General features: G+C 31.6%; 17 protein-coding genes and 1 pseudogene across 21 annotated transcripts; 6 read left to right on the top strand and 12 right to left on the bottom strand.

Annotated features, from left to right (window-relative positions):
- Positions 1-1,796: 1,796 nt before the first annotated feature.
- On the bottom strand, positions 1,797-6,362 carry LOC145743030 (MKI67 FHA domain-interacting nucleolar phosphoprotein-like). Its single transcript, XM_082560891.1, has 6 exons — positions 6,202-6,362; positions 5,186-5,332; positions 3,856-3,964; positions 3,296-3,420; positions 2,775-2,864; positions 1,797-2,354 (listed from the first exon to the last, which is right to left on the bottom strand). Exons 1-6 carry the CDS (start codon positions 6,295-6,297, stop codon positions 1,830-1,832), a joined length of 1,092 nt encoding a protein of 363 aa, XP_082417017.1. The 5' UTR covers positions 6,298-6,362; the 3' UTR covers positions 1,797-1,829.
- A 1,527-nt stretch (positions 6,363-7,889) lies between these two features.
- On the top strand, positions 7,890-17,522 carry LOC145743054 (uncharacterized). The gene is made up of 19 exons (XM_082560927.1): positions 7,890-8,038; positions 8,373-8,531; positions 8,728-8,913; positions 9,038-9,169; positions 10,587-10,715; positions 11,032-11,166; positions 11,359-11,487; positions 11,703-11,825; positions 12,180-12,262; positions 12,465-12,669; positions 12,792-12,938; positions 13,286-13,464; positions 13,892-14,043; positions 14,340-14,481; positions 14,896-14,993; positions 15,601-15,784; positions 15,965-16,070; positions 16,251-16,370; positions 16,661-17,522. Exons 1-19 carry the CDS (start codon positions 7,966-7,968, stop codon positions 16,867-16,869), a joined length of 2,691 nt encoding a protein of 896 aa, XP_082417053.1. The 5' UTR covers positions 7,890-7,965; the 3' UTR covers positions 16,870-17,522.
- Positions 17,523-17,790: 268 nt separating this feature from the next.
- LOC145743367 (uncharacterized) lies at positions 17,791-19,631 on the bottom strand. The gene is made up of 6 exons (XM_082561311.1): positions 19,560-19,631; positions 19,150-19,245; positions 18,886-19,038; positions 18,661-18,795; positions 17,953-18,551; positions 17,791-17,850 (listed from the first exon to the last, which is right to left on the bottom strand). Exons 1-5 carry the CDS (start codon positions 19,623-19,625, stop codon positions 18,027-18,029), a joined length of 975 nt encoding a protein of 324 aa, XP_082417437.1. The 5' UTR covers positions 19,626-19,631; the 3' UTR covers positions 17,791-17,850; positions 17,953-18,026.
- Positions 19,632-24,061: 4,430 nt separating this feature from the next.
- Positions 24,062-27,003, top strand: LOC145743155 (calmodulin-related protein 97A-like). The gene is made up of 4 exons (XM_082561062.1): positions 24,062-24,761; positions 25,651-25,809; positions 25,925-26,059; positions 26,518-27,003. Exons 1-4 carry the CDS (start codon positions 24,681-24,683, stop codon positions 26,857-26,859), a joined length of 717 nt encoding a protein of 238 aa, XP_082417188.1. The 5' UTR covers positions 24,062-24,680; the 3' UTR covers positions 26,860-27,003.
- A 541-nt stretch (positions 27,004-27,544) lies between these two features.
- LOC145741291 (nicotinamide/nicotinic acid mononucleotide adenylyltransferase 1-like) lies at positions 27,545-29,002 on the top strand. Its single transcript, XM_082558855.1, has one exon. The coding sequence runs from the start codon at positions 27,598-27,600 to the stop codon at positions 28,372-28,374; it is 777 nt and encodes a 258-aa protein (XP_082414981.1). The 5' UTR covers positions 27,545-27,597; the 3' UTR covers positions 28,375-29,002.
- On the bottom strand, positions 28,399-38,627 carry LOC145741290 (G patch domain-containing protein 1-like). The gene is made up of 20 exons (XM_082558854.1): positions 38,494-38,627; positions 37,856-37,925; positions 37,074-37,224; positions 36,442-36,608; positions 35,865-36,003; positions 35,100-35,285; positions 34,485-34,623; positions 33,886-34,073; positions 33,625-33,807; positions 32,948-33,074; positions 32,028-32,179; positions 31,333-31,448; positions 30,555-30,645; positions 30,395-30,496; positions 30,042-30,150; positions 29,824-29,958; positions 29,382-29,471; positions 29,194-29,313; positions 29,056-29,108; positions 28,399-28,988 (listed from the first exon to the last, which is right to left on the bottom strand). The coding sequence occupies exons 1-20, from the start codon at positions 38,564-38,566 to the stop codon at positions 28,950-28,952; spliced, it is 2,430 nt and encodes an 809-aa protein (XP_082414980.1). The 5' UTR covers positions 38,567-38,627; the 3' UTR covers positions 28,399-28,949.
- Positions 38,628-40,884: 2,257 nt separating this feature from the next.
- On the bottom strand, positions 40,885-43,242 carry LOC145742689 (uncharacterized). Its single transcript, XM_082560466.1, has 2 exons — positions 41,693-43,242; positions 40,885-41,482 (listed from the first exon to the last, which is right to left on the bottom strand). Exons 1-2 carry the CDS (start codon positions 43,240-43,242, stop codon positions 40,885-40,887), a joined length of 2,148 nt encoding a protein of 715 aa, XP_082416592.1.
- Positions 43,243-43,251: 9 nt separating this feature from the next.
- Positions 43,252-47,011, bottom strand: LOC145742688 (uncharacterized). The gene is made up of 5 exons (XM_082560465.1): positions 45,889-47,011; positions 45,469-45,795; positions 45,032-45,372; positions 43,369-43,427; positions 43,252-43,291 (listed from the first exon to the last, which is right to left on the bottom strand). Exons 1-5 carry the CDS (start codon positions 47,009-47,011, stop codon positions 43,252-43,254), a joined length of 1,890 nt encoding a protein of 629 aa, XP_082416591.1.
- Positions 47,012-47,588: 577 nt separating this feature from the next.
- Positions 47,589-49,816, bottom strand: LOC145741935 (fatty acid-binding protein, adipocyte-like). 3 transcript variants are annotated; one of them, XM_082559635.1, is made up of 5 exons: positions 49,681-49,816; positions 49,045-49,204; positions 48,232-48,404; positions 47,953-48,057; positions 47,589-47,703 (listed from the first exon to the last, which is right to left on the bottom strand). In XM_082559635.1, exons 2-5 carry the CDS (start codon positions 49,115-49,117, stop codon positions 47,650-47,652), a joined length of 405 nt encoding a protein of 134 aa, XP_082415761.1. In that variant the 5' UTR covers positions 49,118-49,204; positions 49,681-49,816; the 3' UTR covers positions 47,589-47,649. The 3 variants fall into 3 exon arrangements, with proteins under 3 accessions (XP_082415761.1, XP_082415759.1, XP_082415760.1); XM_082559633.1 differs by having other exon boundaries at positions 47,622-48,057; XM_082559634.1 differs by having other exon boundaries at positions 47,622-48,057; positions 49,045-49,138; positions 49,681-49,772.
- A 137-nt stretch (positions 49,817-49,953) lies between these two features.
- On the bottom strand, positions 49,954-54,037 carry LOC145741934 (uncharacterized). Of its 2 annotated transcripts, none has more exons than XM_082559631.1 (8): positions 53,762-54,037; positions 53,033-53,114; positions 52,101-52,254; positions 51,897-52,022; positions 51,386-51,480; positions 51,088-51,240; positions 50,746-50,886; positions 49,954-50,296 (listed from the first exon to the last, which is right to left on the bottom strand). In XM_082559631.1, the coding sequence occupies exons 1-8, from the start codon at positions 53,965-53,967 to the stop codon at positions 50,213-50,215; spliced, it is 1,041 nt and encodes a 346-aa protein (XP_082415757.1). In that variant the 5' UTR covers positions 53,968-54,037; the 3' UTR covers positions 49,954-50,212. The 2 variants fall into 2 exon arrangements, with proteins under 2 accessions (XP_082415757.1, XP_082415758.1); XM_082559632.1 differs by lacking the exon at positions 49,954-50,296 and adding an exon at positions 50,368-50,455.
- A 299-nt stretch (positions 54,038-54,336) lies between these two features.
- LOC145741204 (protein transport protein Sec61 subunit beta-like) lies at positions 54,337-55,834 on the top strand. Its single transcript, XM_082558749.1, has 4 exons — positions 54,337-54,447; positions 55,155-55,225; positions 55,315-55,449; positions 55,592-55,834. Exons 1-4 carry the CDS (start codon positions 54,445-54,447, stop codon positions 55,674-55,676), a joined length of 294 nt encoding a protein of 97 aa, XP_082414875.1. The 5' UTR covers positions 54,337-54,444; the 3' UTR covers positions 55,677-55,834.
- LOC145741203 (outer dynein arm-docking complex subunit 4-like) lies at positions 55,730-62,354 on the bottom strand. Its single transcript, XM_082558748.1, has 13 exons — positions 62,183-62,354; positions 61,467-61,598; positions 61,070-61,223; positions 60,339-60,432; positions 59,982-60,124; positions 59,518-59,593; positions 59,045-59,190; positions 58,552-58,759; positions 58,162-58,248; positions 57,350-57,546; positions 56,735-56,858; positions 56,206-56,292; positions 55,730-55,853 (listed from the first exon to the last, which is right to left on the bottom strand). The coding sequence occupies exons 1-12, from the start codon at positions 62,300-62,302 to the stop codon at positions 56,211-56,213; spliced, it is 1,563 nt and encodes a 520-aa protein (XP_082414874.1). The 5' UTR covers positions 62,303-62,354; the 3' UTR covers positions 55,730-55,853; positions 56,206-56,210.
- An 801-nt stretch (positions 62,355-63,155) lies between these two features.
- Positions 63,156-67,670, bottom strand: LOC145742804 (coiled-coil domain-containing protein 166-like). Of its 2 annotated transcripts, none has more exons than XM_082560614.1 (9): positions 67,247-67,670; positions 66,790-66,927; positions 66,605-66,658; positions 66,157-66,211; positions 65,440-65,584; positions 65,046-65,125; positions 64,702-64,878; positions 64,049-64,161; positions 63,156-63,427 (listed from the first exon to the last, which is right to left on the bottom strand). In XM_082560614.1, the coding sequence occupies exons 2-9, from the start codon at positions 66,906-66,908 to the stop codon at positions 63,295-63,297; spliced, it is 876 nt and encodes a 291-aa protein (XP_082416740.1). In that variant the 5' UTR covers positions 66,909-66,927; positions 67,247-67,670; the 3' UTR covers positions 63,156-63,294. The 2 variants fall into 2 exon arrangements, with proteins under 2 accessions (XP_082416740.1, XP_082416739.1); XM_082560613.1 differs by lacking the exon at positions 67,247-67,670 and adding an exon at positions 67,021-67,195.
- A 4,750-nt stretch (positions 67,671-72,420) lies between these two features.
- LOC145742687 (uncharacterized) lies at positions 72,421-73,389 on the top strand (annotated as a pseudogene).
- A 1,195-nt stretch (positions 73,390-74,584) lies between these two features.
- LOC145743665 (uncharacterized) lies at positions 74,585-79,906 on the bottom strand. The gene is made up of 12 exons (XM_082561692.1): positions 79,718-79,906; positions 79,359-79,465; positions 79,045-79,295; positions 78,797-78,914; positions 78,675-78,728; positions 78,367-78,517; positions 78,161-78,302; positions 77,577-77,715; positions 77,217-77,406; positions 76,569-76,778; positions 75,995-76,115; positions 74,585-75,632 (listed from the first exon to the last, which is right to left on the bottom strand). The coding sequence occupies exons 2-12, from the start codon at positions 79,439-79,441 to the stop codon at positions 75,343-75,345; spliced, it is 1,749 nt and encodes a 582-aa protein (XP_082417818.1). The 5' UTR covers positions 79,442-79,465; positions 79,718-79,906; the 3' UTR covers positions 74,585-75,342.
- A 98-nt stretch (positions 79,907-80,004) lies between these two features.
- On the bottom strand, positions 80,005-90,105 carry LOC145743663 (protein eyes shut-like). Its single transcript, XM_082561690.1, has 17 exons — positions 90,019-90,105; positions 89,470-89,625; positions 87,387-89,310; positions 86,852-87,014; positions 86,385-86,501; positions 85,866-85,983; positions 85,366-85,672; positions 84,938-85,197; positions 84,393-84,547; positions 83,764-83,890; positions 83,609-83,696; positions 83,412-83,528; positions 82,178-82,360; positions 81,841-82,051; positions 81,363-81,513; positions 80,667-80,825; positions 80,005-80,262 (listed from the first exon to the last, which is right to left on the bottom strand). Exons 3-17 carry the CDS (start codon positions 89,209-89,211, stop codon positions 80,068-80,070), a joined length of 4,176 nt encoding a protein of 1,391 aa, XP_082417816.1. The 5' UTR covers positions 89,212-89,310; positions 89,470-89,625; positions 90,019-90,105; the 3' UTR covers positions 80,005-80,067.
- Positions 89,428-98,010, bottom strand: LOC145742686 (uncharacterized). Its single transcript, XM_082560463.1, has 15 exons — positions 97,912-98,010; positions 97,645-97,772; positions 97,366-97,538; positions 96,447-96,534; positions 95,836-95,901; positions 95,563-95,709; positions 94,868-94,994; positions 94,163-94,249; positions 93,593-93,758; positions 92,855-93,222; positions 91,674-91,795; positions 91,059-91,283; positions 90,651-90,890; positions 90,019-90,206; positions 89,428-89,625 (listed from the first exon to the last, which is right to left on the bottom strand). Exons 10-15 carry the CDS (start codon positions 93,151-93,153, stop codon positions 89,428-89,430), a joined length of 1,272 nt encoding a protein of 423 aa, XP_082416589.1. The 5' UTR covers positions 93,154-93,222; positions 93,593-93,758; positions 94,163-94,249; positions 94,868-94,994; positions 95,563-95,709; positions 95,836-95,901; positions 96,447-96,534; positions 97,366-97,538; positions 97,645-97,772; positions 97,912-98,010.
- A 429-nt stretch (positions 98,011-98,439) lies between these two features.
- Positions 98,440-108,399, top strand: LOC145742957 (uncharacterized). Its single transcript, XM_082560803.1, has 12 exons — positions 98,440-98,516; positions 101,826-101,895; positions 102,056-102,331; positions 104,565-104,875; positions 105,128-105,589; positions 105,898-105,916; positions 106,013-106,104; positions 106,359-106,539; positions 106,881-107,045; positions 107,374-107,535; positions 107,883-108,039; positions 108,107-108,399. The coding sequence occupies exons 1-12, from the start codon at positions 98,478-98,480 to the stop codon at positions 108,222-108,224; spliced, it is 2,052 nt and encodes a 683-aa protein (XP_082416929.1). The 5' UTR covers positions 98,440-98,477; the 3' UTR covers positions 108,225-108,399.
- The last annotated feature ends 225 nt before the right edge of the window (positions 108,400-108,624 follow it).

Raw genomic sequence — 108,624 nt, 5'->3', positions numbered from 1 at the left:
TAATATGGTTTAATATAATTAATTAAAACTGATTAAAAACAACGAAATGACAAATTTTTGTTGATTAAATTTAAGCAATGCTTTAATTTAAAAAAATATAATTTAAACTTTAATAAAATACTGGTTTAAGTTCATAAAAGACTGAAACTTTAACTTATTTCTGTGCTTTATTAGTTTTTGAATGTTTTTTTTAAAAATAAAATTAAAGTTTTAAGAATTTATAATCTTTCTCAATAGACAAAATATTCGTTTTCCAATCAATAATTTAACAAACCATCGATTATTATTTCGCTTATCTTTAAATAATCACGATAGTGACGTCATAGTGAATCATGCCACAGGTTATACAACAAATTCCGTAAATTGTTTTCTAATTAAAAATTTTAGGCAAATTTTAATTAAGTCTAATATTTCGAGTTTCCTTATGACAGCTTTTAACTGCTTCCTTGTATTAAAACCTTGAAGTATCAAACTACCCAACATAATATGAAGCTTAATATACATTAATATCAGCTTTTATTCAACACTTATAACTAGAGTTGAATTTATATTTTATTCTCTACTGAATTATATTAACTCTGCAACCACCTTTATGCTTAAGTAATCACATTTTAATTAGAACTACTAAACTATGTTTTTCTTAATTGGTGATTTCTAATTAATAAATGTATATAATAAATGAATTTCTGATATCTTGTTTAAAATTAATCTAAACCTGTAAATATTCCTCGATTTCTAAACCGAGTTTTTAACAAATCTAATTTCTAGTAAAAAATAAACGGGCGGCGTTAGAACGTATGCTCTTAAACTCACACTGATTCAATCAAGCCTGTATTTTAATAATTAATAACAGCATCAGTACGAGTGAACGCTTTGATTCAGGAAATAGTTGAATGAGAGCGTCTGTTACGTAGATAATGCGGTTTGTTTGCGAATAAAGGACGGAAATCGGGGCAAAGAGTGAGAATTAATTAAGTTGTTCCGCTAAAATTTGCTGAAATACGAAGTCCATTAATTAATTAATTAAACATTTATTTTGGAATTAGAATTTGTTAAAAATTAAATTGTGAATTTAAATTAAAGTTTTTATTTAAAAACCCCGCTAAATTTGACAAGATTATTGAAAAAAAAAAACTTTTGTTTAACTTATTGTTATATTTTAAAACGATTGTTTTTTTAAACAATGATTGATTGTTATATATAACTTCACGTTTGTTCAATTGTTATAACAATTGCATAACTTGAATTGTTAAATTTATTTTATGACGTCACAGTGTATGTTTACGCAAATGTAAAGACTGTAAGAACCTTGCAAAAGTTGACTTTTTGTTTAATTATTTATACGAGTACCTTAATTTGAACGATCAATGTTTAAAATAATATGTTAAGCAGTTTAAATGTTATTCAGTTATTCAGTTGTTTGTACCTTGGACCTCAAGTGGTGGTAATAACACTTGTTACACTACCATGAGTTCGTGGGTTCAATCCCCACTGCTCTCATGCTGTAACATTCTAAAGTAAGGCGTTATAAACGGTATGAACTTCTGCTGAGCCATCACTTAATAAGCAGTATAATTATTGGGAAATTATAATCTATAATATCTCAAACTGCCAAAGATAACTTAAGACTGGGTCGGGGTAAACTGTTGTTACTTCATGTTTAAGTCGCGCATTCGACCTTTCCACATCGAGGATAAACTTATACAAAAAAAAAATCTTAATTAATTCTTTTTTTAATTATTTAACGACGATTTGGCCAGAGTCATAATCGAAATATCAGTAAAAAAACGCGGAAGAATATTTACATTTTTTATTTGAACGAAATATTTTTACATTGTTAAATTTAAAAGTTTTCGTTTTCGACTTAAACTCGTTTTCTTGCAACTTTTCGGCGTTTTTATTCCTTTCCTACGAGTTAATTGTTTTACTTTTCGAGGTTTTAAGTTATCCTCGATTCCGGTTTCCTCCTCAAATTCCGCCGTTTCCTCGAAATCCGCCTTTTCCACAATTTCCTCTTTTTCCGAATTACTTTTTGATTCAACTTCTTTAACCTTTTCCAAATCCGCCTTTTTCTCCTCAGACTCCGTCTTTTCCTCGTTTAATTCCGCCGGTTCCTCCTTTTCAGATTTATCCTCATCAAGAGATTTTTTCTGAATTTTCGACATTTTTGGAGGAGTTTTGAAATTGATTTCTTGATCTGCATCGTCGACCAACATCTCAGCAGTGACATCTAGTGGTTGTTCTGGTTGATCGGGTTCCCAGATATCCGGTTGAACGACCTTCCTTCTTTTTACTTTTGGTTCCACTTTGGCGATATTTCTTGGAGGAGGTTTCCAGTCTGGTTTGGTGGAAACCTGAAAATTATTTAAATCATTTTATTTTAAATTTCAAACCCTGGCGTAAAAATTAAAATAAAATATTCTACAAAGGGATTCTAATCAACTTATTTTCGAGATATGTTTAGTATTTCATCAAGCAGCAAAGTGATATAGTGGTTCGAACACTCAGCTTCACTACATAAGGTCGTTGGTTTAATCCCTACTGCTCTCATGCTGTAGTGCCCTTAAGTAAGGCGCTATAAACGGTATAAACTCTTGCTGAGCCAGCACTAAATCAGCAGTATAATTACCGGGCAATTATAATCTATAATATCCCAAACTGACAAGGTCAACTCGGGACTGGGTTGGAGTAACTGATGTTACTCTATGTTTGGCTTACTTAGAGCACAAAAATCTTGAAGAAATATTGTCACTTGTTAAAAGTTGATATCCCACCTTTGTAAAATCAAACTCAATTCCCAATTCCTCCAGCGCTTTCTTGGTTTTATTTTGACGTTGTTTTGCCTTCTTGCTCCTTTTCTTAACCTAGAAAAAAAAGTTTAGTTTAATTACTTAAGTTTAATTATTTTTAAGAAGAAAATTTTATAATCTTTGCATATATCAAAAAAAAAGACCATTAAAAAATATAGTTTTTGTTTATTATATATAATACTAATAATATTTACAGAGTAACATTAGTTACACCGAATCAGTCTTGAGTTGACTTTAGAAGTTTGAGATATTATAAATTATAATTGCCTGAAAATTAAACTGCTGATTAAGTGCTGGCTCAGCAGGAGTTTATATCGTTATAGCACCTTACTCAAGGGCGCTACAGCATGAGAGCAGTGGGGATCGAACCCGTGACCTCATGTGGTGTAGCAAGTGTTCTTACCACTTCCCACTATCGTTAAACTTAAGGTCTAAGCTGATGCCAAGCACCTTAGACCATCGAGCTACCATAAAGTTGAACTCACCTTTTCTAGGTCCTCACTTCTTCGATTATATCTAAACATCGCTCTCTTCCTTGAGTTTGGTTTAAACTTCTCATCATGTCCTTTAAACAAGAGAGGATGAATCTGGTCTTTCGTCATCACTTTACCTGGAAAGAATAAAGTCGAGGGTTAATTACAAAAAGAGGGGTTAATTACAATTTATATGTTCTTGGAAGAACTGTTGTAGCATATTGACTTTTAACCGGCAGCGAGGTGTAGTGGTCAAAACACACTCCTACCATACACAAGGTCCTGGGTTTGATTCCCACTGCTCTCATGCTGTACCAACATTGAGTAAGGCATTATAAATGGTATAAACTCCTGCTGAGCCAGCACTTAATCAGCAGCATAATTATGGGGCAATTATAATCTATAATATCCCAAACTGCCACAGGCAACTCGAGACTGGGTCGTGGTAACTGGTGTTACTTTACGTTTAAGTTACGCATTCGACTTTCCCACATCGAGGATAAAGTTTATTCAAAAAAAAATAGTGAATACAATAACAAAAAAAAATATAAAACCCAGAACCTTTCACTTACATTTCAAAGACTTCTCATACATAAGATAATTGTTCATCGTTTCTGCGACAACTTTCGCAACTTCGGAGCTCGCAAACTCAATAAAAGCGTAACCTTTTGACCTTCCACTCTGTTCATAATTTGTTAGTTTAATAATAGGGATAAAAATACATTATTAGATCACAAATTAAATAAAAAAAATACAAAGCAAAAAGAAGTAATGTATCACTTGCACTTTACGGTTCTCGGAAAAAACTTGGAACCATGAATGGCAAGAGAGAATTAGCTAGGACTGTAAAGTACAAGAGAGAATTAGCGAAGACCGTAAAGTACAAGAGAGAATTAGCGAGGACCGTAAAGTAAAAGAGAGAATTAGCGAAGACCGTAAAGTACAAGAAAGAATTAGCAAGGACTGTAAAGTACAAGAGAGAATTAGCGAGGACTGTAAAGTACGAGAGAGAATTAGCGAGGACTGTAAAGTACAAGAGAGAATTAGCGAGGACTGCAAAGTACGAGAGAGAATTAGCGAGGACTGTAAAGTATGAGAGAGAATTAGCGAGGACCGTAAAGTACAAGAGAGAATTAGCGAAGACCGTAAAGTACAAGAGAGAATTAGCAAGGACTGTAAAGTACAAGAGAGAATTAGCAAGGACTGTAAAGTACAAGAGAGAATTAGCGAGGACCGTAAAGTACAAGAAGAATTAGCGAGGATTGTAAAGTACAAGAGAGAATTAGCGAGGACTGTAAAGTACAAGAAGAATTAGCGAGGACTGTAAAGTACAAGAGAGAATTAGCGAGGACTGTAAAGTACAAGAAGAATTAGCGAGGACTGTAAAGTACAAGAGAGAATTAGCGAGGACTGTAAAGTACAAGAAGAATTAGCGAGGACTGCAAAGTACGAGAGAGAATTAGCGAGGACTGTAAAGTATGAGAGAGAATTAGCGAGGACCGTAAAGTACAAGAGAGAATTAGCGAGGACTGTAAAAAACAAGAAGAATTAGCGCAGACTGTAAAGTACAAGAGAGAATTAGTGAGGACTGTAAAGTACAAGAAAGAATTAGCGAAGACTGTAAAGTACTAGAGAGAATTAGCGCAGACTGTAAAGTATAACAGTAATTAACGAGGACCGTAAAGTACAACAGTAATTAGGCAGTACTGCAATATACAAAACTTTTTCTAAAAATTCACGGGAATATATAAATGATATAAATGAAGTCAATTAATATAAAAAAATAAAATATATATATATATAGATTAAAATAATGGCCTTAACAAATGTTAAAGTCCTGTCTAAATGTTAAAATTAAATTAATTATGTTAATTACAGAAAACTAATTAATTTAATTTTTACCTTTTTACTTCTAGAAAGTCTTAGTTTGTTGACATCTCCAAATTGCTCGAAATAAGATTTCATCTGGGGCTCAAAGAACCCATGCGGGATGTGACTCAAGTAAATAACCCCTGGTTTATCCTCATTTAGTTCCACTTCGGCGACATCCTGAAAAGTACAAAATAAATTTAATATTAAACCCTTTTTTTATTTGCACGACCAGCGTGGTGTAGTGGTAAGAACATTTGCTACACCACACATGCGGTCATGGGTTCAATCTTCATTGCTCTCATGCTGTAGCGCCCTTGAGTAAGGTGCTATAAACGGTATAAACTCCTGCTAAGCCAACACTTAATCAGCAGCATAATTATCGGGCAATTAAAATCTATAATATCCCAAACTGCCACAGGCAACTTGAGACTGGGTCGGAGTAACTGATGTTACTTTATGTTTAGGTTGTAAAGTTGACCTTCCCAAATCGAGGAAAATAAATATAAAACATGAAAAAGTTAAACGATCAGATAATGCAAAAAATTTTTTTATTACAATTATATACAATAATTTATTGGTTTAATTAAATTGTTTTTTGTAAAAAACACTAACCACTTAACTTAACAATCAAATAACTGAGATATTTTTTCTGTACATTTTAAATAAACCAAACATATTTTGAAATAAAATTAAAAGTATAATTAGTAATTTTTTTTGTATATATCTTTATCCTCGATGTGGGAAAGTCGAATGCACAACTTAAACATAGAGTAACATTAGTTACTCTGACCCAGTCTCGAGTTGCCTGTGGCAGTTTGGGATATTATAGATTATAATTGCCCATTAATTAAACTGCTGATTAAGTGCTGACTTAGCAGGAGTTCATACCGTTTATAGCACCTTACTCAAAGGCACTACAGCATGAGATCAGCGGGGATTGAACCCACGACCTCATGTGTGGTGTAGCAAGTGTTCTTACCACTACACCACGCTCAAACGCTGCCAGTTAATTAGTAATATATCAGTATATATAGTATAGTTTTTACTTTTTTTTTAATCTTTTTAATTTTATTCAAATGTTGTTTCTGTTTAAGTTGATCAAGAGCAATAAATTCCCGTCCTTTACTTTTTGAAGTCGTCATTTTTAAGTTTAATTAAAACCTTTAAAAAACAAATTAAATCCAGTTCTAAGATTTCATGAATTTTATTTCCAACCAGCGTGTAAAATATATTCGTTACAGCGAAAATTAACTTTTTTAACTTTATCCTCATAAAACTGTAATTAAAATATAAATTAAATTCTTAATTAGTAAATAGTTTAAAGATGTTAAAAATGCTTTAATTTAGTTTTATATATATTCTACCTCTTAACAATTTAAGTTTCGGAGTTAACAAAAATAGTTTTGCAAGTTCTTTTAACCGAACTATTATCAGCGATTTTAAGCCAACAGTGACGTCACGAATGACGTCAAACTTTCCAGCAAATGGGCTAATATCTTCCCACAAAATTTTGAATCCAATTTTTTATTAATATTTTAAATAAACTTATCTGAAAGCCTACACAACACAAACCAATAACATTGCAAAATAACTTACTTTTGTTTTAGGCAAAGTGTTTACCCTGGAGCGGGTAACTTGATTTAAGTTAAAAAATGTTTTATTTTGCACCAATATTTTTCTTGCCTTATAGCTGAATTTTAGATCCATCACGCACACGAATCAATATATTCACCAGGATCTTAAACCCAAGACCTCAAGTCTTACTTAAAAGTGCTACAACATGCCAGCAGTGGGAATAAAACCCAGGATCTCAGGTCTTACTTAAAAATGCTACAACATGCCAGCAGTGAAACTTAAACCCAGAATCCCAGGTCTTACTTAAAAATGCTACAACATGCCAGCAGTGGGAATTAAACCCAGGATCCCAGGTCTTACTCAGGGATGCTACAACATGCCAGCAGTGGGAATCAAACCCAGGCTCGTAGGTTTTACTCAAGGTTGCTACAACATGCCAGCAGTGGAAATTAAACCCAGGATCTCACATCTTACTAAAGAATGCTACAAAATGCTATAGCCTAAGTAGTAACAAAATCTAGAATTTAAAGCCATATTAAAGGTTAATATATCATCAGTAGAAATCCAACCCCGGATCTCAATTTAATTCAAGATGATATTTACAGTAAAAATTAGAACCCCGATGTTTATTATGACGTAACAATCTCTTAAGAGGTTTAAAATGGCGATAACTTCATAAAAGTTATTAATATTCTCGAATGTCAAATTTAATGTTCACGTTAATTGTTGCGTAACAGTCGCTCCCACGCGATAATCGCTCGTGTGTTGTGTTACCATAGCAACAAACGTAGTCAAGTGCGTCGTGCGTGTAAATTTCGCAATATGACGTCACAGAACGCCGCTTAAATTAACTTTCAAAATAGGGGTTTGGGCGTGAATTGCGGGAAGCTTTTATCGCTTAATCTGGAGCGTTAGGAACCCTTGCCACGCTGAGATAAACAACAAAGAATCGAGAAAGGAAATCTCGGGAACTTTAGAATTATTTCGGGTTGGGTGAGTTGCAAGACCTTTCTGGAATGCCGACATTTATTTCCGTCACATTCAAGTTTATGACGTCATAATCTCGGTATAAAAGGCGGAGCGATTTTGCTAGAAAATCAGTTTAGAAAAAAAAGTTAAAATTGTCAGAAAGATTTTTAAATTGATTTCAACTTGATATTAACTTTAGTTTATTTATTTTAGTTTAAAAAAAGTTTAAGTAAAATTAAAACGAAAAATTAAAGAATAATTTAAAAATGAAGATAACTTTTTTGTTGTTGGTTTGTTTCCTGTTTTCTGCCTCCGCGCAAACAATTGATCCTGGAGCAGGTAACTTCACAATTTTATTAAAAAAGTCCTTTTTTTAGTAAATCTGATAAAAAATTTAATTTATTTTAAAAGCTTAAAATATTTATCTCAAATTTTTTAATTTTTTCTTAAGTTTAAAAATTTTATTACCATTTTTACATTTGTATTTAAGTTTATAATGTTTTTTTTTCCATTCGTCACCCTTTTTTAATATTTTTTTATTAAAGTTAATTATTTTTATATTAATTAAAATAGTTTAAATTATTAGTTACAACAGTTGTTAAAACATTTCGATAAACATGGCAATCGTATTTACAAAGTGCGGCAAACATTGACAATTAAAACTTATTTTTAGTATATTTGTACGTCCCATTCACTGTACAAGTTAACGTAGCTGGTACAACCCAAACCTTCCCTTCTAATATAACAACCGTCGCCCCAAACGCGACTTTTGCTCGATTGGCGACCAACGAAATACAAAACGTAACTGGAACAACTTTTTTCTTGGACAATTGTAAGAAAATATAACTTGAAATATTTCATAAAAAAGATTTAAAATCGTTTTTTGATTTTAACATTTTGTATTTTAATATTATTTTTTTTCAGCTATTTGTTAAAATTTACTTAAAAGCTGATTTTAAAACTCCACACCCATTTTAAATTTTCTAGTTGGTAATTTACTAATTAAAACTTGTTAATTAATATTTTAGTGACCCCAGCACAAACGTGCTTAGATCAAGCCGGATGCAGCGCGAACGCTCTCTGCTCCTCCACAGAATCCTACATCTACAGTTGCTCCTGCAACGCCGGATATAATGACACAAGTTCCGAGATCGTTTTATTCGATGCTGGCGGTTTCCAGTTTAATATCACTGCAGCTGGAGGACAGTGTACAGGTAAATGCTGATAGTGTTGTTAGTGTATAAGGTACAAAAATAATTAGTTAAAAATGTCCAAAAAAACAACTTTAAAAAAAAATCGAAAAAATTTTTTTTTAAATTTTTATTGATTTTCGTTTAGATATCGACGAATGCCAGAATGCGACGGTTTGCGGAGAAACTGGAGCGGGAATTTGTACCAATATGCCGGGCAGTTATGTGTGTGCTTGTAATACTGGGTTCACTTTTGATACCGTTACCAACATCTGCATAGGTAACATAAAAATATTCTTTTAGTTTTACTAATACCCTGAATTTTAATTTTTTTTTAATTTTTATTTTGGTTTTTCGCGCATTTATAAAAGTAAATAATAAATACGATATACAATTAATATTACAACAATGCGACGGGGAAAAATGACAAAATCAATTTAATGATTAAAAAAAAATTGTATTTATATGATGGTAATACCAAATTAACTTCACATCTAAATAATATAACTAATCGCAAATTATTACTCTAAAAAGATGGCGTCAAATTTAGTTAAAAATAAAATGTAAAAATTGTTTTTTTTAAATTAAAAATTTGTTTTGCAAAAAAAATTAAAAACTAACCCACGCTTTTTTTATAAAAGAAAATATTTTATATTGAACACAAATAGAACAAGTTAAAAATAACATTGACCTTGATACCCCACCCTCGTTTTCAAATAAACATAAAAAAAATAATTTTTTGGACAAATATTATGTTGCAAAAAAAAAATAATAATTTTTTATTCAAAGAAAATAAATTTAATAACTTCCAATGGAATTGTAAAGGACCCTCCCTTATTTACCCCTATTTAAAAATCATCTTTTTATTAGAAAAAATATTAAATTTTAGACAACTTGGGTTAGGCTAAAGATTAAGAAACAAAAAACCTTGTTTTCATTGAAATAAAAAACGTTCGATTTTACGCTTAAAAAAACGTCAATAACTATGACGTCACAAACATGTTATTATTACTTAAAAACGTCGTTCACGGGCTTTTAACGCTGTTTACGCCACATTAGAGTCACGTTCTCATTAGTTTTAAGGTGCGACTGGACCTGAATGGAGTGTGGAAATAAATTATTCTAAAGTGCTCCTTTGTACCTAGGTTAACATCATGACGTGATTCAATTAAGAATAAAACATTCTAAAAATTAAATTTCAATATCGTGAAACTGAATTAAATATTTATTTATTATATTTGTTCCCAAGTTAATGTTTATGACGTCACAAAACAACATGGCACATAACGTCAATATATACTTAACATATAACATCACAAAACGACTCAACATATGACGTCACAAAACAAGTTGGCACATGACGTCACAAAACGACCCAACATATGACGTCACAAAACAACTTAACAACTGACGTCACAAAACAACTAAGTATATGACGTCACAAAACGACCCAACATATAACGTCACAAAACAAGTTGGCACATGACGTCACAAAACAACTTAACATATGACGTCACAAAACAACTTGACATATGACGTCACAACACAACTAATCACATGACGTCACAAAACAACTTGACATATGACGTCACAAAACAACTTGACATATGAAGTCATTAAACAAGATAATAATGACGATGTACTAACTCTAATATGATGTCATAGCCAGCAATATGACGTCACTTATATTGTTACAGACAACAACGAGTGTATGAACACGACTCACTTCAACAACTGCAGTGGGGACGCGAACTGCACGAACTTACCAGGAAGCTTCGTTTGTACTTGCCTCAGTGGATACACCGGAGATGGAATCACCTGCGCAGGTTACTACTTGTTACGTTACTCATCTTTATAATGACGTCACATAAATTTCGACGATCTTTAAATTAATTTACTATTGTGTCCCAGTGACGTCACAAATTAATAATGACGTCACTGCATCATGACATCAGCAAAATAACGTCACAAAGGAGACGCTGTAATATCATTGACGTCACGATAAAGATGGCTTCATGATAGAAATGACGTCACGATAAGAATGATAATAAAAATGACGTCACGATAATGATGACCTCATGATAGAAATGACGTCACGATAAGAATGATAATAAAAATGACGTCACGATAATTGCTTTTCAGAATTCAACGAATGCATGGTACTTAATTATACTTGTGGAGCTAACGGAACCTGTATGAACCACGTCGGGTTTTACAACTGTTCGTGCGATCCTGGGTACGAAGAAGATCTTACACTTACCCCTATTGAGTGTGTTGGTGAGTAAACAATAGACATAATGACATAATAGAAATTTAATAAAGCGCGGCTTTACTACTTGATCCCGACACCCAGTTATCAGTTAACATTGGAACAATATTTAAAATAAAAAATCATCAAACAAGCGAACTTTAAGATAGGACAGACTTTCTGTATCGAAAATAAGTAAAATTCAATATTTTAAATTTTAGATACGGACGAATGCGCGCCGGGCGGTTCTAACAATTGTGCCCCACTAGGTGGCAACTGCACCAACATCCCTGAAAGTTTTGTTTGCTCCTGTTTACCTGGGTACACCGGCAACGGAACTACTTGCACAAGTAAGTCTGGGGAACTGAAAGACTATTTTTAAATGTTAGGATTGTTTAGTTTATTAACTATTATTCTTAATTTACTTTTCATAAATTAAAAAAGAAACAAAAAGTAAGAATAGTTTTTTTATATTTTCAACAACAACACCAAGTTTTAAAATTTAAACTTAATTTTTATAAACCTAAAACTTTTTCAAAATTCTAACTTTTTTGTGCCTTTTTAGATATAGATGAATGCGCAGATAGCACTCATACCTGCGACGTAAACGCAATGTGTTCAGATACAAATGGAACTTTTACTTGTACTTGTAATGTCAACTTTATGGGCAATGGGATGACCTGTACACGTGAGTTTTAGCTATTTTCACATTTTCATGAACTACCCTGACCCAGTCTCGAGTTGCCTGTGGCAGTTTGGGATATTATAGATTATAATTGCCCGATAATTATGCTGCTGATTAAGTGCTGGCTCAGCAGGAGTTTATACCGTTTATAGCGCCTTACTTAAGGGCGCTACAGCATAAAAGCAGTGGGGATCAAACCCAGGACCTCGTGTAGTGAAACCAAGTGTTCAATTTATTACATCAGGATGCCGGTTAAATCGATTTATAAAGTGGTTTTATACTGAATAAAATCAGCCGACATATCAGTTTATTTGGCGTGTTAATAATGTCATGTAATGTTTTTTCAACATTTAAAAGCGGTTGGAATGCGGAATTACACTTTTACGGCTTACCTTCAAATTAACACCGGAACAACTAATTCAACCGAAGTCGAAAGAGTTGTAAGTTAACTTTTTTTCTGTATATATCTTTATCCTCAATGTTAAAAAGTCAAATGCGCGACTTAAACATAAAGTAGCATCAGTTACTTTGACCCAGTCTCGAGTTGCCTGTGAAACCCAGGACCTTATGTATTTAACCAACTGTTCTTACGTTCTGGCACAATGTTGCCGGTTTAAAACTATTTTAATTTTTGTTTTCCAGGCTACTGCCATCGTCAACAGCTTAACCATCACATATGACAACTTCTCTGTTGCTTACTTGTACAACGTATCTGTGTCGGGTGGAGTACAATACGTGGTGAGATATACATTTGTTAACACTCAGTTAACCGTCAATGAATTTGCTGCAGAACTTAGCGGGGCTACAATAACAGATATGCTTGGAGGTGTAACGCCCACTGTCGGCGGTAAGTTTAAGCTTTTTTTTTGAAAACTAGTACACAAAACAAAAATATAAGCAAAATTTTAATTTTTAACACTTCTATTTATTATACTTGTTTATTTTTAATCTTCATTTTTGTTCTTTTAGACTTTAATGAATGTGTCTACTTGCCTGCTGGGATGGTCGGTGAATGTGACAACAACTCGATCTGCACGAACTTAAACGGTTCCCACTCTTGTGCGTGTTTGTCATACTATCTCGATGATTCTGTTAACAATGACGGCACAAACTGCGGTAAGTGCTTACGACAACTTTCAATATTTCATAAAATCCATATTTTTTAGTATATATCTTTATTCTCGATGTGGGAAGATCGAATGCGCGACCTAAACATAGAGTAACATAAGTTACTCCAACCCAGTCTCGAGTTGCCTGGGGCAGTTTGGGATATTATAGATTATAATTGCCTGATATTTAAGCAGCTGGATTAGGTGTTGGCTCAGCAGAAGTTTATAGCGCCTTACTCAAGGGCAAAAAAAATGCTGACATTAACAGGGTCGTAGAATTCCATAATTTTTAAACTAACCTCATACGCATAAAAGATTTGTGGACAATTAAACAAAACCCCAAATATTTTCCAGTCTACCCAGTCACCCAAACTTGCGGCATCGGGGTCGCCAACGTCACAATCAGGGTCGAATACTTGGAGATCGTCGGGGTTTCGTACTTAAACATGGCACTCGGGAACTGCACAGTTGGAACTCTGGACAGCACGAATCGAACTTTGAACTTCTTTGGGTCTTGTGGAGCCAACAGCACGGTAGGACAATCGTTCATAAAAACACAATTATGACGTCAAATTAACAATTGTCAATATGGACACCTTTATGACGTCAGAATTACAATCGTTCATAAAAACACAATTATGACGTCAAATTCACAATTGTCAATATGGACACCTTTATGACGTCAGAATTACAATCGTTAAAATAAACACAATTATGACGTCAAATTAACAATTGTCAATATGAACACCTATATGACGTCACAATTACAATCGTTGAAATAAACACATTTATGACGAAAAATTTAAAATCGTCCACAAAAACACAATTATGACGTCACACAAGAGTAATTTTTTTGTTTCCCTTGTGCTACCATGAAACCATCATCGTACAAGGACGATCTAGTTTAAGGCGATTGTTCAAGTAGTGCTACTGTAATTAACAATCACATTTTCTTATTAGGAGGTGAATAACACTTTACACTTCGCGTGGTCGCTGACCAACCACCACGATGGAATAACTGTGATAGCAGAACGAAGAATCGAGTTCCCAATCACGTGCGTCACCCCGACCAACTTTACACTCAACAACAACTACACAGCGGGCTCAGATGAGTAAGTGAAGCTTTTTACTGAGTTTTGAAGCATATTTACTGTGTGGCACACATGTGAGCCTAAATTCAAGAAAGAGTTTTGGCACACATATGCACCTAAATTCAAGAAAGAGTTTTGGCACCCATATGCGCCTAAATTCAAGAAAGAGTTCTTAATTGCATAAATACGCTTGGGCAGATAGACTCAAGTACATATTGGCGAACTCAAACACTTGTCTAACCTCAGGGCTAACAAACTTTTTAAACTAACATCCCAACGCAAGATCTTGTGCTTACTTTATTAATTTACTTTCACAGTAACAGCATTGAAGCTCCTGTGGACACCATAAACACCGGAGTCCTTAGCGGAGACGGATTCTTCCGGTTGCTAAGAACGGATTCAAGTTTCAACGGAGGTGCCACTGACTCAATCACCACTGGAAGTCGCCTTTTCTTCACGGTAATAATAAAAAGTTTCCTGTGTTTTAAAGAAGCTTCAAATTTTAGGCAAATACTTTTTAAAATTTCTGCAAGCAAACTGTTTTAAGTAATTTAACAGAAAATTTTGTTAAAACACAATCAAAAAATGCCACAATATACCCACAGTGGGATTCAAACCCCAAACCTTAGGTTTAAGTTTTAGTTTAAAGCAACCATACATAATACAAACTTTCAACAAAGATTGCCACAACATACCCGCAGTGGGATTCAAACCCCAAACCTTAGGTTTAAGTTTTAGTTTAAAGCAACCATACATAATACAAACTTTCAACAAAGTTTGCCACAACATACCCACAGTGGGATTCAAACCCCAAACCTTGGGTTTAAGTTTAAAGCAACCAAACATAATATTCAACAAAGTTTTATCCCCCAGATCGGTTCCACCGACATCGCGAACAACGTGAACGTCTTCGTCAACAGAATCGTCGCAGTCTCACCCGCAGATCCGAGCGTCAGCGTCGTGTTAGTCGAGTAAGTATTGTGACGTAATAAAGTATCGTGACATCACTTAATATTGTAACGTTACTAGGTATTGTGACGTAACAAAGTATCGTGACGTCACTAGGTATCGTGACGTCAATAAATATTGTGACGTCACTAAATAGTGTGACGCCAAATAAGTGTTGTAACGTAAAATGCTGTGACGTCAACTAATTAAGTATTGTGACGTCAAGTTTTTTGATGTCAACTAAGTAAGTGTTGTGACGTCAAATGTTGTGACGTCAACTAAGTAAGTTTTGTAACGTCAAATGTTGTGACGTCAACTAAGTATTGTGACGTCAAGTTTTTTTATGTCAACTAAGTAAGTGTTGTGACGTCGAATGTTGTGACGTCAACTAAGTAAGTGTTGTGACGTCGAATGTTGTGACGTCAACTAAGTATTGTGACGTTAATTTTTGTGACGTCAACGAAGTAAGTGTTGTGACATCAAGTTTTGTGACGTCAACGAAGTAAGTGTTGTGACGTCGAATGTTGTGACGTCAACTAAGTAAGTGTTGTGACGTCGAATGTTGTGACGTCAACTTATAAAGTAAGGTCGGTTTACAAATTTAATTAACGACAATTAACTTTTCAACAGCGGTGGATGCCCACAATCTGTGGACGCGATCAACCCCAGACTGACCAACAACGGGGTGAGTAACTCAGTACGAGCCGAGTTTACAGCGTTCACTCTACGACCACCTGGCAACACCAACTCGAACCTCAACACTGTGAGTTTGGAGATCGAGGTTAACACCTGCTTGACTGGCTGCGCAGCTTCGGTGAGTTTTATTAGTTTGTAATTAATCTGTTAATTAATATTAAACAAAGCTGTTTGAGATGTAACATATTTTTAAACGTGGTTATTTTAAATCCATCCACAAGTAACTAAAATGACTTTTAAACGTCCTTCTATACCTAAAATAATCACCTTCAAATGACCTTGTTTTTACCCCCTCTAGTGTCCAGCCAAGAAGAAGCGATCGATCTTTACTCTTCGCCACAAGAGGCAGTCTGACGCCGATGTTAAAAGAGAAGTGTTCGTGTACCAGTTCATTGTCCTTCCAGGTACGTCATCTCAAATGACGTCATTAAGATTTTTTTAAATTGACGTCATTGAGATTTTTAAATTTGACGTCATTGAGAATATTTGAAATGACGTCATTGAAAATATTTGAAATGACATCATTGAAAATTTTGAAATGACGTCATTAAGATTTTTTTTTTAATTAATTCGTATTCTTACAGGTAACAAATGCGGAGATATTAATTGCGGCATCGGTGCCTGCCTCATAAACCCCTTAACTTCGAACGCCGATTGTTTCTGTTCTCCCAACGCGATGAAACTCGACGACGGAACATGCGCAGGTTGGTTATGACGTCACATATACGTCATTTGTTGTTATAAATTGTGACGTAGTATATAACATAACTAGATTCGAAACATCGCTGTATACGTCATCATTCGTCATAATCGAATGTGACGTCATTAAATAAAAAGACGACGTCATAAAATAAAAGCGACGTCATCAAATAAAAAGGCGACGTCATCAAATAATAACGTGACGTGATCAAGATAATCATGTCTCTAATTGCTAATAAAGCAAAAATTTTCTCTAATTAATTTATTTTTTACTAATTACAAACTTAATTAACAGCTACAACTTTAATGAACCCCACGGAAGGAACCGAAGAAGAGGAAGAAACGGAGTCAACATCCGTTACAATCTACGTTTTAATTGCACTTGCTTGCCTCATCTTGATTCTCGGGATCATCATGTTATCCGTCTACCTCCGCAAACGGAGCCGATCCGCCAAAAGCGGATTCGATTTTAACCACGTGCACACAAATCCTATCACAACTTAGGATTTTTAGATTTTTAGAGTTTTCTTTTTTTGTTGCAATCATAGTTTTATAAATTACTCCAAGATTTTAATTAACATTAATTACTAACATTTAATTAACAGAAATTAGCTTTTTTTTTCCATACAAAAATTTTTTCACAATTTAATTTGTATTTCTGTGACTTATTTCGACTTAGATCTTAGTGACGTAACAATCTTCATTGTTGAAACAATTGTTCAAGTTTTTGTCGCCAGAAGGTGGTACAGCGCCTCATCTGTTAATCACTTATTACGTCATAATGCAGCACTTATTTATTCGTGTATTCACTTTTGTTTCATGACGTCATAAATTGTATAGTTTAGTGACGCCATTGCCCAGAACCGGTAATGATGTCATTAAAATATTGCTAAACTCTCCATGACGCGTCATTTGATGACGTCGATAAATGATTTTAGAAATGTTTGTGATGTCATAAAACAAACAAGCTAGTGCATAAAACTTATTTTTTGACGTCATAACTTGTCAACAATTTTTTACGTTACGTCATTTCTTTTTCTTTTTGATGACGTCACTTTTAATCATTTTTGATAAAGTTTTGACGGAAAATGGTTTCTCAGCAATGTTGCCAAATAATTTTGTTTTGTTGGTGAAATAAACGAAGGTTTTATCGTAAATGGAAACACTTTTATTTTAAAAGAGAAACACTTTTATTTCAAAAGGAAAACACTTTTATTTTAAAAGGGAAACACTTTTATTTTAAAAGGGAAACACTTTTATTTTAAAAAAGAAAACACTTTTATTCTAAAAGGGATACACTTTTAATTTAAAAGGGAAACACTTTTATTTTAAAAGGAAAACACTTTTATTTTAAAAGGTAAACACTTTTATTTTAAAAGGCAAACACTTTTATTTCGGTAAAAAATAGAAAAATAAATAAAACTTGGCACGTCGATAAATTGCACAAACTAATTTCTTTTTCTTCACAACTTTTTCTTTTTCGACCTAAACAAAAAAAGGGGATATTTAAAAATAAGAAAAAATTAAAAAAAAATTTAATTGTTTAAAAAATAAACTAAAAAAAAAAGATTTTATTTAAAATCTCACCTTTGTATGACGTCATAAAGATGGAAAAATTTTCGACGTCTCGGCGGAATTAAATTTATTCGAAAAAGAAGATTTTAAGTCGAAGGACTTCGGAAATTGAAGCCAGGAATAATCCCCAAACTTTTCCATCTTCGCTTTTGTGGCTTCTGTGCCACGCCACTATATACACTGTGGCAACTTACACTGATTACACTATCGTCACAACTCCGCCTCTTGGGCTCGAGTTTTGAGTTCTTGTAAGATTTTCTCAACCAACCGAGAACGGAACTTTTTCGTTTTGTTGGCGGAACTTTTGAGTCGAATTCCCCGCCGTTTGACGACAACTCGCTCGGGGTCGGAAGCGAGACCGCGCCTGGACTGCGAGGTGGCATTATGACGTCATGGGTTTGTAACATACTGACGTCATCGAACTGATGATACGTGACGTCATCAGATTGTGAACATGGCACGGATGAAAAAGTGTTTGTAGATACTTCGATTATGACGTCATCGTCTGTTTGTTTGTGATTGGTTGATGGTGGTGCACACGTCATCACTTGGATAAATTCACTTAAACTCACTCGACCGTCTCCATCGATGTCGGCTTCTCTCATCATTTCCTACGTAACAATAAAAATGTTATTACGTCATAATATAACTAAAACAAAATATTTTTAGATTTCCTACTAATTACTTAATTTATCTGATTTTAATTCTTAATTTTTTTACCTGAATTTCTTTCTCAGTGACGTCATCACCTAACCTAAGAAGCAAGGCTCTTAACTCTTGTGAGGTAATATAACCGTCACCATCTTTGTCGAATTCTCGAAATATTCGTTTTATTTCGTCATCAGAAATACAATCCTACAAAAAATTAATTAAAATTTAGTAATTAGGATTTTAATTATTGATGTCAGTTTACTAATCACGTGACGATTTGGCGCCAAAACTCACCGTTATAATTGCCGCCATGGCAGCGAGAAATTGCGAGAAGTCCAAACACCGAGTAAGTGCGCTCTGTGGCATGTCGATCACGTGTTTTGTGACGTCACAGAGCTCGCGTTCGGTTAATTGAAATCCGATCGAGCAAGCGACAGTTGAAAGATCCTAAAAAAAAATTTTAAATAAATTTTTGCTAATTAATTAATATTTTCACTAATTAACAATTTAACTTTAAATTTTAAGTAATTAATTGATATTTTTATTAATTGTTTTTACCCTTAACGAAATTCTTCCAACATTTTTCCGATCCAACATCTGAAATGCTTGTTTGTATTCCACCAATAAATCGCTTGGAAGATATTGTTCCATTGTCTGTTAATATGACGTAACAATAAGTTAATAAACACAATTAAAACTAGCATAATTAAAGATAAAGGAATAAAAATATCAAATTTATGTTTTTTTTTTATTTTTATTTTGGTTTTTCGTACATTAATAAAAGTAAATAATAAATATGATATACAATTAATATTACAACAATGCGACGGGAAAAAATGACAAAATCAATTTAATGATTTAAAACATGCCAAAAGTATTAATGTTTACATAAAGATTTTAAGTATATTATGGCATGGTCACCAAACCCAGGTTAATATTTTTATTAAAAACAGTTGTTTAATGTTTACCTGCAAACTTTCCTTCCTATGATTCGTTTCTTGAGGAGATTGTTTGTAATATTTCTTGTCCTGCATTTTTTGTGTTTTTTAACAATTGTCACAAAACCTAATCCTCAGCCTTTATATATTTTAAGGTTTAATCTTAAAGAAAAAACTTCCTTTTTCTATTTCTCTTCTAACAATTCTCTCGAATCTCTTTTTTCTATCTACTTCTCTCGTTTGGATTCTCTCAAATTTTCCACATCCCGGATACGAAAAATCGATTTTAACAAATTCCGACAAATTTTATAAAAAAATTCTATTAATAAAATAACGGTTTGGTAATGTAATAAAAATTGGTCACGTAGCAACTGATAAACATTTGAAAAATAAAAATCCAGTTAAAATATTTTAGATTATTTATTTTTTTTATTTTTTCATAAAAATTTTGAAAATTCTGTTTATTTTGACTAAAATAAAATAAATAATTAAAGATCGACGTTTAAGAATATGTTTTATGACGTCACAGAGATATCAAGTTAACCCGAAATTGTTTAATTTAAGACAAATAACAAAATTAAATTTTAAATTTTTTCCTTAAAAAAAAAAAAAATTTTTTAGATTTTTGGCTAAAATTTTTTTTACAAAAAACATTTTTCATTTTTCACTTTTTTCACAAAAAAACTTCTAAAATAACAAAAAAACTTTTGCAAACGGCAAAAACAATTCTAATAAAGATAATTCCAAAAATAGATTTATTTTAAATTTTTTTTACAGAATCCGGGTAAATATTATTATCGTTATTTCTTTAATATTTAACTAAGCCGTTAAAAAAATAACAAAATTTAAAAAAATAAAAATCTGCTTCATTTGAATTCATAATAAATCATAATATTTTATTTTTAATTCGATGTTTGTCTCCATTAAAATGTTTTTTAATTGTTAATTAACAATTATCATTGATGTATTATCTTGTTGATTACATTTTATTCAAAATAATTAACAATTAAAACAATTTAAATTTAATACACAACATATTCTCTAAACGAAATGTTAAACTTTTTTAAATTTTAATAATTCTAGAATTTCGACATTAAGTATATATGACGTAACAATTGAGATCGCGTGTCGAAAGAAATTTTAATATTTTTTTTATTTGTTTTGCACTTAACAACCCAGTGACGTCAGATTTTAGTATTTTATTCAATTTAACCTTGATCCTGGTTCTTAATTAACTTAAAATTTGAATACTTAAAGTTAAACAAAAAAAAACAAAAAAAAACGAAAAAAATTTAATTAAAAATATAATAAAGTTACAATTATGATTACGCAACGATATTAAATGTATTATAACAAACATATTATTATGACGTCATAAAACCTAATCACGTGACAATGACTTATTAAACTTCAATGACATTAATAGACTAATGGCAAATAAATAAGTTGACCTTGGAAAATAAAACAAACCAGTTGTGACGTCACAAACTACGATTATGTCCTCGCGTGATCGAGCTCTGTAGTGAATCAACCTTCGCGTGTTAGACATTGTTTAATTTGTGATAAAAATTCGATAAATATTCGAGAAACTGACGCAACTGTAAATTTGTTTAAAATAAAACAATTTTTGTTAAATTTGATGTTGCAACAAAAAAATGAAAAAAATTAATTATTTTCTTAAAATTAATTAATTTTAATTAAGTCTTTGGTATAACCTTAAAAAACAAAACTGTTGGAATTAAATTACAAATTTTTACATTAACAATACCGGCAGCGTGGTGTAGTGGTAAGAACACTTGCTACACCACACATGAGGTCGTGGGTTTAATCCCCACTGATCTCACGCTGTAGCGCCCTTGAGTTAGGTTACGTAGTCAATAAAAATAAAAATCTAATTTTTTCTTTTAAAAAATTCTTAATTAGGAAAAATAAAAATTAAAAATCGAAATCTGTTCATCAATCTTAATATTTTATTCTTAACAATTTTTTTGTTTTTGACAATAAACCTTTATTTTTAAACAATACATCAAATGTTACAAATAAAGATCAAAAATTTTTGTTATGTAACATTCCATCTGGTAAAAACCATTGTTGTTTAATGAGGTTTATGACGTCACTTTAAGGTTTGGTTCATGAAAGGCCAATGTTATTTCATTGTTTAAACAACAAATAAAATTTACATAATAAGATGAAAATTAAACAATTGTTAAGTTTTTATATCAGTTATGTAAGATAATATTAAATTGTTTTGAATTTTAGCTGAAATTGCCAAAAATAAATTCTCATAAAATCAAGTTAAAATAATTGTAAAAATTAATATTTAAAAAAAAAACAATTTTAAACCAAATACTCTGAGTTAACCTAATCCTCAAAAATAAATATTTTAAAATTTACAAAATTCCAAATTGTTAAATAAACAATTCGAACAAAATCAATATTTCAAAATGTCGCCAAATTCTAGAATTTATTTAAGATCAATTTCCCTAAAATCCTGATAATATTAATATTTTATTTCCGTTTGTCTAAAGGTCCACGTCACAATGAACGACCCTGACGTCAATGCGTCAGAACGTGAGTCTATTAAAAGATCAAATGTTGTTTTTACATCCGGGTTTGAAGATAGCAAAAAATTCAAAAAAAAAACTCAAAAAAACTAAAAAAAAACTCAAAAACAACTCAAATTTTTTTCCTATTTTTTTTACTCAAATATTATATTTCACGAACAAGGAAAAATTACAAAATCTGACTTCAAACTAATTAACAAAATAATTAAAACAATTAATAGAAATAAAAAAAAAACTCAATTTTCCCAAATTTAAAATTACGAAATAAAATTTTTCACAAAACTGAAACGGAAAAGATAATGACGTCATAATCGGTATTAGAAAATGTTTAAATTTAAACTTATTTATTATTTATTGTCTGCGTAAAAATAGACGAAAAAACAACAAAAGATAAAAATCTAGAACGTCCGGAGTTTAAATATTACAAAAATAATTTTTTTTTATTTTTTATTGTTACGTCATTTAGTTGACTGTTACGTGATTAATATCAAATGTGACGTTATTTATTCATTGTTACGCAGCAAAACGAAATATTCACCAAAAATTTCGTTTTTTTATGGTTTTTCTTAGAAAAAAAATCTATAAAATATTTGTTAATAATCAATAACAAAAAACGACTCAATAACAGGTTAAATATTTAGGTATTCTTACTGTGTTCCCTACGTATTAAGGAAAAAATATTAATTTCAAGCAAATATAAATATTTACCAAAAAACGTATTACATTTTGTAAACCCCGTTAACGTACCACTCTACCGCCAACAAGTGGCGCTAACGTACTACTCTACCGCCAACTAGTGGGCACTTCATTTGATAAAAATTTAGAATTATTGATACACAATACATATATATGTATGTTCTAATTTATAAGTCTATAAATAATTAAAACTGCCATTTGTGGTGCGCGAGCAAATTATTGCGGGCAAATATTAGTTAAAAGTTTATTTTATGACAATTAAAATCCAAATAGAGGTTAAGGACTTGTGAATATAAAAGTGATTTACTTAAAAGTTAATAATGTTTTTAAAATTACTGTTATTTCTGTAATAAACTAATTGTTTTAATAAAAATATTTTGTTTTATTTTGTTTTTAAAATGTTCACATTTTTGTAGAAACCACTTTAAAATTTGAAGAGTCCTCCAAATTCAACAAATATTTTATTTCCAAATTAGAATTCAACAAATATTTTATTTTTTAACCGAAATAAAATCTTTTTTTTGTTATTTTAAAAATATTTTATTAAAATATAAACAGGACAATCAATCATTATTAATTAGAATTATTTATGTATTATGACGTGACAGTTAGGATAATGCAGATGTTAATTAGATTAATAACAAAACAACAACATGTTTATAACAAACAAATAACGACGTCATAGTTACCCAATTTTGACGTAATAATATGTAAATTAATTTTCATATGCACGTTATTGTGACCGAACAACCGACTATGACGTCATAATAAAATGCGACAAAGAAAATTAAAATCAAACATTCAACTTTTTATGGCATTGTTATAAACGCCTTTATTGTAAATATAACAAACGCGTGACAATAGGGTGATTGTGACGTCATAAATGAAAGTTTTTAGTGGTATTAGGTTAAATAGAGGTAAGTTTAACTTAAGTTAATGCTTTGACGACTTAATGGACAGCTTTTAGTAGATTCCTAATAACAAGAAAGTAATTAAGAATAAACAAGGATTGTGACGTCATTTACTTGCGACAAGAGTAATTGTTTAAATTGATTTTAAATTTAAAACAAACCAAGAATAGAAGTTGACTTAATTTTAAAGTTTAATTTATTTTAAAGTTTCGTAAAATCATAATATTCAATGGCGCGTAACTAGTATGTATAGTGCAATAATGACGTCACAATATACACACAATCACAAAACAAACATGTGATTATAGCAAAGTTGTGAGGTTACCAGTTATTAAAGTTTGTTCAGTAAGAAAATATTAATTTTAACCAGGTTTTGATAAAATTTAATCGCATAAAGTTATGACAAAGAGACCCTGACAATATTTTAGACATTTTTACTTAGGTAGCGATTCTTATTAACTTAAGTTTTAGGTTTTCGAGCTAAAAGTATGAAAATAAAAGGAAAAATACGGGCAATAACCAAAAACCTAATTAACAAATAATTAACAACAATTTTCACATTTTATAATTAGTGGGGACTTGAGTTTAATTATTAACATCGTTTAACAATTTTAAATTTAACTAAAAACAAATAAAAAACTAAAAAAAACTAAATATTGATTTCCAAACACGTACTTGGTGGTTTAACGCTTAAAATATTTTCAGTAATTTCAAAAAAAACATTTAAAACGTTTTTCCCGCTTCGATAATCGTTTAAGTGACGTCATAAACGTGACTTGTGACCACAATGAGGTTTGATTTCGTAAAAAATCGTCCGTTAACAAATATAAAAACGAAAAATTTAAAAATTTTGAAAGTATTTAAATTAAATTAAGCAACAGTGTCTCTAACAGGGCAATATTTTGTATAAAAAATGTTAATTAAAAATATGCAAATTAATTCAATTGTTACGACAGATGTAAAATCACTATGACGTAATAATGGCTAACAATTTAATATTCGAATACAGGAAAGCGTTCGAGATGTTGGATCCCGAAAATTTGGGAAGAATTTCAATGTTGGTGAGTTCATAAAATTTTTGTTTTTTGTAAAAAAACTTTGCTGGGTTTAAAACTGTTAATTTTACCGAGCGAAGATTTAACCGAAAACCATCTACGTTTGACCGAAAAAAAAAACGAAATCAATATTCCCCATTTTAGTAAAAACGTACCATTTTCTATTAACCCCAGTTTACCCCGATCCTTTCCAGGGTAATCCCCCTTAATTTTCATTTAAAAATTCTGACCTAAATTTCGGTAAAACGTGGCTTTTAAAATTTTTCTCGGGCAAATGTTCATTCGGTCAAAAAATTTTCGGCGATGTAAACGTTAACTGCTTAAAACATTTTTTTTTGTCTATGTCTTTATCCTCGATGTGGGAAAGTCAAATGCGCGACTTAAACATAGAGTAACATAAGTTACTCCGACCCAGTCTCAAGTTGCCTGTGGCAGTTTGGGATATTATAAATTATAATTGCTCGATAATTATGCTGCTGATTAAGTGCTGGCTCAGCAGGAGTTCGCACCGTTTATAGCGCCTTACTCAAGGGTGCTACAGCATAATAGCAGTGAGCATTGAACCCACGACCTCATGGCAAAACAATGTATAAAAGTTGTTTGCACAAATAATTATAATTTTTAATTCATTTAAAAACCCGATAAAATTTAAATTAAAAAACTGAAAAGGTTTGGTGACCAATATACAAAAATTAAATAAACTTAATCATTGTTTTTTTACTGTTTTTTAAATCGTAGTTGATTTTTTAAACCATGTTACGTCATACTTGCATTATATTACGTCACAAAACAAATATCGCGTTACAAAAATGACGTCATAACACAAAAAATATTTAAAATTATTTAAATTCAAAAATCGATATTTATCGAGATATTTAAAATTGAATTTCTCCAGGATTTATCCTCATTATTAACCTCAATCGGTGTGAATTTAAACGAGTCCGAAATTTACGAAATCGTCGCCCGAGTTTTGGGGTTCAACGACAACCTTCAAAAATCAGTCAAGTGTATCGACTTTTCACAATTCCTATCCGCGTTATCCGCGACCATAACGGTAAGTGATCAATGACGTCACTATACTAACTATATGATGTCATTAAAAAATTTACAAATCTTTTGGTTGAAACAAATATTTTAATAATGACGTCACTAATATTATTATTTTTTAGGATTGTATTTCTGATGACGAAATAAAACGAATATTTCGAGAATTCGACAAAGATGGTGACGGTTTTATCTCGCCGCACGAGTTAAGAGCCTTGCTTCTCAGATTGGGTGATGACGTCACTGAGAAAGAAATTCAGGTAAAAATAAAATCTGGAATTCTAAGCACGATAATTGCGATTATGACGTCATAGTTTAATGCGCAAACAGGTTCTAGGTAACATTTAACTTAAATCCGAATAATTCTTCGCACGATTTAGCGAAATATTAACAAGAAATCGTGCGTGAAAATGAACAAACAACAGGTTTTAAAACTACATCCAAGTTTAAAATATTTTCCTTAAATTTTAATTGTTTTAGATTTCTAAAACTCAAATATTTTTACCCATGTTACCGAGTAGACATTTACTATCAAAAGCCATTTTACATTAATATATGTCAACATTTTAAAAAAGGACATTTTCTTAAAAAAAATAAAAAAGTCCAATTGGCAGAACACTGGGTTTTCAGACATACAATTCTCGGTAAAAGAATGCTCGGTAAAATTATTTTTCGGTATTGGTCTTTTCCAATAATTTCACAACTTTTATTTTCACAGGAGATGATGCAGGAAGCCGACTTAGACGGCGACGGGTTCGTAAATCTGAGTGAATTTATTCAAGTTATATCAACCTCCCCAGCTGGCATCACAATCGATCATCATAATACCAACTATGACGTCACAGTGAACGATATTTGCAACCAGTTTTCTAAGTTAACGAGTAAATATTCACGAACGCAGTCCCACGCGTCGATTCAGAGCCAGAATTCGATCGCTTCGAGCTCAAATTCCGACACCCGACATCCGAGTTTTGAGAAGAAGGTTCGGCGTTCGAAGCGAAAATCGTTTTTTGGGTCGAAACGAAGAAAAAGCGTTGTCCACTGGTTTAAACAATTTTAATTATTAAGTTTTAATTAATTAATTAACAAATTTTTAATTAAGTTATTTCTAACTGAAATTAATTTTGTTGTTTCAATGTTGTATTTATTTTGTAATCGTGAATGAAATTAAATTTTGTACAATTTCTAATAAACTGTAAACATTAATACAAAAAGTTTTATTTTTTTGTATTTATCTTTATCCTCGATGTGGGAAAGTCGAATGCGCAACTTATACATAAAGTAACATCAGTTACACCGACCCAGTCTCGAGTTGCCTGTGGCAGTTTGGGATATTATAGATTATATTTGCCCAATAATTATGCTGCTGATTAAGTGCTGGCTCAGCAGAAGTTGTTACCGTTTATAGCGCCTTACCTAAGGGCGCTACAGCATGATATCAGTGGAGGTTGAACCCAAGAGACGACTTTATGTGTGGTGTGTATCTAGCCAAAACAAAAATTTTTAGGCTATAAAGTATATTTAGAAAGTACCAATTTTTACAGTATAAAAACCATATTTTTTAACCTGTTACTATAATTTGGTCCTTTAAAATAAAAAAAAGCTAGTTTGTTTAGCTAAAAACTTTAAAAATAGTTTATCCTCATATTGATACAGTTGGGTGATTATTGTACGGCTCCGTTACGAATGAACGATTACTAAAAGTAAACAAAAAACTTTTTAATTTTAAATTTATAAAATCAAATTAAAAAGCAACTAAAAAAAGATTTAACATAAAATTGCAAATATATGTTTTGTTATGTTAATATTTCGGTTCCTTTTACAAAATAAAGCAACAACTTTTAGCTTAATTCGTAAAATGTCGAATTTCAACCAAATCAAGGCTGAAAATGTGATTTTGCTCGCCTGTGGTTCGTTTAACCCAGTCACTAACATGCATTTGAGAATGTTTGAACTAGCTAGAGATCATTTGACAGAGTTTCACCCAAATATTAAGGTTGTTAAAGGTTGTATGTCTCCTGTTTCCGATGGCTACCTTAAAAAAGGTCTAGTTAATTGTGAACATAGGTTAAATATGTGCAATTTGTCACTTTTAAACTCAAGCTGGGTTCAAACCAAAGACTGGGAGGCTAGAAAAACGGAGTGGACTTCAACAATAAAAGTGATTGAACATTTTAAAGAGGCTGAAAACACAAGAATTATGTTGCTTTGTGGTTCTGACTATTTGCAATCGTTCTCAATAAAAGGTTTATGGAAAGAGAAAGATTTAAAGTCAATTATCTCAGACAATGGGTTAATTGTTGTCACAAGACCTGATTATGACTCACAATCAATCATCAAAAGTTCTGAATTATTAACAAGTTTATCCTCAAAAATAATCCTAATTAAAGATGTAATCGACAACGATTTAAGCTCTACAAAAGTAAGGGAATTGGTACGAATGGGTAAAAGTATTAAATACTTGACCCCTGATAAAGTTGTGGAGTATATTAACGAGCATAAATTGTACCTTGATGTACCCGAAGAACCTACTCAAGAATTGGCTCCATTTAAGTACAACAGAGAAACTGAATAAAAACCAAGTATTAAAAAAATAATTTTTAATAAATATTTGCATCAAATAAAAGACATTTTTAAACATGGAATGTGGTAGACATTTCTACAACCAAAACCAGACAAAAACAACCAATTTTAAGAATGGTGCGAATGGTTGGACCACATTTAATTTGTTTAATTGCTTTTTGACACAAAATTTGTGCAAATTGTGCCTAAAACACAAATGTAACTTAATGTGACGCAATGTGAAGTTTTTAATTTTACAAAAAAATCATTTTTTTAACAGACAGATCATTTTTGTTACCCCAAAAAATTTAAGTTTAGTAATTCCGCCGTTTTTGTTATTGTTCAAATAGTTTAAAGCACCTAAAAGTCAATTGTGTGTACCCTTGAATAATGTAAGAAAGTATTTTTTAAATAAAAATTTTAATATTTCTTAATACCGAGTTTTAAATTTCATGACACTTTAAGCGTTGTATGATGTGACGGAGCCAAGTAAAATAATAATTTGAAAATATTGTCCCATCTAGTTGCTCACATTTATTAGTAGTTTGATTATTGCAATTTTAATAGCCTACTTAACAAGTATTAAGTTTATTTTTCCTTCTTCCTTTTTTTGTCTTTCTTTTTATGCTAAAAATATAGAAAATAATAAATTTAGAAACTCAGAAATATTGAGAATAAATCATGATATTTTTACCTTTTTATGTTTTTTATGAGATTTGTGTAATTTGATCGTGTCAGAATTTGTCGCTGGAAAATAGAAAAATTTAATTTAAAAATACGAACAAAAGTAAAATCACATAAATAAATAAAATGGAAACCCTGTAATTGTTACCTTGGGGAAGCTTAGGAGGAGGTAGAGGTCCAAAGAAGTCCTCATCATCTTGGGTTGCCATGGTTACCGAATCCTCCCCAGTTGCCATGGTTACCGAGGACTCTTCAGTTGGCATGGTTACTAATAGATTCACCATAAATAGAAAAATAAATTATTTAATAAATCAGTTTAAAATTTTAGAAATTTACCTTTTTCCCGACTTCCATCCTTCTTTCTAGGTTTGTTAAAAACATGTTTTATCTCTGTTATTTCAGTTTCTTCATTAACAGTTTTATTTTCTGCACAAAATATTCAAAAGTAAAGTCATTAAAAAATAAACTTGTTGCTCAATGTTTAATTTTCTTTGTATATCTTTATCCTTGATGTGGAAAAGTCAAATGCACGACCTAAACATAGTAACATGAGTCTCGAGTTACCTGTGGCAGTTTGGGATATTATAGATTATAATTGCCCGATTTTTATGCTGCTGATTAAGTGCTGGCTCAGCAGGAGTTTATACTATTTATAGCGCCTTACTTAAGGGCGCTACAGCAGAAGATTAGTGGGGATTGAACCCACCACCTCATGTGTGGTGTAGCAAGTGTTATTACTACTATACCACACTGCCGAACTTATATTAAATTTTCTAACCATCTTCTGGATCAGTTTTCTTCTTCGGTTTGTTGAAAATGTGTTGAATATTTTTATTATTTGAGATTGGATTCTTGAAAATTTCTGCCGCATTTGTTCTTTGTGGAATAGTGTCGGCGTTTTTAACAACTAATTCTATATATAAAACAGAAAAAATTAATTAAAGATCAATAATTTAATAATTAAAAAGGACTTTATTTAATCAATTTATTTTAAACCTTTATTTGATTCTTCTTTTTCAATATTTTTATCGTCGTCGGAATCTGAATTATCGTCGCTTTCAAAAATTGATTTAAATAGTTCCAGCGGAGGGCGCTCTGCTTTTGTCTTCGAAGAAAACAAAAATTAAAACAAATTAGTAATGTGGTGAAGTGGTCATGGCGTCGGACTACAAGCTGAAAGGTTTTGGGTCCCACCTGCACCAATGCCACACTATTTGCCCTTGAGCCCTGCGTTTACCTATAGCTTAAACACACGTCATAACAGCAAACCCTTACCGATAAAAATATTAAAACCTATCTCCTTAAGGGAATACGGAAAAAAAAATTAATAAAATGTAAAAAAACCTTACATGTATAATAGGCAATGGTTCAACTTCTGTTTTAATTGTTTGCTTATCTTCTTTTCCTTGTGATGTCACAGATGGAGGTTTATTTGAGGGGGTTTCCGGGTTCTAAATTTGATTTTAAAATTAAGGTAAATATTTATTTTAAAATTAAATTAAAATTTACCCGTTCAGTTGGCTGAGTTTGTAGTTTTGGAAAGTTGTCGAAAATTGACATTTTAGTTGAATTGAATTTAATAATTCCAACTATGTCAGATCTAAAATAAATTGACTTAATTATAAGTTTAAATAATTAAAAGTTGGTAGCACATATAAGTAAGTCGCCATATACTTGCTAATCATAAACTAAATATAAAGCATAAGAGAGACAACTGAAGACCTTATAAGCAAAAAACTTGGTGTAAAATTGCACATAGACTTTAAATATATTTTTCATACCACTTCAAAATTGATAAGTTTAATATTTAATTAAAAAGGGGTGTGTTATTGTGACGTGTTTTAATCTATCTGTTAACACCATGCTTAAGGATGAATAATGGCATTGGTAGGGCTTGAACTTGAAACCTTTTGGTGTGTTCAAGCTATCTGTAAACGCCAGGCTCAAAGGCGAATAGTGTGGCATTGGTGCGACTCAAACCCTTAACCTTTTGGTGTGTTTAAGCTATCTGTAAACGCCGGGCTCACGGGCGAATAATGTGACATTGGTGCGGCTCGAACTCGAAACCTTTTGGTGTGTTTAAGCTATCTGTAAACGCCGAGCTCAAGGGCGAATAGTGTGGCATTGGTGCGACTCGAACCCTTAACCTTTTGGTATGTTTAAGCTATCCGTAAACGCCGGGCTCAAGGGCAAATAGTGTGGCATTGGTGAGGCTCAAACCTGATATCATACGGGCCATAATTCAATGGCATGACCAGTATACTACATAACCAGACATTAAACTTACTTAGGATATGGATCTGGGACATTAAATCTTTTACAGAGCAAGGGATCAGGATGCCATTCCAACTTATCCCGAGTAATTGTCCCAAAAACACTACCACTTGTGGTCTCTTGTTTTATCTGAACAAAATTAAAGAAATTTGATAAAAGTCGAAAAAAAACGTTTTAAAGGGCAATTGCTATAACTTTACCCATTTTAAAATTGTAAAGCAATAATCTTAAAGTGTTATGTTACAGGGTTTTGTAAGTGATATAGCATGTTAGTATGGTTGACACTGAATCACAAAATTGCTTTAGAACTTTTAAAAAATGTCTGTGGTACTTATAATTTAATTTTTTTAAATACTGGAAAATAATGAACATCAAAAACCAGGTTACCATATTTTTCGTGTGATGTAGAAAGTACTAAATAGTGTAGTGAATGTATACAAGCTGGTACATTCTACGTCATCACAAACAGGGCTTCCCTTTTCTTTTTTTTTAATTAATTTTGATTTTTTTTTAAGTTGTATAACTTAAAATGTAGGTGAAATTATTTAAAGTTAAAACCATTTTTGTGTTCAGTGACACCAACTTTATTAAATTTTGAGTATAAAAATATCGCTAATATAAGACTTTAAATTCATTAAAAATATTTTAAAAAAATAATTAAAAATTGAAGAAATATTAAAATAAATTATAAAAAAATCAAATTTCCACCTTATTATCCTCATTATCATCTTGAGCCTTGGTAAACCTGGATGAGATATCTCCGCTAAAATGTTGATAAAATTTATTAACTTTTCTGAATTCTTCTCTTTCTTTAGTTTTCTCCCATTCTGTTAGATCACTTTTAATTGTTGAATATGGGTCTGAAATCAAAGTTTGATTTAATACAATAGTAGCTCAATACTATCCTTATAGATAATTCACAAAATAATACGGTTACAACCAATATACGTTAGCAGTAATTTACCCTTGCACTACAGACGGTTTTTTTATACATATAAATACACCTACATAAATATATCATGCACTAAGTTTCTAAACCAAGTGTTCTGACCCCTACACCAGTTTTTCTCTCATTTTAATGAGTGGTGTAGGGGTCAGAAGCACAAAAGTCACATTATTTGCCCTAAAGCCTTGCATTTACAGATCAAAACACGTCCCAGTTGCACCCTTTCCAATAATTATACAAAAACCTGACACTTTAAGTTGATACAAAAAAAGATCGTGATATACTATTTGATTACTTAAAACCGGCACCGGCAGCGTGGTGTAGTGGTAGGAACACTTGCTACACCACACTGAGATCGTGGGTTCAATCCCCACTGATCTCATGCTGTAGCACCCTCAAGTAAGGCGAAATAAACGAAATAAACTCCTGCTGAGCCAGCCCTTAATCAGCAGTATAATTATCGGGCAATTATAATCTATAATATCCCAAACTGCCACAGGTAACTCGAGACTGGATCGAAGTATTTGATGTTACTCTATGTTTAAGTCGCGCATTTGACTTTCCGACATTGAGGATAAAGATATATACAAAATAAAAAAAAAAAACTTAAATTTGGGTGCTAGTCTTAACACTTATACCTTTTAAGCATTATCCTTCTAATTATTTTTAAAACATTACTTACCTTTGTTGCCCTTCTTCACAGCTTGTTCAAATTGTTCAAACCTTTGTTGCTTGTTTGGGTTGTTAGCGAAAGGTCGCATTGATTTGGGGTCAACTGGTTTGGTTACCGGGGCTGGTGGTGTGGGGGTCTTTGAAAAGTTTTCAAGTTTAATAAAGTCAAATTTTAAACAATTTTGTGTTAAAAACAAACTTTAAAAAATGTTGTTTTATTTAGATTTTTTCTATATCAGTTATACTAAGAAATATATTTACAATAAGTAAAAAATTAATGTGAAAAAAATAACAAAATCAATTTCATGTTTTAAAAAAGGTCAAAAATAAATTTAAGCTTGAATTTGTCACATTTTATTTTTATTATTATCATTTTTGTATATATCTTTATCCTCGATGTGGGAAAGTCGAAGGCGCGACTTAAACATAGAGTAACATAAGTTACCCCAACCCAGTCTCGAGTTGCCTGTTGCAGTTTGGGATATTATATGTTATAATTGCCCGGTCATTATGCTGCTAATTAAGTGCTGGCTCAGCAGAAGTTCAACCGTTTATAGCGCCTTACTCGAGGGCGCTACATCATTAGATCACTGGGGATTAAACTCACGACCTCATGGTGTAGTGTAACAAGTGTTCTTACCACTACCCCACGCTGCCGGTTTATTATTTGCTACTTTGCCAACTCACCTTTTCTTTATTTTCACTCCGTTTGAAACCTAATTCTTTTGGTTTATTTCTGGCTTCCTTTAACCTCAGTTTATCCTCGTTCGAAATTAAATCAAAAACTGAAAACTTTTCACCCAATACTTTACCCCTCTCTTCAATACTGGATCTGGAGGATTGGGGTCCTTTGGGGAGTATTTTATCACCCTGGGTGAATATAAGGGGTTAAATAGGGGTAATAATTTACATTTTATTAAATTAATAAATAAAAAGCTGATATTTTACATTTTTCTCCAGACCCAGTTCTTTTATTCGCTCAACTCCCTCTCTTAGCTTTAATCTTCTTAGGGGGTCAAAATTAGGGGGCAGAAGAGGGGCTGGGTAAGTTTTACGACGAGATTTTGTAAGTTTGGCTGGGGTGAAACCAGATAAGGCCCCAGTTTTGTATTCAATCGATTCTTTGTGACTTGCTCCTAGAAATATTAAAAAATTAATTTTTGAATTCGAAAAAAAAAATTGCTCAAAAAATATTTCAAAAACTTATTTAATTTATCCTCAAAAAAAGAGCCTCATGGCATAAAATTGTAGGAACTTTTTCCACCCCTGGTTTAAACTAAAAAGTATATGATAAAACTCATGTCCAATAAAAATAGGTGAAAATTATCCTCAAAACTAATTCTTAAAACATGAATCTTAAATGTGACCCCCAATTAGTTTAAACTCTAAGTATAAAAACCTTCACATTTTAAAAGTATTAAGTTAACCCCCTATTTAAAAGAAGGCACAGTAACAAGTTAACCTTATTTGGTTTAAAATATAGGTATACCAAACTTGCCATATCTTAAAATTTAAAAAATAAGTAAATAAAGAAAACCTTAACTGACCAGTTATTGCCAATGGTTTCGTCCACCCATAATTCTCCTCCTGTACACTCTCACCACCCATTATGACATCATAATTATTCATTGTCTCCTGGGAGTAAATATCTTCATCTTCCTCTTCATATGCTCCCACTCCAAATGCCTGAAATTCAAAAAATAATTAAAAAAAGAAACAGCATTTGTGATTAAGTTGACTGCCACCAAATATCATATTGACCGGCAGCGTAGTGTAATAATTAGAATACTTGGTTTCACTACAAAAGGTCCTTAGCTTGATCCTCCTTGCTTTCATACAGTAGCACCCATAGGTAAAATGCTATAAACAGTATGAACTCCTGCTAAGCTAACACTTAATCAGCAGATTAATTATCAGGCAATTATAATCAATAATATCCCAAACTGCCACAGGCAACTTGAGACTGGGTCAGAGTAACTGATGTTACTCTATGTTTAAGGCACGCATTCGACTTTCCCACATCGAGGATAAAGATAAATAAAAAAAAACTATGGCAAATGTATAAATAAATATTAATTATAATTGTACAAAATAGTAAAAACTCCAACTATTAACTTTGTATCTACTTAAGCAAATTATATAATTTAATCAAAAGCATTTACCTGTCCTTGGAATGAGAGTTTTCCTCCAGATTTGGTTCTTAGCTTTAAAGTTTTTGTTTGTTTGACCTTGGTATGAAGGGCATGGGTCGGAATAATTCCACTATACCCTATCCCATGAAGGTCAGTTTTAGGGGTCAGTGAAATTGGGGTAGTGTCTTTGGGGGCAAAGTGAATGGGTTCTGACGTCTGTATTTGAAAATATTTTTTTGAATAATTTAAGTATTTTTTTCCATATCTTAAAGGAATAAGTTTTTAATATTTTTTGGGGGTAAGGGTATGCTGTTGTGATGTGTTTGAGCTACGTATAAACGCCGGGCTCAAGGGCGAATAGTGTGGCATTGGCGCGACTCAAATCCGAAACCTTTTGGCTCGTAGTCCTCTGCCATGACCGGTTCACCACACTGTCGGACAATAAGTTATGTATTATGTTTCCTCATCCCTGAGATATTTGTTGTTTTGGTTGCATCAATGCCAAACTATTTACCCTTAAGCTCTGTGTTTACAAGCAAATAATATTAAGTTTTGTAGTGTAGTATACTAAACATAACAGCAGATTATGAGCCAAAAAGTTTTGTGTTTAAGTCAGACCAATGCCTTGGCCCTTATAGCCTAGTGGTTAAACATATGTTAAACATGTAACAACAGGACACTCTTTTTATGGTGAAGCAAAAATAAAACCAGTAACCCTCACTCAATCCTAAAACTCAAAATTTAATTTAAATTTAAAAAATAAAAAACTCAAAAAAAAATCTACAATGGACCCACCTCTTTATCCTCATTTTGTTGGCCCCATCCTGAAGGCTGGCATCCATAAACTTTCTCCAAATCTTTCACCACACGAGGTCCTACTCCTTGCCCCTCCTTCCATCCTAATTTCCTCAATAATTTCACCCCGATATTTGTTCTAAAATATTTGATTTAATTCAGTTAAAAATGAAATTTACAAAAAACAATAATATCATTAAACAAAACTACACAACAGCTCAGGCAATTTTTGCTGCATTTTAATTGTCGTAATAGGTTTCAAATTCTCAACTAATATTTGCTCATGATAATTGACCATCACACCACAAACAGCAGTTTTATTTTGTAAGCCTTTAAATTAAACACACCTATATATACCATCAACCAAAACCCTTCATCTGTATATGTGTCGTCTAAAATTAAAGTAAAATGAAGATAAAGGGGTTCAACAAGGTGTAAGGTTAATCTTTGAACAAGATTGCCAACAATACAACCAATATATAAGTAAACCCCATACTCTTGCTTTAAACAGTAGGGATTATTTTTCTCGCATTGAGTGCACTTTACAATAAGATAAATAAATACAAAGCCTCTTTACCGAGCAGGAGCCAACAAGGAATCAATCAATCCAGCTCCGAGTCCTAAAGTCATTCGTTCTTCCCGGATGCTCAGTTGTTTTTGCTCCATCTGGCTCCTCTTCTGCCCAATCTTGAAATCATCGTGGGTTTGAACACTATGTGGCGCTATACCGTGGTCAGATTTGTCCTATGTAATTTTGTTTTAAATTTAATTAAAAATATAATTTAAAACTAAAAAAAAGGCTTTAAAATTAGAAAAACCAGCAGCGTGGTGTAGTGATTAGAACACTTGCTGCACTATATGAGGTCCTGAGTTTAATTCCCACTGATCTCATGTTGTAGTAACCTTGAGTAAGGTGCTATAAATGGTATAAACTTCTGCTGAGCCAGCAGCTTAATCAGCAGCATAATTATTGGGCAATTAATATCAATAATATCCCAAACTACCAGAGACAACTCGGGACTGGGTCAGAGTAACAAATGTTACTCTGTGTTTAGGTTGCGCATTCAACCTTCCCAAATTAAAAATAAATAAATAAAAACAATAAATAAACCAAGAACTTGAGAGAATGGGCAAGTTTTAAAGTCAAAATTAAAAAACTATTTTAAAAATTCAACAAAATCCACATTATTTACTTTGAACACCAATTACCTCATCATCCATAAAATCTTCTGGTTGAAAGAAGTTCTTCTTGGATTTCTGGTCTCTGGAAGATTTAAACGTTGAGGGGGTCCACCCACCTTTTGACCCAACTGTGTTGTAGTAACCCGCAGAAAATCCCCCCGTAAAAGCCCCATGGAACCTACATTATATGATTTCTATTTAGTCATAATATAAAGTCTAGAATGTAAAATCAATTTTTTACCAAAAAAATAACTTTTTTAAATTTATTTATCCTCAAAGTGGGAACGTCAACTTCATAATCTAAACATGGAGTAACATTTGTTACCCAGACCAAGTCTTGAGTTGACTTTGGCCGTTTGGGATATTATTGATTATAATTGCCCAATAATTAAGCTGCTGATTGGTTACAGGTTCTTTCCAGTGCTTAACGTAATTATTATTTTTTTTTGTATATATTTTTATCTTCGATGGGGGAAGGTCGAATGCGCGACTTAAACATAGAGTAACATCAGTTACCCCGACCCAGTCTCGAGTTGCCTGTGGCAGTTTGGAATATTATTGATTATAATTGCCCGGTAATTATGCTGCTGATTAAGTGCTGGCTCAGCAGGAGTTCATAACGTTTATAGCGCCTTACTCAAGGGCGCTACAGCATGAGAGCAGTGGGGATTAAACCCACGACCTCATGTGTGGTGTAGCAAGAGTTCTTACTACTACACCACGCTGCCGGTTGTGTTAATTATGACATGGGTTATTAATATTGTGGTCTGTATAATAAAGTTAATTTTTTTTAAACACAATTGTTTCACCTTCTCCGTCCTTCTTCATCGGTTACAATTTGTTCATGAATTTTTGTTGAGGTCGGTTTCTTGGTGGTTTCTATAATTTAGAGTAATGTTAATAATTTGTTTCTTTACAATCTGCAATTACAACCTATAATATTCCAAACCGCCAAAGTCAACTCGAGACTGGGTCGGGGTAACTGATGTTACTCTATGTTTAGGTAGCGCATTCGACTTTCCCACATCGAGAATAAATAAATACAAATACTGCAGATTTAAGCAGTTTTTTAAATAAAACAACACACTATCAAACAAATTATGACACGTACATACACAAGATTTAGATAGTATTGTATTATAAACTCTTAGCTAACAGCCACACAATGGCAGCGTGGTGTAGTGGTAAGAACACTTGCTACACCACATGAGGTATTGAGTTCAATCCCCACTGCTCTCATGCTGTAGCGCCCTGAGTAAGGTGCTATAAACGGTACGAACTCCTGCTAAGCCAACACTTGATCAGCAGTATAATTATAGGGCAATTATAATCTATAACTGGGTCGGGGTAACTGATGTTACTCTATGTTTTAGTCGCGCATTCGACTTTCCCACATGCACATCGAGGATGAAGATATATATATATATATATATAAAAAAAACGTTACCTTCAATTTCTTGTAACGGATTCCCAAACTTAACCCATGGATGTTCTTCATCTGAACTGCTATTATCCTCCATTTTTAGTTTTTATTTCTTTAAAACATAGTCTAAAAGTTTTGCAAAAATCATTTGTTTTTCGTTTTCGTTTTATTTTGTTACGCACATGTTTAATGTTTTTAGTTTATCCTCGATTTTTTTTGTTTATTCTTGAACAAATATTTTAAATTATGAATTGAAAGTATACAAGTATATATTTAAAAAAAACACAACCACTAAAATTAAAAAAAAACCATTAACTAGATAGTTTGTATATTTTTTTATTTTATGTTGAGGTTAAGTTTTTGATGCTTTGGTCTTAAGGCCCGTTCACACGACAAGGTAACGTTGCGTTGCGTTACGTAACTTTACGAGTTCTAGGGATTCCTTTTACGAGTTCTATTTTTTTTTAGTAAAAAATATCTAAAATAAAAGTATACCGCTTACGAAATCTTGGGTAAATTTCTCTCCAGCCACAAAACTTTACGAAATCTTACGTAACTTATGCAAATTTTCGTACGTGTGAACGGCTCTGTACATTTTAAATGGTTACCATTAAGTTACGTTACGTTGCGTACGCCATGTGAACGGGCCTTTAAGGCCCAGTTACATAAGATTTTTGGTTTGATTTTTACTGTAAATATATGTACAAACTCATTTGAATAATACATTATTAAAGATACAAACTTGTTGCTGGTAGACAAACAGTTAGAAGATAAATTATCGGGGTAAATTATTGCCTGGTTAATAACATCCAAACCAACGTCAGCTTTTTTGTTCGGACATGTTAAATCGTTTATTACACACCGTAATATACTTATTAATTTATATTATAAGCTTAATGTGTTTTTTTTAACCTACAATAACGCTAATATCACATATAATGGAGGGTTATATATCTATCACGGATACTCTAGGTTAGGTGACCATGCAATAAAATACTTCATATACAATCTTTATGTGAACATTAATATAATAAAATTGATTTTTTTATTTTTTCCGTCGCATTAATGTATTATAGTAACCTATTTGTTTTTATCACTTTTAATAATGCGCGAAATACTTAAATGATTAATTGGTACTGGCTTATTACAAAATAGCTTTTGAATATTTTTGTATTGGTTAAAAAAATGTAACAATCATTTTGAATTTTCTTAGGTTGGGTATTGTGAAATAACTTAGATAGCCTGCCTATTTTCCTTTTGTATTTTTTAACATATTTTGGCACTACAAGTTTCAATAAAACTTGCCTAAAATGCGTTATTTTGTATTAGTTAAAATTCAATTAAACTTCTAAAGCGGATATCCTTATAGAAAAGTATATTGTAATGCCATAAAATAATCAAAATCTTCATGTAAACATTAATACTTTTGGCATGTTTTAAATCATTGAATTGATTTTGTCATTTTTCCCGTCGCATTGTTGTAATATTCATTGTATATGGTATTTATTATTCACTTTTATCAATGCGCGAAAAACCAAAATAAAGTAAAAAAAAAAAGGGCGCTATACAGCATAACAGCAATGGGGATTGAACCCACGACCTCATGGTGGTGTAGCAAGTGTTCTTAGCACTACACCACGCTGCCGCTTTGTTAAAACTCTAGTTGTAATTTTTTTTAAACAGCAAATTAAGCAATATCTTTGCAATAGTCACACTTACCGAACAATAAACCCCAACTAAAAATTAAACGTTACAAATTTATCAATTGTTTATTTAATAAACTAGTTAATATTTGTCAAAATATCATTTTAACACTACATTTAGACTTTTTTGCATACCAATATGTTATTTTCTATATATTTTGTAGATTGTTTTTTTTTTAACTTAACAAATTTTATTTTTACGGTGTTAATTAAATTTTGTTTATAAAACATTGATTTTTTAAAACCTGTTAGATTTAAATAAAACAGTTACTATTCTAATTGACCAGATCTGTCATACCCAACCTCCCAATGCAGACATTGGAAGTTAGAATTTATTTGATTTCTTCTAAGGCTTTAAAATAAGTTTATTTTAAATAAGAACTGATTGAATCAGTTTATAAAGAATATTGAAAAATTTTATAATTCCTTTATTTAAAGTAAAAAATTTAAATTATTCTCAATTTATTTAAACGACAACCTTTAAAAATAAATTGCTATTTTGTTTTACTCAAGTAAATTACTACAAGTAAAAATTTTAGGGAAAACACAACGAGCAACTTAAAATGCAGAATGTGAACCTCAGTCAATGTTTATAATATATACCATCCCACAGTGTCAATTATAAAAATGTTAACTTCAGGGCAACAATAAAACAAAAATTTATGTTGAAAAAATTGGATATTTAATTGTAAAATTTTAGTAATTTAAGTTTTCAAGTTTCACTTAATTCTTGGTATATATTATTCGCAAGTTGGAAATACTTTAAAGCTTCATCGTGTTTACCCAATGCTATGTAGCAACGATGTAAATCAACATAAATACCATATTGTGTTGATGTTAGCATAACTGTTAGTTTGTTTAGGTAATTTTGTGCTTTATTTAAATTGTTTATGGCATGTTTATATTTACCAAGTTCAGAATAGCATTTCCCGATTTGTTGATATATACTTAACATGTCATTTGGCCATTCTAATAAATCACTTTTATCAATTTTTAAATGTTGTAATAAAGTTGAAAGTGCAACTTTTGGCTTGCCTAATTCGATTTGAGAGTGTGCATATTCATTAAGTATATTAAGCTGTGGTTTAATGTCTTGATTTAGCATTGGAAAATGCTGAAGAAATGGTTGACACATTGTTTCTATTTGCTCATAATCTTTTAATTGACTGAGACATGTTATATTTAAAACAAAATAACGAAGATAAAACTTCTGTCTAGGTTGAATATAAGGTCTTATTTGTTCAATAAACTGTAATGCAGCCTCAAAGTTTTCTTCACCAAGAATAGCATTACAAACAATTTCCCTAATTCTTAAACCACAGAAGTCATTTTTTAACCAATTTTGAACTTTTTTTTTATTCCATACTGATATAATTTGTTTTCTTTGACAGAAGTTATCTAAACTAAACCAATATTCTATTCTTGAAGTCTGTTGATCTGGAATGTGGATTTTTTTTTGAAACATTTTCATGTCTGTTATATTTTCAGTTAAAATGCTGTTAAAAAGGTGTAAGTTATACAAAATTTCAAAAAATCTTCCAAGACTTGGTGCTCCAACAGCTTGAATTAGTTCCTGCGCAGGATCAAAATCTGCACTCCAAAACATTTTTCCTTTATCAATATAATCATCTTGACCTTGTTTTTTTGTATAAAGTTTTAGTCTAACTTGACAAGCAACGGACAGAGCATACTTAAGATGATGGGAAGTTCTTGAATCAATTATTTTTTGTTTTTCTAACTCATTTATTGCTTCAAATCCATTGATAAAAATTTGTTGAAAATCACAAATAATTGTAAGAAATAGTGATATATTTCTGTACAAAATTTGCTTTATGTTAAATTTTTGATTGTAAGTAGTTAATGTATAAAAAAATGATAAAAAGTTTGTTTTATGTAACTCTTGAATCAAGGCAGATTTAGATTTAGAAAAATCTTTTGTTTCAAGTTTTTGTTTAATCAGATTACAATATTGCTTGTGAATTTCTTCATCTCCATAAACAAAACATGTTCGTTTTAACACATCAGCTAAGTGATAACCATTCTTTAAATCCACATCAGAGTTAAGGTACTCGATCATTTCACTGACAGGTTGAATTAGTTCTGTTGACCATGGCTTGTTTGTGGTACCTTCTTGTCTTCCTAGTGGAAACTTGCAAGCATGTGGGATCATTCCATCGAAAGAAATTCCTCGTTTTGTAAAACTGTCAAAGAACCAGTCACCATTATTTTTAGTAGTAAAATCATTTAAAGATGGAATGGCAACACATGGAATAATAGTTTCTCCCAAATTTATGATAATAAAATGAAAAATGACAGAAAACCATCTAAAATATTCCAGAGTGTCGTTATCCACTTTTTTGTTGTCATCCAGCAAAATAATGTGCTCAAAGTCAGAGTAAGGAGTTATTTCTCTTCGTGCAAGAGATCCCATTCCAGCTATGGTAAATTTACATGGAGGTTTTCCCATGATTTTGACACACTTTTCAGCTATAAATTGCATGATAGAAGTGTACTGACTTGCTATATCATTTTGTATAGCACAAACTGTTTGTATTTTAGCACATTCTAGTTGTTTTAATTTTGCTTCAGCTATTTCATAAGGAATATGTTCTAGCTGTGACAATTTGTTTTTAGTATTTTCTCTCAGTTTTTTAACTTTTTCAGCAACTTTTGCAGAAATATTTTTTAAATTTGCCAAAGATTGATCTGCTTTTGATATTTTAAGCAAATGTAAGCAAAGATTATTAAGATCTTTCTTAATTGATTTAACATTTGAAGGATTTCTCACTATAGCTGAATTTAAAAGTGCACAACTTCTTATCAAGCTCAATTTATCAGGACTTTTCTCCTTGTAAAGCAACCCCATTTTGTGAAGAATTTTTGCTGATTCTTGTGGTTTATTTTCCTTCCACTTTCCATCTTGTGTTTCTACACAAAGTTGTTTTAACTCAGCAGCAAGTTTGTGTAACCTTGGATCAGACATAGTGGTTTTTAAAACAACAACTTGTGTTTCTTTGCAGAATTGTTCAAACTCAGCATTAAGTTTATTTTTCTTTTCTACGAACTTCATTGCAAAAACTTATTGTCTCACACAATCTAATAAATTTAAATCAAACTTTCTAAAATGGAATTATTTAAAGAATGAAAATATTAAAATAGTCCACTTTTTTTAAATGTAGGTTCTTACAAATTTAACCTTAATGTTCGAAACTTGTTGTAAATTACAATTCCTAATATCATAAAACCAGTTAACGCCTATATCAAATATTTATATCACGTAGTCACAAGACCTATTGTTTACTTAACAAACAAACTATTATTAACTTAACAAACAATGGATAATTTTATGTTACTTTATACGAATAAATAGTTTAAAATTTAATTTTGTAGTAGATTAATTTTAAAAATTATGTATTTAATATAAATTTAAACTTATTAATAAAACTAAAAGACTGGTAAACAAATATTTTAATTTATTTTAAATGTTTTTAAATTGTAAATATAATAACTAAAAAAAAATTTTTATTTAAAAAAAGAATTTCTCATACACTTAATATTAATAATAAAAAAGTGGGTTATAGAGGGGTCAATGCCTTTTCACCATAACTATTATACTTTGCCAGGTCTAACATACCTAACCACTGATTTATGACATCACAATCCTGGTAACCATGACAACCAACATAACATTGCCAAGAAGGGGAGCTCAATATAAAGTTTTAGTTAAAACAATTTAAATAAAAAAAAATAAGAGAAATAGTTTAACAGATAATTATTCTTAAGTTGTTATAATATGATTTTACAAAGAAGTTTAATACAAGCAGTTACCACATTTAAATATAATAAACTGTTAAATAATTTTGTTCACCCAACTCATGCAATGTTAAAAACACAATCATTAATTGAAATTAGTTTTATGTTTTAAGAGATCCATTTTAAAGCCAAACTAGAAAGTAACTCAAGTTGCCCTGACCTGATATTTTTATGTATAAGCTTTTTAAGCAAAGGCTTGTTGAGATTAAAGGTAGGCTTAGCTATACTCATCTTAATAAGCAAGTCTTACTTTGTCAAATGGTGAAGGTTAAACGTAATTGATTGTTTGTAGAAGCCTGAGAATTGATTTTATTTTTAGATAAAAACTAAATGTTATAAGCAGTTTAATAACAAACAATTTGCAAAGTTTTATAATTGCTCTATTAAAGCTAAAAATGAAATCTTCTTAACATATTAAAACAAAAACACTTTAATTATTAAAAAATTTCCATTTGTTTTTCTCATGTAAATTATTACGAGTAAATATTTATGGCAATTATACAATGAGCAACTCAAAATGCAGTCTGTGGAGCTCAGTAAGTATTGAATATTAACATATCACAGTAAAAATTATAACATTGTTAACATTATGGTGATAACAAAAAACTAAAAATTTGATGATAGGGAAACTAGAAGATTAAACAGGTATTTTGAAATTTAAGTTTATCAGTTTCACTGCATTGTTCGGAAATTTCAACAGCTAGTTTGTAATACTTTAAAGCTTTATCTTGTTTACCCAATGCTTTATAGCATGGGTATAAGAAGGCATAAATTTGATGTTGTACTATTGTTGACTCAACTATAAGTTTGTTTAGGTAATTTTGTGCTCTTTTGAAGTTAGTTTTTGCGTGTTTATATTTACCAAGCACTAAATAACATAGTCCTATACCTTGATATATTTTTAACATTTCATCTGGCCATTCTAAAAAAATACTTTTATCAATTTTTAAATGTTGTAACAAAATTGAAAGTGCAACTTCTGGCTTGTTAAGGTAAAGTTGTATATAGGCACATCTATCAAGTATTGTAAGCTGTAATCCAATTACCTGGTTTGGTATTGGAAATTGTTGGAGAAATGGTTGAGATATTGTTTCTATTTCCTTGTATTGTTTTAATTTAAAAAGACATTGCATTTTTGAGTTAGAATAATAAAGATAACCCATATGTCCAAGTTGAATATGAGGAATTGTTTGTTCAAGCAATTTTAATGCAACTTTGTAGTTTCCTTCACTAATAAAAGCATTACAAACAAAAAATTTAATTTGAAGTCCATGGTCGTCATTTTTTAACCAGTTTAAAGATTTTTTTTCCCATTCTAAAATGATTTGTTTATTTTGATGTAGGTTAGATAAACTCCACCAATATTCTAAACTTGAAGTTTGTTGATCTGAAATGTTCATTTTATTCAAGAATATTTTTATTTTTGTTAAATTTTTGGTTGATTTTTGAAAGTTAAACAAAATCTCCAAAAATCTTACAATACTTGCTGCTCCAACAGCTTGAATTAATTCCTGAGCAGGAACTAAATCAAAACCTTGAAAATTTTTTCCTTTATCGATATAATCATCTTGGCCTTGTTTTTTTGTATAAAGTTTAAGTCTAACTTCACAAGCAACAGACAGAGCATACTTAAGATGATGTGAAGTCCTTGAATCAATTATTTCTTGTTTTTCTAACTCATTTATTGCTTTAAATCCAGTGGTAAAAACTTTGTGAAAATCACAAATAATTGTCAAGAATAGTGATATGGTTCTATAAAGAATTCGTTTTATGTTAAATTTTTGATAGTTGGTGTTTAATGCAATAGTAACTGAAGGAACATTTATTTTATTCAATTCTTGAATTAAATCTAATTTTATTTGAAATGAATTTTCCATTTTAATTCTTTGTTTAACCAAATCACAATATTGCTTGTGAATTTCTTCGTCTCCATAAACAAAACATGTTCGTTTTAACACATCAGCTAAGTGATAACCATTCTTTAAATCCACATCAGAGTCAAGATACTTAATCATTTTACTAACAGGTTGAATTAGTTCTGTTGACCATGGCTTGTTTGTGGTACCTTCTTGTCTTCCTAGTGGAAACTTGCAAGCATGTGGGATCATTCCATCAAAAGAAATTCCTCGTTTTGTAAAACTGTCAAAAAACCAGTCACCATTATTTTCATTGGTGAAATCATTTAAAGATGGAATTGCAACACATGGAATAATAGTTTCTCCCAAATTCATGATAATAAAATGAAAAATGACAGAAAACCATCTAAAATATTCCACAGTGTTGTTATCCACTTTTTTGTTGTTATCCACTTTTTTGTTGTCATCCAGCAAAATAATGTGCTCAAAATCAGAGTAGGGAGTTATTTCTTTTCGTGCAAGAGACCCCATTCCAGCTATGGAAAATTTACATGCAGGTTTTCCCATGATTTTAACACACTTTTCAGCTACAAATTGCATGATAGAAGTGTACTGACTTGCTATATCATTTTGTATAGCACAAACTGTTTGTATTTTATCACATTCTAGTTGTTTTAATTTTGCTTCTGATATTTCATAAGGAATATGTTTTAACTGCGACAATTTATTTTCAGTATTTTCTCTCAGTTTTTTAACTTTTTCAGCAACTTTTGCAGAAATATTTCTTAAATTCGCCAAAGATTGATCTGCTTTCGATATTTTAAGCAAATGTGAGCAAAGATTATCCAGATCTTTCTTAATTGATTTAACATTTGAAGGATTTCTCACTATAGCTGAATTCAAAAGTGCACAACTTCTTATTAAGCTCAATTTATCAGGACTTTTCTCCTTATAAAGCAACCCCATTTTGCGGAGAATTTTTGCTGATTCTTGTGGTTTACTTTCCTTCCACTTTCCATCTGGTGTTTCTACACAAAGTTGTTTTAACTCAGCAGCAAGCTTGTGTAACCTTGGATCAGACATAGTGGTTTTTAAAACAACAACTTGTGTTTCTTTGCAGAATTGTTCAAATTCAGCATCAAGTTTATTTTCCTTTTCTATAAACTTCATTGTACAAGTTAATTTAAAAAAAAAGATTTATTTAAATTTTTTGTCCTAACCGGAAATACGAATCTTAATTTTGAAATGTGTAGATTTTTAAGTTACAAGGGTATAGAAACAACTAACAAAAAATAATAATGTGGTTATACCTTTAATAAAACTCAATTCCTAGTGAATATAAATGGAGCAATAAAGGCCAATATTAAATATTGCACTTCTAGTCACAAGATCTATTGTTTGCTTAACAACCAAGTTATTGTTAACCTAATAAAGGTGTATTATTAAACCCGACTAAGGCTTTTTGTGATCGCGCTATGGTAATGATGATAAATAGAGAAAGCTTTTTATTATTACATTCATGGAGGTCTGTTAGACATTGACATTGTGTTTTGTTCCCCATAATTTCTTAACAATAGTAAAACTTGTCTTATTGTTATCCTGCTGTAATTTTGTTATTTTTATTTAAAGTAAAACCGTAGAAAATGAAGTCAGTAAATAAAGCAGCCCACATGATTTTGTTCGTCTTTGTTCTCAAACAAACATTACTTATTGTTACGACATAATACTAACATTCAAGCTCACAAGGCAAATTTTTATTGTATTTAAAAGTGCTATAATGAACATAAATGTGATATACACAGTTTAGTTTAAGGTTCCTTTTTGTAAACACTCGTTGAGGACACATTTCCAATTTCACAAACCTAAAAGAAAAGTTACATTTTTATAATTTCATTAATAGAGGTTAAATTAGATGTGTCAGCATTTTAGAATTAATGTTCAAAAATATGCTTACAGTGGTACTTGAACCAATAACCCCTGGGATAGAAGCCAGCATAATAGTCAAAAATATTATTACGCAAACTGGCAGGGACGAAATTAGATGTAACAATTGTAATTCTAACAATAGGATTCGATGCTCTTACAATGCCCCCAAGTTTATACAAACTCACAATATTTAAATCTCCATTTTTGTCCACAAATCTCCTCACGGTCGTCTCCTTTCCGTCCCATTTTTGAACCTGGACCAACACACCACCATTCCAAGTCATTAAAGTCTGTAACATACAAAATATTGGGTCAACTACACAAATATTTCCCTTAACAACCAGTTCAACACCATAGCAACATGACATCACAAATTTACATTACTGTCATTTATCTATAGTTAAATTCCGTGTCCATAACAAACCAACTATGATGTCACAACTACTGTCTCTATGACATCATACCTTACACTTTCTCCCATCGGTTGTATGTTCGTCCCACTCTACACCGACCTCACATTTTATTTCAATAGTTTTGAAGGTCGAAACATTCTTTAGGTGGATTGCTTTATCCTTGATCTTAATGGTCAAGGTTGGCCGAGCGAGGGAGGCCATTTTACGAAGGGCAAAGTTCACCCCTGCAAAAAAATTCAATTAAGTTTTTGTGATTTTTTTTGTGCTATTTAAGTACAATAATCTGGTGGGTGGACAATATATATCACAGTGTGATATCTAACCACTTTTCGCTAGTGTAATTCACAGGAAATGGCTTTAAAAAAAGAGCCGCAAGGTTTAGGTTTTTTTCAAGTTTGGGTCGCACCAATGTCACACTATTTGCCCTTTAGCCTGATGTTTATAAAGATAACTTACTTAAAATAATCCAAAACATACATTACTTTGTTTTTTAAGAAAGGTACAAAGATTACTATAAGCTTAAACCAGCAGCGTGACGTAATGGTAAAAACACTTGCTACACCACTATGAGGTTGTGGGTTTAATCCCAACTGCTTCTAAGATGTAGCGCCCTTGAGTAAGGCGCTATAAACGGTATAAACTCCTGCTATGCCAGCGCTTAATCAGCAGCTTAAATATCAGGCAATTATAATCTATAATATCCCAAACTACTAAAGGCAACTCGAGACCTGGTCAGAGTAACTGATGTTACTCTATGTTTAAGTCGTGCATTCAACCTTCCCACATCGAGGATAAAAAAATAAACAAAAAAATCTTACTAAAAAACCATTCACTCTGCAACAAATAATTTTATTTCAAACTCACCCAATTCCTTCAAATATTCGTCAAAATTATCAGCATGATCGATCTTCCAAACTCCATTCATTTTGGCCGCCATCTTTATTTGATTCACCAAAAACTTTCAGATATTTTGCAAACCAAAAATAATGTTGGACAGGAATAATGCAACTTGGTTAATTATTAACTAAAATGGTTTATTGTCTTTAAACAATCAAGTAATGTTTATTTTGTTATTATTTAAAGAATAATGTATTGTTTGTTTTTGTAAACCGTTTTAACTGTGATGTAATAAACCAGTATTGCGGTTTAGTGGTCAGAAAACAAATGCTACACTACATGAGGCTCTAGGTTTGATCTCCACTGCTCTAATATTGTAGTGCCTTTGCATAAGGTGTTATAAACGGTGTAAACTCCTGCTGAGCCAACACTTAAACCCAAAACTGCCAAAGTCGAGACTGTGTCTGGGGTTGGTGATAAAGATATATAAAATATTTCCTTAAAAATGACTTTAAAATAAATTATTAAATAAACAAGACAATGTATATATAAAAAACACAAAAGTCTGTTATATTGTGTTAAAATTTAGTGTTGCAGCCTTATTTAGTTAAGATAAAGAGATGTGATTGTCATTAAATAGAAGCAAGTGAAATAGGGACTCACCACTGCCAACAACACAAGAGTTGTAGCAAGTTTATGCTCCTTCTACAAATCCATTCCTCCACTGCACTGCCAATCCGCTTCCACTCTAATATTCGTTTCTTGCTCAACACTAGACATTCCAACACTAGATGTCAGCATGTTTCTACGATGCTTAAACATTTCATCATAACTTGCAAAATAATTTTTTTTTTAATATTTTAAAATTCTGAAACAATATTAGGTAAAAACAATCATATAAGTTTATTGAAGATTTAAACAAGTATCGAATAAAATTATAAAACCAATTACTTTACAAGGCAAGCAAGAAAAATTTGTGTAAATAAATCTATATTACATTGCATTGAAACATAAATATAAGCGCTTATACATTAGCATTATTTGCAAAGAAAGATCAAAGAGATGAGCAAGTTAAATACGTAACATTCAATTAAAACTTAGAAACCTAAAATTACACAAAAAAAGAAAACATAAAAATACACAAAATATAAAATAGTTAGACAAAAAGGGTGGAGCCTATTTTGACCAATCAGCATCAACTTATTTTGTTTTTATTATTTAAATTATTCTGTTTATCCTCAATGTTATTTTCGTGTTTTTTCTTTAAGAATTTTCCACCCTTGAAACAATAAGGTAGAAGTAAAATATTAAAACCATGAGAATAAAAAAAATAATTAATACAACACATTTTTTTGTATATATCTTTGTCCAACATTTCATAAATTCCATGTTTTTTGTTATATTTCTATCCTCGATGTGGGAAAGTCAAATGCCCGACCTAAACATAGAGTAACATTTGTTACACCGACCCAGTCTCGAGTTAACTTTGGCAGTTTTGGATATTATTAATGGTAATTGCCCAATCACTAAGCCGCTGATAAAGTGCTGGCTTAGTAGAAGTTTATACTGTTTATAACACGTTACTCAAAGGGCGCTACTGTATGAGAGCACTGGGGATCAAACCCAAGACCTCATGTAGTAAAGCTAAGTGTTTTAACCATTACACCATGCCGCTGATAGATGCAAAATAATGATAATACTTGGTTAGGTTAAAACACAAATTCCGACCTGATATCCGAGAACTGACCCAGTGACCCCACCTGCCATGGCAACCCCGGCTGTCAAGCCAACCTTCACCCCGGCAACAAAGCCGATCGGACCCCCGACCACCCCACCAACAACAGCACCAACTAGTGGAAACATTGCAGCCTAGAAAACAAAAATTGTTAAAAAAAGCTGAAAAGTTGCATTTAATTTAGGTTCTAGTATAAACATTACTTAAAGCAGTTGAAATGTTAAATTAATAAACTTGGCATCAAATATACTTAAAGTTTTAAATTTAAATTTAATTTAAAAACTGGATATAGAAAATTTTTTAATATTTTAATTATTTTTAACTTTGATAATAACCTTTAACACGGCAACTTTCTTTAGGTGGATGTTTCCTTCTTGGATGTTGACCTCGGCGACCTTCACATTATCTGAGATCTCGTTGACCTCATGACCTTGTTCGTGCACTGAAGCATGAAGGGTTTTCATAATATCATGAAGGTCAACTAAATCCTGACAAAATTTAAAAAATTTTAAGTTTTGAAAATAATTTTCTAATTTTGTTCAAATAAATGCACTTTTTAATGTCCCTAAACTAGTTGCCTTTTAAATTTATGAGTTTTAAAATTTTAAAATGTAAAATAAAACAACTTTTTACCTTATTTAAGTTGTTTAAAGATTCTTCTGAAATGTCGTTGTTAAAATCCAACCTTCCCTTTTCAATCTGAACTTGCAACTGATCTGTGGAATCAGCTGAAAAAATATCAAAATAAAATTTAAAACAAAAGTTTTTATATACCGCTAGCATGGTGTAGTGGTAAGAACACTTAGCTTTACTACATGAGGTCCAGAGCTCAATTCTCACTGCTCTAATGCTGTAGCGCTTTTGAGTAAGGCGGTATAAATGGTATGAACTCCTGCTGAGCCAGCACTTAATCAGCAGCATAATTATCGAGCAATTATAATCTATAATATCCCAAACTGCTAAAGCCAACTTGAGACTGGGTCGAGGTAACTGATGTTACTCTATGTTTAGGTTGTGCATTCGACCTTCCCACATTGACGATAAAGATATAAACAAAAATTTATATATTTAAACTTCAAAATTGTTTATTAATATACAAACACTTTATGCAGATAAACAAATTAAAATTTACTTTTAAACTTACAAGTTGAAATATTTGGAAGATTTGCTTCCTCCTCATCAGACAAAATACTCAACAAATCTCTAGCCTTGGGGGATCTACCAATTGGTACTTCCCCAATTGAGTTTGTTGGATTAACAGGTAGGTCAGCTAAAACAAAAATCAAAAATTTATAATCGTTTTTTTTACAGTCTTTTAAGTTTTGAAAAATAGACCAATTGTTGTTACCTGTTAAAGGTAGGTTTGTGACATCATAGATGTGAATAATGGCCTGATTGATTTTGTGTTTAGTTGGTTTAATTCGAAGATCAAAATAATCGAGATCGGAGTCGAGAATATAATTTCGGAGTTCGTCAATTTCAACAACTTTATCGTTTAATTTCTAAAACAAAATAAAATTTAAAGATATTCAAAAGTTTACTTTAAGTTGAGTAATCGATCGCAACGTTTGGTCGAGATTTTTATTTTCGTGATATGGTCTCAACTAATATTTGCCCGTCATTTTTTACCCAAGCAAACTTCAGTTTTTATTTATTTTATAAGCCTTTAAATTGGACATACATTTACATATATTCGTCTACTAAGCTTCATTATAGATTTTTCTTATTTAAATTTAAAATATTATTAAGTCCGGTAGTGTGGCGAACCGGTCATAGAGTCGGACTACGAGCCGAAAGGTTTCGGGTTCGAGCCGCACCAATGCCACACTATTTGCCCTTGAGCCCGGCGTTTACGAATAGCTCAAACACGTCACAAATGCACACCCTTCCCCAACAAAAAAATATAAAAACCTATCACCTTAAGGTCTTATCAAAAAAAAAAAAAAAAAATTTAAATATTATTAAACCAATATACTGGGTTTGGTGACCATGCCATAACATACTTAAAATTTTTATGTAAACATTAATACTTTTGGCATGTTTTAAATCATTAAATCGATTTTGTCATTTTTTCCCGTCGCATTGTTGTAATATTAATTGTATATTGTATTTATTATTTATCAATGTGCGAAAAATCAAAATAAAAAAAAAATGTTTGAAAAGATTATTAATTATTTATAAAATAAACTTATACATATATATAATTACAAAGGCTTAAGTAAAATGACCTAAAAAAATATAATATTTGAATAACTCAGGTTTGCAATGTAAAGAACAGACCTTTATAAGTTGAGTAGCTTTGTGGTATCCCTTGGTTAAGTTTTCATCATTACCGTCAAGTTTTTCTATTTCATTGCTCAACCTGAACGATAAACTTTGTTAGTGAAACTTACTGCAAGTAACAAACAATGCAAAGGATTGCAACTGTATAGTTTATGACCTGTAATTTTACAACATTAATATAAGATTGGGTCACTGTAAAACCCATAAAAAGCATTGTGATTATTGTAGACTATATACATTATCACTTCTATTGAAAACCTTAAATGACTAAGATTCAGGGCAATTTAGATAGTATTTTAGTTAGTTTATATGGTTGGGTCAAGTAAGGTTTAAGTTAATGATGATAACATTATAGTTCGCAAAATATACACATTGACCAACCATTCTGGAAAGTAGAGCAAGTAGTTTTTTTTGCATGCCTGGCTTTTAAAAAAATTTGCGCATGCACAATACTGATGACTTGAGATCTCACTGAAAACTGTCCTACTTTCCAGACTGGTTGGCCAGTAGGCATAATGCTTCATGGGACCAATATTTTAAAGGACAAGTTCATGACCTAAACATAGAGTAACATTTATGACCCCAAACCAGTCTCAAGTTGACTTTGTCAGTTTAGGATATTTTAAATTATAATGTTAATAAACTACAAAATGAAAGAAGTGAATAACTAGGGAATAAATACATAATTATAACACAATGAAACCAAGTAAATTATTACAATCTTACTTGTACAATTGATCAAGATTAAACGGGACTTCGTTTTCAACAAAGTTATCGACAACTTTTTCAACTTTTAGAAAGTAAACTTTTTCACTCAATTTTAAATCGAGATTTTCCAAATAAATTTCATTTTTCTTGCCGAAAACTTTATGAAAACTGCTCCGAGCTAGATTCGAACCCGGGACTTTGGTCCAGATATTACTTAATTCCATTTTAACTTTGTAATTAACATAATTTTAAGTTTTACAATTTTTGTTTCTTTGTTATTGGAGTTCCCCTTAAAATCTGTCACCATCTAAGTGACGTCATTGTTTACGTAATATGCGCTGGTGTGTAACGATTTTATTATAAGATTTTTATTAAAATAAATTTTTTATTTATTTAAATTTGAGATAATAAATTGTTTTATTACAATTTTTATTGTTTAGTTTAATTATTTAAATCTTTTGTATTTTTATATAATTGCTTTTTTTAATTTAAAACCTTTCTAAACAGCGCAACCGGTAATTAAATAATTATCCTCTTTTGAAAATCACCGAAGCGAGGTGAAACGTGGGAACCCGGAAGCGGTGACGTTTTTGTGTTGATTGTGACGTCGATAGTAATTTCATTCAGTCAAACGCTGTAAGCAAGGAGGAAAGAAACAAGTTTTTAGTTTTAATTAATTAGTTTATATTCAGTAATTTAAAATGGTAAGTGTAGAATGTTAATATTATAAAATATTCAATTACGTTATTAATATATTAAAATTATTAAATTCATTTTAATTTTGTTAAAACTTAAGTTAATATTTAATAAAATAATTATAACAGTAATATTTGTGCTCTGATTATTAATAAAATGTTAAAATATATTATTGTGTTTTTATTTGTATTGTTATAAATAAGTAAATGTAACTGGCTGACAAATTATATTGTTTGATTATAAATTAATTTTAAAATAATTAAAAGTATTTTTTTTTATATATATTAATATTCTCGATGTGGTAAAGTCGAATGCACGACTTAAACATAGAGTAACATCAGTTACTCCAACCCAGTCTCGAGTTGCCTGTGGCAGTTTGAGATATTATAGATTATGATTGCCCGGTAATTATACTGCTGATTAAGTGCTGGCTCAGCAGGAGTTCATACCGTTTATAGCGCCTTACTCGAGGACGCTACAGCATAAGATCAATGGGGATTGAACCCACGACCTCATGTGTGGTGTAGCAAGAGTTCTTACCACTACACCACGCTGCCGGTTTTAAAGAGTAAACAAAATTTTAAACCCCAATTCAAATTGTAAAATATTAAAATGTTAGTTTTATAGCATTTAAATTAAAGCATATATTATGCTAAAAAATCTTGAACTACATCTAACATTGTAGTCCACAATTAACTAAATTATTGATTTCCAGGCAATGGGACCAAGCAGTTCAACTACAGTTGGGGGAGGGAGATCTCCAGGTCGATCAGCCGCGACACCGAGGTATTATAACATTTCTATGTTTATTTATCCTCAATGTTAAAAAATATTTATCCTTAAAAATAATGACAACTATTTTTATGATGTCACAGAGCTGGCTCGGGGGCTACAGTCCGACAGCGCAAAGCGACCCCCACTACAAGGTCAAAGAGCACCCCCGGTGGCGGAAGTGGAGCGGGGAGCACCATGTGGAGATTTTATTCGGAAGACTCCCCGGGACTTAAAATGTAAGAATTTTACAACAAAAATTTTTTTGGGGGATATTAAGCAAATCTTTCCTTAAAACCTTAGTTAGTTTAATGCTGGGATAAAAGTGGCAAAAAGTCCTTTTTAAAACTCCTAAATTTTATCAATTTTAATTTTTTTTAGTGGCCCCGTTCCGGTCTTAGTCATGAGCCTTTTATTCATCGCATCAGTTTTCATGCTTCACATTTGGGGAAAATACACAAAGTAAACTTTCAGCGTTGCCAACTGTAAATATTTGTTATTATTTGATTTCTATGGGAGGACGGTGATCGCAAAAACTGCAATTTTTGTATTCAAAACACTTTAAATGTGAATAAATTTTAATTTTTACAGTGGAATAATAAAAATATCTAAAGCAGAACAACAACAAAAATATCAGCTACGTCTAAAAACAAGATTTAAATATTTAAGAGGTTTTAGATAAAGTAGAATAGTAGTTTAAAGTTATTATTAAATTTAGGAAACTTAAATTTTATACAACACAATAATCATTCAATGTTTTAACTAAATTTGTCAAAATATTTTAAACTTATTGTAATCAGAAATTTTTTTAAATATAGACCCTAAATTTAATACAAAAAAAGGGACCGCACTTCCAATAAATTAAGCGTGACAATAAAATTGATTACTCTCATCAAGTTGGGTCTTAAACATGAATTATATTTATGTATACACTCCTGTCAGTTAAGTTAAATTGTAATTAAACACAATAAGCAACCTCAGTTTAGTATACTAACCTCCGTTATGCCTCAACGGTTTGAGCAACATCTTCCTCCGCAGCATCAACTGGTTCCGGTTCTTCAACTTCCTTTTGTTTCTCCAATCTAGAACAAAATCAAAATTTAAATAAAAACAAAAAAATATTTCAAAGTTTAAACTCTAATTACTTTACATACTTTAATTTTTTTTTTTTTTTTTTTTTTGTATATATTTTTATCCTCGATGTGGGAAAGTCGAATGCGCGACTTAAGCATAGAGTAACATAAGTTATTCCGACCCAGTCTCGAGTTGCCTGTGGCAGTTTGGGATATTATAGAGACTATAATTGCCCGGTAATTATGCTGCTGATTAAGCTCAGCAGGAGTTCATACCGTTTATAGCGCCTTACTCAAAGGCGCTACAGCATAAGATCAGTGGGGATTGAACCCAAGATCTCATGGGTGGTGTAGCAAGTGTTCTTACCACTACACCACGCTGCCGGCTAAATTAATAAACAATTTTAATTATGACATCACAACCCACCAGTTATGACATCACACTACTTACTTTCCCCTAACATCCTCCAAAGCTTTAGTGATTGCAACCTCCGCTGCATCGTCTCCCTGAAGTTTTGCCGTTTCCAGAGATTGTTGGAACGACTCTAAGGCTAGCTCGTACTCGCCAAGTTTTACTGAAATATTAAAGTTTATTAAATTAATAATTATTAATATAATATTACTGTAAAGCATGTAATGTAACTTAATAGACAAACATAAGCAGAAGAACCACTAAGTAACAACTACTTACATATTTTGTAAAGTTGTAAGTAGTTATTGTGTAGTGAAGCTATAAAAAAGTCTTTTTACATTAATGTGAATCAATACACTTGGCTTCACTACATGAGGTCCCGGGTTTAGTCCCCACTGCTTTCATGCTTTTTATTAATGTAAGTACAATACATACAATAGTTTGAACTCTCGAATAATATAAACTCTTGAGCACGCCCTTAATCAGTAGCTTAATTGTTGGGCAATTATAATTCATAATATCCCAAACTGTCACAGGCAACTCGAGACTGGGTCGGAGTAAATAATGTTACTTTATGTTAAGGTGGCGCATTCGACCTTTCCACCTTGAGGATAAATAAATAAAAAATGACAATTCCTCCAACAAAACACAAACCTTCAGCTTGTGCAATCAGAACGCCAGCGTTGAGTTGCCAGACGTCGTCTTCAGCTTTCTTTGCCTCAGCTAAAGATTTTTGTCCAAACTCCTTTGCTTTCTCACTTACTCCGAGTTCCAAGTGACATCGTCCGATCTCGTGGAACAACCAAGTTGACTCCAAAGCTGATTTACTCAGTGGAAGTTTCTCGTTCCAACTGTGAAACAAAATGTAAGAATAAATTAAGTAACAGAAGTCACTTAAATGTGCTGAAGGACAGTCTTTTTAACAACCATAAACTAATAATTTGGTGGAGCCGGCAGCGTGGTGTATTGGTCAGAACACTTGCTACACCACATATGGTCGTGGGTTCAATCCTCACTGATCTCATGCTGTAGCGCCCTTAAGTAAGGCGCTATAAACAGTATAAACTCCTGCTAAGTCAGCACTCAATCAGCAGCATAATTACCGGGCAATTATAATCAATAATATCCCAAACTGCCACAGGCAACTCGAGACTGGGTCGGAGTAACAGTTGCTACTCTATGTTTAAGTGGCGCATTCGACATTCCCACATCGAGAATAAAGATATATATAAAAAAATTTTAGGGATTAAGATTTTAGTTATTGGTTAACATAATGATAATTAATAAAACTTAAATTAAATATGTACAAGAGCATTACATTCTCAACTATAAGATTGTTATTTAAATTACATTCAATCCCAACATAAAAGAAATCAAAACTCTACAAGCCTAACTAATTTAATTAAAATATTTATTTACAATGTGAAGATATAAGATTTCATTAAATTAATATAATTTGAACCCACCAATCGATGGCTTTCTGGAACTTTCCGACTCTTGCGTAAACTCTTCCCAGATTGTCCAGAGCTCGAGATTTTGCATCCTGGAAGTTGCTGTCAATCAAAATATTAAAATTTTAACAAAATAAATTTAAGTTACAAAAAAGTTGTTTAAATCATCTATAAAAACTTAAATGATGTTTAAATTGTATTTAAAACCTTTATGTAATAAGACTTAGTGGACAATGTATGTCCAATTTATAGGCTTACAATACATAAAACTGCTGTTTTAAATTATTTACAGGCAAATATTAGTTGAGAGTTGCGACCATATTACAACAATTAAAATGCCAACCACAGGGGGGGCTATAAACTGGTATTAATTTGATCTTTTAAAAGAAACAAAAAATAACGAACTGTTTCTCAGATATGTCAAGATCCTTCTGGTGGTTCTCTAGTGCCTCTTGTGTCTGCCCAAGCTCAAGATGAGCGTTTCCGATACAAGAATGAAGGTTCGCGACCACGTCGGATTTGTTTGGAATCTCTGATTCCGATAATCGGTTGACTGAACGCAGCGTTGAAACCGCAAGAGCGAGACTCTCCGATGCTTTTCCTTCAGCAAGGACTGAAAAAAATAAATTATTTTAAAGATTTAATTAGTGAAGTAACATTCCTAAAATATTTAATTGTAAGTGCAATAAAAAAAATACAAGATCAAATAAATTACATTTGTTAATAATGGACCTTGGAGACAATGTATGTTTAATTTATAGTCCTACAAAATAAATAAAACTCCTGTTTGTGGTAAGGACTGAAAATGCAACCTTTATTCAAATCTAGTTAAAACAAATTGACCAAACCAGCATTTAATTATTTAAAATAAAACCTCACTTAAAATGTTTAAACTCACAAAGGTCGATGTCTTCGAGATTTTTGAGGATAAACGAAGTTGGATCGGTGATGCGTTCAGTCTTGCGTGTCGACCACTTCTGTTGCATCATCATGCGGTCACGCTTGCGCGCATACATCGGCTTTTGTTGTCGCCAGAATTCTGTCCTAAAATTATTTCAAAACTAAATTAAATCTTTATTTTTTTTTATTTATCCTCAATGTGGGAAGGTCAACTTCACAACCCAAACATAGAGTAACACCAATTACCCTGATTTAGTCCTAAGTTGGCTTTGGTAGTTTAAAATATTATAGATTATAATTGCTCGATAAATATAAGGTTGTATATAGCAATTTACTCAAGGGATGAAAGCAGTAGGGTTTGAACCCAGGACCCCAAGTAGTGGAGCCAAAGGTTCTGCCCCTTTCACCATGCTGCCAGTTATTAAGTTGGTGACAAAAAAGTTTTTTTTCTAGATTAATGTAACTTGCAACCTTGTGTCAAGATAGTTGATTCCTGAGAACACCAAGTCGTAAATACTCATCCCTCCTGCACTCCCTTTCACTAAATCTAAATACATTTAATATTAGGTTTAATATATTACAACTAATGATATGAACCTACATCAACATTTATTTCCATTCAAATTGTCAAAAAAAATCTCATATTATGATAAACAAAATTAATCGACTTCATGGTGTAGTAGTAAGGAATACTTGGCTTCACTATATGAGGTGCTGGGTTCGATCCCCATGGAGTAAGGCCTTTTAAATGATGTGAATTCTTAAAAAACTATTCAGCAAAATTTATTGTCAAGTAATCAATTATATCTTTAACTGCCAAAGTCAACTTGAGACTGGGTCAGGGTAACAGATGTTATTCTATGTTAAGGTCATGAACATCAAGGATAATAATAAAAAAAAATCAAAATATAAAATTTAATTGTTTAATTGTTTACCTTCATCCTTGAGTAGTTTCTCCAAATATTCTTTATCTGCATAAAGTTCACCCAGCAATGCCTTAGCTGTTCTGTTACTAGTACCACCTGGTGCTTTCCCTAATGTGCGACTTGTTTTTGTGGTTGCAGGTTTTGGAGCCGCTCTGTACAAGAAATATTAACATCAAAAGTATCAAAATGTTTTTAACATAATATACTAAAAATGTAGATTTAATAACAAGAAAAAACTTGGTTCACGCATTAAATTGTGGCCCTGAATGTATAAACAGTTAAACTATATAGTTATCTATCTTTAAAGTATTAATAGTTAGTATATATACCTATATAACAGTATGTGCGATATTAAAATAATTTTACCTGTATCCTCTTTGTTTTGCTTTTCCTTTCCCTTCATCCATCTTGTTAAAGAAAGACAAATCTCCTTTGTTCTCCAACTTTACTGAGGATGGACCTGAAAGAAATAATACCATTGTTAAATATTATACAATACTTATACAATTTTAATAAGTTGTAAAGTCATTTTATGGTAAATTTGCTTTTAGCTTATAAGGTCCTGGGTTTGATCCCCACTGCCTTCATGCTGTATTGTCAAAGTCAACTTGAGACAACGCCCGAAAATCAAAATTAACTGAAGACTGGATCTACAAATGGTCTAGAGTTCAATAACCGATGCTTCTATGCTATAGTGGCTCTAAGGTGCCATCATCCAAAACAAACTCTTGCTAAGACAATTATAATTATTAATATCACTACATAAAAGTCCTGGGTTCGATCTCCACTGCTCTTATACTGTAGTGGTATGGTGCTACAAACTGTATAAACTCCTGCTGAGCCAGCACTTAATCAGCAGCATTATTTATCGGGCAATTATAATCTCAAAAACATCCCAAAAAGGCAAATTCAACTTGAGACTAGGTCGGAGTAACAATTGTAATTTTATGTTTGGTTTAAGTTTGTCTTTCCACATCGAGAATAAATAAATACAAAAACTAGGTTAAAACTTTTCATTGTACTACAAACCAGAAAAGTCTTAGATTAACATTTTTAGAAACAAAGTCCTATAGCTAAACCAAATACTTTTTACTTACTTCCAACACAATTATCGATGGCCTCCTGTGCTTTCTGTATTCCCAGTCTAAACTCTTGGAGTTCGGGTCTCAACTTGTGACCTCTATGGTAGAAAACGAGGGCATATTCGAAGTCACCCATCTGGTATAAAGCTTCAGCTTTTTGGAACAACCCCTGGATAAGGGAATTAGTTATGTTAGTTTGTTGTTTAGTGCCAATTGTTTTATTTTATAAAGTTTTTGAATTAGGAAAATTATTAAGATTTAAAGTAAAAAATAGACCTGACTTTTAAAAATAATAAAAAAATTTCAAAGAAGCTTTGAATACCAAAATAATTTTTGTGGGAAACTGCTTTTACGAATTTTTGTACAATGATAAATCTCAGATTAACGCTACGAAGTTATTGATAAACTAAACCTTGTGAAATTCTTTGTTCTCAGTGAGCGAGGCTTCAGCATCCCTCAGTGCAGCTTGTGCGTCTCCAATTTGTAAATAACATTTTGATCTTGCCACCAATGCTGTGTGGTTTGTTGATTCTATTTCAAGTGCCTGAAATAACAGTAGTTCCTTTTTTATATTTATTTATCCTCAACATAAAAGAAAGTCAGTTTCATGACTCAAACATAGAGCAACATCAGTTACTACAACCGGCAGCATAGTGAAGTGGTAAGACCACTTCCTACACTACATAAAGGTCCTGGGTTCAATCCCCACTGCTCTTATGCTGTAGCACCCTTGAGTAAAGCACTGTAAACGATAAGTAAAAGTCAGTTTCAGGACCTAAACATAGAGTAACATTAGTTACCCCGACCCAGTCTCGAGTTGACTTTGTCAGTTTGGAATATTATCGGTTAACTCAGTTAAAGCATATTACTTAAGGCAGAAAGACAGTCAAAATTGAACCCAGAACCTCGTGTAGTAAAACCAAGTGTTTAACCACAATACCAGTCTGCCAGTGGCAATGAAAGATTTGCAATCAGCTAATCTGCTAATTAAAACAAAAACGTTTATAATACATCACACAATGAAAAACGAATGCTGCAAAATTAAACAAATTAATATTTTTTTTATTTTAACAACTCTTACTACATGGCGTGCATTTTTGCCGTAGACCATAAATAAAAAAAATTTACCGTCGAATAACTTTCCAACGCTTTCTGGAATTCGCCAGCGTTATACAATTTGTCTCCTTCCGCCAAATACGTCACAAACGAACTCTTCGGCCCATCGTCTCCTTCTTCGTCGTCGTACATTTTAAATTTAATTAAATTTTAGTTTTTTTAGAAAGTTAAAAAAAAACTTCAAAGCTTTTATAAAATAAAAACTTTCTAATAAACAACGTTACCATAGTAACGTAATTTAATTTCCTTCGTGGTAATCGCAACAAAGGTGCAGTCACCCATAAAAAATACTAATCTTATTTTAAGACATAAATACTTGAATTTTAACAAAAATTAAATGTCAACAGAACTTACCAACATCACTGCTGTAGCTGCTATCCTCCGTAATAATATCCAACTCTTCCGGTTCCGAATTCAACCCGAACTCCCGTTCAATAATGACCCGCAGCTCCCGAAATAAATCGTCTCCCATCAACCCAGCTTCGCACAAAAGTTGAATCCTTTTAAGCCGGGCCACTCCTGTTGATTCAAAGTGATTTAAAACTGGAGCTGATTTTGATCGAGTCTCTTCTTTCATCTTTACCCGGGTTTCGAAAACCGCTGAGAACGCTCGCTTTTTAAGGCTCAGTTTTTTCGGGTCATTTTCAGGATATTTTACCAACTTTTTGGCGTTTCTTTTGTTATCTGAGTCCTTAAAGCTCAAGGCTGGGGCTGTTAAGGGTCTAGATAGCTTTTTTGGTTTAACTTTTCGGGTCAAAGCGCTCCTGGGTTTGACCAAAACTTCGTTTTTAACATTCTGTTTCGGGGTTGACAATCTGTCAATTGCTTGCTTTAAAGTTTCAGGAATTGGCTTCGCAACTTTTCGTTCCAATGTTCCAAAATAACAACCTTCCATTGTCGTGTCATACACGTAATAATGGTTCTCGTTAATTCGAGTTTTATCGATTTTAATTTATGACGTCATAATAATAATTCGAAAGACAAGAGCACTTAATTGTTACGTAAAATAATATTCGTTGTGACTTCAGAATTCGTATTTATATTGAAACAAGAATAAAATATAACATGTAAAACAATATAAAAAACATTTAATAAAAAAATAAACAAAACTAAACGCTTTAAAGTTAGTTAAAAACGTCGTTGCTTTTCTCCATAGCTTTCAAACTCTTAAGTCTTTTATCCCCTCTTAACCTCCTAATATCTTCGCCATATTGTTTCTCCCTTAAAAGTTGTTTACGTTGCTCTTCCAAATCTTTCCTGCAAAAATAATTATCATTACTATCAATCTTAAATAAATACCAATCGTTTAAAACAATTGGTTTTGGGTTTGATACCCACTAAAGCCAAGTTAAGATGACCTTGAGTTAAGGACTTGCAGTATTAGCGATCAAAACTATCAGAGGGTTAAAAAACTAACACAATAACCAGGCCAATAACATACCAAACTAATCATAACCTGGTTTTGTAAGGTAAGAAACAAATTACATTTAAACCCAAAAATATCCAGTTTTTTTTTGGATATATCTTTATCCTCGATGTGGAAAAGTCGAATGCGCGACTTAAACTTAGAGTAACATCAGTTACTCCGACCCAGTCTCGAGTTGCCTGTGGCAGTTTGGAATATTATAGACTATAATTGCCCAATAATTATGCTGCTGATTAAGTTCTGGCCCAGCAGGATGCCCTACTTAAGGGAGCTACAGCATGATATCAGTGGGGATTGAACCCACGACCTCATGTGTGGTGTAGCAAGTGTTCTTACCACTACACCACGCTGCCGGTAATTTACATACAAACCCAAAAATACCCAGTATTTGTGGGATGGGTTTTTACAGCATGGACCTAAAAATAATTCATAAGGTATATTATGCTACTCACTTGTTTTGGTTGAGTAAATGACTTTGTTGTATTAATCCCAGCAATTCGGTTCTAAGTCCTCGGTTTTCTTGTTTAATGTTGCTTGCATGTTCACCAAGACACTTCACTGCTTTCTGCATCAAAAATCGGCATTATATGTAAACAAATTAAATAACAAAACACATTAAATTTTGCCCCAATCTTCTTTAAACTAAGATACTAAATTAACGAACATAACCTTAAGTACAAGAGAATTACAAAAACAGTAAAATCTGGGTTAAAATTAGAGGTGATCAGAAAGTACAGAAGAGAATTAGCTAAGACTGTAAAGTACGAGATAAAATTAGCTAAGACTGTAAAATACAAGAGAGAATTAGCGAGGACTGTCAAGTACGAGTGAGAATTAGCAAGGACTGTAAAGTACAAGAGAGAACTAGCAAGGACTGTAAAGTACAAAAGAGAGAATTAGTGAGGACTGTAAAGTACGAGAGAGAATTAGCGCAGACTGTAAAGTACAAGAGAGAAATAGCAAGGACCATCAAGAACGACAAATAATCAGCAAGACTTGTAAAGTACAAGAGAGAATTAGTAGTGAGCATCATAAAGTAGAAAAACAAATTGTGGAAAACACTAAAGTAAAAAAGATCACAAATTTTAAATTTTTTTAAGTTCACCTTGTTGGCTTCCCTGGCAAGTTCCTGGATCTTGTCCTTAGACTCCTGAGTATATTGAGCTTTCTCCTCCAGGAACTGAGCCTTGAGATGTTGGATTGTGTCCGAGTGTCGTCCTCGCATGTGGAGGACTTCACGCTCAAGTTGCTTGATCTTCCGAAGCTGATCTTCCCTTAGCTCCTGTGCGTTAAAAAGCAATGGTTTTAACGATGAGGGCCAATGAGTAATTGTAAAATGTAATGACTTCAACGAATATTATAAACCAAAAAAACAGGTTATTATAACCTTAAAATTAGGGTCATATAATAATAATCATAAATATACCCATAAAATATTAATTAACTTGCCCTGTATTCTGCCAAGTCACCAAACTCCTTTTTAGCTTTCGCAAGCAAACTTTCTTTCTCGAGTAGAGAGGCTTTTAAACCTGAAAAGTGAATATATATGTAAGTATAATTACTGTAATAAAACTGGCAACGAGGTGTAATGGTTAGTATTAAAACTTGGCTTCACTACTTAAAGACCTGGGTTTGATTCCCACTGATTCCATGCTGTAGCTCCCCTGAGTAAGGCACTATAAACAGTTTCAACTCCTGCTAAGCCAATACCTAATCAGCAGCATAATTATTAGGCAATTATAATCTATAATATCCCACTGTCGAAGTCAACTCGAGACTGGGTCTAGGTGACAAATATTAATTAGTGTTTAGGTTATGATAAATATAAAATACTATTTGTTACCGTTTTGCTTTTCCTCATAGTCGGCGAGCATAAGTTGTTTTTGTCGAACTATTTTCTCCAATTCTTGCTGGTTCTGGTCGCTCAGAGATATTATCGTGGTTTGTCGTTTGTGGGTTTTCTTAGTCATGTATGACATATACTCATGCTGTAAACATAAATACTGGGAATTAAACTGGGTTTGGTGTCCATGCCATAATGTTTACTGGCACCGTAGTGTAGTGGTAAGAACACCTGCTACACCACATATGAGGTCGTGGGTTCGATCCCCACTGCTCTCATGCTGTAGCACCCTTGAATGCCCCATAAACGATATGAACTCCTGCTGAGTCAGCACTTCAATCAGCAGTATAATTATCGGGCAATTATAATCAATAATATCCCAAACTACAATAGGCAACTCGAGACTGGGTCGAAGTAACTGTTGTTACTCTATGTTTAGGTCGCAAAGTCAACCTTTCCACATCGAGGATAAAGATATATACAAGAAAAAAAAAAAAATAAGTTGTTTTGTAAAAACAGTATTTATGGTTTAAATCATGAAATTGATTAATGTATTATGTATTGTAAATCATTTTATTACTTGCACAAAAACCTAAATAAAAAGAAAACTGTAACTATTTATTAAGGGGTTTACTTAAACTATTGGTAACACTTTGTGCAGTTTAACTTTATGCTAAAGTTGATAAAAACTTTTTTATTATTGTTTTTAATTCTTACACTTTCAACTCTTGTTTGTTGGGCTTCCTGCTGGAGGAATTCATTTTCGTGACGTCTAAGAATAAATAAGGGTTACATACAAGAGAATTGATTTTGAAATAAATATGTAGACCCTTACACTTTATTTTTATTTTATTTTTTTATATATCAGCATCTTCAATGTGGAAAGGTCGAATGCGCAACTTAAACATAGAGTGACAACAGTTACTCCTACCCAGTCTTGAGTCGACTTCAGAAGTTTAGGATATTATAGATTATAATTGCCCGATAATTATGCTGCTGATTAAGTGTTGGCTCAGCAGGAGTTTATAACGTTTATAGCACCTTACTCAAGGGTGCTACAGCATGAGATCAGTGGGCATCGAACCCAGGACTTCATATAGTGTAGGAAGTGTTTTGACCACTACACCACGCTGCCGGCTTAAATAATTTATTTTAGAAAACTCACAATTCTTCAACTTCTTTCTTTAACTTCCCCAAATTGTCTGTTAAACCGTCTAATCTACAACAAAAACATTTGTTAAACATTTATTATAACTAACTCTAGATTTTTTAAAACTAAATACCATTATTTAGTTGCCTATATGGAAATAAGAATTTGATTAAATCGCAAATTATGTTTTAGCTTTTTACTCTTTCTGAAGATAAGTTTCACGCATGGATGGTTCCAAATTTGTTTCTTCTTTTGTGTCCGAGGTTTCCTGCACCGGGGATTTCCCTTTTTTACCTTTCCCCTTTTTCTTGGGAGGCATATTTATTATTTAAAACAATCTGTTAAGCGCAAAAGGAAAAAAAGGTTAAATTAAACAACTGCATTGTTTAAAGATTTAGTTAAATTCAATTTAAGAATTTTTATAGCTTTACCTAATTTTTTTTCTGCTGAAACAGAGATAATGCATTGTGTAACAAATTACCTTTTAACAAAGTTATATTTTGGTTAACTATGCTCACCTAAGGCAGTCGGATAACTTGACAAAATAAATAAATATCAAAACCTTTAGTTTAACATATTGTTAATTTTTCCTTTCAATCCTATCAGTTAAAAATTTTACAAGTAGTACAAAATAATATTCTAATATTAAAGCCTTACTTTTTTTTGTATATATCTTTATCCTCGATGTGGGAAAGTCGAATGCGCAACTTAAACATAAAGTAACATCAGTTATTCAGACCCAGTCTTGAGTTGCCTGTGGCAGTTTGGGATATTATAGATTATAATTGCCCGGTAATTAAGCTGTCGATTAAGTGCTGGCTCAGCAGGAGTTCATACCGTTTATACCGCCTTACTCAAGAGCGTTACAGCATAATATCATCGGGAATTGAACCCACGACCTCATGTGTGGTGAAGCAAGTGTTCTTACCAGTTACCACTACACCACTCTGCGGGTAAGTTACAATAGAAACAACAAGAATCGAACCACGGATCTCAAGTTGTGTAAAGTCTGAAAGTCATGTTTTCTAACAACAGAGTTAAAAAATACGTGTGCCCGATATACAATGAAAATTTTTATTAGTTTTCTTTAACAAAAACTTATAAAACAAGGATTTAAAGTTATTAATAAACAAAACAACTTTAACCTATGCTAGAAAACCTTATTTTAAATTTATAACTTAGGTAAAATATTATTCTGCCTACTTGAAAAAAGCTTCAGGTTACCTAGCAACTACAGCGTTGCCAAATAATTAATTAGTATTTGACTTATTTTTCAATATCAATATATATTTCATCAAATTTCTAGCTAATCACAGATTTTTTTTTAAATAAGAATTAATTAAAACAATTTACTAATGTATATACTTTAAGTTCACTTAAGTTTTAGTGCTGCTCACCTAATTTTAAGTGCCTACCCTAATATTAAGTTCCTGTCTAAGTTTATTCTTTCTACTATTTGCTTTATTGTAATTAAACAACAATTTTTCAACAAAATTAATTTTAATTAACATATAGACAATAAAAATAAATACTAAAATGACAAATCACACACAATTATTAAGGGTCAATTGATGAAAATAGAAAAGATTGTGCGGCACCTTTATAAGGCTGTGCACATTTTAAACACCAAGATGGAAAAAAACGCGCCACGCATGGCGGAATAAAATTTAAGATGGTAGTTTAAAGTTGACTACCAAATATATTGTTAAGGATAAAACAACAAACTTTTATGTAGGCAACAATATTAGGTTTGCCACATTAAAACAGCAAAAGTCAAAGGTAAGTGAAATCATCGGACAGTGACGAAATCGAGGAATGACATCATGGGAAAGTGACACCATCGGGGAGTGACATCATCAAAGAGTGAAATCATCGAAGAGTGACATCATAGGAGGGCAACGTCATCAAAAAGTAACGTCATCGGAAAGTGACACTAGTGAAAAGTGGCGGCATCATACCAAAACACATCATACAAGAACTTTTGTGCCCAAAATCTTCGGACAGGACCAGCATCGGACAGGACCAGCATCGGACAGGACCAGCATCGGACAGCGGCAGCATCGGACAGCGGCAGCATCGGACAGCGGCAGCATCGGTCAGCGGCAGCATCGGACAGCGGCAGCATCGGACAGCGGCAGCATCGGACAGCGGCGGCAGCATCAGACACAAATGTCACGTCATCAAACAGCGACGTTATTCAAATAATGATGGCATCAACAGTATTTAGTCAGCCACATTGGTTAGTTGCGTCATCGGAAAGTTACATCATACGTTCATGTTAGCAACAACCGGTTTTGCCACAACTGGTTCAATATAAGTCAACAACGATTAGAATGGCGTCCTCAGTGGCGGGACTGCTTTGAAACATTGTAACAACACACTTCATCGAGAAAGGTGACGTCATCACTATGTAACGAAAGATTGCAACATCTTCTATGACGTAAGAATTACCTCGAAAAAAAAAAGAATGGTTAAACAAGTTCATGATAGATTAATATTAGCAAATAGAACAAGCATATAAAACATTTATTTACACAAATTACATGTACACCATACTTTTATTTAATTAATTAAACTAATTAATAATTAAAAAAAAAATTAAAAAAACAAACGATTTAAAAAACAACTTTAGTTTACCTTAATTAAAAACAAACAAAAAAGCAATTTACCAAAACAATAAAAAGTTAAAACATTTAAAAAAAAAAACTAAATTAACAAAACAAACGCATTATATTAAACAAAATTATTTAGAACAAATTATATATATTTTAAACAATTCAATAATTATTATTATTAAATAAATAAATCAACATAGTTGTATCCAACTAGCTTCATTTAAATGATTGCTCGTTAGCATCATCTAGCGGTCGCTCATTATCGCAGTAAATTAAAAAGTCAACGTTAACTATGTTTGCAAAATAGCTCCACCTTGTGGTTATAAATATAAATTATTCGCCTCGCCAAATTTATAAAATTGCACTCTCTAGCGGCTGTATAAAGAACACTCGACAACGCGTGATATATTCTGTCTGACGCTATTGCGTAGCAAGTCAATGACGCGGTCTGACGTAACAAATAAAACGACGTAATCTGACGTAACAAATAAAACGACGTAATCTGACGTAACAAATAAAACTACGTAATCTGACGTAACAAATAAAACGACGTAATCTAACGTAAAAAGTAAAGCGACGAAAACTGACGTAACAACTAAACGACGAAAACTGACGTAACAGCTACAATGACACTAACTGACGTAATAACTAAAGCGACGGACGAAACGATGTGTTGCAACACGCGCACGAATTAAAGTTAACGTAAGACTGACGACTCGCTTAATCTAACTAGGCTGATCCTAATATTAGGTCATTTAGAGTATGATATCTTAAATCAATAATATCCTAAACTTAGCAAGTGGGGCCAACGCCTTAAGGGCAGGGTTGTAGGCATTTTATTAAAAGCATAAAAAAGTATGGTGTACAAACAAAAGGATAAGTAAATTTATTATTATTTATATAATTGAAAAAAAACGAGTATCTCACCTGTATGTTAAAGGAATCACCTTTCTTGGTCTTTTCCTCACAGCTCATCAATACCTTAACTAACAACTACCTTAGGGCCACATCCAATTCTTCATTTCCTCTTCAAATCACCGTAGAATCGCCCTCCCTGCTTATTCCTCCAGTTTCCATCTTCTAGTGGAAAAACAATTGATTTAAGTAAAACAATTTTACTAGGTTAATTTACAGTAAAAGTTCTGTAAAAAGGCAATTTTCGAATTAAAACATTTTACCATTCTTATTTCATGATGGCATGTGTCTTTTGTTGACCTCCGCTTTTTTAAATGACGTCATATTCCGTTCCTTCTTTTCCTGTGACGTCATCTTCTTCTTAAAATTAATTCGCTGTTAGTTTACACTTAACAATTAAAGTTTTTGTTTAATACGTGTTAAAATATTAAATAATAATAGGTAAAAAATTAGGTTACCTTTCCTCTTCTCTTTCGGATAATTCGTTGTCTTCATGGAAATCCGCCTCTTCGCGCCATCTCCAATCCCCGTGACGTAGTTCTCCCCCGTTCTCCGCAACGTCGTCATCATCAAAAACCTTCAAAATAAAAACAAGGGCAGTTATCTATGTCTAATTAAATATTATCTAGTTATTTATACACTTTTAAAATGGTGTCGTGTTCTGAATATGCGGACTGTTAAAATTCGCTAGACATTAAAATAACGAGTGTCGACACGCGCGCGATCCTACCCCTAACCCGTTGCATATTCAGATCAACAACACCATATACACTTTATACAAGTTTTTATAAAACCATTTATACAATTACACGAAAATTAATCTACTTAAACCGATTTGTTAATGTCAGCTTCGTCAAAACATCAATCTTCAAGTTTTGTAATATTAAAGTTACTTATAATCTATACAGATAAATATCAACATAATAATTACAATTGTAAAGCAATTCCTAGTTGTCCGTGTCTTAATTAACTTTACAAAACGACTTCGTAACCTACAAAGTCAAACTAAATGTCCTTCAACTAAATCTCAAGATCAACTAACTAACTTTAACTCTGACGTTTATGATTGGCCAGTGCATTCAACTGTGAAATTGCAGGAGCCAATCATAAACGACAAAGGCTGAATAACATTTAACCTCAAAATCATTAATCCGTAAAATTAACTTACACGTCAAATGTATTTATCCGCTAAAACAAAAGTTTTTACATTCTAAACTAAGTATAAAAATCCTTTTTATTAACAAAAATTAACAAAAGACTTTATTAACGAATATTTATTATAAGGCACTCTTAAAATTAACTTATTCCAAAATTTATATTTGAACTAAACCAAACACAGTATTGCTGGCTTAAGCACGTGCTATTAAAAAAACTACAACACCCTAATTAAGGCTTTGAGTTTTGTGCTTTAGCCTTAAACAACATTTGTTCAAACCAAAAATCCCAACAGGCAAGTTAAAAAAAAAAACATAAGTTTGTAAAATAGATTTTTTTTTAATTTGTAATACAAGGAAAATGGAATTTTATGTTTTTTAATGTTGTATTACGTCATAATAAGACTTGTATTACGTCATACTATGTCATATAATCGTATTAAAATGTCATATAATCGTATTAACGTCAAATTAGGACATTTTAAATTATTTAATTTCCAAAATATATTTGTCCTTTTGCGGAACAAAATAAAACAAATTATTCCTAAGTTAAAAAGTTGGGGGGTTAATATACGGTGGCCCACAAGGGCAAAACATTTAAAAGAGTAAAAACATTTTAAAAACTAAAAACATTTAAAAAATTAAAAACATTAGTTTAAAAAACATTTAAAAAATTAAAAACATTTAAAAAATTGAAAACATTTAAAAAATTGAAAACATTTTAAAAATTGAAAACATTTAAAAAAGTAAAAACATTTAAAAAATTAAAAACATTTTAAAAATTGAAAACATTTTAAAAATTGAAAACATTTTAGAAATTGAAAACATTTCAAAAATTGAAAACATTTTGAAAATTAAAAACATTTTAAAAATTGAAAACTTTCAAAAATTGAAAACATTTCAAAAATTGAAAACAGTTCAAAAATTAAAAACATTTAAATTTTTGAAAACATTTCAAAAATTGAAAACATTTTTCCGGCGCCAACCAGACCTTACGCGGTCCCAAGACAGAGTACCGGAACTCTAAAGATATTAAAAGTCGACCACGAGGCGCTACCTGTGTCGCTGAATGCAAGTTACCAATAGTTTTGGACGGTTTTTCTATATTTATTTAGTGTAAAATAGGAATATGGGCATACATAATTAAATGAATTAGTCAGTGTCAGTTTGACATAGTGACAGCGGTAGCCTGTGGTAACGTACATGGCGTAGCGGTTTAGTGACCTTTTGGCTAGTGGCTTGCAGAACTAACTCTGCTAAATTTTAGCGAATTAATCCGCTTTATATTTACCTAAAAATACAATAACTTTAATATATAAATATTTAAATTGCAGTAGGGTATAACTGTATTCGTTGTGGCAAAGGAGTTCTGAGTACTGTGGGCTACTGCCTGACTGTTAATAAATGTTTTTTTTATTAATTTTGGCATTATTTAGAATCTTGATGTTGTTTGATTTGTTATTAATAAAGTCAAGCACGAAGAAATTATTGTTCTCCTGGTCCTAACTTGATGGCATATTGACGGATATGACAAACTTAAGCCTTACGGCTTTGCATTGCATGGATGCATTGATGGCTGGAGTCGTAAAATATTATGGTTGAAGGTACTAAGATCCAATAATAATCCTGTAATTATCGGCAATCTCTATTTCAACAAGGTAGTTGAATTGGGTGGTTATCCACATAAAGTCAGGTCTGATTGTGGAACAGAAAATGACCTTGTTGCTACCATGCAATGTTATTTTTGTAATGATGAAAATGGGCACATATACAGTACATCTCCGCATAACCAAAGAATTGAGGCCTGGTGGTCTATTCTGCGAAGAACAAGTACCACCTGGTGGATGAATTTTTGTAAGGATTTAATTGCACAACAAGACTTTATACCAAAATGCAAGAGGAATGTTTGTGGTTTTGTTTTTCAACCTTGCTACAGTATGAAATTGATGATGTTGTTCAAAGGTGGAACTCACACTATATTCAAAAATCTGGCTATGAAACTGTAGCTGGACGTCTGGATGAGTTATATTATCTGCCACATTTGCATGATGGGGAAAATAAATTGGCAATGATGTTAAACAGTCAATACGAACATGTTACCCAAAATTTACCATAAAGTTGTGATGACAATTCAATTTATCAAAGATACTTTGCTGATGTTTTGGAATCGGCTAATGGGATTTCCTTACCCAAGGATTGGGACAGTGCTTTAAATTTGTACAAAAACTTGCTTAAGGTTGCATGTTGATAAAATTTAACCTCTTATTACTTTTTGAAATGTATATACTTTGATTGTACAATAAATAATCCAAGACTGTGTTATAATTTTGTTTATTAAAGTATATATAATAATTTGATTTATCACAAATGGTAAAACAACAAAGATTTATTAATAAGAGGAAAAATTACACAGTTTAGAACCTTAAAACTTTTATATGTAAAAATAACATAAAATACAATCCATATACCATAGGCTGCTATTTACAACTTCTAATAAAATACAGTAGGTACATGGTACAATTTTTTCAAAAGATTACTTAAATAATAAAAAAACTGACACAAATTATGTTTAACATTGTTTAGTTAAAGTTAAAAATAATATCATTATAAAAAAATGAAATATTAAGTGTTTCAAAAACAAGTGAACCTCATCAAACCACAAATTTTACTTAACTCACACACAAGGTTGCATTTTTAAAAGACTTACTCTCATTGTCATAAAAGTTTTTTTTCAATCAAATGACTACAGTTTACGTTGATTAGGAATGGTTTCAGTATTGTGTGAACATTAAGGTTCCATATTAACAGCTGTTTCTTGAATCCTATTATCAGTAACTTCTGTGGTAAAACAAATATACAACACAATTCTTCCATTAAGGGTAAATGGAATATGCCTTTTCCTGGTATAAAGATTACCTCAGAGCCTTGAGCAATTAGGACAATATTTAAAACTTTCTTGCATGTATTCTTCACAATGTTAGCAATTAATTCTTATAACAATTTTTATTTTTTAAACTTATTAACCTTGTACAAAAAACACTCAGTATACATAGGTAAAATGTCTAGTCACAAGTATATATGTATGCCATGTGTGTACTGCAAAACCATGTTCTGCAATCTGGTTTGAAGGTGCCTGTTTTACTAGCAACTATTCTGATTGCTACTTGACTTTATTAATAAAAAATCAAACAACATCAAAATTCTAAATAATGCCAAAATTAAAAAAAAAATGTATTAACAGTCAGGGTAGCCCAGTAGCCCACAGTACAGAAGTCGGAATTCTATTGCCACAACGAATACAGTTATACCCAACTGCAATTTAAATATTTATATATTAAAGTTATTGTATTTTTAGGTTAATATAAAGCTGATTAATTCGCTAAAATTTAGCAAAGGGTTAGTTCTGCGGACCACCAGCCAAAAGGTCACTAAACCGGTACGCCATGTACTTTACCACAGGCTACCGCTGTCACTATGTCAAACTGACACTGACTAATTCATTTAATTATGTATGCCCATATTCCTATTTAACACTAAATAAATATAAAAAAAACATCCAAAACTATTGGTAACTTGCATTCAGCGGCACAGGTAGCGCCTCGTGGTCGACTTTAAATATTTTTAGAGTTCCGGTACTCTGTCTTGGGACCGCGTAAAGTCTGGTTGGCGCCGGAAAAATGTTTTCGATTTTTGAAGTGTTTTCAAAAATTTAAATGTTTTCAATTTTTGAAATGTTTTCAAAAATTTAAATGTTTTCAATTTTCAAAATGTTTTCAATTTTTAAAATGTTTTTAATTTTCAAAATGTTTTTAATTTTTAAAATGTTTTTAATTTTTAAAATGTTTTCAATTTTTAAAATGTTTTCAATTTTTAAAATGTTTTCAATTTTTAAAATGTTTTCAATTTTTAAAATGTTTTCAATTTTTTAAATGTTTTTAATTTTTTAAATGTTTTTTAAACTAATGTTTTTAATTTTTTAAATGTTTTTAGTTTTTAAAATGTTTTTACTTTTTTAAATGTTTTGCCCTTGTGGGCCACCGTATTAATACGACAATTCCAACAACCTTAATCAAATATGTGAGAGCCTCGTGTCACAAATAGGACAGGACGCCCAGCATAGGGGCGCTCTACACAACCTACATTCAGTCCGATCCTGGCATCTTGAACAAACTTTAATATGGTCACAAGCGTATGGGGTCTGAAGTGGGGCAGGGTTGTGGTGGGGACAGAACGAGCATTGATCCCGAGGTGTTTTGTAGGTGAAATAGGGCGACGGAAGGTCCGGACGAGACCGAATCCCGGGAACTATTTCGTAAGAATTCTGAGGTTGAATTTGATCTTTACATTCTTTAAACGAACCTAGAAAAATATTTTATTTGTTAGACAACAATCTTTTGTTCTTCCAAACTTTATGATCCAAAAAAATTGAACCTCACAGCGTGTTGTAGTGGTTAAAACACTCGGCTACACTATATGAGATTCTGGGTTCGATCCCCACTTCTTTTATGCTGTAGCGCCCTTTAGTAAGGCAATATAAACAGTATAATTTTCTGCCAAGCCAACACTAAATCAGCAGATTAATTATCGAACAATTATAATCTATAATATCCTAAACTGACAAAGTTAACTTGAGACTTGGTCAGGGTAACAAATGATACTCTATGTTTAGTTCGTAAAGTCGACCTTTCCACATCGAGAATAAATAAAAAAAATCACATTACCCAGAAGTTGAACTTGAGTAACCCCTAATCCCATACAAACAGCTAGTTGCCTTGGTAACGCGTCATAAACTTGAAGAACGACAAAACCTTTTTCATGGTTGACCGAACACTTTATTCGTCCCTAAATTCAAATATTTAACTTAGTAACAACTTATGTTTATCAGATACTATGCAGTAAAGTTGTCTTTACAAAATGTTTAAAGTTCGGGTAATCTAAAGTAAGGGCTTAAACATAAAACTCACTTCCTAGGGTCCTGAATTTAATTTCCACTACTTTTATGCTGTAGTGCCCTCTAGTAAGACACTATAAACGGTATAAACTCCTGCTGAGCCAGCACTTGATCAGCAACATTATTGCCGGGCAATATAATTCTATTATATCCCAACTGGAAAAGGCAACTCGAGACTGGGTTGGGGTAACAAATGTTACTTTCTGCTTAGGTCGTGAAGTCGACCTTCCCACATCGAAGATAAAGAAGCATAAATATGTATCTAATCACAACTTAATAGTCGTATCATAATTTTATGAAAAGCGTTTCTACACACAAATCCCTTAAAAATTAAATTAAAATACCAACGAATCAAAGGTGATCGTCAACTCATCGCCAGCTTTGATATTTTGAATTTCGTTGGAAAATACCCAACCGCTAGATGATGCTGTGGAGTCTCCATTAGGACGGCTTCTGAGTCGATTTTTAGGGATTTCTGGCTCGTTTTTGTCAGTTTTTGAACTTATTGCAAAATAAAAAAGATCCTTTCGTCGATCCGTGGCTAAGATTTTTAACTAAAAATACAATTTTGTTTTTAAATAGTAAAAAAAATCTATAAATAGAAGTGCAAACATTTGTTCACATAGTCAAAAACACAGAAATTAGAAGATCACAAGTTTAAATTATTACTCTTTTATGTTCGATGTAGAAAGGGCAACTTCGCGACTTAAACATAGAATAACATCAGTTACTTCGACCCAGTCTCGAGTTGCCTGTGGCAGTTTGGGATGTTATATAAGTTATAATTGCCCAAAAATTATGCTGCTAATTAAGTGCTGATGTTGGCTGAGGGGAAGTTCTTATAACATCTGGCTTAAAGTCACTAGAACACAAGAGCAGTGGGGATTGAACACATAACCATTATGTAGTAAAGCCAGGTGTTCTAACCACTACAAAAAGCTAAGGGGCGACATAAAAGTTAAACACAAAATTAATTTCTATAAATAACCCACCATAACTTTATCTCCAACCAGTAGAGGTTGTTCCATCACCGCCATGCCACCGTTTAAAGAGTGGCACAAGTCACCATAATGCGCCACACTTAAGTAACCATACTTGTCGCTACTAAATGTCACGTGACCGCCTCTCAGTTCTCCATTGAAGGAAACTGGAAACCATTTAGTATATGACGTCATAATCGGCCTGCACGTAGTGTAATAATAATAGTTAATTGTCAAACAAAGTTGTGCTCTGTGACGTAAAATGTTAATTTAAGGCAATCTATGTGACGTCACCTTATAAATATTTAATAAAACTTCACTTTAAGAACAATTATGACATCACAATTCAAAAGATAATACAAAATATTTGACCTTCTTCCTCGTTCCAAGGTCATGTGATCTTTGTTAGTTTTGTTTCGTATCACTCTGGGGGGATACCCTGGTAGCAAACCTCTCAGTTCAGGGGATTTTTCCCACTTGTATTTTCGGCGTTCGTGCTTAGTTTTACGGGCTAAGAAATTAAAGTTTTGGTTGTAGTGGTAAGAACATTTGCTACACCACCATGAGGTCGTGGGTTTAATCCCCACTGCTCTTATGTTGTAGCGCCCTTAAGTAATGCGCTATAAACGGTATAAACTCCTGCTGAGCCAGCACTTAATCAGCAGCATAATTATCGGGCAATTAAAATCCATAAAAACTGGATCAGGGTAACAAATGTTACTCTATGTTAAGGTTGTTAAGTTGACCTTCCCACGTCGCGGATAAATATATATACAAAAAAAAGATAATTTAAAACTATATTGTTTTTTTGACGAATTAAATTATATATATCTTTACTTATATACCTTTAAAATAAATGGCAGTTACTAAAGGTCAGTTGTTGTAATGATTTAATATTAATCTAAATGAACAAAAAACTGCTCGTCGACCTTATGACGTAACTAACATGACGTCACCTGTTCCGCTAGAGATGGTTGAGGCTGTTTGTGGACGATAGAGACTAACTTTCGATGCTTTGTCACTCTGCGATCTTAGACTCGAATCAGCCGTGAACGGGCGCTGTAGTCTCCGAGCAGACTTTTTAGGAATGTTTTCTTTCTAATTTTAGAATAAAAGTTTTTTAATTTCATTAATTTAATTAAAAAATAATTTCTGCTTTTACCTCTAAATCGTCACAGTCACGTGCGTTGTCACGTGAGTAAAACGATAATGACGTAGAAGGGGGAACAAAACTTTGTTTCCACTTCGGGTAAGCCCCTTCTATGCTGGTTGCCTCCTTGACCACGTGCTCGGTCACGTGATCAAATGTTGGACTATGATGAACAATTAATTAACAAAATTTATAACGTCATAAGTTATCAATGACGTCATAAAATAAACTTTTATCAAAGTTTAAAAAAATAATTTTTGTGTTGTTTAATTATTACGTCATATATGTTTTAAAGTTATAGGTATTATAACGTCACTTACTTTAATCCTTCGTTGTAATCTTGATCAGCTTTTGTCGACGGAACAACTTTGTATCTAGAATAACAAAACAATTATTATGACGTCATTATAAAACGTTATAATTAAGCAAATGACGTCACAACCTTTCTTGATTCAAATTCGCGGCGTTTTCAGCCAGTCCCTTGATCGCCATCAAGTGTTCGACCCTTAAACCTTGAAAATAATCTTTCTTTATTTTCTGCTTCGGTTTTCTTGCAACATCTGAACACAATTTATTAAACTTAGAGAGAATAACAAACTTTAGAAAAAGTAAACCCAGTGACGTCATTACGTTATGACGTAACAAAATCAACAAGAAAAACTCGTGAACTGTAACTTATTTTAGTTCAACCTGGTTTGGGTCTTCCCCGTGACGTCAGATGTCGATTCTTCTCCTTTAATGACGTCATGATACGTTGTTTGGTGTTGATGACGTCAGCCACGGTTGCCAGGTTACCGCGAGACAACGACCGCTGATGTTTCTGATCCAACGTGGTTGCCATGACAACGCTCCGCGGGATCGTCACCCAACCGCTGACGACACTCGATCGATGTCTGACGTCATTCGGCGCTTTCGGGCGCCACGTGCCAGGGTTGCCATCACTAAATTTAACAATTCGTTGAAAACACTTTTTTACCATATCGAGTGGTTAAAGTTAATCTTACCCTGTGGTGCTTGTTAAAGTCGATTGGTCGTCGAAGAATGCTGGAGTTTGGGGGCGAACAAATTTGGCAACCCTGCAACTCATAATTGTTTGGAAACACTGCTAGCTCTTAAAAATAGAAAAATAACTTTTCGTACAAATTAAGAATTTAAAACTAAAATTCCTCGCGTATTATAAACTTCTAAACCTAAACTAGCTAAAATATTGAAGAAATATCTACTTTAAAACGAACATTTACTTTAATTAATTGATGAAACAAATCTTTAATTACTTAAAGTTAATTATTCACCAAATTAAATAAATTTAAAGTTTTTTATTTCAGATATTAACACGATTAAAAGGTTTAAATATTAAACCTACCAACTCTCTGCCATTTAAACTAATTCAAACAGTTTCAAATTTCAATGAAAATAAATTACATCAAAGCTGGGCAGGAGTCATAACAACAAAGAACAATAGAAATCATATATCATATTTCAATCTGGAAACACTGGGTTGTGATATGGAAACACTGGAATGGAATGTGAAAATAAAACAACTAAACAATAATAAATTTAATAAAAAAACACTTAAAAATATAAAACACATCTAAAAAAATTAAATAATTATTAATTTTATTAAAAATAATTATTAAAAAAAAGTAATAAAAAGGCAAATAAAATAGTTGTGCAAAAGTTTAAAATTAAAAAAAACATAAATTACAAAAATAATTAAAAGCAAGGCAAAATATTTTCTGTGACATCACAATCAGTGAACAATAGCATTTTATCCTCAACTTCAAGGTCAGAAAAACAACCTTGAAAATTATCTTGAAAAATTTCAAAACTCCGACTATCTACTGACATCGAGCGACCAAAACCACCAAGATGTAGAAACGAAACTTGGTTTAACTCATTAAATGGAACCTTAAAAAATAAAATTGTGTAAAAATGTAGCAAAAAAACCTCATATTTTTAAAATAAAATAAAATTTAATTTTTTTACATTATTTTCGGTGTAAAAATTTATCCTCGATGTGGGAAAGTCGAATGCGCAATCTAAACATAGAGTAACATCAGTTACTCTGACCCAGTCTCGAGTTGACTTTGTCAGTTTGGGATATTATAGAATATAATTGCCCGATAATTATGCTGCTGATTAAGTGCTGACTTAGCAGGAGTTCGTACCGTTTATAACGCCTTACTTAAGGGCACTACAGCATAAAAGCAACAGGGATTAAACCCACGACCTCATGTGTGGTGTAGCAAGTGTTCTTACCACTACACCACGCCCCCGGTTAAACATTAATTCTGATTGGTTGATTGTTGCACCTTGATCAAGATTTCAAGATTAATCTTTTCATCGATCAAAATATTTGTTTGTTTTTTATTTCTATAGATTTGAACATGGTGCCATTCATCATTGTTGAATGTTTGTGATGTCATCATTACTTGTTTGTCATTAAAACCATATCCTAATTGCACTGAAACCTAAAATATAAAACTAATTAATATTAAGTATTTATGCACTAGCTAAAATATTTAATTTCAACCATTACTATGCAATAAGTAAGTAAGTTATTGTTAAAGTTACTAGAATATGTCGACAATGCACCTAAAAGTTTAAACTTAAAGAAATATTGAACATTAAAGAAAAAACGTTTTTAAAACAACCCAGCTCAATGGTGTGCAACGAGGGTCAACTATTGATTGCCCTACATATCAGTAGATATTTTTACCCATATCACCTTAAAGTGATAGGTTTTTAGATTTTATTGAGTGTTCTGTTGTAACATGTTTAAGCTATCTATAAACGCTTAAGGGTAAAAAAATGTGGCACTGGTGCGACTTGAACCCGAAACCTTTTGGTTTGTAGTCCAATAACATGACCAATATACTACTGGACCAATTATCAGTAAATAGATGTTGCTAATAGCAATGCATATTGTCCACTATGGGCTTTAAAAACAGCCTTTTTCTTATTTTAACGTTCTTAAATCTTTTTTATATTCCACAATAAAATCCCACCTTCATTTTTCCATTCTCCAATCCCATTCCAAAATGATCGTTATCAGGGAAGGGAAAATCCCCTAACCAGAAAATCAATCCATTTTTTGTTCTTGTTTTAAATTTAAAATTTAATTTCGTTTCTTTGGTTGAATTGAACTTGATTGGAAACCTAGAACAATAATTTAATAATTTCTTATAAAATTAAGAACACTCCCTACACTAAATGAGGTCCTGGGTTCAATCCCCACTGATCTCATACTGTAGTGCCCTTGAGTAAGGCGCTATAAACGGTACGACCTCCTGCTGGACAAGCACTTAATCAGCAGTATAATTACCGGGCAATTATAATCAATAATATCCCAAACTGCAACAGGCCATTTGGGACTGGGTTGGGGTAACGGTTGTTACTCTATGGTTTGTGGGATCAACCTTTACATGTCGGGGTTAAAGATTTAAAAAAAAAATTAAATAATTTTACTTAAAATTAAAAATTAACCTTGCATAAGATCTCTTTCCAAACCCAACCTTTTCATTGTTACCCAACAATGACCCTTCTATGATATCACAATACCTCCCCGACCAACCCCAACTACATTCACATGCCACATGAGGTAGTAGAGAGCAAGTTGAATTATTCTTGCAACTTTCACAATCCCGATATTTTGAGCAACGAGGTTCCAACCACTCGGGGGAGCAAGAACAATCAACTGTGATGTCATAAATAAATAATCCGTTAAAATCAAAATTTTTTGGAGTAACAAAAAGTTAAATTTAAATTAAAAATAATTGAGAATAAATTAATTAGTTCTTGGTAATTAACAAAAAATGTTTACATTTATATCTTTTTTCGTAACAAGTCCCGTTATTTTTACAAGTTTGAAATCCACAAAAGTTCCCGCCACAATCTCTCACATTAGATGATGTCATAATATTTGATGATGTCAGAGTGATGTCATCACTTTGGTAGTAATCAAGATTGATAAACACATCGTTTATAATCAGTTCTCTAATACAACCTTAAAAAACACCCAAAAAAGTTAAGTTTAGTCCATAAGACTATCAACCAGTTACTAATACTTGATTAATAATTACTAGTAAATAGCCCCCCTATGGTCAGAATGTTATTTGTCATAACATGGTTGCAACTTTTAACTAATATTTGCCAGTGATAATTTACCTGCACACCACAAATGGCAGTTTTAATTATTTTGTAGGTCTATAATAGGATATACAAATATATATCGTTAAGTAAGCTTCATTATATATCAGGGTACGAATTAACGTTTAAAAAACGATTCGCTAAAAATGAGGTCGCATTTTTAGAGTAATTATTAGGTTCAAGTCATAATCTTCGTTTTTTTGTAACACTTGATGCGTTGCGTGGCATTTTTAAAACGTAACTTATTGTTAAACAATCGTTAAGAATATTTTGCACAAAAAACGATACATTTTTGATTACTTTAAAGCTGTGTTATGCATTTAAAAAATTGCGCAATAACTAAACGAACCCGAGAGTGATGTTTACGCATTGCCAAACATGGAAAGTTATTGTTATTAAATGCCCTATAGTAACCTACATTTACGCAAGATTATGTTGATGTAATTAAATAGTTCGAAACCGGTTTAAAATAGATCGAAAAATACACAAATACACACAAAAGTTTTAATATTCCCTGAACCTTTTTTGGTTGATTCGCTATTTCTAATATATTTGTAAAAAACGATTCGCTAATTTTAAAAAACGATTCGCTTTTAGCAAATAGCGACCCGTTATTTCGTTCCCTGTATATAGATGTTTTTCATTCGATGAACAAACACCTGAACCCATTTTAGAAATATATCCAATTTGACTGCCAAAAATTGTGAACAATAATATAAATTTTTTAGCACATTTAAAATTCTATAGCAGCTTTGTTTTATTAGTTACGTAAGTTGTCCAAATGTTCACATTTTTTCACATTGGCTAAGCCAAACAAGACCTTATGGTTATTATACAAAGCTACTGTCTGGTTAAAAGAACTAAATTAGTTTTATTTTCAGTATAATTTAAAAATCTTTTTCTATTACCAGTAAATCCAATATTATTAATGCTTGGATCAGTTGTGAAGGGAAATCCCCCAATATAGAAGTAAGGTGAAACATCCAATGCAGTTAAAATTGTGGTTATGTTGATGGAAAGTGGTTCTAAAAAATAAATGATTTAAATTTTGATTTTTACAACTTTTAAAACCATTTTTTAAAATTCAAGATGAATTAGAATTTACCTGATTTAAATAACCTGGATTCCAGTGTTTCCATTTCCAGTGTTTCCACATTAAAATGAATTTTATTTTCCCATCGCTTGACGGCCACCTAAAATTTAACAAAAATTAAAAAATATTTCTATTTTAATTTATTAATTAACGTTTTAACAACTTACCAGATACCAAGTATTTGGTTTAATTTTAAGAGGATGTTGTAAGACTTTAGATGAGTTAAAACCAAAACTCAAACTCAACTTAAGTTTCCAATCTGCCAGTGATAAACTCAAGAAATCACAATTATCTCTAAAAATAAAATATTGGTTTCTGATTTTTTCTAACAAGTTAATTTAAAGTTAAAACAAATAACACCAAATCAACAATTGCCAAAAAGTAGCTAATTAAAACGAAGTTTTGGTGAAATTTGATCGTCTGCGTGGAGTAGTATTTAAAACACTGGCCCCAACTACATAAGGTCCTGGGTTCGATCTCCACTGCTCTCATGTTAGCACTCTTGAGTAAGGCAATATAAATGGTAGGAACTTCCGCTGAGCCTTAGACCAATCAGCAGCATAAATTATTGGGCAATTATAATCTATAATACCCCAAACTGCCACAGGCAACTTGAGACTGGGTTAGGGTAACTGATGTTACTCTATGTTTAGGTTGTGAAGTCAATCTTTATACATCGAGGATAAATAAATAAAAACATTTAAAAAAGTTTTCAAATTTATTGGATTTCAAAAACACGATTAACCATTACAGTTTTGAATGCCTATTGTTTTTAAACAATCAAATCAAAACTTACATTTGTTCTGAATCAACATAAAATAAAGTTCCATCTTTTCTCTCAGTTTTAAATTGAATTTTAATGTCAGATTTTCGTCTCAAACTTACAGTTGAATTGATTTTCATCCAGGATTTTAAATCTCCATTAAATAATGGATCAGTGATTGTAATTCTCTAAAATATTAATATTTGAAGTTAAGTATATATACTTTTCTTTATATTTTCATATATTTATTTATTTCAAATGTTGAAAAGTTAAATTCATGACCTTAACAGAGTAGAATTTATTACCCTGACCCAGTCTCGAGTTGTCTTTAGCAGTTTGGGATATTATTGTTTATAATTGCCCGATAATCAAGCTACTGAATAAGTGCTGGCTCAGCAGGAGTTTATGCCGTTAATAATGCCTTACTTAAGGGCACAACAGCATAAGAGCAGTAGGGATCGAGCCCAGGACCTCATGTAGTAAAGTCAAGTGTTCAAACAACTTCACCATGCTGCCGATTAATTTGAAGACTTAAAACTCTTATACCAAAAATATTTTAAAGATTTAAACTAATTTACCTTGTCACAAGAGTCACCACCCCACCCTAACGGGCACAAGCAAAGAGTCCTACTCCCCACTATTTCACATGTGCCAGTGCCACATGCCACCGAGTCACACTTGTTGGCATAAGTGTCACAAAACCTTCCTCTAAATGAGCCACTACACAAACATTCAAAAGTGCTGTTGTTTAGCTGTAAACATGGGAAGTTATTTTCACAAGGGTTCATGTGTGAGCAAATATCTTGAAAACCCGTCACTCCCTGACCTGTAAACTGGTCTGCAAAAATGTAAAAGTATTTCAACCAAAAGAATTTAACTCAATAGCATGGTAAAAAAGCATAGAAAAAAGCATAACATTTTTACAATTCCATTTTAAACAGTTGGATTTTTTATAAGATTTTTGATAAAATAAAAGTTCAATATATTAGCAAAATCTTCTACTTACACTCAGTAATAAGATCAATCCATTTCTCCTTTTGATTGACAGCTCCAAATTGATTGACAGGTCCAAGTTGATTGACAGGTCCAAGTTGATTGACAGGTTTTAATTGATTGACAGGTCCAAGTTGATTGACAGCTTCAAGATGATTGACAGGTTGGTGACACGTTTTAACTTGATCAACTTTAAAAGAAAGTTCAAGAATAACCCCTACAAATGATCTCATAGTAGGGAAACCACCAATATAGATGGAATATTGATTAGGCAAGTTTAACTCAGTCATGTGACCTGGGGATTTACCTAATACAGGAATCTAAAACAATTTTTTTAAATTTAATTACTTTTTATTATTATTTAAATGATCTGTAAAAATTTACCTTTAAGACTATTATTAAAATTTCTAGTACAGCCTTTAATAGTTAAACATAATTCATTCTATTTTAAGCTTTAAGATATTCCTAAATAAGTTTAGGTTGATGCATCCACCACCAAAACACAATTCTTACCTCGTTGTTTAAAGTTAAAGACCCAAATTTTCCACTTCTTGATACAACAACTTTGTTAACTTTTTTTGGTTGAACTTCACTGCTTTCAATAAATAAAGGTCCTTGGCCTAAGTCAAATCTATACAAAACAAAGTAATTTAATGTTTAAATATTTATATTATACATAAAATGCCACTCTAATTTTTTAGTTTATATATCTTTACCCTTGATGTGGTAAGGTCGAATGCATGATCTAAACATGGAGTAACTTTTGTTACCCTGTCTCAGGGGCGCCTTAAGCAGTTTGGGATATTATAGATCATATTTGCCTGATAATTATGTTACTGATTAGGTTTTGGCTCAGCATAAGTTTATATCATTAATACCACCTTACTCAAGGGCGCTACAACATAAGAGCAGTAGAGATCGAACACATGGCCTCATGTAGTAAGGTTAAGCGGTCTGAACACTATACCATGCTGTCAGTTAAGTTTTAATTAGTTGAAGTTAGAACACAAAATTTTAATTTATTCAACTCACTCTAAAAAAACTTTTTGATCTTTAATCCCAAGGAAAAAATAATCAGAATCTCCTGAAATATTTCCAGCAAAAAATAAAACGCAATCAGAAATATTTTGGTAAACATAAAACCTCAATCTGTAAAAATAAAAATAAATTTTGTTGTAATTATTAAAAAAAAAAAATCAAATAGTTGTGACATCTTAAAATTAAACACTTTTAATAAACAAGTTCATAGCCCACCCTACAGGCTGAATTTGAATTGTTGTAATATGGTCGCAACTCTCAACTAATATTTGTGCTGGATATTTACCCATGCACCACATACAGAAGTTTTATTTAATTTGTAGACCTTCAAATAGTACTTAAACATATTTATATATTGTCCAATAAGCTCCATTATATATATATTGTTATTACAAACTTGAAGATTTAACACAAAATTTTACAAAATTGTTTTTATAGCAATTTAAAACAACTAAACTTACTTAAAATCAAATTGATTTTTGATTGAAAACCGAGGTTTGAAATGAACAAAAGTTGGAATATTTAAATATTTAAACTTTAAAGTTTTAGTTTCTATTATGGAGTTGTCTTTTATTTCACATTTGTTTCCTTCCCAACCAATGTTACACAAACAAATATGTTTGCCTAAAATATTTAAATAAATAAAACTTAACACAAAAATTATATTTGCGAGGTTAATTCATTTACTTCCATAGTAATAAAAGTTAAAATATATTTTAATATCGGCAATGTGGTATGGTGGTTAGAACACGGCTTTACTACATGAGGTCCTGGGTTTGATCCCCACTGCTCTCATGCTGTAGCGTCCTTAAGTAAGGCGCTATAAACGGCATGAACTCCTGCTGAGCCAACACTTAATCAGCAGCATAATTATCGGGCAATTATAATTTAAAATTTACCAAACTGTTAAAGACAACTCGTGACTCGGTTGAGGTAACGAATTTTAAACGTGAAAAAAAAGTTTACGAAAAACTTGAAACAAATAAAAATACCAACCTCGATGCAGAATACAAGATCCAAAGTTGTGGCAAAGTTGATTCAAACAATTTGTCCTTGTTAAGTTGGTTTGTGTCATGTTTGCTTCGGTTGTTAAGTTAATTGAGTTAAGTGAAAGAAGTGTTTTATTTATGTTCTTGTTATTTGGTTGTGTTTTGTTAGTTTTTGTTGTATTAGTTGTATCTTGGGATGGTGCTTTGGTTAAAATTGTTGCAAGTTGTGTCCTATTTGAAGCCTTGTTAATTATATTTAATTTGTCTCGATATGATTCAGTAAAAGTTGTTAAGTTTAAAATCATAGAATTGTTAGGTATCTGAGTTGAACCACTTGAGATTTGATTAGTTTGAGAGTTTTTGTAAAATAAATAGTTTGAATTTTGTGTAATTCCTATGTTTGTAAGTTGTTGTTTCTTATTGGTGACTACTTCATCTAAATTCTTATCTTTACTTGTTTTAATTAAACTTGTTTTAATCTCTTTATTGTTATTTATGTTTGATATAACATTGTTAAAATTTTTATAAGTTAAGTTTTGATCCAGATATTGGGTTTTATTTTTTTGTAAAACTTTATCTAAATCTAATGTGTTAAAAGTTCGATTTTCTATTAACTTAGATACAATTTGATTTGAGTTTAATGTTTTATTATTTTTAGGCTTCTTTAAGTGTTGTAAGGTTCCATTTAAATTTGTTGAAGTGTCTTTTAAATTAGGTTGACTTAAAACCAAAGCATTAAAAAAATCAGTTGAAATATTTGGCTCAAAATTATTCGGTTTCACAAAATTTAAAGGTTTTAAACTTGGTTCTAGTTTGAAGGTTTTACTTGTTTGGAGATTGTTGTTTTCAGGATTTCTTTCAGTACTGTTTGTGATGTTTAAATTGTAAATTAAGTCACTGTTCGAAGTGTTGTTCATGTTGGTTGAATTTATATTAGAAATGTTATGAATTATATTTTTATTCACAGTAATGTTATCAGGGTTATTTGTGCCATTAGCTGTTTTATAGCCATCAATAATTTTGTTGGTAATATTTTGAAGTGTTATGTTGGTAGAATCCAAAGTATTCTGTAAATTGACATTTTCAACAAGGCTTGCATTTATTAAAACAATATTTAAGTGATTTAAACTTAAATTACTTGTTTTAATAAATGTTGTGTTCACTAATTTGTTGTAAACCAAGCTCAAGTTAGTTGGTACACTATTATTTGTACTATTTTCTAATACTATATTACCCTTAATGCTCAAGTCAGTGTTGTTTGCATTAGTTTCTTTACTGTTAGTGTAGTTAAAACTGCTTGGATTTGCGTTTTTATGTATTTTAATTTGCATGTCAACATTAGTTGTATTAAAATTAGTTTGATTACGAGTCCCTTTTATTTTATCATGCACTAATGTATTGTTTTCATTGTAAGGAATATGTTTTACTTTTTTACTACTATGTGTATAGTTATTAAATATTGTTTGATTATCCACATTTGGTTTAGTTATATTCGTTGGTAGAACATTTGTTATTGGTCTAACAAATATACTAGTTTTAGCAGGCACAGTTATATTATTAAATGAAGTGCTTGTTTTATTATTATTTAAAGTAAAGTCAATTAAATTAATATTTGTTGTAATATTACCTAAAACACTATTCTTAATTGTTAAGTTGTTTGTTTTATTAATGTTTAAAACATTTTCTTCAGTTTTAACATTATTCAAGGCTACTGTGGTATTTAAATTGACTAATGTTATGTTTTTTGTTATGTTATTTATATTAATGTTAGTGGTACTAGTAATTTTGTTTTGAATTGTATTATTATTTACTTTTGTAGTTGTTAAATTCATATTTTTTAGGTCACTATTGTGTTTTGTTGATGTTTTAGGAACTTTAAAGCTGTTTGTGGTAGGAGTTGTTTCATTTAATTTAATTTCACATAAAAAACCCTAAAATATTAAATTTTTGTTTAGCTTAATTTTAAATATTGATTAACATTTAACAAATATAAATTTAAAAAAAAATATAAGTTTTAAAAATATAAGATCTATAGATAAATTACAAATTTAATAATCATTGTTTAGGTAAATTGTTCCTTGTGAACTTACAGTAAACCCAACGTTACAAACACAAATAAATTCATCCAAATCTTTGTTTAAACAAACACCATTATTCTCACATGGGTTGGGGAGGCATTTATTTAGTTTATCCTCACAGAATTCACCCGTCCAAAGCGGACCACATAAACATTTGAATCCATTAATCTAAAAATAAATTGTTAGATAACAAAAACCTAATTATCTGTATTTTAAAATCAGAGAAGAATTTATATTAAAACAATTATTAAAATATCATAAAAATTATTTTTTATTTTATATTTATTTATCCTTAATGTGGGAAGGTCGAATGCGCAACCTAAACATAGAGTAACATTTGTTACTCCGACACAGTCTCGAGTTGCCTGTGGCAGTCTGGAATATTATAGATTATAATTGCCCGATAATTAAACGACCTCATGTGTGGTGTAGCAAGCGTTCCTATGTATTGAAGCCAAGTGTTCTGACCACTGCACCACAGGTGAATTCAATAACTTTAAAATCAAAATCAAATGAATAAAAATTTATTTTTAAAACAACTAAAATTTATTTTAAACTCACAAGATCCAAACAAGTGGCATTGTTCTTGCACAATGAGGGGTGACAATCGTTGACATTGACCTCACAATGAACCCCCCCAAACCCAGGTTTACATTTGCATAAATACCCCCCCAGACCCTCCCAACATTGACCTTGGTTGAGACATGGATTAGAAGAACATTCATCAATCTCAAGGTCACAAAATTCACCTTCAAAAAATAACAATGTCATTAAAAAAGATTTTATTTATCTATTTAGTGAAATGCTAGGCATTAACTCCTTATAAGAACCTGCAGCAAGGTGTAGTGGTAAGAAAACTTGGCTTTACTTTATGAGGTCGTGGGTTCAATTCTCACTACCCTCATGCTGTAGCATCCTTAAGTAAGGCGCTATAAACGGTATAAACTCCTGCTGAGCCAGCACCTAATCAGCAGCATAATTACCAGGCAATCATAATCTATAATATCCCAAACTGTCAAAGTCAACTCGGTACTGGGTAAGGGTAACAAATTTTGCTCTATGTTTAGGTCGTGAAGTCGACCTTTCTACATCAAGGATAAAAAAACATAAAAAATAGAGGTCCTTGGTTTGATTCTCATGGCTAATATTTTTACCTACAAAAATTTTTTTAACCTTTTTAAATTTTAACAAACCTGTGAAACCCGTTGAACAAACACAAACAGGCAACCCATTGTCATCAACAATGCAAGTTCCTTTGTTCAAACAATGAGAATTAAAACAAGGGTCAACTATGACATCACAGAACAACCCAGTATAGTTAGGTTCACATAAACAAGTAAAGTTGTTGATTAAATCGAGGCAAGTTCCATTATTTAAACAAACGATATTTTCACATTCGTTCATGTTTGTGCTGCAATTTTTGTCCTCGAATCCTATGAATATAAAATGTTCAAAAAACAATTAAAAGATCTTGTTTTTTTTTTACAAATGAACACAAAAATTTAAAAATAAAATCAAGTAGTTAACCAGGCAATACAAGACTAAAAAAATTGACATTTTATTTTATTTAAATTTTCACAAAATATTTAAACAAAACTAACCAGATTTGCACAAACAATCGTAATCGTTAAACCGTGACACGCAAGTTCCATTGTTCTCACAAGGTTGAAGGTCGTGGCACAAATTGACTTCAAGGTCACAATAGTCTCCCTCCCAGCCTTGGTCACATGACTCACAGTAGTCTCCAGCCCAGCCTTTATTGCACCGACATTTGTATTTGTTGTTAGAGAGATTAACACAAGTTGAGTTGTTGGAACATTTGTTGTCTGAAAAAAGTAAAAAATTCATCCAAACTTTTATTCTAACTTGTTTGTTAAAATTTAAGGTAATTGAAGGTTTGTAAATTTAACTTATCAGTGTATCGTTGACTAGTGGTTAGAACACTTGGTCGTTACCACATGTGGTTCTGAGCTCGATCCCCACTGCTCTCATGCTGTAGTGCCCTTGAGTAAGGTGCTTCTGCTGAGCCAGCACTTATTCAGCAGCTTAATTATCGGGAAATTATAAACTATAATATCCCAAACTGCCAAAGGCAACTCGAGACTGGGTCGAAGTATTTGATGTTACTCTATGTTTATGTTATGCATTCGACTTTCCCACATCAAGGATAAAGATATATACAATAAAATTTAGAATAAATACAAACACAAGCTCACCAACACAAGTATCTTGAAACTCAACATTTTCAGTGCAAGTTGCTCCTCCAAACCCAGGAGGGCAGAAGCAAGTAAAACCATTAATTCTGTCCAAGCATAATCCATTAACGCAAGGGTTTGAGCTAAAAACAAAACAGTTTTAGTTTAGGCACATTTTCCATTGTTAGTGAAGTTAAAACAACCTATAAATATTAAGCTGAAGTTCAGGGTCCTTAGTTTAATTCCAGGTACTTCACATAAAGTTAGAGGATAAAACCATTAATCAGAATTGTTTCAGAATTTAACTAGTCAACATACTATCTAACACAAAAATGACCAAGGTGAATAATATAAAATTTTCATGTTAGCAATAATGTTGTAGTGTCTTAAAGTGGTTATATTTATAAGCCAGAAGGTTTTGGGCTAAAGCCACACTAATGCCACATTATTCACCCTTGAGCCCTGCGTTTACAGATAACTTAAACACACCAAAAGGTTTCGGGTTCGAGCTGCACCAATGCCACACTATTCGCCCTTGAGCCTGGTGTTTACAGATAGCTTAAACACACCAAAAGGTTTCGGGTTCAAGCTGCACCAATGCCACACTATTCGCCCTTGAGCCTGGTGTTTACAGATAGCTTAAACACACCAAAAGGTTTCGGGTTCAAGCTGCACCAATGCCACACTATTCGCCCTTGAGCCTGGTGTTTACAGATAGCTTAAACACACCAAAAGGTTTCGGGTTCAAGCTGCACCAATGCCACACTATTTGCTCTTGAGCCTGACGTTTACAGATAGCTTAAACACACCAAAAGGTTTCAGGTTCGAGCTGCACTAATGCCACACTATTCACCCTTGAGCCTGGTGTTTACAGATAGCTTAAACACACCAAAAGGTTTCAGGTTCGAGCTGCACTAATGCCTCATTATTCGTCCTTAAGCCTGGTGTTTACAGATAGCTTAAACACACCACAACAATACACCCTTTAACAATAAATATAAAAACTTATCGCTCTAAAGTTATATGGGTTCTAGACAAAACATAATTAGACTACTGCTCTCCTAAATTCTCTTTTCTGGATTCCTAGGCGAAAGAATTATTACCTATTTCGAGAAAATTCTTTTCTATGGTAAACGTTAGTTGTTTTGTCTAAAACTGGACAACATACGTGACCCTTATATGGAAAACATGTCTGTAATTACCTGCATTCATTAACATTAACCAAACATCTCTTCCCTTCAAATCCTGGTTTGCATTCACAATAAAAGCCCATTGTTTCATTTTCATTCTTCAAATAATCAACCATTGTTGGCTTTGTTGTTGAATAATTACTCAGAGCTTGTTGAAATGTTTGATTAATTTCATAATCATCTGAAATTAAGTTTTGAAAAATATCAGTCGAAAAATTATTTAAGTTTTTCAGTGTAGTGGTCTTTGTCGCAGCATTTGTTGATGTTGAATTGATTGTTGATTTTGTTGTAGCATTTGTTGAAGGCAACATGTTGAAACACTTTGCTTCGTTGAAGCAAGGACTTGGGTCGTCACATGGAAGTTTTTCACATCGATCCCCCTGTAAATTGTTTTTAAATAAAACTTTATGTAATAGAACTTAGCAGACGATATATGTATGTCCAATTTATAAGCCTATAAAATAAATAAAACTGCCATTTGTGGTGTGCAAGTAGATTATCGCAGGCAAATATTAGTTAAGAGTTGTGACTGTATTATAACAATTTAAAGTAACTGTTGGGCGCTATTAACTAATTTTAATGGCAATAAAAAACATTAAAGTTTACAAGAAAATGTACAATAATTTTATTGTTTTAAATATCTAAACTCACAATATTGGTATCCAAAGTAAAGTTTTATATAAAAGCAAACAAAAATTAATTCTAATTTTTTTAATACGAAAATATTTATAAAACATTATTTTAAATTACCTTATATGGGAAAGGACAGTTGCATTCAAATCGACCAATCAGGTCGATGCAAGTACCTCCACGCAAGCACTGATTGGTGGAACATTCATTCAAGTCCCGCCCACAATCTGGACCAGTAAAACCAGTGATGCATAAACATTTGTAACCAGCAACCAAATCTAAACAACTAGAAAAAAATTTAGTAAATTAATTAATTAATAAATTTTTGTTCAAAGCATATTTTAAATAAAAATAACATTTTTTTTATTTTTATTTATCCTCAATGTGGGAAGGTCGAATGCACAACCCAAACATAAAGTAACATCAGTTACTCCGACCCAGTCTCAAGTTGTCTGTGGTAGTTTGGAATATTATAGATTATAATTGCCCGATAATTAAGCTGCTGATTAAGTGCTGACTCAGCAGGAGTTCATACTGTTTATAGCGCCTTACTTAAGGGCACTACAGCATGGAAGAAGTGGGGATCGAACCAAGGACCTCATGTCGTAAACCCAAGTGTTCTGACTACTACACCACGCTGCCCTTTATATGTGTACAATAACAAATCAAACAACGACGAACACTAGTCACCTTCCCCCGTTTAGACAAGTGTTATTCTCACAATCATTGATGTTTATCTCACAGAGGTCTCCTTTAAACCCAGCAACACATTCACATCTTAACAATTTAAAACTTAAGAGGTTTTAATATTATAGATAACCAAAGAATAAAATTTTTTGTGTAAAATTTTAAAATAAATTGCCGTTAAAAAAATTAACTTTAAAAAAAAAATTAACGGTGGTATATAACACACCAGCTATATGTTCTTAGTTAAAGTCATATATTAGCGATATTTTTTTACTTAAAAATTGATAAAGTTGGTGATTTTAATTACAACTTTAAAAAAAAAAATAAAATTAATTTTAAAAAAAGAAAAGGAAAGCCCTGTTTGTGATGACATAGAAAGTACCAGCTTGTATACATTCACTACACTACTTGGTACTTTCTATGTCACACAAAAAATATGGTAACCTGTTTTTTTATGTTAATTATTTTTCAGTCATTTTGAAAATTAAATTATAAGTACCGCAGACATTTTTTAAAGGTCCTAAAGCCATTTTATGATTTATTGTCAACCATCCTAACGTGCTATATACATCACTTACAAAAATGCAAAACCCTGTAATATAACACTTTAAAAACTATCAAAACATAAAAAATTTGTTATGTAAAATTTCTAAAAATATACCTAGTTTTGCCCAAAAGTTACCTAATTTTTAATTTTTTTGGGCTTACCTAAAACCTTGTTCCAAGTCCACACAAATTCCACCGTTAAGACAAACACTTTCTAAACATTCATTCGTTAAATTTAAAACTTCTATCTTGACTTTCTGGCCATCAAGACATAATAGTGGATTGGAATCTAAAAAAATTATGTGTATGCTGGAATTATTATTTTTTTATTATATTTTTATACTCGATATAGAAACATAAAGTAACATCAGTTACTCCGACCCAGTCTCGATTTGCTCCCCGGCCGCATCGAACTAATTGGAGATGCAAGTAAGATTTTTTTTGTGTATATCTTTATTTTCGATGTGGGAAAGTCGAATGCGCGACTTAAACATAGAGTAACATCAGTTACTCCGACCCAGTCTCGAGTTGTCTGTGGCAGTTTGGGATATTATAGATTATAATTGCCCAATAATTAAGCTGCTGATTAAGTGCTGGCTCAGCAGGAGTTCATACCGTTTATAGCGCCTTACTTAAGGGGGCTACAGCATGAAATCAGTGGGGATTAAACCCACAACTTTATGGTGTTGTAGCAAGTGTTTTTACCACTACACTACGCTGCCGGTGATAAATTAATAATTTTAATATTTTATTTTCATTAAAATGAAAAGAAATTTAACTTCAAACTATGTACCCATTAAAAAAAGTTCAACCAGTATGGAATGAAATTCAAGTTTTAATCTTTCATATTTATTTACCTTTGTCAGTGTTTCCAATAAAGTTGTCACCAATTTTCAAAAAATCTTTGACTTTATTTGAGGATAAATTCAGTTTTAAAGCGTTGCCAAATTCACAATTTTTAAATTCCAATTCTCCATCAAAAAAAACTGGAAACACTTTATTTTCTGCATCAAAAACATAACTTGAAATTAACAACAAAATTAATAAAAGGTTTTATGTGAAGAATTAGATGGTTTTTATTTGTTTTTTTAAAGTAATTAAGTCATTGTTCAAAAAAAAATGTGGATAACCTCGAGTTTGAAAAGAGACCAAATCATCCAAAGTGACCACTAGGGGACAGAGTTGTAAAGTTAAATCTAAAACATAAAACAAAATTTTTCATTAAGTCTTGTAGTGTGTTATATTGGTTATGGATAAATTATAAGCCAAAGGATTAGGGTTCGAGTCGCAGCAATGCCACACTATTCAGCAGTGAGCCCTGCATTTACAGATAGCTCAAACACATCACAACAGTTTAGAAAAACTAACCCCTTTAGAAAAACTAAACAGTTTCGGATTTTAGACCGCTTCAATGCCAAATTATTGCCCTTAAGCTTGGTATTAACATAAAGCTTAAACAAGTTATAATAGCACACCCTTACTCAATAAAAGATCAAAATCTATCACCTTAAGGTAATACAGAAAAAAAATAAATAAAAATTCAAATACAAATAATGTAATTTCAATAAATGTTAATGTGTCTTAAAATGGCTTTGTAGCTCTGCTATTGCAAAAATCAAATGCAGGACAACTAAAAAAATGTGACAGAAAATAAAGAAAAATAAATTTGCCAAAAGTTTTTATCAAGCCATCAAATTTCAAACCGTTAAATAAATATTTGAACAAAATTTAAAAGTTTTACCTTCATCACCAGAAACACCTTCATCCAGTTCAAGGTCGTTACCATAGCAACTATTATAAGATCGACACTTGGTGTCAGCAAAATCGACCTTGAAAGTTAAAGGTTGTTGATTTAAACGAGGATAAAGTGAAATATTGGAACAAACTTGAGATTTAATAGTCGTAGTTAAAGTCAAAAAAATCACAAAATTTAAATATAAATTTTTCAGCATTATAGCAGAGGTTTAAATATGATCTAAACTTAGTTGAAATTAGAAAAACTGCACCCTAGTATTTATAAAAAAAGGTAAACAAATGTTAAATTAATGATTAAATCAAAAGCTCTATTGGCATCATCCCCAAGTTTAAAAAATGCAGAAAGGGCGAAATTTTTATAACCTTAAGGTCCGTTCACACGGCGTAAGCAACGTAACGTAGTGTTAGATTTTGCAACCATTTAAAATAAACAAAGTCGTTCACACCTACAAAAGTTTGCGAAAGTTACGTTCATTTTGTATAATTTTGTAGCCGAAGCAAAATTTACGCAAGATTTCGTAAGCGGTAAACTTTTATTTGATAATATGTATTTGTTAATCCCTAGAACTCGTAATGTTACAGAACAAAACGCAGCGCAACGTTACCTTGTCGTGTAAACAGGCCATTACCCTAATCTTCCCTTGTATATTCCGCCCTTTCCGCATTCATTTTAGTACTACTCATTTAAGCAGGCGGACAACGCTAATAGAGATCCAAAATTGCAAGTTAATTAAAATTTGTTTGTAAACATTTTTAAAAACTATTAAATATATATACTTTGGCATTGTTTAAATTTAAACTCTAAGACCTGTTAAACGTTAAACCTTTAAACTTAAATATTGCTGCTAATATTTAATTTAACTTTATAAAATTTTTTTTGTTTTATAACAACCTTTTGTATATACCTGAATACCTTTTCAATCTGATCTTGTGTTTAAAGTTGTTCACTTTTATGATTTTCGCTTTAAATTCGATTTTTTCCAACATGTCAAGTATCCAATCAAACAACTTGAAACCACTTCACAGTTGTGGAGAAGCTTTTATGTTTTAGAATTCTAACTACACAGAGAATGCATATCTAAAAATAAATAAATAAATTTAACCTTTTTTTAATTTAATTTTTGTTTTTTTAAATATGTCAAACACACAAAAAATTTTTTGTAATTTTATAACCCTTTTATTACACGAATAGAAAAACAAGAATCAGCAAAAATTCTTCACAAAATGGGGTTGCTTTATGAGGAGAAAAGTCCTTACAAATTGAGCTTGATAAGAAGTTGTGCACTTTTAAATTCAGCTATAGTGAGAAATCCTTTAAATGTTAAAACAATTAAGAAAGATCTTAATAATCTTTGCTTATGTTTGCTTAAAATGTTTTGCTTATACATTTATTTGTTTACAAATTATCGTTTAACTAAAAATTAAAATTTTGCAAAATTTAAAAAATTTACCAAACAATTTTCATTTTCGTTTTGGGATTGATTTTCCATTATTCTTGTTTTTATTTACAACAGTTTTAACATCTAAACTACAAACAAATTGTTGTTTATAAGTCACATGGTTATATTAAAACAAATCAACTGTAAGAAAAAAAAACAAGGAAAAGGAGGAAAGGGTTTTGTCATGTGCGGAAAAAACTTAAAAAAAGCGTATTACTAATATTTATTCTTTTAATAATATTAACGTTAGAATGTCTCTTTCTACCAACGTAATAAAAAAATCGCTGCTTAGTTTGGTACAGCTGTAGTAGAATAAAATAAAAATTGCAAAAAAAGGCATAAATACCTAAATTTTATTCAAATAATGTATTACCAAGTTAAAATAAATGGCAACACTGTCGCTCTATTTGTTTAGGTTTTTGCTAATTAGACAATTTTATTTTTTGCACGCTCATTTTTTAGATTTTGCAAATTAACTAATTAAGTTTGTTTTAATATAATAAGCATAAATATTATAACAAAACAACAATTTGTTTGTAGTTTAGATGTTAAAACTGTTGTAAATAAAAACAAGAATAATGGAAGATCAATCTCAAAACGAAAATGAAAATCGTTTGGTAAATTTTCTAGTATTTTAAAATTTATTTTTTTTCAACAAAATCTTAATCATAAACATGTAAAGCTGTAAATAACTCTGATAAGTATTTTTTTGTATACAATGATTCATTTGCAGAACATGGTAACGTTTTTAAACTAGCTATTGTTTAAATCTATTAACTGATCGTCTGTAAAATTAATATGCTGTAGCGGCCCCTTACGGACTCGTGATTTTGCCTGATAAGAAGTCTGGGCTACAGTCTTATCTTTTGCCATTTTTGTATTATGTTGTGTCTTATAAACCGACTACCACTTCATTACTTACTTAACTGTTTTTGCTTAACACTTTAATAAATTATATTGTTACGATTTATAAATGGGTGACCCCAAAAATTTTAAAACAATATGACGCAAGAAAATGCTGTAGCAGTTAAACTGCCGACCTTTTTGTCGCAACATGCCAAAATTTGGTTTAACTAAGCAGGAGCCCAATTTACTCTGCGAAATATAACAATCTACAAAACAAAATATTGCCATGTTGTTGCAGCACTAGACCAGGACACAGCAGAACGCGTTCTACGGAAAATCCACCAAGTTTATCAGAAATCGAATATGCCGGTTGACAATAACGATGAGCGTGGCCGGCAGTCTGTTTAATTTATACTTCGTTAAAGACAATCCTTAAAACAAAACTTTTTAGTTGATACTGGAGCTGAAATAAGCGTATACCCACCAAGAAGAATTGATCGATATAATGGCTCTAACCAGAAAAAGCTTCGAGCCGCCAACGGAAGCGAAATTAAGACGTACGGCCAACGCCTGTTACATTTGGATTTACCATTTGGTAAATTTAAATAGATTTTCACAATCGCAAAAATATCTCAACCACTGCTCGGGGCAAATTTTCTTCAAGCCAATTCACTTTTGGTAGACATAAAAAACAAAACATTAATTAGCGCTTAATTGAACACAAACTGTTTGATTGAGTTGTTAAATGTCTCAGCCCCCAGAATAAATGCAATCGATTTACACCAAAGTTAATATGCTGCTTTACTCGCACAATTTCCACTGATAACAACTCCAAATTTCCAACAAAAGCAAACCAAACACTAGGTGGAACATTTTCTTATAACAAACGGGCGACCGATTAGCGCCCGTGCACGAAGACTGCCACCAGACAAACTGGCACAAGCCAAACGTGAATTCAACATGATGAAAAGCATGGGTATTGTCAGAAGATCAGCCAGTTTGTAGGCACCTCCATTGCACATGGTTAAGAAATCCAACGGTGATTGATGACCATGTGGAGATTACAGACGACTAAATGCTGTTACTACATCCGATACCCCATACCACATATTCAAGATTTTTCTGCAAATTCAGAAAACACAAACATATTTTCAAAAATAGACTTTGTTAGAGGCTCCCACCAAGTATCTGTTGCTACAGAAGATATTCCAAAAATAGCAGTCATTACTCTTTTTGGCTTATTTGAGTACATAAAAATGCTCTTTGGATTAAAAAATGCAGCACAAACTTTTCAAAGACGGATTGTGTGTGCCGGAATCTTAATTTTGTTTTCATGTACTTGGATAATATTTTGGTATCAAGCATGTCAAAAAACAGAAGTTATAAACAATTTTCCACAACCAACCTCATTTCAAGAACTGCAACAGTTCGTTTGCATGATAAATTTTTATCATCGTTTTCTACTTAACCATTACTGTGGAGTGACCAACTAAATATTGCATTTATTAAAGCTAAAAACATTTTAGTTAATGCTACTATGCTTTGCCATCCACAAGTAGGAGCGCCAACTGCATTAACTGTGGATGCTTCCGATACAGCTGTTGGAGGAGTACTACAGCAAAATATACATGGTTTTTGGAAACTATTGACTTTCTTTAACAAGCATCTTCGGCCACCTGAAATGAAATACACTGCATTCGACCATGAACTACCATCATTACATCTTGCTATTCGCCATTTTAGATACATTTTGGAGGGACAGCACTTGGGTTTTACGAATTACAAACCACTTATGCATTAACTAAAACTGCTTCACCATGGTCAGCCTGCCAACAACGACAACTTAGTGCTATTTCGGGATACACTACGGATATCCGCCATATAGAAGGAAAAAAAATTTTTTGTTGCTGACGCATTATCAAGATTTAGGGCAAATGTCATACAGGCATCTATAGGAATTAATTTTTCGGATATGGCCTTAGATCAATCGAAAAATATTTGATTTAGTTCATGGTTTATCGGATCCGTCGATACGAAGCACAAAGAAACTAATTGCTGTAAAATTTATATGGAAAGGACTTAAAAAACAAATTGGTGAATAAGCAAAACAGTGTGTTTATTGCCAAAAAGCTAAGGTCAACAAATGCACAATAATCTTACTGCACTACTATTCATTAGACAAACGGTCTGGTGTAACGATTCCGTAGACAACTTAAGGCATCTTTAATGTCGCGACTTAAAGACAACAATTGGGTTGACGAACTGCCTTGGGTTCTACTCGGAATTAGAACCGCACCCAAAGAAGATTTAGGATGTTTATCAGCAGAAATGGTGTATGGAGCACCACTCACCATTCCAGGCCGATTCGCGAAGGCTACAAACTAAAACATTGCACCTGAAGATTTTTTACAAAAGCGCGCCACGTTATAAAACAAGAAGCGCCTCAAACCTCATGGCAACAAACCTTTTGATTTAAAGAACAGCAGCTTTGTTTTTGTCATAAAAGTTGGATACAAGGCGCCACTTTGCACGCCATATGAAGGTCCAAATAAAGTTATTGGGCGGACGTACTGAAATAATTTCGATTGATCGCATTAAACTCGCGTATCTGGATCGCAAAATTCCTGAACAGCTAGCTCAACCAAAGTTGCAAGGCAGACCTCGTAGGCAAATAATTCTAAATAAAACAAATGTAAAAACTCCTACAGAGACGAAAACAAACAATCGAAGAGATCGAAACAAACGTTAAATTAAACCACCACAACGGTTTACCCACATTTAACGTAAATGGACGATTTGCCACCTCTTGGGGGGAGATAATGTAGCAGCCCCCTTAGTGACACTTGATTTTGCCTGATAAGAAGTCTGGGGTACTTTTTATATACCCCAAAATACTGGAGTTAATTTCACTTTTTTTGTGTCATAAATTGTTAAACAAAACAATGTAGTTCATTCTTCATCAGCAGATTATTTAACTGTTATGTCTCCAAGTTATTTAGTTTTATGTTTAGGCCACTCGGTCATATTTCTTTATCGAGATTAAATAACTGGAAAAAAATTAAATTAAATTTTATTTTCAGGTCAGAGTGCCAGATTTAAACTCTCCAGAATTACTTGCTGGGTTAAGAGAGATTGTAGCTGGTGCTCCAGGTAGGATTTGTTTTAATGTTAGGTTGTGGTTTAATATAAAAACTATTTTCAGATTTTTATATAAATTGTTTTCTAAACAATTAGAAGTAGAAACTGAATTTGTTTTTGTTAAATTTTTACTCCTTCAATTTGTTGACCAAGATTTCAAACTAATATTAAGGTCCTGTTACTTTGCAATTCCATTTTAATGATCAGCGGCAAATTCAACAAACTCACAATGTTCAACATCACAATGTGGGACAAATGATAGCTAGGCAGACCAATGTACAGGAGCAAACTAATGTTGAACAGCAAACTAACGTTGAACAACTTACCGAAATACAGGAGCAAACTAATGTTGAACAACTTACTGAAATACAACACCAAGATAAGACTGAGGTCCAGCATCAACACAACATTACTGGTGCAAATATTCAACATCTTGGAGACAGATATGGTAATGCTGCCGGTAAAACTATTTTAAATTTAGTATCTCGAAAATGTACTTACCTGATATGCTTAATATGCCCATGTGTGATATGTAATGTCATTTATTTTTGGCAGTCATTAACTTAATATTTTTAATGACTGATCACTTAAAAAATCCATAGTTCAGTAGTGAAATAGTGGACAAGCACAAAGGTAGGTTAATAATTATGTATGTTAAGCAGGTTGCCAGAAGCTTCGGCCGTGAGAAGCTTCGGCCAGAAGGTTCGGCCAGAAGGTTCGGCCTGCAAAAAACGCGGGGGGTCGGTGACGAAATTGCCGCGTAAAATGTCAGTTTAAGACCATATTTTACCGAAATTCAAAATAAAATTTGACAAAAAGTATAATACATAAAAAAAATTTAATTGGTTGTTACGTTAACGACATACGTTAGTTTTTAGAATATTTATTTTTTTAAGATTTTTGTTTCAAAAACTAATTTTAGGCCTTCAAAATTTTGCGACGAATCGATCTCGGCCTGCGAAATTTTTCATTAAACTGCAGGGAGTCTGCAACGTAAAGCCTGCGCATACCTTCAACGCAAGACCATATTTTACCAATATTCAAAATGAAATTTGGCAAAAAGTACAATAGTTAAAAAAGTTTTAACATGTTGTTAAGATAAATATATATGTTAATTTTTGGAATATTATTTTTTTTTAAATAAATCAAATTTTGGTATTTATAAATTAGATTTTTTTTTTTTTAATTAATTTTAAGTTTCAACAAATTTAGGATTTAAAACAAATTTAGGATTTTTTGTTTGTTTTTACTTTAGATGAATTAGGAGTTTTCGGTTTGCTATTTGGCACCAAATTTAAAAAGTAAAGCTGGTATAAGCTGAATTTTTAGTCTATTCTCAATTCTAAACTAAAGTTTAAAACTATGTGTTATTAATAAACTAAAGTTCATAGCTGGGGGTAATTAATTAACTAAAGATTGAATCTGGGGGTAAATAATGAACTGTATTTTAAATTTGGGGCTGTATATTAAATAAACTTGGATTTTTTATATAGTGGATTGAGTACAAAAGCGTAAAAAAAATGATGTTTATCTTTTAAATAATTGTTTTAAAGCAATTTTTTTTTCCTAAAATTTTATGCTTGTGTGTTTGTTATGTTTTTTTTTTTATTTTTTAGAAATGCGTTTTATTCCAGTAGGATTGAAATTATAATTAAACTTTTCCGTAATGACGAAACATAAATCTTATGGAGATTAAATATTGATAATCTAAGTTTAAAATCAATGGGATGTACGCTAGCACGAAATTTTTACCTCAAAAGCGTCCGTCTTTAATGCGTTTCAAAATTACGTTTTCAAGAACAAAATTAAGAAAAAAAAATATTCCAAAAATTATCATATATATTTATCTTAACAACATGTTAAAACTTTTTTAACTATTATACTTTTCGCCAAATTTCATTTTGAATATTGGTAAAATATGGTCTTGCATTAAAGGTATACGCAGGTTTTACGTTGCAGACTCTCCGCAGTTTAATTAAAAATTTCGCAGGCCCAGATCGATTCGTCGTAAAATTTTAAAGGCATAAAGCACTTGTCTTTAATTCGTTTTAAAATTAGTTTTTAAAACATAAATCTTAAAAAAAATTTATATTCTAAAAACTAACGTATGTCATTAACGTGACAACCAATTAAATTTTTTTATGTATTATACTTTTTGTCAAATTTTATTTTGAATTTCGATAAATACGGTCTTCTGTTGACATCAAATCCGGGCTTTACGCCGTGGACTTCCCGCAGTTAGATGAAAAATTATGCATGCCGAAAGTAAATTTTGCAGGCCATAAGCGCTCGTCTTTAATCCGTTTTAAAAATACGTTTTTAAGACAACAATTTAAAAAAAAAAAATTCTGAAAACTAACATATATATTTATCGTAACAACTTTTTAAATTTTTTCAACTCTTTTTTTTATTTTTTTTTTATGTATTATACTTTTTGTCAAATTTTATTTTGAATTTTGGTAAAATATGGTCTTAAACTGACATTTTACGCGGCAATTTCGTCACCGACCCCCCGCGTTTTTTGCAGGCCGAAGCTTCTGGTCCCCTGTTAAGCATAGCAGGCATAACGTGCATATTAGGTATAGCCATTTTAAATTGCCCATTTTAATTTGTTTGGTTACAATTTAACACAGTTGTAAAACAATTTTTAAACTTTTTTTATAATTTATTTTGTATTACAGAAAGTGCATCTCAGCCAAACACCAGACCCAAACCAAACACCAGCTCCCAAGCAAACACTAAACCCAAACCAAACACCAGCTCCCAAGCAAACACCAGACCCAAACCAAACACCAGCCCCCAAACGAATACAAGCCCCCAACAAAGTTCTAGCTCCAAACCACATATTAGCCACCAACTAAGTACCAGGCCCCAGCCAAACACCAGACCTCAACCAAGCACCAGTTCCAAACCAAGTACTAGCTCTCAACCAATTCTGATCAGCCAGCAAGACCAACAACCAAGTAAACCTGCAGCTACACCCAAGCCTAAGGTAAATTCAAGGGATAGGCTGAATTCATGATAATTTAATTTGTTGAATTTCAGATTTTTTTTACAAAGATTTCCAAATTTGTGTGTATATACTGTCAGCATATCTAGTAATTTATTTTAATCTATTTATTATTATTTTTAGCTATAATTTTAAGCTTTTGCATTATAGTTTTAATTAATTCAGAATTGTGATTCAATCCCATTTCTAAAATTTTTTTAAATAAACCTTATTTTTGTTTTAATGTTGTTATAGGAAAATCAACCAGTTAAAAATATCTTTATTATCACACTCCAGTTGACTGGTTTGCTTGCTTTAATGGTTGTTGAAACTGGATGCTACTTTGCTGGAGGACACAGGAGCGCTGATCCTGGAAAACTAGTGTTGGGCCTACTTGATGTTGTAACAAATGGGGTGCTTGAGATATTCATCAACAGAGTACAAGGGGGGCCATTTATTATTGAAATTGTGGCTGAAAATCAAACTGTTTATCATGAATTTTTTAAATATTTTGGCATAAAAAATCAGTTGTTTAACAATTTTAATGTTTTTTTGCAAAACTATTCGATTCAAAATGGTTTTTCTGAAAGTGAATTAAAACTAGATTCAGTTGAAATAACTGAAGAAAAAAAAGTTTTGGTTTCTGAAGTTGAATTGAAAGAAATGAAAAGAAAAGCTGGGGAAAGAATTCACAAGTTTATGACAACAAAAATAGAGGTAGGATTGTTTAAAGTTTTTATTATTCTATAAATAGTTTTGTATTTAAACTGTATTTATAAAAAAATATTATATGAATAGACTACTGTGGTATATAATTCTGTTCAAACAGTTATTCTCTAATAAAGATAACTGTATATAATTATAAATATCGCAATTTCAAACTAAGTTGTCACCAGAAGTTTTTACTGCGTAAATGTTACAGCAGTTGTGATTGAAACCTTTTTTTTTAATATGCTATCAACTAGTTTACTTGTGGTGCTTTTATATCTACTTTCCATTTGTTAGTTATATTTTTTAATTTATAGAAAAAAGAAAAAAAAATAGGTAAGTGTTAAAATTGTTTTGTTGATATTTAATATGTTTGTTAAATATTAAATGTGTTTTGTTAAATTATTTTAACTCAAGAATTAATTTGTTTAGTTCCAACAAAGTTACTTATAATGGGAGGACTTTATAATAGCACAAATGTTGTTTTGTTTGACTCTGTTACACAACAATGGACTCAAATGCCAGTAAGTTTTCTATATTCTAAAAAAAATGGTTTTATTTGTAAACTTGATTTTAATACAATAAGTTTATAGTTTAAAGCCAGAATATTATTTTTGTAAAATTTATTTGTATTTAAAAGATTTATGGTTTTTAAGTAATAAATTAATGACTAATTAAAATTGTTAATATGTTTTATTAAGTTTAAGTAAAAGTAAATTTACAGTTTTTAATTTTTTTTAATCTATTTAATGTTAACTTAAACAAAATATATTTGTAGAAATTAAATGAAGGAAGGTGGGGAGCTTCATCTGCTGTTGTCAACAATCAAGTTTTCATCATGGGAGGGTTGGGTAAATCCTCTGTTGAGAGTTTAAAGTTAGATGAAGTAGGTCCACAATGGAAAGTTGAAAGTCCAATGAAACAAACTCGGTGGTTTGCATCATCAGCTACTTTAAATGGTATTAACTTTAAGTTGATTAAAACTATTTGTTTATTGTATTTAAATCTGTGTTATTTTGGTTTTGTTTTGTTTTTACATTATTACATCACAAACTCAAATAATTAACTTTGTAACTTGCACAAATTATAATTTTTTTAAACTCTTACGTAAACTAAAATAAATATTTAAAGTTTCATTAAAAAATTAATATTTGCAAAATATTTATTAACAATGTCCAATTGTGACACAATAACAATGCCCCATTGTTACAACTTTACTTTAAATTTTTATTGTTTTTATTCTTAGTTTGAAAAATCAGAAATTAGAAAATTATTTAAAAAAAATTTAAAATTGTTTTAGATTGTATTTACACAACTGGAGGTGAGGGCAAGAAAGGTATTTTAATGTTTAAAAAAGAGGAAATTTTATCAAGTGGGGAATTCTTAGATGTGAGGACAAATAAAAGAGGAAATATTCCTAACATGATTGTTCCACGATGGCATCATGTATTACTTGCTGCAAGAGGTTGAGTTTTAATGTTAAACCCAATACAGTTTACAAGAGAGTTATTTATAAATTATTAGAATTATAAATTATTAAATAAAATTAGGACTTATTAAATAATTTGTAAATCATTTTAAAAAACTTTCAATGTAATTGTTTTATTAATTGTGCCATTTAAAATTACCCGAAAAAAAATTAATTAAACATTAAAAATTAAAAAAAAACTTAAAAAAAACAGTAGAGAGCTTTTTTGTTAAAAAATAAATTACAATAAATAATTAAATATAATAATTAATTATTATTAAATAAACTTAACAAATTGTTTAAAAAAATAAATATTTATGTTCAGGTAAATTATTTGCAATCGGGGGATATAACGATAAAGATAAAAATTTAAGTTCATCAGAATGTTTTGATTTTAATAAACAAAAATGGTCTCTTATTTCTCCAATGAAATATGGTGTAAATGAACATGCAGCTGTAGTTTTGGATGACCACATATTTGTTACTGGTCAGTATTATTAGTTAATTTATTATTGTGGCAGACTAGGTTATACGTCAGGGAATCAGTAAAAGTAAAATTATTTTTATTGCAACAAAAAATTTAAATTAAATATAAAATGCAAAAAAAAAAAAAATTAGTAACTAATGCAAGATTTATTTTTAATTTAATAGAAAAATAAAGAAGTGCCACACAGTCTTGCAATTGTTTTGGTTAACATAATTCTAATTTATGATAAATAACATTTTATTGTTAAATTTAATATAAAAGAACTTTAAATTTTCTTAAATAATAAATATTAAATGTTGTATGTGTTACATTCATTTGTAATTGATTATTAATATAATTTAATCTAGGTGGATTGAAAGATGGCATTGATGAAGTTTCATCAGTGATCAAATACAACATTATTACTGATACATGGTCCGAAGTTGCACCAATGAACAAGGCTCGATATGGTCACTGTGCCTCAGTTGTAGATGGCAAGATTTATGTTGTGGGGGGCAAGGATAAGTAAGTTAAACTAAATATTTAGTTTGTAATAATTTATTAAACTCTGGTTTATTGTTTTATTATTTAGGTTGTTTAGTGATGATCCAGTTAATTCCATTGAAGTATTTGATCCCACGAACAACAAGTGGACAATCATTGCTGAAACAGAAAGGAAAATATTATCTGCAACAATGGTGGTCATGTGACGTCATAATTATTATTCCAAGTGATTATGATGTTATAAGAACGTTTTATTTACTGTTTTACATAATTTTTATTAATTTATTTTCTTAATTAGCGCTTGATTTTTATTATAATAAAACTTGATTATGCAATTAAATGCTAATTAGTGAGTTTAAAACGTGGACATTGATGAATATTGCGCCGAGTAATTTTGTGTTGATTGTTATGCAATAAAATCATGGATATTTTAAAGTGGATTAGGGTTCACATATTACAATTAAACTTATTTAATTTGAAGATTGGTAAAACGTCGCTTATAATGACGTCATCAGAGAATTCGCATTACGCACCGATGTAGCGAACTTTTAATAAAACTGTCCTTAGTTGTTAGTTGGTTACAAGAATAAGTTATGTCTATATCCA

The sequence above is a fragment of the Corella eumyota genome, chromosome 2, assembly GCF_963082875.1.
Source record: "Corella eumyota chromosome 2, kaCorEumy4.1, whole genome shotgun sequence".
NCBI lineage: Eukaryota > Metazoa > Chordata > Ascidiacea > Phlebobranchia > Corellidae > Corella > Corella eumyota.
This window is presented reverse-complemented; position numbering and strand designations above follow the sequence as displayed.

Bases quoted from the DNA above. Each gene is read 5' to 3' on its own strand.
- LOC145743030 (XM_082560891.1), bottom strand. From the start codon at position 6,297: ATGACGACTTCAAAAAGTAAAGGACGGGAATTTATTGCTCTTGATCAA. The intron at 3,421-3,855 runs GTAAGTGAAAGG...TATTCTTTCCAG, and splicing joins GTATGAGAAGTCTTTGAAAT to GTAAAGTGATGACGAAAGAC. The intron at 2,355-2,774 runs GTGGGATATCAA...AATAATTTTCAG, and splicing joins TTGAGTTTGATTTTACAAAG to GTTTCCACCAAACCAGACTG.
- LOC145743054 (XM_082560927.1), top strand. From the start codon at position 7,966: ATGAAGATAACTTTTTTGTTGTTGGTTTGTTTCCTGTTTTCTGCCTCC. The intron at 8,039-8,372 runs GTAACTTCACAA...ACTTATTTTTAG, and splicing joins AACAATTGATCCTGGAGCAG to TATATTTGTACGTCCCATTC. The intron at 14,044-14,339 runs GTAAGTGAAGCT...TTACTTTCACAG, and splicing joins TACACAGCGGGCTCAGATGA to TAACAGCATTGAAGCTCCTG.
- LOC145743367 (XM_082561311.1), bottom strand. From the start codon at position 19,625: ATGCAGGACAAGAAATATTACAAACAATCTCCTCAAGAAACGAATCAT. The intron at 19,039-19,149 runs GTAAAAACAATT...ATTTTTTTTTAG, and splicing joins TTGGAAGAATTTCGTTAAGG to GATCTTTCAACTGTCGCTTG. The intron at 18,796-18,885 runs GTGAGTTTTGGC...AATTTTTTGTAG, and splicing joins CCATGGCGGCAATTATAACG to GATTGTATTTCTGATGACGA.
- LOC145743155 (XM_082561062.1), top strand. From the start codon at position 24,681: ATGGCTAACAATTTAATATTCGAATACAGGAAAGCGTTCGAGATGTTG. The intron at 25,810-25,924 runs GTAAGTGATCAA...ATTATTTTTTAG, and splicing joins CGTTATCCGCGACCATAACG to GATTGTATTTCTGATGACGA. The intron at 26,060-26,517 runs GTAAAAATAAAA...TTATTTTCACAG, and splicing joins TCACTGAGAAAGAAATTCAG to GAGATGATGCAGGAAGCCGA.
- LOC145741291 (XM_082558855.1), top strand. From the start codon at position 27,598: ATGTTAATATTTCGGTTCCTTTTACAAAATAAAGCAACAACTTTTAGC.
- LOC145741290 (XM_082558854.1), bottom strand. From the start codon at position 38,566: ATGGAGGATAATAGCAGTTCAGATGAAGAACATCCATGGGTTAAGTTT. The intron at 33,808-33,885 runs GTAAAATATCAG...ATATTCACCCAG, and splicing joins AACTGGGTCTGGAGAAAAAT to GGTGATAAAATACTCCCCAA. The intron at 33,075-33,624 runs GTGAGTTGGCAA...AACTTTTCAAAG, and splicing joins GGAGTGAAAATAAAGAAAAG to ACCCCCACACCACCAGCCCC.
- LOC145742689 (XM_082560466.1), bottom strand. From the start codon at position 43,242: ATGAAGTTCGTAGAAAAGAAAAATAAACTTAATGCTGAGTTTGAACAA. The intron at 41,483-41,692 runs GTATAACTTACA...CTGTGGTTTAAG, and splicing joins GGAAGATTTTTTGAAATTTT to AATTAGGGAAATTGTTTGTA.
- LOC145742688 (XM_082560465.1), bottom strand. From the start codon at position 47,011: ATGAAGTTTATAGAAAAGGAAAATAAACTTGATGCTGAATTTGAACAA. The intron at 45,373-45,468 runs GTATTGTAAGAT...TGAACATTTCAG, and splicing joins TCAAGCTGTTGGAGCAGCAA to ATCAACAAACTTCAAGTTTA. The intron at 43,428-45,031 runs GTAATTGGATTA...TATTTGATATAG, and splicing joins AATTTCCAATACCAAACCAG to GCGTTAACTGGTTTTATGAT.
- LOC145741935 (XM_082559633.1), bottom strand. From the start codon at position 49,117: ATGGCGGCCAAAATGAATGGAGTTTGGAAGATCGATCATGCTGATAAT. The intron at 48,405-49,044 runs GTGAGTTTGAAA...ATTTTTTTGCAG, and splicing joins CGAATATTTGAAGGAATTGG to GGGTGAACTTTGCCCTTCGT. The intron at 48,058-48,231 runs GTATGATGTCAT...TGTATGTTACAG, and splicing joins CCGATGGGAGAAAGTGTAAG to ACTTTAATGACTTGGAATGG.
- LOC145741934 (XM_082559631.1), bottom strand. From the start codon at position 53,967: ATGGAATTAAGTAATATCTGGACCAAAGTCCCGGGTTCGAATCTAGCT. The intron at 52,023-52,100 runs GTAACAACAATT...TTTTTGTTTTAG, and splicing joins CACAAACCTACCTTTAACAG to CTGACCTACCTGTTAATCCA. The intron at 50,887-51,087 runs GTTATTATCAAA...TTTGTTTTCTAG, and splicing joins AGAAAGTTGCCGTGTTAAAG to GCTGCAATGTTTCCACTAGT.
- LOC145741204 (XM_082558749.1), top strand. The intron at 55,226-55,314 runs GTATTATAACAT...ATGATGTCACAG, and splicing joins CGATCAGCCGCGACACCGAG to AGCTGGCTCGGGGGCTACAG. The intron at 55,450-55,591 runs GTAAGAATTTTA...AATTTTTTTTAG, and splicing joins GACTCCCCGGGACTTAAAAT to TGGCCCCGTTCCGGTCTTAG.
- LOC145741203 (XM_082558748.1), bottom strand. From the start codon at position 62,302: ATGTACGACGACGAAGAAGGAGACGATGGGCCGAAGAGTTCGTTTGTG. The intron at 61,599-62,182 runs GTAAATTTTTTT...CTGTTATTTCAG, and splicing joins CGTTGGAAAGTTATTCGACG to GCACTTGAAATAGAATCAAC. The intron at 61,224-61,466 runs GTTTAGTTTATC...TCCCTTATCCAG, and splicing joins AGAACAAAGAATTTCACAAG to GGGTTGTTCCAAAAAGCTGA.
- LOC145742804 (XM_082560614.1), bottom strand. From the start codon at position 66,908: ATGCCTCCCAAGAAAAAGGGGAAAGGTAAAAAAGGGAAATCCCCGGTG. The intron at 65,585-66,156 runs GTAAGAATTAAA...TTATGTTTACAG, and splicing joins AACAAACAAGAGTTGAAAGT to CATGAGTATATGTCATACAT. The intron at 63,428-64,048 runs GTGAGTAGCATA...TTATTTTTGCAG, and splicing joins CATTTACTCAACCAAAACAA to GAAAGATTTGGAAGAGCAAC.
- LOC145743665 (XM_082561692.1), bottom strand. From the start codon at position 79,441: ATGAGTTGCAGGGTTGCCAAATTTGTTCGCCCCCAAACTCCAGCATTC. The intron at 78,729-78,796 runs GTTGTGACGTCA...TTGTTATTCTAG, and splicing joins GCGAATTTGAATCAAGAAAG to ATACAAAGTTGTTCCGTCGA. The intron at 77,716-78,160 runs GTGACGTCATGT...TTAATTTCTTAG, and splicing joins AACCATCTCTAGCGGAACAG to CCCGTAAAACTAAGCACGAA.
- LOC145743663 (XM_082561690.1), bottom strand. From the start codon at position 89,211: ATGAATTTAACAACTACAAAAGTAAATAATAATACAATTCAAAACAAA. The intron at 85,198-85,365 runs GTAAGTAGAAGA...ACATTTTTGCAG, and splicing joins GATTGATCTTATTACTGAGT to ACCAGTTTACAGGTCAGGGA. The intron at 83,529-83,608 runs GTAAATTCTAAT...TTTATTTTTTAG, and splicing joins ATCCAGGTTATTTAAATCAG to AACCACTTTCCATCAACATA.
- LOC145742686 (XM_082560463.1), bottom strand. From the start codon at position 93,153: ATGTTGCCTTCAACAAATGCTACAACAAAATCAACAATCAATTCAACA. The intron at 91,284-91,673 runs GTGAGCTTGTGT...TACTTTTTTCAG, and splicing joins GTTTCAAGATACTTGTGTTG to ACAACAAATGTTCCAACAAC. The intron at 90,891-91,058 runs GTTAGTTTTGTT...TTATATTCATAG, and splicing joins CGATTGTTTGTGCAAATCTG to GATTCGAGGACAAAAATTGC.
- LOC145742957 (XM_082560803.1), top strand. From the start codon at position 98,478: ATGGAAGATCAATCTCAAAACGAAAATGAAAATCGTTTG. The intron at 101,896-102,055 runs GTAGGATTTGTT...ACTAATATTAAG, and splicing joins GATTGTAGCTGGTGCTCCAG to GTCCTGTTACTTTGCAATTC. The intron at 107,536-107,882 runs GTCAGTATTATT...AATTTAATCTAG, and splicing joins TGACCACATATTTGTTACTG to GTGGATTGAAAGATGGCATT.